At 35.3% G+C, this 144,179-nt stretch overlaps 1 long non-coding RNA gene and 1 pseudogene across 1 annotated transcript; both read left to right on the plus strand.

The window, feature by feature from the left end:
• The first annotated feature begins 3,455 nt into the window (after positions 1-3,455).
• Positions 3,456-65,241, plus strand: LOC125138202 (uncharacterized). The gene is made up of 3 exons (XR_007137601.1): positions 3,456-3,609; positions 5,145-5,197; positions 63,048-65,241. It is a non-coding gene; the product is annotated as an uncharacterized LOC125138202 (long non-coding RNA).
• On the plus strand, positions 20,299-20,413 carry LOC125110453 (uncharacterized; annotated as a pseudogene).
• Positions 65,242-144,179: the final 78,938 nt, after the last annotated feature.

Genomic DNA, 144,179 nt, shown 5'->3' on the forward strand with positions numbered 1-144,179 from the left:
CCTACTGATTTTCTTAGTTCCATCTCCACTTTCTTACACAATCCACTTTAAAATTAATAATTTGTTTTCAGATAAGGGCTCTCTTTCAGATTCTACTATGTACCAAAAAAAGCTAAACAGCATACACCTCAAAATCCATTTCTGTGACTTGCAAACAAATAAAAGGTGAATGACAGGGTTCAATAAAGCAATCCACAACACTTCTTGACAATCTGTCACTACCAATTTTTCACCAATCTTTGATGCTAATTTTGTGAGAGAACAAGAAACCAATATATAGGATAATGGAGCAATTATCATGAAAGCCTTCTTTCTAGCATGTAGAATACATGAAAACAAAGGCAGCCAGGAGTTACACCCTGGGGAAACCGAAACTGTCTGAAATGTCTGTTTCTCCACTCAATTAGGAGTTTGGCTGCAGAGGTCAATATTTTGAGAAAACAAATAGCAACATAAATTCCACAGAGCTAATTCCATAGCCACTTGTATTTACATGAGAAATATTATAAAACATATTTTGTTAGGCTTGATTTTTATTTCATATTTTTTACTTGTTTGAATGTCAAATAGAAAAAAATGATCGTATAAGGTAATGATTTTGAGATAGAAATGTTATCAGCATCTAACCAGCTCCCTGATTTTGGAAAATAGTGTAGCATTTCCATATTGCTAGATTACAGAGTCAAAATAATTAAAAACAATACAGGTTTTAGAGTGTTTTGCATACATGTGTTGGCATTCATATGGATGGTTCCAGGTCATGGTACAACGTTTCATGTTATTCTCTATTTAAAATTATCCTACATCTCAAGCTAAAATCCAACATACACCTTTCTTAGGAAAGGAAGCAGAATCTGCTCCTGGATCTCTATTTACCAAAATTTTACTACATTGGTGGGAGAAGATAAATTTACTACATATGGTTCTAAAAACAAAAGTTAAAATAACTTCCCAAAGCATGTAACTGAATTCTAACGAACAGCTTCCAAACTAAGACAATCTAAATCATTAATAATAGATTTCATCTGCTTTTCTATTTAAAAAAATGGCATGGTGTTACAGAAGTAGAAATTTAAAATCATCAAGTCTGTGGACTGCAACTCCAAGAACAGAAGAGTTCTATCTATAAAAACATCTTTTCAATCTAAACTATTAAGGATTCCAAAAGTTTTTCAAAGGAATATAAGTTAGTGGTTTATAATTATGGCTTTAATAAAATGACTCATACCATTGACTCATCAACTTTCTTTTCATGTAACCTCACAATCCATGAAATGACAGGTATTGAAATAGCCACTAGGCCAATTTTAAACTCCTTAAATTACATACATAAATTAGAAAAGTGACTCAAGATTGGATTAGCAGGCCACAAATATAACTGATGAAATAAATGATGGAGGAAGAGCTGTTTTGTTATAAATATTTCATTCCATGATCTTTTTTACATGAGAGCCCAGAACAATCATTAAAATTTTAATATCATAACTAATTATCTTTTCTTTGCAATATCTTTATCACTTTATATTAAATTTTAAAAGGAGAAAATATCCTAAGGTTTAATTAACAGTTTTAAATCATAGGAATTAACTAATTTTATCTATGAACAGTAAGAAACATTTAGTAGAAAAATGACAATATATAATTTTTTAGTTCAATGTGAAAGGGACATAACTTTACTAATAAGAACGATTTTGATGATGTTTAATTTTTAATGCACCTCTGATATCTGTTTACATAAATATAAACTGGTTCATCTTATTTAAATTTGTTGGCCATGAAATTTTGCTTTAATATGTTTATATGATAATTAAAAACAATTTGTCATATCCACATAGTTTCTGCATGATTGGCATTAAAGCTTTTACTGCCGGTATTTAATGAGAGTTTTGGATTAGCTATGTCAGAAGTACTTTCCAATTAAACAACAAAACATAAGAGTTGACTGTAGCAGAATGAACTTCGTTAAAATACTTAAGATTTTGCTTTCCAAAGCGTTATCTGAAAACTCACATAATTTAACAAGTTTAGCTCTAGCAAAAGGAGAAAGGAATACGAAGCTGAAAAGAACTTCCTTACCCTTTGCTAGTTAAGGACAGCCTCCCTTCCAGGTGCACCTTAGTTTCAGCTTCCTTGAAACGTTCACGCCTTCTCCTCTATGCTCCTCATGCACAGTGTTTCCTCAAAAGAGAGTACTTTTTTTTTTCCCAGTACCTCGCGGAATTTCATTAAATTCATCTTGGTGTCACAGTCCTCTGCTGAGGGAGACAATTTCACGAGGGAAGGGGTCACCATCCCGCCGCTTGGGCCCCCTACGCTCTTCGGGAGTGGATTCTCCTCAAAGTCGGCGCCAAGTCTTCGGCTCTCGGTACTGGAGTAAAAGTTCCGAGCTGCGTGGCGGGTGCGCAGGACACGCGCGGAGGGATTCAATATTGGAAGAAAAAAAAGGAAAAAGAAAAGGTACTAAGAATGAAGCCTAGACTATTGTATCCATTGGTTTGCAGACGTTACCTGATTTAATTAGCCCACTGAGAAAAAAGTATTTTCTTGTAGGTCTATTTATTCTCAAATTCTTAAGCGCAATTTTAAAAAATGGCATACTTCTCTAGTTCTATAATAAGCTTAAGCGGCCTTCCACTTATTCCTTCATCTAGAAGTCACTTAGAGAGGCCTTATTTCAAAGTATGCATTTTTACAAGATACTTAATGATTTGAGAAACGGAAGCTTATTCAGTGTGACTGTAGATTTGCAATCCAGAAAAGGCAAACCGCCCTAAGCTACCGGTCCTTTGAGGGTGTGGTGTGGTTGTATCTATGAGCAGTCGGTGCAAATGTGATACCTCAGCCTAGTGCAAGCAGTGAATTCACTGGCTTGAGGATGGGGTGATGTTCTTGTGGACATTCGTTATGGAGGAGCTAAGTCTCTGTTTTCTGTAAATTAGGAATTTACAAGAAATCAGCCTCTCAGTTATTAAGATTTCTTCTGAAGGTGATGCCTTAGAGCCTCCATCTCATAGCGTCTGGTTCCATTTCTTAGGCTGAAATCCCTTCACTCTGAGCAAGAGCAGCATTTATAGAGATAGAGAATTATTTGTTTTCATTTGCTGATGTGGATTCCCAGGGAAGAACAGATTCTTCTCTGGCCTAGAATGTTATTTCAGCACTGAAATTATAGGTAAAAAACGTACTTGAGGCCTGCCTGATTCACTGGATTAGACAATAGCATAAAATGTTCTCCCACAGTGTCTTCTGCATGTACAACTGTAAAAATAGTCTCTCTCTCTTCCATTTAGTGATACACTTCAACGACTTGAGGGTGCTTAGCACCCCCCCCCATTTTCTCACCACTCCAAGAATAATAATAATGATAATGATCAAGGGCACTATGGGGCCACAGTACTGGGGGGTAGATGGCTTAGGTACAAGTGAAGATTCATTCCTTCTTAATTCACAGAATGAGCTCATTTTGGATTCTGCCCATTTTTTCCTTCTGACTGCCACCACTGCAAGCAAGGGAAGTGAGCCTTGCTCCTGTGTTGCCTGGGATGTGGAAGTGACACCTGTCTGTATTCCCTCTGGTAAACCTTTTTCGAACACTGTCCTTTATAGCTGGTAAGATAATAATAATAATGTGAACATTTTAAACTTCTAAGTTATTCACATGCATCATTTTAGTCAAGCCTCATTAGATAATAATATTATCTCACTTAAAAATGATAGTAAATACGAATTTGTATGAAATATTTACTAGAGGCTAGGAACTTTCTAAGAACTTTACATGTTAATTGAATGTATCTTTGAAATAATTCTAGTATTATTATGTCTCAACTCTCGCTTTCATAAAGCAGTATTTCATATGGTCATGAAAAATGTGGACTCTGGACCCAGACAGGTTTCAAAATAGGCTTTAAGTCACAAGTTATGGGACCTTGGGAAAATTGTTAAGATGCCTTGTGTTTAGTTTTGTTCATCTGTGAAATGAGGGCAAAAATGAATTCATCATTCCACTGCTTCATGCATTAAATGAGTGAATATCTAGAGTGCTTTAAATAATTGTTGCCATACAATAAGCACTCAGTAAGTATTATATATTACCTATAAAAGAAGAAACTGAAGATCAGGAGGGTAAACAACTTTTTTAAGGTCAAACAGGTAACAAAATTGGCCTTGGAATCCAAATCTCTCCATCTTCAAAGTGACGATGGCAACTACTAATCTGTGCTATTTTGTGGTTCTAAGACTTTTCCTGCTCTGAGACAGCCTGGGGTTGAATGAATGCACCAACTTTGTTTTGACATTAGGAAGAAATCCTTCTTTTCCCTGAGGTCAGAATCAGGGTATGGGCTTTGGGGAAAGAGACCAATGACTCAAGCTAGAGTGTTAAAAAGAATCATCAGAGCCCACATACTGTCCATCCTCCATCCCAGACTGACTCAGTAAGGATAAGAGCTTTACACTGGAGTTCAGGGTGAAAACACTTTGTGTAATTTGAAATAGTAATTCCAAATACCCTTGTGCATATCGCTCTTTGACATCCAGCTTGGCAGTTACTTAGGAATTTAGAATCCTGTTAAATCTTCTCTTTCTGGTGATACAGAAAGTCATATATGATTATAACAGTAATATAATGAGCCCATTAGAAAATATAAATTGTGTGGGTTGGGAATCAATTCAAGTGTATTGAAAAAAAAAAGACAAAAAAAGTAACTAAAAAAACAAAAAAAAAGGAAAGAAAGAACAAGACAAAGAAAAATGGACAAGACAATGAAAATATTTCTATAGAATGTAGAGAAACGTGGATTGGGAATATCATTTATTAAATGAAACCTATGTTCCATCAAACTGAACTATTTTTCATTTCTTAAATAATTCACACACATCCATATTTACTACTACAACACATTTGTCCAGCTTGGAATCATCTTCCTTCTTATGTAAGGCATCTAGTCATCATTCATGACTACTAGTCTAAGCTCCTTGAAGGTGTCAACTGTTTTACTTTCCAGGTATTCTTAATACCTAACACATAACTGGCAAATAGAAGAAGCATAATGATCATTTATTGAATGAATGCTTAGTTCAAGTTCCATTTCATCTGTGAATAGTGTTCTTGAACTTCGAATTAAAATGAACTTTTTCTCTGACAGTTTAGAAGCCCTCCCAGACTCCAGAAGGCTGAAGCCAAGAGGATTCTACGGAGGTAAGTTATAGGCAAGAATGTGTACTGAGGGCAATTGAGAATTGGACAGATTGAGGCATGTTTGAAAAGTTTGGGTGTCTACTCGCCATGCCTTAGCTCAGAGACCTTCTGGCTCTTCCTTGAACCCCATATTAACTCTGATTGACTGCTGGACTCTTCTGTGAGATAAAAAGAATGTTTCCACCCTCCATGATGTGGTTCATTCTTTTTTAAACCAAGGTTCTCAGCCACACCCTTTGGATCTTTCAGGAAGACAGGTAGAGCATTGCTTGAAAAGGATATTGAGCTGAAATGGTCTGAAATAAGAAAAGGTTGTCCACAGTGGGTTTTTAGGTAGATGGGGTCTGTTGCAATCCTTTTGTAGAGGATGTGGATTTGGGGGGACTTCCCTGGGCTTTGACCATCCAGAAGGTAAAATCAAATTGAAGACAGGGTCTGATCCCTCCAGGATCAGAGCCCAGGTTTCTGTACCTGGCACGCCATGGTTCTCACCCACAGTGTGCTAAGTACTCCTGGAGGTGCCTACAGTGTGCTCAGTACCCCCCGAGGTGGATAACGTGAGCCTGCTGGGATTTGCTTCTGTGGTTCCATGTATATGTTTGATGCAAAAAGAAGCAAAAGTGATTAGAAAATTTTTAAAAAGTGATGGGCCAATCCAATCCCTGACTCCTCCCAGATTTCCAGGAGCAGGAGACCACTCTTCATTTGCAGGATTTCAGGGGCTCTTTTCTCGGTTCTTTGAAAATCTCCATTTCTGAAAATGTCCACGTGCTTTGGATTTTGAATCTGGTTTTCTGGGATGAGACTAAATCTCTGTGACCAAGAGAGGCAGCAAGTGGATTAATGGATTACCGAGGGTGGGGATGGGGAGGGGTGGGTGGGGCCAGAAAAAAAAAAATGAACTTTTTCTCTACTGTTTTTTTTCCCCATCTTTTCATTTAGTTCCATTATAAACATAGTGTTGGAGTTCCCGTCATGGCACAGTGGTTAACAAATCCAACTAGGAACCATGAGGTTACGGGTTTGATTCCTGACCTCGCCCAGTGGGTTAAGGATCTGGTGTTGCCATGAGCTGTGGTGTAGGTAACAGACGTGGCTCTGGCATAGGCCGGCGGCTAGAGCTCATTCGACCCCTAGCCTGGGAATATCCATCTGCTGCAGCGGTTGCACCCCTAGAAAAGACAAACAGACCAAAAAAACCCATAGTGTTCTATGTGACTAATTTTTAGTTGGAGCTCAAGGAGGAGTTTGAACACAGACGTAACCACTTAATCATCACCCAGACCAAGATACAGAATATTTTCATTACCCCATAAATTTCTCTTGAGACCCATCCCAGTCTTTGTGTTGTCCAGGGCAGCTATTAAAGTTATCACAATTGATTACTTCTGCCCTGTCTCGAACTTAATATAACTGAAATAATAGACTAGTTTCACTTTTGTCTAGGCTTTTTTTTTTTTTTTTTCACCTACTATGACATCTGTGAGATTTATCCATGTATATCTAAGGTAGCAAATATTGCCATGTTCCAAAGTGACTGTACCTATTTACACTCCTTCCAGAAAGAGGGAATGTTCCAGTTTCTCCACAAGCTTGGCAGCACTTGGTATTATTTGTCTTTTTAATTTTCACAATTTGGGTGGGTATGTGCTGTGTTATTGCGGCTTAATTTGGACATGTCTGATGATTAATATTCAGGGCCCTTTTTCATTTTCTTATTGTTTTTCTCAAATACCCTTTCTCGTGAAGTGAATTCAGCTGTGTGTGTGTGTTTTTAATATGATGATTTATCTTTCTTATTGATTTGTAGTAGTTCCTTATGTATTCCTGATAGATTTGTCAGACGTTTGTAGACATTTTTTATGTCCTGTATTTTGGTCTCTCCTCTATCCATAGTGTCATTTTATAAAAAGAAATTTGGTGAGTTTTTTAAAGTCAAAATTACCCTTTGTCTTCCTTATATGGTTAGTGCTTTTTCTTTATTCTACTTAGGAAATATGTGTCTATAGTAATGTAAGAGAGACGATATCCTATGTTTTCTTCTCAAAGTTTGTTATTGATTTACTTTTTTCACTTAGGACCATGATTCATCTTGAATTGATTTTTGTGTATGATGTGAGGTAGAGGTTAAAGTCTATTTTTCCATATGGCTAACCAATTGCTCCAACACCATTTCCCCAACTGAATTGCAGAATCTTACCACATTTTTCTTCTGCTGCTGCCATAGCAAGTTTTTACCCTCTACTTTTTTTTTTTTCTTAATTTACAGGAGGTCATAGTGGAACAGACAGTTGCATTCAGTCCTTTCATCATTCATTTACTGGCTGCATGATTTTAAACAAAATAATTTACTCTCTTGGCCAGCAGTTTCTTTTGCTAAAAATGAAGGCTTATGACTGTAATGCATGACTTCTAACCACCTTCCAGCTTTTTTTTGTTTTGTTTTTCTATATGACCTTCAATAACAAGTTGATGGTGTATGAATACATTAAGATATGAAATTTCAGAATAGAAGGGTTTAAAGTCTCACCTTGGTTTAAATAGCACAAGTTCCAGTTATTCATTTAAATCCTTTGGGCCTGGATATGCTTCATAATTTAAAGTCATCAAGTTTTATAAGGTTAATTTGATGCATATATTGTGTATTGTGTAATTCTCACAGAGGGGTTGGCACTCTGCAGTGTAATGAAACCTTAATATATATGCAATGAAAAATATGAAAGGAGGTAAACACAATAAATAGTGATATTCGTTTGGGAAATGTGCTATTTAAAAATAGTTTCAAAGTATTTTTGATTTTCATACTTTTGGATTGCAGCATTGTGGATAAGGGATTGTGTACCTGTAGCATTGTAGATTTGAGATACTTTTAACGAAACAATGTCATTAATGATATTAATTCTGGGCAAAATCTTAGCTAATTTTCTCCATATTTTACAGTGAAAATTTGTTATAGTTTCCTCTTTGCCTATTGATATGTGCATTAGCAAAAGCAGAATGGAAGCTATAAAAATATCTAACTATATGTATATATATAAAATGACCTTTAAAATGAATAATGTAAATTGAAATAGTAATAATGAAATCATAATGTAAATATTAGGTGTGAAATGCATATCCGATTCAGATGTGAATATCAATAATGTTGTGGTATTTATAGTCATGCATATATTTAAACATCTATGCCCATTTCAGACATAAAATGGTTAATAGTTTCCAAGACCATGATTTTTTTCCCTCTCTTATTTAAAATGTCCCCTCATAGTTCTTCCCTGTTCGCCATGCAGCTGCTACTCCCCTGTGCTTGCCTAATCAGTTACATTCCCCCAAGACAAATACCTGTACATGAGGTCCTTTCCTGTCCAGCCTTGGAAAAGGATATAGTCATGTTTAATTACTCTTATACTTTGGACATAACAAGGATCCAGCCATTACTACTATCCAGCAACTGTTATTTTAGATAGAAAAGAAATAAAACAACTTTTAAAAACCGCTTAAAGCAACGCCAAATAGTTATGCCGTGAGCCACACGGGAAAAAAATAAATTAATTAAAAACAAAACAAACAAAAAAAAACTGCTTAAAGCCCTTCCCAGTGGAGCACTGGGGAATGAATTATAACAAGCCCAGGAGCCAACACTAGGGGCTCTAAGTAGTCCCCACTATGGTGTTCGCAGCAGATTAAAAATTCCATTGATATTTTAGTTTGATTAATCCAAGTTCTTTTCTCTTTTGTTATGGTTGCTATGAAAGTAAGTTAGGTAGCACTAAATAAATAAATGTTTCACTCTTTATAGCATGTTGATGACATAAAAGCAAGTTAGCCTCCATAAGATCAGAACATAAAATCTAGTTGAAGATGTTAGAGAAAAAGAATCTTATCAGTCATGGTATGAACCAGAGTAAGACTAATTATTTAATATCTGAAGTCTTAAAATAATTATACATTCAAAAGTATTAGTTATGAAATATGTAGACCTGACTCTTACTAAATGAAAAACATTTTGTTCCCAAAAATGTCTTAATTTAGAGAATTAAAAAATAAACATTAAACACTAGAGTACACTTAATTTTACTAAAAAAACCAAACCAAAACAAAAACTTAAATAGTGAGGCAAGCATTAAGTTTATCCCTTTTAGAAAAAGAACTCTTTAAGTCAAAAGAAAAAGGAAATTTAAACATTTTTATGACTTCTCTAGAAATGCAGTATACCTACCTGAATATGATTAGAAATCCAAATATTATTTTAAAATTAAAATGCATCTTGAAAAATAAATTAAGCATATTTATTTCCATGATTAAAATAAAAGAAGGTAAGGTAATATACGTATTAAAATAGGAAAGTCACAAGTTGAGGGCTATAATTTATTAACTGCCCCAGACTGTATCAAACAAGCTTTCAATAAATTCCACTCCATGTAAGAAAGAATAAGTGAAAAACAATTTCTTATGTAGCAGAGTTGACTATATGAACGGTTCCCTTAGACTCAAGGGTGCTACACACTAAAATGGATTTTTATTCTTGAAAATATTATTGGACATATTCTCACATGTCTGAGATAATGTAGCCCTGACTGAAAAGAAACAAACTACATTTCTTAGGATCCTTCTAATTCTAGAGGACTGTGATTCCATTTAGCCTCCAAGTTTTTATACTTAAGCATGATACCAAAGCCACATCTGAAAATCTAGATGTGTAAATCAGAGTAAATAAATCAGAGTAAGTAGTATAACCTGACAGTCTTTGATTTAGCGCCCAGATATAGTTGGTACAACACTTAGAACACTGATGTCATCAGTGAAATGCGATTGGATGTAAAAATATACTTAGTGTAAATCACTGTTTATATGTGAATCTCCTAAAAGTAATGTTTCACAATCAACTAACTCATCATGAAATTTTTCAGAATAAATAAGAATAGAAAATTTGCTGTATACCTCTCCTCAAACAAGGGAGATAAAATATGTTTAATGCAAGTTGGATCTCTTCCTTTAACCTTAGAGATTTTTATAATATGACATCTTTTCTGAAGATAGATTGATTATAACTTATGACTTTGAGGTCTTAGGCCAGTCTGTGATATTATTGCCAGTCCGAGGAAAATTGTCTTTTGAATGGCATCCAATCTAACCTTCAACACCTAATCGTTTAGAGGCCTGGAAAGCATAGAGATCAGATATTAAGAATACTTGGATTATATATGCTATTCTTTCAACTTCTTAGAAAATCAAATCTATGCTTTAAGATTGATTTCTTAACTCTATTAAAGAACTGAAGGTTCTAGGCTTTACTTTTATGTCTCCATGTGCAGTTTTATAACAAAAACACAGCAAGAATTATAAAATTTAGAAAAGCATTATGGATGATATATAGCTATTATTCTAAGTCTATTTAGTACAGTAAGAAAAATCATCTGTTTTGAAAGGTAGAATCATTGCTGTTTATAGAATGAAAATATATTTTTGTATTTTAATTGGTCTTTAAAAATATCTGCAAAATTGAAGATATACAACCTTCTATCCAGGCACTTGATTTAAAAATAATTATTAAAGTGTCGCTTCAGAGAATAGGTTTTCTCACTCACATATGTATGTGATGATAGCAGATGGAGAAATGTCTAATGAAACCATTGATTAAGACCAACCCCAAGGTTATTTGAATTATTATTTTAATGTGACTACTTCTACAGGAAATCCAAAAGTTTCTGTCTCCTCATGTTTTCCTTGAAAAGAAGATGCTATTTTAATAGAAATATGCATAAACCCTTTATGATATACATTATTTCCTACACAAACGGAATGATAGAATTCTAACTAGTATTTTGTTTTACACTTACTTTCAATGCTAGTTTAGCAATAAATGTTGCCAAACAATGCTATTTTTATTGCCTAAAACATCGCATACACTACTGCATGGATCTTTTTTAAAAATGGAAACATCTAAAGGGTTTGCTTTCCTACTTTAAAAAATATTAAAATTCCCCTGATGGCTTTCTTCTTTATGTCTTGCTTTATTGCTTTATTTGAAACAAGTGGCATGCTATAAGGCACACAATTATCTTCAATGAATAATGAAAGATCATGAAGATAAACTGCAACTGTATCAATAAGAATTGGTAACTAGTACAGGAATCTGAATCATGCCCAGAGCAATATTTAAGATTGAATTGACACAGTGGGAAGAAAATCCAAAGCAAGAAAATCAAATCTGAATTCTGGTTAAATACTGTCAAGGAAATATAATTAAAAACAAAATCATCTTGCAACCCAGAGATCCTCTCCATGAAGTTTGTACAGAAGGAAAACCCTTCTATTACTGAATAAACATTATACCAGAATGTAATGAGCATCTCAGATCATCATCTGAGAAGTTGCAAAGGCAAAAGAAATCTCATTGTTTTACATAGCCAAGCAGATAGAACCCATTATATTAAGGTTTTTAAGATAAACAATAACTAGTCCTTAACTAAGAGGAATTGACTGCAAATTAGTCACACATACTAACTTTACCTGATAATTGGATTGACTATCTGTGTTAGTTTATTAGTTTTATCTGGAAGAATAACTAACTTCTCACTTTTATGACAAGAGATAGCTTGCATCTCAGGAGTAAGGTGGCCACCAAGAATTTAGGCTCCTACTCTCACAGAAGCTAAGAGATAGGAATGCTTTTTCTCCCTGGATGCTAGCATTTCAAAGAGATAGCTTGCAGGTTGTGGAGAAAAACTTTCCTGGGTCATAAAGCTGACAAAAGGCCAACTGACTGAAGGCCTGTTTAGTCTTCAAAAGGATTTATAAACATTCCAAAGAGGCAAGAAAGTACTGCAATTACAAGTTTTCTAGGTAAATGCTCCAAGAAAAAGGGGAAGAAAATCTCTTCCCTCATTTTTAACAGGAAGAATTAAGCCTCTTATTTTAATTTATATTTGTCCTTACAATACAAACTACTAAGGTTTATCTGAAATAAATCATAGGATAGAATCTCAGATTTTATTCAAATCATAAAATTAAAAATTCGAAGTAAGTGCACTATTTCCTTTAATTCTTTAATATGTGTAAATATTAAATTATATCTTTGTACAAAGGATGCTATGAAGGTGAGTAGAATTTGTCTCCCTAAAATATGCCTCTTGGGTATAAGGATTTTTTTTTTGGTTGATTGTTTTTAGAAAGAGCGGACATAGGAAAAGCTCTGAAAACTGAGAAGTTACCCTTTTGTGAAAGATGTTTACAATTATAAGGGAAATATTTGTAAGGGTGTCTCCTCCTCTGTTGAGAAGAGAAGGTACACTAAACCTCTAGAAACTCTATCAATGGAAAAACCAACAAACTAAATCTGCATAAAAAACTTACCCTTGGAATTCCCCTGTTGCTCAGTGGGTTAAGAAACCAACTAATATCCATGATGATGTAGGTTCAATTCCTGGCTTTTCCCAGTGGGTTAAGGGTCGGCTTTGCTGCATCCAGCTGCAGCATAGATCACATATGCGGCTTGGATCTTGCTTTGCTGTGGCTTGGATCCAGCTTTACTGTGGCTGTGGTCTAGGCCAGCAGTTGCAGCTCTGACTCGACTCTTAGCTCAGGAACTTCCATATGCTTCAGGTGTGGTCATAAAAAGAAAAACAAACAAAAATTAAAACCCTACCTTTGTTTAGTGTGCTTTTCCTGATAGACACCCCCCCCAACATCTTTTATCTTTAGTTGAACTTACTATTTAAAGAGATGTGTCTCCTATTAACCTTCTTTTATTATGTGGGGCAGTGAGTATGTCTCAGCCAAGAAAGTAGCCAAGAACATTTTTTTAACAATTAAACAAAAAAACATTGCTCAGCAGCCAGTTTCATGGATTAAGTCATAACTTCCTGGAGTTGCCCAATAACAGTGCACTCTGAAAATGAATTCAGGATGAAAAACACAATGAGGCAATCCGTGCTTTGAATAAACAGGCCCTGAGATAGTTAGATGCATATCTGGGAAGAATTTCAGTGACTCCAGATTCCCGCATATTCCCATACTTAGCCAAGCACTAAAATCATTAACTTGAGATATCTGTTTTTTGTGATAAGCAATAATCTTTTACCAAGATGTATGCAAGCATTCTCCAGCCAAAAAATTACATATATAAAAGGGCCTCTCTCCTGACTCTTCAGAGCATGTCCTGAGAGCTAACTGAATAGCTGTCTCCCAGGCTATACTCCTCAGTGAGATGCTGAATAAAAACTTAAACTAAAAACTCTTATGTTCTGTGTTTTTCTTCAGGTCAACAGGTAGAAGAAAATTATTTTTTATCTTCCCCACTATTCTTATTTTTAATCACTGGCAAAATTATTCTTTTTTTTTTTTGTCATTTCGTCTTTTTACCTGCCTGCCTACACCACAGGATCTGAGCCACATCTGCTACCTATACCACAGCTAACAACAATGCCAGAACCTTAACCCACTGAGTGAGGCCAAGGATCAAACCCGAGTCCTCATGAATGCTCGTTGGGTTCATTAAGTGCTGAGCCATGACAGAAACTCCCAAAATTTTTCTTAAATTACATATCTAAATGCAGATTCAAGGATCTTTTGTGATTTATGCATTTTCCATTGCCACATTCAAGAAAACCTATTTTTTTTATTTTTTTTTATTACTCAAATGAATTTATCTGTAGTTGTATAATGATTGTAACAATCTGATTTCACAGGATTCCATCGCACAACCCAAGCACATCCCCCCATCCCCCAAACTGTATCCTCTGGAGACCATAAGTTTTTCAATGTCTGTGAGTCAGCATCTGTTCTGCAAAGAAGTTCAGTCTATCCTTTTTTCAGATTCCACATGTCAATGAAAGCATTTGATGTTGGTGTCTCCATGTCTGACTGACTTCACTTAGCATAATTTCTAGGTCCACCCATGTTGCTAAAAATGCTGGTATTTTGTTCTTTTAATGGCTGAGTAATATTCCATTGTGTATATGTACCACCTCTTCTTGATCCACTCCTCTGTCAATGGACATTTAGGTTGTTTCCATGTTTTGGCTACTGCAAATAGTGCTGAAATGAACATTGGAGTACATGTGTCTTTCTGAGTCATGGTTTTCTCTGGACAGATGCCCAGGAGTGGGATTGCTGGATCAAATGATAGTTCTATTTTCAGTTTTCTGAGGAATCTCCATACTGTTTTCCACAGTGGTTGCACCAAATTACAATCCCACCAACAGTGTACTAGTGTTTCTTTTTCTCCCCACCTGTCCAGCACTTATTGTTTGTAGACGTTTGGATGATGGCCATTCTGGCTGGTGTAAGGTGGTACCTCAGAGAGGTTTTGATTTGCATTTCTCTAATAATGAGTGATGTTGAGCATCTTTTCATGTGTTTTTTGGCCATCTGTATGTCTTTGGAGAACTGTCGGTTTAGCTCTTCTGCCCATTTTTTGATGGGGTTGTTTGCTTTTTCTTATGGAGCTGCAGAAAGTGTTTATAAATTTTGGAGATTAATCCCTTGTCAGTCGATTCACTAGCAAAGATTTTCTCCCACTCTGTGGGCTGTCTTTTCATTTTTAGGGTTTCCTTTGCTGTGCAGAAACTTTGAAGTTTGATTAGGTCCCATTTGTTTATTTTTGTTTTTGTTGTCAATACTCTGAGAGGTGAATCTGAGAAGATGTTGCTGTCGTTTATGTCAGAGAGTGTTTGACCTATGTTTTCCTCTAGGAGTTTGATAGTGTCTTATCTTATATCTAGGTCTTTAATCCATTTGGAGTTTATTTTTGTGTCTGGTGTTAGGGGGATATTCTGATTTCATTCTTTTCCATGTGGCTGTCCAGTTTTCCCAGCACCACTTACTGAACAAGCTGTCCTTTCTCCATTGTATATCCTTGCCTCCTTTGTCATAGATTGGTTGGCTGTAGGTGTGTGGGTTTAGTTCTGGGCTTTCTATCCTGCTCCACTGATCTATATTTCTGTCTTTGTGCCAGTACCATATGGTTTTGATGACTGTTGCTTTGTAGTATAGACTTAAGTCCAGTAGCCTGATTCCCCCAGCTCCATTTTTCTTTTTCAGGATGTTTTTGTTTATTCTGGGTCTTTTGTGCTTCCAAAAAAACTTTAAAATATTTTGTTTGAGTTCTGTGAAAAATGTCCTTGGTAATTTAATAGGGATTGCATTGAATCAAGAAATTGCCTTGGGTAGTATAGTCATTTTGATAATATTAACTCTTCCAATCCATGAGATGGTATATCTTTCCATCTATTTGTGTCATCTTTGATTTCTTTCATCAGTGTCTTAGAGTTTTCAGAGTACAGGTCTTTTGTTTCTTTAGGTAGGTTTACTCCTAGGTATTTTATTCTCTTGAATGCCATGGTAAACGGGATTGCTTCCCTAACTTCTCTCTCTGCTCTTTCATTGCTGGTGTATAGAAATGCTGTCGATTTCTGTATATTAATTTTGTAGCCTGTGACTTTGCCAAATTCATGGGTGAGCTCTAACAGTTTTCTGGTAGAGTCTTTAGGATTCTCTAGGTATAGTATCATGTCATGTGCAAAGAGTGATAGTTTTACTTCTTCCTTTCCAATTTGGATTCCTTTTACTTCTTTTATTTCTCTGACTGCCGTGGCTGGGACTTCCAAAACTATGTTGAAGAGTAGTGGTGAGAGTGGACATCCTTGTCTTGTTCCTGATCTCAGGGGGAATTCTTTCAGCTTTTAACCATTGAGAATGATGTTAGTTCTGGGTTTTTCATATATGGCCTTTATTAGGAGTTATGGAAAGAAAGAAGCCAGTGTTTGAAAATTCTAATTTTTGAGATGTGAGATTAGTTCCAGTTTATCTGGGGTAGAAACTAATGAGATTTCAAGGATCCTGGACTAAATAGGAGTCTCAGCATTGGATTTTTCCCATTTTAGTGTGTTTGCTGATCAAACATAGGGTAAACTTTCAATAACTAATGAGATCTCAGGAAATATTAGATATTGACAAGTTACTTCCATTTATCTTATTAATAAAATTGTAACTCCAGATATTTAGCTGACTCTCCTACAGATTAGACCATGACTACTAATCACATTTTTAACTGACCAGTGATTCCCTGTTATAGCACACAGCATATTCATAAAATCCCACTCCTAATAATATATCTTTATCTTTACAAATCCTTCATATACCCTAAAATGGAATCACAAGTTTAAAGCTTTAATATGATTAAAATAAATCTGTAGAGATGACAACTATCTTTGTGTCTTCTGATAGAATTGTCCAAGAATTTCAACATATTTTTCCTTTTCTTAGAACTTCCACATTAGCCAAAACTCAATTCCCAGAATTTCTCTCCAGAATATTCTTTTTCAGTTTTTATAACTTATAATGAATTCAGAAACCATAGCCTCTTAATGCATTTGCAGACTGCCCAGCATGCTTTGACTTTTTAGGTTATTTAATATTATGTTATCATATATGCATATATATGTAGTATATATGGGCATGTGAGTATTTATATAAAGTATCACTAGGAAGTTCCCATTGTGGCTCAGTGGTTAATGAATCTGACTAGGTTGTGGGTTTGCTCCCTGACCTTGCTCAGTGGGTTAAGGATCCCGTGTTGCTGTGGCTGTGGTGTAGGCTGGCAGCTACAGCTGTGAGAGGACCCCTAGCCTGGGAACCTCCATATGCTGTGGGTGTGGCCCTAGAAAAGACAAAAAAAAGAAATAATAAAACAAAATGAAATAAAATATCACTAAACATAACAGAATAACATGTTATTTATTTGGATAAGAAAAATTCTGAAAGCATAAAAGAAAAGATGGGGAAACTAGCAAATTAAAAGTGTTCAATGCAACATTATTCCTCAAAGTCTTATAAATAGTGCACCAGTGGACCATAGCTGGTCACAGTGCCTAAGTGAGGGCATAATATGGATTTGCTGAAAGTGCTTTACTTTGAAATGGAGGCTCTGCAATTCCAGATTATTGATGATATAGTTTGTAACATTATTTTTATTCAACCATGACCACTGGAAAATTAAAACAACTTTGATCACTTTGGAAATTCTAGGCTTGGCTTTTCATTTGTAACTATCAATTATTTAAAGAATAGTTTAAAATGGCTCTTGGAGCCCTTTTTTGGGGGGAAAAATTACAGTAATTTAGGTAGCAAATGTGAATGATCTCAAGTTTTTCATTCCATATGGAATAAAAATGCTTTATAAAACAGTCACATTGCCATCTACTGACAGCTTTTTGTAAAAGAACCAGTATTTTCTCATTAGCCTAACTGCCTGACCATGCACTTTAATGATCTATTGCTTGACATGTGGCAGTATAAAAAAGGGGTAAAACAGTGTAGCCATTGCTCAGTGCATCTACTTGAAATAATCTCACCATTCATAGAAGAGGTTTCAAGCTATTCAATGTTTCACTTTTATATACTGCAATTAGATACCTTTATTAATGGCATTATTGCATAGTATTTCATAGCTGGTAAGACTGTTTTCAGGAAAGTGCCTACAGAGTAGATGTTAATAAATCTGCCCTGCATGTATAGTACATAGGGGCTTGTTAATAGGATTTTCATAATAACAGCATTTATCTCACAGCACATTTTATAATACCAATCACTATGTAACAGCGGTGTTATTATATTATGTGAAAAATGGGATTTGTGTTAAGGATATGTATTATAACCTGAAACACACAAGTACAGTGGTAGCTGAAGCACCTGTGCATTAAACCATTTTCATCCCTCTCCTTTTTTTGCCTTTGCCAGAGTTGATATACGAAAACATCCAGTGCTATAGTAAGTAGAACTACAGCTCTGGAGGGTAGCATCCCGATGTACAGTGACTCCGATTCTATAGATAGCAAGAATCAATTCATCCCAGTTAGTAGAAATCATCATCAAATGGAATTTATTCCCCAACTTATTTCCATAGAATCATGTTACTAAATTTATCTTTCTGCCACGTTCCAAGATGTGGAGTTTCTCTCCAAATTAAAATTTAATTTTAAAGTATTATTTTTCACAAGGGAAAGGCCATGAGAACTTTCATCAATTTTTCAGATAAACACATGTTATATATATATTTTAAAACTTAAATACAAAAGAAAAAAAGTGCAAATTTTTGGCTAAACCCATTGTACCTTGCAAAATAATTAATACACAAAACTTGAGCTCTGAGCCCCACCCATATGATAATAACCAAGTAGCTCAGTTGCTCATAATCTTCACCAACCTACAGAAAGAAAAAATGCTCAGCCTAAAATTGCTTAGAATAGCTTAACTATAGGTAAAATCAATCAGGGGACATATTATTAGCCTATTGTTTTACATATTCTTTGCCTAAAATAAATCAAAGAATGGAGTATACAATATTGTAGAATTGAAAGCCAGACACTATTCAAGTACGGCACACCATTGCATATTTTGTCATGACTGGCTCTCCCAAGATTTATTGTGAAACACAGTGAACTAAAAGTACTTTGAATGGAGACCCAAGAAAACATAACATTCTGCTCTCAGTACTCCAGGTCATTTTGAATAGGGAATCATTCAAGAAGAGATGAAAGGCCTAGATTGCCATGTCACCTTTCAATTGGTCCTAAGTGAATGTTAAAGATTCTTGCTACATTTCGTTATTGCAAAATAGAACATTTCCAAGTGATAATTCAGTTACAGCCAATAGATAGAGCAACATAATTGAAAGATATTTAGGTTTTCTTTCTTCTCCTTGAACCACATTTAAAACACTGCAGAGACACGTACATAGAAAATGGAACATTTTCATTGATAGAACTATTATTTCATTTTGTAGAAACTTGATAATGAAATATTTATACTTGAACTGTAGATTTCTCTTCATATTGCTTGCTTTATGTTATAAACTTGTGTATCATAAAAAACATTATTTCAAATTTTATATGATTTTAACCATAAATATAAAGTCAAATCAAACTAGAAATGTCATGAGAGACAGTCTTGGGATGACAAAAGTTTGAACTGCTATGTGTGTGTGTGAGGGGGTTGCTCTTGATTGGGCAGAAAGCAGCCTGTGAGAATAAACAACGGGGGGAATCTGGCAGTTCTGCTACAGTTTCTCCCATACAGTGATTGTGGGGCGGAGCTCTGGCTCCTATGAACACCTAGAACTCCAATACAGGTATAAATAAGAATACAAGAATATATACAAGAGCAAAATCAAAACAGCAAAGACACCCTGACAAAAGAGGGCTGGCAAAAAGAAATTAAGAATAATTTTAGACAGCCACTTTCCTACACCATCTCCAAATGCCCAAATCTTGAATAAAATCTATAGTAGGGATTATTCCAATGCTGATTCTTCTCGGAAGATAAAAGGTGAAGACACTTACCTTAGGCTTTGTTTAATGGGGTTGGTCATTGCTAATGGTTTATCGGTCGCTGGGATTTTCTACTCTGGGACTCACTCATCTATCCCCTTCCCTCCAAATCCCTTAAGCACACTGGAGTTGACATTTAAAGCCTGGCTTTCCTCCATAAGCACTAGAAAATGAATTCACACATACAAAGAACAAAACACTTGAGAAACACACCTACTGATCCTGTTAGAAACAAAGAATTAGAGCATATTTTCAAGATTTAAAATTAGCCAAATGATAAACTAAAACATAAAAGGGAAGGTATTAAGATGAAACAGGAGGAAGTTCCTATTGTGGCTCAGTGGTAACAAGCCCTACTAGTATCCATGGGGATGTGGGTACCATTCCCTGGCCTCTCTCAGTGGGTAAGGATCCAGCATTGCCATGAGCTGTGGTGTAGGATGGCAGCTGTACCTCTAATCAGACCTCTAGCCTGGGAACTTCCATATGCCATAGGTGCGACCCTAAAAAGCAAGCAAGCAAGCAAGCAAGAATGGGTAATAAGAAAACATGTGAAATAAACAGAAATATATATATATGTTATATATAATATTAAAATAAAAATAAATGGAATTTAGGACCATATGGCTATGAATGAGGAATCTATTAGCAAACTGGGTGATCAAGAAAATTTCTCAGGGAAAGAAATAATAACACAAAAAACTAAAAGACTAAGATAGGAATGCTAGGGACAATGCTGATATCTGGAAAATAAGATTTAAGAAATAAAGACGAGTGCTCGCTTCGGCAGCACATATACTAAAATTGGAACGATACAGAGAAGATTAGCATGGCCCCTGCGCAAGGATGACACGCAAATTCGTGAAGCGGTGCAGCGTTGCATATTTTCATTGCAGGTTCGGTCCCTGCCCTTGCTCAGTGGGTTAAGGGTCCGGCGTTGCCGTGAGCTGTGGTGTAGGTTGCAGACGCGGCTCGGACCCAGCATTGCTGTGGCTCTGGAGTAGGCCGGTGGCTACAGCTCCAATTCCACCCCTAGCCTGGGAACCTCCATATGCCGCGGGAGCGGCCCAAGAAATAGCAAAAAGACAAAAAAATAAAAATAAATAAAAATAAAGACGAAAAGTAGTAGTAGATATATGAGTTAAAAATGGATATCGATTTTACAGATTTTTTCTTTTTTTTTTCCTTTTTTTTTTTTTTACAGAAGAAGTCTCAGATTAAAAGGCCCCTCAGAGTGCTTAAAAGGAATGATAAAGAAAAACCCCACTCCTACTTCATAGGCAAATTAGAGAATATCAGGGAGGGAGGAAGGCTTAAAAGGAAAACTGAGTAATGAAGGAACTTCAGAGCATGAATGACATCAGAGCCACAAGTAGGTTGTCAGGAATTAGAACTTATAATTGTGGAAAGAAAAGTTATTGAAAACATACAAATAAGGCCAAGAGAGTCCAGAAAAAATATTTATCAAACTCACTCAAGGATTATTTCAGCATCTAGGGGAATGTATTTTGTCTGTCATTAGGCTGTGGAAGTTACACATTAACTTGTTATTGTCTGGTAAAGATGTAAATAATGTGCACTAGAGAAGATAACCTCCAATTTTTTGTTTTTATCATTCTGTTGGTCATCAACCAGTTCTAATCTTTTAAATTCATATATATTCCTGGTTCCTTACAACACTCTTTGAAACAGCTATACACTTTTATTCATGCAACTGTTAAGAAGCTAAGAAATTTTTGACAAGCATGCACTTGATATCTGTATGTCAGTAAATATTTTAACTTGAGAAAATACAATTTATTATTCTAGAACCTAGAAGTAATATTTTTTAAGAAAATATATTTACAAATTATTTATATGTCTATATCCTCTATATCCCAGAATGTTTTTTTTTTTTAATAACTATCTTTAAGATCTCTGACTCAGGAATGAGAAGGATAAGTATTTAGGTGTAGCTGTGTGATCTAGGTAGGGTAAATCGGTAATGTCATTAAACTTCAATTTTCTGAACTGAAAAATGGGTTTTGTGAAATTACAAAAAGTAAATAAAAATAATCCATATAGAACATTTACCACAATACACTGCTGAATAAGCTGAATAAGCACAAAATAAATGTTAGCTATTATAATTTTCACTCTTAAGACATTCCAAAAGAAATATGTATGTTAGCCTAAAGATCATTTATGTAACAACATGGTCTTGGAAGGCACATCCTTGGGAGGCAGAGAGAAAGCACAAAGTTATGGAAATTTCTGTGGCATATTTATATAACTTTTGCTGCATTATGCATCCTTTAGTATCTAATGAAAATAACACTGACTGAATTATTTCTTTATATTTGAATATTTTGCTATCATTCAGTTAATTATCTGCTAGCCACCAAAGGAACATGATGTTACACTTTGCTATTTCTTTCTTTTTTAAACTATAGTTAATTTACAATGTGGTGTTAGTTTTAAGTGTACAGCAAAGTAATCCATTATACATATACATATGTACTTTTTCAGATTATTCTCCATTATAGGTTATTACAACATATTGAGTATAGTTCCCCATACTATACAGTAGGTCCCTGTTGTTAACCTATTATGTTTATACTAGTGTGTATATGTTAATCCCAAACTTCTAATTTCTCTCTCCTTCTCCCCCACCATCTGCTTTGGTAACCAAAATTTTGGTTTTTATGTCTATGAGTATATTTCCATTTTGTAAGTAACTTCATTTGTATCATTTTTTTAAGATTCCACATATAAGTGATATCATATACTTGTTTTCATGTGACATTTCATTTAATATGATAATCTCTAGGTCCATCCAGTTTGATGAAAATGGCATTAGTTCATTCTTTTTTATGACTGAGTAATATTCCATTGTATATACATACAAATCTTCTTTATCCATTCATTTGTTGATGGACATTTATGTTGTTTCTATGTCTTGGCTATTGTAAATAGTGCTGCTATGAGCATTGGCCTGCATGTATAATTTTGAATTAAAGTTTTCTCCAGTTATATGCCCAGGATTGGGATTGCGGGATCATATGATAACTTTACTTTCAGTTTTTTAAGGAACCTCTACACTGTTCTCCACAGCCACTGCAATGTTACTTTGTAATTTTCTATCCAAGTTTAAAAGAATTGACATACACCTGTCCTAGAACAAAGTTTTTGTTACTTTGGTTTTCAAATTAGAAATTTAGGAAGTTTAAAGTTTATTCCTTACAGTAAAGAGAAAATCAAGTTTTCATAAAATGCAAATGGGGATTGTATCTCAAAAAAAAAAAAAAGCGGGGGGGGGAGTTAAAAGATTGCTTCATTTTTTGAAATTTATCACGCACTTATTAATGTGAAGAGTAGTATCATGTAGGCCTAAAGAAAAAGATTCATTCTACATGTTTTTACTTTCTGAAGAATATTTGAACACTTCACTTCTTAGGTATCACAACTGTTGTGTGTCTATTCAAATGGATTCAAGACATTTGGCTTAGGAGTTCCCCTCGTGGCTCAGCAGTAATGAACCCAGCTAGTATCCATGAGGATGCAGACTGGATCCTTGACCTCATCAGTGAGTTGAGGATCTGGCATTGCCAGGAGCTGTGGTATAGGTCACAGACACCACTAAGATCTAGTGTGGCTGTGGCTGTAGGGTAGGCCAGCAGATAGAGCTCCACTTCAACCTCAAGCCTGGGAATTTCCATATGCCATTGGTGTGGCCCTAAGGGAAAAAAAAAGACATTTAGCTTAAAATTTGTGTAATAAAAACTGTTAAATAATTTCACCATTGACACTTCTAACAACTACTTCAATACTGAGGCTACAGTGCAAATAGTACAACATATAACAGTGACTAGGATATGAAGTTACTAAGCAAAATTCATGTTTCATGTTTGGTTTTTCTTCCAGAATGGACCACTATGAAATCCTACTGGCTAAAAATTAAACCATTAATAAAATAAAAAAGGACCTCAGAGCAGAGAATGGGATGTAGTCACCTTTATAGACAGATAGATGTATAGCTGGTCTATACATGTATAGATATATAGATGTATGTATGTATGTATGTATACATGTATAGATGTATATGTATGTATACAGGTATAGATGTATAGATGTCTAGTTGGTCATGAATAGATACAAGTTAGACACCATAAGATAATCAGCTGAGGTTGTTAGTCTTTTCAAGTGAGGTAACTTTATACAGTTACCTCATAATGCAAAAGGCTCTTTGGATGGTGATTAAATGTTAAATAAAAGTCAGAGGAGAAGTAATGTTCCCTTTGCTCTAAAGAATTTTTTGGCATATTAGTATAAAACATTGGTAAGCAGAATGAGCCATGTTTCAGAATCAGCAACAAGACAAAACTCTCTCTTCAGCAAAGTATCAGTCAACAAATTATCTCTGCACTTCTGCCACCACCTGTAAATGGTGGCCATATTTGGCTAATTATTAACCAACCATACACATGGCAACTATTAAAGTAGCAGAAAGGGTAAACTATTTCCAACTGCAGTCAATCCTAAAAGACCATTTTTTGGAAGGTCGTACTTGCTCTACATTCTATTTCAATGATTTTTATTATTGTATTTGAATTATAATTCATTTGCATGTCCTCTTTTGTTAAAACGAATTTCAGATTCTAGATAGGAAAAATGAAATTGCTTGCTGTGAAAAAAAGAAATCTTTAGTATTTAATTGGATATATAATGATAATATCTGTAAAACTAATAGCAAAATCCAAATATGCTTTATTGAAAAGTTCTTTAGCACTCTCTCTTATCATCTCTCATTTTCTCTGATGTACTAGACCTAAATTGCCACTTACAATGTGTGATGAACATACAGAAACTTACATGTTGCCTTTTGTTTTATCTAGGAGCAAGTAGATTGTACAAATAAGCTTGATTGCTCTGTGATAGAAAATGTGACCATCTGTAACAATTCATATTGTGAACTTATTACATAGATAATTATTATGATTAGTGTTACAATTCAGCAATCAGAAATCTGTACAGGATCCAAAGGAACACAGCAGGATAATCCTCCATCTAAATGGGCTCAGGAAAAATGCAATTTATTTGACACACTCCACAAGAGAGGCAGAATCAATTGGACATATAGCGTAATCATTTTTCTCTCCCTCAGTAGCTTGGCAAAGAAGCCAGCATCATGCATGGAAGGGAGCTTCCCATACAGAACTGTGGTTATTACATCTGCATAAGAATAGAGCCACCGTTGGGTACACCCAAGATCTTACTGGAGTTCCCTTTATCCCCACAGGACAAGTTTCTCTAAAGACACACTCCATACTTTACATAGAGCTACCTTTATGTCTATCACTTTGGAAACTAAACCTCCCTATCTCTCTATTTCAGTTCAAATGCAGGAATTACATTGAGATTGGACTATGCATTTTACAAAAATCCATTCCCCTTCGTCAAAGTTTTAATAAGCGTTATATGAACTATTCTTTGAAAAACTGGTGAATCTTAATGTGAGAAATATAAACTTATTCACATGTTTTCTAGCACCCAATGGTTTTCTGAGTTTGAAAGATACTGTAACTTTTTATTACCATGCTGATAAAATCTAGAATTGTTCAATTTTTAAAAAGCTGTTGTATGTCTCTAGTTAATCCACATCTGCTACATCAAATAATATATGACAGAAGGGAACTTGGTGGGAGGTGGAGAGGGAGAAGGCAAAGGAGTCCTAAAGACATGCAGGTGGAAAGTTGTTATCCTAAACATCTGGACCTATTTACTAGGTAGTTGCTATTCTGGGACAGATCCATGTTCTATTTACAAACTCCCTTGGTGGAATACAAATAATATAAAAAAGAAATGTCTTTATTGCATAAAATATCAAAATTTGAATATGTTAATTTTTCAGAATAATCAATTATAAAATCACTAAGATGGCACACCATTTGCTTTTATTGAATATAAAAATTAAAAGATAGGCAAGTGTCCAGAAAAAGCTTTTGATGAGATACTAATTTCAAGATTATCCTCTACTTTTAAAGTATATGTTGCATAATTAAATACCATTAAGATGGAAGGTAAGAATTTCATTATATGATATTTTCTTTTTTTTTCTTTCTTTCTTTCTTTTTTTTTTTTAATCTTTTCTAGAGCCGCACCAGTGGCATATGGAAGTGCCCAGGCTAGGGGTCTAATCAGAGCTATAGCCGCCGGCCTACGCCAGAGCAACAGCAATGCCAGATCTGAGCCACGTCTGCGACCTACACCACAGCTCATGACAACACCGGATCCTTAACCCACTGAGCAAGGCCAGGGATCGAAACCCCCAACCTCATGGTTCCTAGTCAGATTCGTTAACCACTGAGCCACGACGGAAACTCTGACATTTTCTTCAAGGTATCCTATACATACTTATTGCCTATTTTGTGCCTATATTCCAGGCATCATTTCATTAAAACCATGTATATATTTTGAAGGAGGTGATTATATATCATTTGGTTTTATTTCCTTTATATATCATATAATTAATTTTTGGAAGTGTTATACATATACATGCCATGCTTTTCTATAGGTACAAAAGAATTGACAAAACCATAAGAATATCCTGGTATTCATTCACTTTCTTTGCTTGGAGGCTACTAAATATAAGCTTGTCTTCTATTTTAAGGAATACTCTCATCTATTTTTTCTTTAGTTTTCAATTTTTTAGCAAAATTATACCACATATTGTTGAAAGAGTTCCCTACTTCAGTGACTCTTTCACCAAGACAGCGGTCTCTTCCATTTCTCAGATTGTAAATCCCAGATTCCATACCCTATTCAACATTATACCTATTTCTTCTGTTATTTACCTCTGTATTCTAAATCACATAAATAGTCTGTTCTTCCTTGACTATTCAATAATAAGCAGTACATTTGGCCTTCCTAAAATGAAAACAGAAGAGAAAGAACAGGATTTCTTATCCTGCCTTCTCTCTGCTAAAGCATATAAATAGAAACATGCATGAACTTATGTCTATGTACACACACACAAGAATTTTCTTGTAATATAATTAAATACATCTGATTTTTAGTATTTAATTGTTAAGTCAGTAGTCAATATTTGCATTGTCATGACTATGTAAATATTATTCATAGCTAAGCCATGTAGACTATTCCATGCAGTATATTAACATTTTTCATATTGTGCACAGCTATTTGTTGCCCTGGAGTTAATTTTTACATTTGGTCACCCTTAAGGGTGACCATCACTAGTTCATCCTCAAACAGTCTCTAAATAACTTCTCAAAGAACCCATTTCCCAGTCAACTTCTTCCTCTTTTTTAAAAGATTTTTATCTTTTCCATTATAGTTGGTTTACAGTTTGGTTTACAGTGTTTGGTCAATTTTCTACTGTACAGCAGAGTGACCCAGTCACACATACATATATACATTCTTTTTCTCACATTATCCTCTATCATACTTCATCACAAGTGACTAGATATAGTTCCCAGTGCTATACGGCAGGATCTCTTTGCTTATCCATTCCAAATGCAATAGTTTGTCCAATTCAGTTTCACTTCTTCTTAGAAGCATGCCTCCTAAAGTCCCTTGTCCTCCAACCCCAAACTAAACCATTCGCTCCCTAGACTTATTGCATTGTGGTCATCTTGGGACTTTCTTCTCTTGCCCATCAACTTGGAAATTCCTTTCAGTTCTCTGGGAAAGCTTTTTCCAGTACCCATTCTTCTACTTTCTTGCTTTTCTCATTGAACTATTGCAAAGCACAAATTTCAGTTCGCTTCTTGAAGATGCATATGTGCATCAAGAACTTGAATATCTGAAAATCCTTTTTGGCAAGCTTCACACATGTTGGTAGTTGGCTGGATAGATAGGTAGATAGGTAGGTAAATAGATAGACAGATGATAGATAGATAGATACCATTTTGTCTCAGAATTTTGAAAAAATCATTCTAGCTTCCAGTGAGAAGTCTGAGGATATCTGTATCCATGATCCTTTGCAGGTGGCCATGTTTTTTTTTTTGCCTCCACTCTAAAAATTTAGAATCCTCACTTTATATCCATTGTTGTGAAATTTTAGGGGAACTGTTTTTGGTATAGGTGTTTTTTTTCAGTCAATGCTATGGGGACTCTTTGGATAATTCTGGAACTTTTCAGTTATGAGAGATTTGTGTAATAATTAAATATAATTTTCACTTCCATAGTTTCTGTTATATTTTTCTGTAAATCTTATTATTAGATATTACTACTTCTGGGTGGGTCCTCTAACTTTGATATATTTTTTTTCCTAACATATTCCCATATCTTTTGTTTTTTAAACTAGAAATTTTAATTAACTATATCTTTCTATATAGCTCTACAGACCTTATACAATTCTATTTTTCTTCATGTATACAACCTTCACAATTTTCTGAGATTTGTGTTTATTTAATATTTTCTATTTCCGTCAAATTCTATTCTTCCCTTTCTTTGTTAAGGTTTTTCATGTTAGAGACTTTCCTCACATGTCTGATAATTCTTTTTCATCTGTTTGTATGTGATAATGAAATACTAAAATTCTTAGTACATAAGCTGGGGTTTTCAGTTATTCTTACATGCAAATTCTGAAATTAAATAAAATGAATGTATGTGGACCACTTAATCAACATCTTGCCTTTTGCAAGTTTTTGTGGAAAGTAGGTATCAATACCTTTTCTGGCATGAAGAGTAATCTTATGGAGAAAACAGAAGCATGCATAATTGCATCTACATGAGGTAGAATGAAGTAAATAAAATTTTATTGTGTTTTGTTTTTGTTTCTTATCAGTTGAAAGCTACTTAGGTGCTAATCTGGAGTACAAAATTGCTTATGAATATAAAAATATGAATCTCAGAAGCCTGTATTTTTATCTTAAGATTTATGCACAGGATGACTATATGAAAATAATGAAACAGTGTACAATTTAAGTGATTTTTCTGGTTGACTTTTCAACATCCTTCCAACTCTAAATGATTTACCTCAGTCAATATGGTGATCCTATTCCTCTCGGCAGTGTTTTTCATATAAATCTATCCTCGCAAATGAATTGTGAGCAAAAGCTTTATGTGTTTATATGGAAAGAGGTAGTCCCTTTCTTCACCTGGATTCTTTATATCTAATACTTCATCTGAGTCTACTAGAGCCTTCTTGTAGCCATGAGCATAAACTCCAACTGAACATGGTAGAAAAAAGAGGTGAAAAGAACCTCGTGCCTTTGAGAATATCCTTGCACCAATGTGTCTAATAGTCCTAGACCAATTGTACATTTCTGTTAGAAAATAAATGTTTTCTTATTCAGTCAATTTGAGACATTTATTCAGCTACAAGCACCTCAACTGATACAATAAATCATTTTATATTTAATACACAGATTATAGTTCTTGAAGGATGATATACTGCATGAGCATGCTTATTTTCAACATAAATAGCTAAAGTCTAGTCACAGTTTGCGGGACAATAAAATTAGTTAATTGAAAAGAAGAGAGATTTCAGGCTATTGTAGTGTTTCAGATTATACATAAATTTGAAAATGGACAATTCAATGAGCTTTCTTTTAGGGAGTTTTGAAAATGCAATCCTGAATGTAAAATTGTGGAGGAAGGATTCTTGATGGCAGAATTATTACAAATGTACTACATTTTACTAATGTTTTAAAAATGGAGACATTTTCTGGCTTATAGACTTAAAGACATGACACCATAAAACTCCCAGAAGAGAACAAAGGCAAAACTTTCTCTAGCATAAATCGCACCAAGATTTTCTTAGGTCAGTCTCCCAAGGTAATAAAAATAAATAAATAAATAAATAAATAAATAGGACCTAACACAAGCATAAGCTTTTGCAGAACAAAGGAAACCATTAACAAAATGAAAATACAAAAATTTCCTATGGATTAAGAAAAAATGTTTGCAAATGATGTGACCGATAAGAGCTTAGTTTCCAAAATATACAAATAGCTCATACAACTCTATACAAAATACAAACTATCATGCTATACAGAAGACGCTAACACATTGTAAATCAACTATACTTTAATAAAAAATTAAAAAAGCAAACAACCCAGTCAAAAAATGGGCAGAAGACCTAAATGGACATTTCTCCAAATCAGACATTCAGATGGTCAACAGGTACATGAGAAGGTGTTCATTGTCACTAATTATTTTAGAAATACAAATTAAAATTAAAATGAGGTACCATCTCATACCAATCAAAATGTCAACAATTAAGGGAAATGATGGAGAGGGCATGGAGAAAAGGAAACTCTTCAACAATGTTGGTGGGAATGTTAATTGGTGCAGCCACTACAGCAATCCTGCTCCTGGGCATTTATCCAGACAAAACTATAATTTGAAAAGATAATACACCCCAATGCTCATAGAAGTACTAATTACAATAGCCAAGACATGGAAACAACCTAAATATCCATTGACAGATGAATGGATAAAGAAAATGTGGTACACACACACGGAGTATTACTCAGTCACAAAAGAGAATGAAATAAAGTCATTTGCAGGAACATGGATGGGCCTAGAGATTATAATAATAAAATAAGTCAGAAAAAAGAATGACAAATACCATATGATATCACTCATATGTGAAATCTAAAATACAATACAAATGAACCTATCTACAAAATAGAAACAGAGTGACAGATTTAGAGAACAGACTTGTGGTTGCCAAGGTATAAGGAGGGGAGGCGGAAGGACTGGGAGTTTGGGATTAGCAGATGCAAACTATCACACAGAGGATGGAAAAACAGCAGGGCCCTACTCTATACACAGGAAATAATATTCGATATCCTGTGAAAAACTGTATTGGAAAAGAATATGAAAAAGAATGTACATAAATATACAGCTGAATCATTTTGCTGTATAGCAGAAATTAACACAATGATCCAACTTTGTAAATCAACTATACTTCAATAAAATTAAAAAAAAAAAAAGAAATAGAGCCATTTTCTTTGGGCTTTGTTAAACCAAAATACTATAAAATACCATTGAGGAGTTCTCCTGTGGTGCAGTGGGTTTGGATCCAGTGTTATCATGCAATGGCTCAGGGCCCTGTGTTATGCGTTCGATTCCTGGCCCTGGATCTTCTCTTTTGCATGCTGCAGCTGGGCCAAAAAACAATAACAACAACAAAACTTCTGAGACATGGATTACTTTTGTCAAATTTTGAGGTGGTTGCTCTGTTGTAATTTAAAATTAATATAAAATAGGAGTTCCCGTCATGGCGCAGTGGTTAACGAATCCGACTAGGAACCATGAAGTTGCGGGTTCGGTCCCTGCCCTTGCTCAGTGGGTTAACGATCCGGCGTTGGCGTGAGCTGTGGTGTAGGTTGCAGACGCGGCTCGGACCCAGCATTGCTGTGGGTCTGGCGTAGGCCGGTGGCTACAGCTCCGATTCGACCCCTAGCCTGGGAACCTCCATATGCCACGGGAGCGGCCCAAGAAATAGCCACAACAACAACGACAAAAGACAAAAAGACAAAAAAAATAAAATAAAAAAATAAAAATAAAAATAATAAAATAAAATAAAATAAATATAAAATAATAGTTAATAGTGTATTGGATTTTTAATTTTGAAAATAATGCTTATGAATATTGAATATTTAATCTGAACAACAGCTCTACAATGAAGCTAAGGAAATAATATTGTGTATCATATAGATTAAAAAAACTAATGCAGAAAGAAATTAAGATATTTATATCAATAGGTGTATATCCCATGTCTCAAGCTAGCTTACCTGGTGACGATTTATTCTATGATACTCTCACCACTTTTGTGGGAGGGGGGGTGCTGCAATTAAAAAAAAAAGCATTAGAATATAGTTGAATTACAAAGTTGTATTAATTTCAGGCATATAGCAAAGTAAATCAGTAAAAGAAATACCCATTCCTTTTCAGAGTCTTTTCCCATATACGTTATTACACAGTGTTGAATAAATATCTCTGTGCTATATATAGGCAGGTCCTTGTTACCCGTCTATTTTATGTATAGTAGTATTTCTCACCACTTTTTAATGATTCTCATTAAAATATTTTCTCAAGATAAATTTTTATATTGAACACAATATTCTTCCCTTTGCTTCCTCATCCTCTTTTCAGGTTTACATTAATTTTAGAGGTAAACTGAAGGTGGATTAGATAGTAATCCAGTAAACATCACTTGGAATGGCACAGGTTTTGATTGCTGTAAATAAATTATCTTAAAAGGAACTCTACATTATTGTTAGCAACAAAATCACAGATATATAGAAGAGTAGAAATGCTGATTCAGAAACCAGTCATCTTGAGGGATTAAACCATGATGGCCTTTAATGCCAACTGATTTGGGGTTTTACTTAGTATCTTCTTACTCTAGAGGAGAGAATGCAGTTGTTAGGAAATGACACAGAGCATGCCTATGTGTGTCTCAATATACAGTCTATCAATAGTACTTGCACTCGTTTGAAAATACTCAGTATCCAACCATTTGTGGCCTATAAAATCGTAATTTCATCTGTTCAACATACCACATTTGGACCTTTATTTCTGCTAAAAATATCTAAAAAGAAAAATAAATAAATTAGTTTATCGGCTTAATGTATACACACACTAAAAATAATACTTCTGTGTACATAAAGTCTTCCTTAATTTTGTGTATATGGCTTAGACACTTCTTGCAAAGAGAAGGCTCATAGCATAGAGTCATAACTTTAAGTAACAAAAGCTTGCTCATGTCATGTACTTTCCTCTATGTAGACGACAGGGTTCTATGAAAATGTCACATCGACAAATTTTTTTTTAAAAATTTAAGGTACAATATTAGCATCAACATCTTACTGTAGATTTTTTCTTTATGCTATAATGTCATAAAATCCATAAGTCACATCTTTCAATTAGATAGTTCATTGTAAAAAGAACCCAGGAAAAAAAATAAATTCAGGAAAAACATTTCAATGAAAATTCAGGTAATTTTTTTTTTTGAAGGCAGAGACCTTGTCCTATTCATCAATATGTTCCTACCCTTCTACCAGCACTGGGACTTTGGATTTAATAAGTAGATTGTAGAGTTCTTGTATTATGTTTTGTATACAAATGTGGTTATGCTCTTAGTGATTCATGGTAAATGGAACTCAGGGAGGGAAAAAGCCTAGATAATGGACAGATATTTTAAAAGTACATCTGACACCTTATTAATCATAAACCTATACCTGCTTACTTCCTATACAATGAGATCCCTTTTTATAATGGTTATGTTTTTCTAGGACATGGATTTACACTATTTCATTTAGTTTTATTTTAAGGTTTACTCGCACTTAATTTAGAACTATATCAAAATCAGTTTTAAGAAAGCATTCCATTAGTTACCATTGTGGCTCAGTGGGTTAAGGACCCAACATAGTGTCCCTGAGGATGCAGGTACAATCTCTGACCAAACTCAGTGGGTTAAGGATCCTGCGTTACCACAAGCTGCGGTGCAAGTCACTGTGACTCAGATCCTATATTGCTGTAGCTGTGGTGTAGCCCTCAGCTGCAGCTGATTTGACCCTCAGCCTGGGAATTTCCATCCACATGCTGCAGGTGCAGCCATAAAAAGAAAAAAAGAGAGAGAGAAAGCATTGCAAAATTCTGCATAGAAAAAATAACTAAAATTTTTCTATTACTGTTCATAAATTTAAGCATGGAAGTTTAATATATATTGTACATAATATATATTTCTCACTAATCCATGCAACATGAAAGACACCTCAAAGTTTAAATATTTTAAGTAACAACTTTATTATGATTAGTTAACCTACCTTAAAATGCATCCTTTTTTTTTTGGTCTTTTGTCATTTTATGGCTGTACCTATGGCATATGGAGGTTCCCAGACTGGGGGTCAAACAGGAGCTGTAGCTGCTGGCCTGCACCACAGCCACAGCAAAGCAGGATCTGAGCCCTGTCTGCGACCTACACCAGAGCTCACAACAACACTGGATCCTTAGCCCACTGAGTGAGGCAAGGGATTGAACCTGCATCCTCATGGATGATAGATTCGTTTCCACTGAACCACAATGGGAACTCCAAAATTCATCCTTTGAATTTATAAAATTCAGTGGTTTTTATTATATTCACAGAACCATACAGCCATTACTACTACCTAATTTGAGAACATTTTCATCATCCACAGAGTAACCCTGTACCCATTAGCAGTCTAGGATTATTATTATTTGTTTAAAAACAAGAAAAATACACATACTTTTTCCTGAAAACAGTCCTAACACAAAAACTTAGATAATTTTCATCTTCTAATAGAAAGTGATTAGTGAAAGTGGCAGTTTTCCCTTGGGTATGCTTCTACACCAACTGTACTTAGCAGTTTTGACTTCAGTCTTGGAAGAAGATGTCCAAGGGATAATATTACAATAATAACCTTCTGTGAATACTTTTATGCAATTTGGACTCACAGTGTCTATCTCCTTAAATGTCTTTCTCTCATGTGTGCAGTGAATGTGGTAATTGAATGCTTTAATGACCCTAGTTCTTCACCTTCCCCTCTACCCAGGGATTTTGCCTTGTAACTTTGTAACGCCCTCCAACTCAGCTCTTGAATGACCAAGTTGTTTGCTTTAGCCAACATGACTTTATCAGATGCAATACAAGCCGAGGCTTGAAGCGAGCTTGAGGTTTGGGGATATTTTCTCCTGCCATCTGCCACTGCCATTAAAAAAAAAAAGAAAAAAAAAAGTAAGCCTAGACTAACCCACTGTTACTAGGAGAAGATGAGACAGGTGGATCAGAGCCAATCCACAGACACCTGAGTGAGCCAGCTGTCCAGCCAAGGTCAGCCTAGATTGATCAACAGCCAATTGACGCCACCTGTGAAAGAGCTCAGCCAAGATCAGCAGTCTTCTAATCTAACCACCTCAGAGATGTGAGCAATGGATGTTTATTGTTGTATAAGCAACCGAGCTTCTGCAGTCCTTTGTTATGGGTCTTATGGCAATATCAAATAACTGAAGTAGTCAGTAACTAATGAAAAATACAAAGAATATGATTTCACCTAAAATTCAATGTTTGCCCAAGTTATGAGCACCTGTATTTGGATAGAGTTTTCTTAAATCACCATGATCAAATCCTTTCTTGATATATCTACAGCAGTAGTGAATTCTGCACCTAGCACAGATGGAGAAAGCTGGTTAGAGAAGGAGATTAAGGAATTCCCTTAGTAGTTGGTTTAGAGGACAAAAGTTTCCCCCTCAATTAGCAAGTTAGGATCAAGTGGGAGTGTTGGCATTGGAACTGAAAAACATTTTACACAGAAAGTAATCATCACAGAATCAAAGAAGAGTTGGAATAAATGAATCCTGGCATGCTTAATTTTTAAAAAGATATCCAGCCAAATGTGCAGACTGCTTCAGATAGTTTGAATGCATTAACCACATTTCTGGACACTCCAATTTCAGCCACATGAAACAGTATTCATAGTATCAGAAATTAAACAGGTTTGTGTTCTGAGTAATCATAGCATGGACATAGTTTGGGCAACTAGAAGCAGAAAAACTAAGGGGTCATTGGACTCTTAACTTCCTTAGAGCATAAAGCCTCAAGCTGACGATATAAGATCAATAAATAAGTCCAAAAAACTTGCAAGAATGAAAGTAGGAGACTAAAACAAGAGTTTTGATTTGAGGACACCTGGAACCAAAGAACAGCAATGCCTGGAAAAAAGATATCTTGGGGGCTACTGACACAAAGAGGACTAAAAATTACATGGATTTCTTTCACACAATACTGGGCACTTGATATATGCTGGTTTGAAACTGTAGTCACAGCACAAAACACTGTAAACCAACTATAATGGAAAAAATAAAAATCATTAAAAAAAAAAACAAAAAAAAAAACGTAGTCATGCCAAACTGTTTCTTCAAGAGACTTATTCCAGTCTTGGGGATTTTTTACCCATGCCTATAAATATAGGCATTTGGAAGGCTATAATTCCTACATTTCTAGATTAGTCTAATACTTATTTTAGAACCATCCTGGCCTGAAGTAATGAAGAAAAAAGGTAAGAAATATTATCCTGAATATGGGCATATGTCTGGAAACTACTTGCCATAGCAATCTGAAGAATATGAGGCTGAACTACCAATTTAAATGTTAAAAGATCATGGAATTTCTAGCATTTGGGGCAGAACATCTTAAAAATAGGCTGGAGTGGAGAGAGTGCTAGTGGAGAGAGGAGTCAAATTACAGGAGAACCGCAACAACTGAAGTAATGAGGATAGAGCAGGTGACAAACAGGACTGGCTGTGGATCAGAGAAATGGAGGGAAACAACCTCCATTTGGTGCAGAGAAAAGTAAAAACTCTTCTCTGAACCAAAAGAACAAAAGACTAATACAAATCAAATGTAGAATATGTGTATAAAGGACACACAAAGTAAATCCAAACTAGAAATAAATAGTCATGACCAGGTCAACTATAACAAAAGCAACACTTAAACTGTACTAGAAGAAAGCCTTCTTCCCCAGAAAAATAAGAAAGTAAGGTTTTCTAGGTCAAGATGGCTGACATTGGATCAGTCCCATTAATTCTAATTTTGGTTAAATAGGATAGACTAAGCAAATATTTCTGCTTCTCCTCACGAAGGACCAATGAAGTAATATATACCTGAGAAAGAGAAAGAGCAGGAGAGAACCAACCTGCCAAAGTGTTGGAAGCTAGGAAAGAACAGCCATTAGACACTCTAAAGATACCTGGAATACTAAGCAGAATGGATTGAATAGTTGGAGAATGAGGGGAAGAAGCTGAAACACTAGCCTCCAAAAAACCAAAATGTAAAACAGCAGCATGTCACAGATACTTTTTTTTATCAGTATGTTTTGTTTATTTTTAAACATTTTTTATTAAAGTATAGTTGATTTACAATGTTCCTTCAATTTCTGCTGTACAGCAACGTGACCCAGTCATACATATATGTACATTATTTATATATATGTATATATGTATACATGGGCTAGATAGTTTTATTTAAGTTTATGTTTTTTATACTTTTTTATAGTTTTTAAAAAATAGTTAATATATAATGTGTATGTATAATCTTCCATCTTGTTCTTAACCAAGAGATTGGACATAGCTTCCTGTACTATACAGCAGGACCCCATTGCTTATCCATTCCAAATATAATAGTTTGCATTTACTAATTCCAAACTCCCCGTCCATCCCACTTCCTACCCTCTCATCCCTGGCAACCGCAAGTCTGCTCTTCGTGTCCGTGATCTATTTCTCTTTTGTAGATAGGTTCATTTGTGCCATATTTTAGATCCCCATATAAATGATATCATAGATCTTTATTTTTTCAGATTTCCAGTGGATCATATACTGCCCAGATTATTTGTTTTAAAATGAAATTTCCTTATCATGAATTAAAACAAAACGTCCTGCACGTCATACCTTGAAAATTCTTCTCTGGGAGCTCTGGCTTGGACTTCTGGTCCACGTGTGTACTGAAATCCTTTAGACGATTCTGAAGGACAATCTTGGTTATGAATTGTTGCCTTCATTAGTGCTTGCAGGTGCTTACTGCCAGGGTCCTGTTTTGAAGGAAGCTGATTAGTAATTGCTGAGTAGTATGTGAGTTTAGGTGAGGTCATGGGCTAAACAGTTTTATTTAATAAGCTGCTTCATGTTTTTTATAGTTTAAAAAAACATTTAATTATGTGTTTAAAATAGTTTGTGTTTAAAGATTTTTCTTAAAAAATACATTATCACTTTGCAGAGTTGGCTACAAAGATTCTGATTTTTATTTTTAGGTACATATATAAAATTATATATATTATAAATATTTTATGTTACATAACACATAGTATATTAACATATATACTATGTTAGATAAGATCTATAACACAATGTAGTTAGTAGTATAACCTATAACAATATATAAATATATATTTATGTATAAATATAAAGATAGATATCATATAGTGAGAGATCACTATAGCAGATTTTCTGGAGCACAATTTGGTGATATGGCTATACAGGCATTATTGTGCTTTGTAGCTTTGTATTTTCTTTACTTTAGTTTGCAGATGTGCTTTTTTTTTTGGCCTTTTTAGGGCTGCACTCGCAGCATATGGAGGTTCTCCACTTATTGAGAGCTAATCATATTATTCCTAGTTTTTCCAATTCCCTACAGTGTCCCTCTGACAACTGCTTTTTTTGGTGCCTAATTTATGAAATTTAAGGTTTGGATTTAATTCATGGAGCCAGAAAACAAAAGCCGTTTCAATCTTTGCTTTGGAGGTCTTATAAAATTTAAGTTTAATTAGAGATTCCTCAACATTTAAGACTTGAAAAGTATGAGAATGCTACCTTCATTGGTAGACCTCTCTTAGCAATGATGGTTTATTAGGACCGTATTTATCTTGAGCATGGATCTGAATCACTTGGAAGGCTAACTAAAGCCCAGACTGCTTGCCCAGATCCCGTGAGCTTCTAATTCAGTACATCTTGTGGGGGCTTATAAAATTCGAGTTTGTAACAAGTTCAGGTGCTATTATGCAATTAATACAGGGACAAAACTTTGAGAACCACTGATTTAGGGTATGTGTCCATAAATTTATCACCTGAAATTACATATATTTGACACATGAAAAATATCTTGTGCTAAGTTTATTTATCCCTGCTTATGTCTCCAAAGAATCTCCAAAGAGATATATGGTCCCACATACCCTTATATAACAGAAAAATAAATTTTACTATAGTAACAAATTTAAGTTGTTAATGCCTCTTGCATAAAATGAAATACATCTTATGAGTGTTACCAGTGCTACTGTACCCAAACTAGGGCAATATTTTAGATTAGTAAATTGCTGGGTTTTGGCTTTCTCTGCATTTTAAACTGCAAAAATCTTACCTAAAATGGTCTCCTGGGGCTTTCCATTGACATCTTTTAAAGTGATTCATTGGCTGAAGGAATGCAGAGGTTAATCATTTTGATTAATTTCTAATTAACTCTACCTGTATTCCAGAGGAAATACTCAATATTACCATTTGAAAAGGCCAGGCAAAGTTCCAGCAGCACTTCTAGAACATACACAGTTAATTTCTGACAATTCAGTTTATGGGCCCCACTGGAAAAAGCTAAATCTCTCTTATTCAGTCACAACTCATTAGAAAGTTGTTTTTTTTTCTTTAAATAGAAAATCTAAATCTTTCTCTTACCTTTATCTTCTTTTAATTTTTTGGAAGAGAATGTTTAAAATTATGCAAGTTAGTATTATTGCTAAATTACTGAAAACAATAAAAGAAAATCCCTACCATGTGTTGAACTTTAAGAAAATCAAAAATTTCATTTGCAGATTAGGTTTTTTTTTAAAAAAACTTGAGACACAAAGTAGGGCTGGAATATTTTTGAAACCTGAAATTAGTTCACCTTTAAACAATTTTGATTCTCCTGGAAATTCGTAATATCTATTTTTGATGTTGTTATACCAAGTATTATCTCAGAGACTAAGGGAAAATGCCAGATAACAACAGAATCCCTTTTTAGGAAGAGGGAATGTATTTTTCAGTAAGCAAAATAAAATCAACTTAGAACATTTTTTCTCCAGATCTTCAGCATGGAGAATAAAATCCCGTGAATAAAATCTTGTTCGTTATTCCAGTTAAATATTTTAGTGTTGGGGTGGTTTTTATATTTTACATAACATTTAAATATATATAGCATATAAGAGTATATACTGTTTTCTAGTTTTAATAGAACCCCAAGTAGAAAATCAGAGAGGAACCTTATTTCTGTAAAATTTTCAAACATACTGCAGTAAATGCCAACAAAGAACCGATTATGCCTTACATAGGCAGCTGATGAACTAACCATGATGATATTCTTGAACATTTCTACAAGAAAGAACACTGAAGATATGACTGGAATTACCTCTCTACTCTCTAAATACTCAACCTGTACTGAAAACCCACATTTGTATCTGCAGTTCCTGTAAATTGACAATCTACCCTTATCCTATCATTTTCCTTTAATTTTGCTATAATACTTTAATTTTACCAAAGAGTTAAAATTTCAGTCCTTGCTAACAATGTATATAAATCCTAGCTCAGAAAATACTGCAAAATTCTTCAAAAACTTGGAATATAGAATGTAATTGGGCACCTTTATATAATGACCCTTCTTCCATGTACACTAAAATAGTTTCTCCATACACACACTTGATAAATCTGCAACTGATGTATCTTCTATGTTATGTGGTTTCCTAGTAGAAAAGTACAGTGGTATAGCTGGGTTGGTTATAAATTTATTCTATGTAAAATTTCCCTACCAGTGTCCTGAGCAGACTGATGGGTCTTATTAAATGTAGAAGTTGAGAGCCATTGCTTTACTTACCAGATATGCCTTGGATCAAAATTATAATCCCCTCTACACAGCAACTCATCAAATATAATGTAACATTTTTTTCTGATATCCTTTCCATTGCTGGGATTGAGACTTCTGTTTTCAGTTTTGATGAATCTGTGCCTTCCTTAGGGCTGTTAGTTGATATCCAGTTAATTGATAATCATCTTACAGTCTAGAGGTCATGGTCTCACCTTCTACGCACTGATCCTGATTGTCTTCCCATCCATCCAAATGTACCCTCAAAGGACAATGACTAATTCAAGTTACTGTGACTGTATATACTAAATATGGCTTCATGAAATCTACCCCTTTTAATATTCTCATGTGATATCTGTGATTTGAAACTTCTGCCTTAAAATAGTTTTAATGGCTTCATGATGATTCTGGTTTCTCTAAAGCATTGAAACATTTAAAGCGATATTTTGTGTAACTTCTAAGTGGAACAAGTTCAGTTCTATTAACATTACAGACACCAAAAGGGAAAGTAGGGTGCATAGTCAGGAAACCAGACTATTCATCCTAATCATAAGGAATCAACAGCCAGCTCTTCTCTAAAGCTTGTAATACACACTATAGAAAATTTTAATGAGCTTACATTTTCCAATACCACTCGCTTTTTGAAAAATTTCCTACTCTGTTCTACTTCTATTTTAGCAAATCAATGTATTAAAAAGCCTATCCTGGAATTCCCACTGTGGCTCAGTGGATTGAGGATCTGGTGTAGGCCACAGCTAAGGCTTGAATTTGATCCATGGTCCAGGAACTTCCATATGCCATGGGTTTAGCCAAAAAATAAAAATAAAATGTCTATGCTATTTTTATATTATATGTTTCAAATCAATGGCCTATACCTCAAGATCAACTAAAATGATGATTTAATAGGCTATATATGTGGTTCTAGTTTTATCTTCACTTTATTTTTGCATCAACATGCATTTTTCTTCGGTTATACTTTCTGCCATTGCTACTTTTGTTTGACATAAATGCCTTGTCAATCACTTCTACTCTCATTCAAAGATTGAAAATCCTATATACTCTCTGAAACTCTTCTTGAAAAATCAGTCATAAGCATTTGACACTATTATATTATTCTGCTAGAAAAGCTTCTCAATTTGTATACTTAAATAGTTTTAGGATCAATGACAAGGTGCTCCCCCACCATCAGCACATCAACCAATGAAATGAATGTCAAAACCACATATACTGCATCAGAAGTCCAGACTTCAATTGATTTCCAATGATTGCTATCTAAATAGGACATCCAGAATTGTAAATGTTGGAGTTCCCATCATGGCACAGCGGAAACGAATCTGACTAGGAACCATGAGGTTGCAGGTTTGATCCCTGGCCTCACTCAGTGGGTTAAGGATCCAACATTGCCGTGAGCTGTGGTGTAGGTCACAGATGTGGCTTGGGTCTGGCATTGCTGTGGCTGTGGCTTAGACTGACAGCAACAGCTCCGATTAGACCCCTAGCCTGGGAACTTCCATATGCCATGGGTGCAGCCCTGTAAAGACAAAAAAAAAAAAAGTAAATGTCATGATTACACAAGTCCTGAAGACTTTGGCAGGATAAGTCTATATGAGAACATGGATTTTCACATTTTCTGAGCTATTTTCCCAGCAGGTCTTATGGGTACATGTTTAAAGCCACTAAGTTTCAAGAAACAACTGCTAAAGATGTTATCTCAGCAAAACTTATGTGGAGACTGATGCTGATTCTGTGGTGAATCGTCTCACTTGATTCTCATCGTGGCAGGATAATGAGCATATTTTGCTAGTTTAGCAATTAAGTCTGTTGCTGAGGAGCTCTTGCTTTCTGTGATGGATGCTTACCTGTTATCTGAAGTCTAGCCAAAACCCTTGAAGTTTGATGAATATATTCTGGAACATGAAACACTGCAAGGATACTTTGTTTTAGAATAAAAGAAGATTTTGCACACTATTCCCACACACTATGCCAGTATCTTTGACAGATTTATCATCTGGATGGACATAGGCTTGTCATTAATGTTTTATAATTGAGAGATTAAAAGGTAAAGAAGCAACTTCCTCCTCACCCTCATCAGAGCTTGAGTGGCTACTTGGGTCCTCACCACAGCTAGTATTATGAATTCCAAACATCCTGAGTGAATCTCTTTTCCTTTCAGATCCTTTCAGTTACTTGTCAAAAGACTACAAGGAGATGATTGCTTTGGGTAAATTTAAATAACTTCAATATCTCTTTTGATTCGACTTCATGTTCTCCAAAGAGCCACATGGGTAGAGCTTAGTCACATACCCACAGTTCCTCAGCTGCTCCAGGAGGAGACTTTTCTCTCTGGGACTGTGTGATTCTAGCAGATGTCTTCTGGATCCTCTCCATTCCTTAATTTTTCAAGATAATTTAATCACATAAATATGCTATTTATATTATATAGTCACTGAATTAGTTATCCATTGATACATAATTTATCCTGAAACAGCTTAAACCCACATTTATTATCTCACTCATTTTCTGCAGGTCAGGAATTGAAAGAAGATTGGCTACATGTCTCTGCTGGTGGGGTTGTTATAAGCCAGTCATTTGACTGCTGACAGTAGACCTCAGTTCCTCACTGATTTTTGACAAAAAAAAAAAAAAAATTCCTGAGGACAGTAGCCTCAGGTCCTTGCAACATGGACCTTTTCCTAGGGCTCCTACGACATGATAGAAGTGAGCCAAAAGAAAAAGGCAAGAAAATAGGCATGGTAAGATGGAAACTGTAGTGCCTTTTATAACTGAATCTCAGAAGTGACATACTCTCAGCTCTGTTGAGTTCTATTTACCACTCATTAGAGTAAGTCTAATACAACATGGTGACAAATCACAGAAGGACATGGCCATCAGGATGTGGAAATCATCCTGGAGGCTGGCTATTGCATAAGTTCATGATATTGGTATGCCAAAGTTGTCAAGTATAATTCTCCCTCTAGATATTCTAGCAGAAGTTGGACATTTCAAGTACATTATAAGCAAAAAGGGGAATCAAAAAACTTATTGAATTTGATAAGGAAAACTAAGAAATATAAACCTAGAAGATATAGAGATTTTGCATCTACAGATAAAATTGAGATGACATGAAAACATCAAGAAAGTTGATGTGGAGGTAAATTAATGAATTTTGTCCTGAGTGTCAGGTGACAGTAAAGTACGTAAGTTATATATTATGTATAAGATTATATAACTATAGTATATATAATATCATATTATATATTATATATAATAGATATGATATGTATAATATATAATATATATTTGTATATATACACACACTAACATATATAAATATAATATTTTATATTTATATATAGTATATATTTTAATAATACATATTTTATATATATATGTTTTCATATCAGCTCAGTTTTAACAATAGATGTATGCTTATAATGTATTTGAAATGTCCACCTTATGCTAGAATATCTGGAGGGAGAATTATATCTAACAACTTTGACACAGAAATACAAAGTTGGTCTTTGGAGATTTGGCACTGTCCATCAAGGGAGAATTCAGAGATAAGAGTAAAGGTCTGCACATTCTGGGCTTTACAGAGGAGGAAATACAATCTAGAAACAGAAGTGATAACTAAATGAGGAGCAGAAAGAAAAATTATGATCAGAAAAGAAAAGGAAAGAAAATAAAAACCTTTCATGGGTGAAAGGGAAAAGGAAAAATCATTACATTTTAGTTCATGAAATCATGAGAAGAAAGTTCCAAGAACAGGTTTGCAAATACCAAGGACACAGTCACATCCCCAAATAAGAAAACCTCTTCTTCTCAGGCTAAGATGTCAGGATGTAAACATTACTCACCTCTGGCATCCTGTGTTCCCACAGTATTATTAACTGAGATTAATCTTCATGAGGATTTTATTCCCTGTTTGTTTTTTTTTTGTTTATTTGTTTGTTTTTTGTCTTTTTGCCTTTTCTAGGGCTGCTTCCCGTGGCATATGGAGGTTCCCAGGCTAGGGGTCTAGTCGGAGCTGTAGCCGCCAGCCTACGTCAGAGCCACAGCAATGCAGGATCCGAGCCGCGTCTGTGACCTACACCACAGCTCATGGCAACGCCAGATCCTTAACCCACCGAACAAGACCAGGGATCAAACCCTCAACCTCATGGTTCCTAGTCGGATTCGTTAACCACTGAGCCACGACGGGAACTCCTACTCCCTGTTTTAAAAGAAAATAATTTTTCCAAACTTTTAGAGCAGCAAGTAGCAACTTAAATTGGAAACCAGATCGTGTAGCATTCACCTTCTGTCAGCATATCACTGCCTTCAGCTGTAAAACTGATTGACGTGATTCCAAATGGAAAAAAGTATGAGAGTCTGAATATAAAGGGAAACATTTAACTGTGGATTCAAAATATATGAGGGGAGAAAATACCTGAATAAATATACTTCTACTTAACATTTATTGAAACAAGCTAAGTTACTAACATTTTGATGTAAATGTCTTGTGTCTTTTTATGCTACAATACAAAGGGCTGCTATTTGTCATTTTCTTACACAAAGTCATTTTGCAGAGGCAGGGAGTGAAACTGTATCTTTTTGGCCATGAGACCAGTTAGTATTGGGTGTCTTTAAGCATCCCTTTTCCCTAACTCCCAGACCTTCAGGAGACTTACACTTCCTGGAAGGAATGAGGAGTTCTATTGAAAACGAGGAACGAGGAGCCTGAGTCCACTCCTGGGCTGGGGAAAGGACATTGTGCATTTAAGTCATTCAATATCAAGCTGAGCAGACATCTCAAAAGCATTAGATTTTCTTACCCAAAATGCAGGCTTATGAACTTGAATGAAGAGAAGTAAGGTGAGTGGATAACAGAGACAGGAGGAAGAGGGTAAAGAATTACTGCAGCAGTAACGTTGGCAGCGGAGTGGGGCAGTATGTGACACTGCAGGCTGGGACTCAGGGGTCCTAGAGAGAAAGAAAGGAGGATGGATACGGTGAAAACCTTGAGCCTTATCACTGCCCCCATCCCTGGCAGCAGGACACCAGTCCAGGATGCAGGGGGTTGGGGGATAATTACAGCGCTCTGTTTACTATTAGTTTTTCTTCTGTACAGAAAGAAAAAAAAAATATTCCTCTGCTCTTCTGTATTCTTCTAGCTGGTCAGAGTATTAAATTAACATGAAACAGATTAGCAGGGGATAATCAAACAAAAGCTTAATGACATGTATACATGGAAACCTGAGTAACTTACCAAGATGGCCAAAATTCTCACCTTAAATGCCATCTTCAGACAAAGACAAAAAAGAATGTTGGCCATAGTGGTATGAGACTTTAAAAGGGAGGAAGGCAACTCACATGGAGATGGAAAAGCAAATGTTTAGTAAATCAGTGTTTGCTGGGTCACAAAGAGGCAGTGGGACAGAGAGTAGACTCTGATCTCTAGGCTCCTCTGCATTTCCCCTACTCAGCTCATATCCTTGCAGACATCTCTGGGGATGGCTCTATTCAAAGAACAGGTCCTTTATCTAAATTATTTAGGCAGTTACAGGGGAGAGGGGAAGAGGAGAATAACAAGAAAAACTTCCCAAGTCTTCTTTTTCTTAAAAATAATCTTCTTAAATTAATCCTCATGCTAAAGAGACATTTTGGATAGACAAATTTGTCCCTCTATGGTTCAAACTGATGTGGCTATAGCAATGACTGGTCATAAAAATCGGCCACAGTACTTCATAACAATTAAGAACATAACCTTTGAGGTCAGACATATAGAAGTTAAAATCCTGACTCAGCTTCTTATTTGCAGTGTGGCTGGGGTAGCTTCTTGACTCAGCTGAATCTCAGCTTCTTCGATGGTAGTATGTAAGGTTGAATTTAACATGTAACTGTCTTGTGGAGCTGTTGTGACATGTAAGTTAAATAGTTGCCATTTACTGAATAACTTCCAAGTATTTCACAAGTATCACCTTTTAAAAATCTGCAACAAACACATGAGTAGGTTGTTTACAGATGAGGGGACTGACAGAGAGATGGGTAACATTCCCAACAGTGAAAATTGTGTGAATTACAAAGCTTATTTTTTTCTGCACTGCATGCTTTTGATCCCTCCTTGACAAAGGTTAGTAAGAACTTAAGTATCTGCTGCTATCATTATCATTATTAAAATTAAAGACTGAAAACTGAAAAAATACAAAATCACTTAAGGGAAAAATAATAATTATGTATTATTATTATTACTCTAACAGTAACAAATATATATTGAGTACCAGCATATGATCAGGATATCTGCACAACTCACTTTGTTCAATAGTCAAACATCTTTATGTGGTTAGAATTACCTCATAGAGTAAAAATAATCTTTACTAAAAGAATAATTACTTAGAATTAATCATCTTTATTATCCCAGAATTACAGAAGAGCAGACTAAGGTGCATGTGGATGCAGAAAAATTAAGATCCCTACGATAAACACTATGGCTCACCATCCAGTTCTACAGGAGTTAAGTCATAACCCACTGAAGTTGCCTATGGACAGTGCACTCTGAAAGGAACTCGGGATGAAAAACGGAATGAGGCACTCTGTGCTTTGGACAAGCAGGCCCTTAGATGGTTAGTTGCATGTCTCAGGAAGAATTTCAATGACCCCAGATTCCTGCATATTTCCATACATAGAAAAGTACTAAAATCATTAACTTGGGATATCTGTTCTTTGTAATTAGCAGTAATATTTTACCAAGACGTATACTTGGTTGAATGTACTTCCTAGCTAAAAAAAATCATCTATAAACTGGCTTCGCCTCCACCTCAACAGAGCAGTTTACTCAGAGCTTTTCAGTGACTGGCTCCTAGGCTACAGTCCTCCCTAAAATACTGAATAAAACTTAGACATCTCATAATGTTGTGTGTTTTTCTTTAAGTGGAGAAAAGAATGCTGAAAATTTTACTCATAGTCACATATCTAGTAAATGGTGGAGGCAAAATTCAAAACCATGCCTCTGTGACTGCAGAACCTACACATTCTATAGCACTAATCTATAGAATATACTGTTTACCACCACTTGAACTCAACTGTTCTCTTTCTCAACCACGATCTTACATTTCTGTGTGTTTCTGTGTTGTATTCATATTTTAGTATTCAAGTATATTCATGATGTACTTAACATTTCATGCTGCTTTTTTCTTCTATCGTTCTCTCATGCACTTCTCCTATATTGTCCTTCAATTGCCATAATTATATTTTATTTTATTCATGTCTAACAGCCTATACAGTAAAGTTCTAAAACTGAAAAAGGCAGTCTTTTATAATTTAACATTTCATTTTGCTTGCATTCAATTTTTGCCTGACCTAAACAACTCTACAATGTATATCTTTCATTATCAAATTATTTTCCAAGCTAAATTTTCAGAAGAAATTCTTAAAATACATGAACATTTGTATGACTTCTTATATATAATACCAAATGCTTCATTGAAATTGCACCACAGCATTCTCTGATACTAACTTCAAAGAAAAAAGTAGAAATAAAACAACCCTTTTTTTTTTGTCTTTTTAGGACTGCACCCATGGCATATGGAGGTTTCCAGGCTAGAGATTGAATCAGAGCTCTAGCCACTGGCCTACGCCACAGCCCAGCAATGCCAGATGGGAGCTGCATCTGTGACCTATGCCACAGATCAGGGCAACGCTAGATCCTTAACCCACTGAGCAAGGCCAGGGATCAAACCTGCATCCTCATGGATGCTAGTCAGATTCATTTCTGCTGAGGCATGACGGTAAACTCCTAAAACAACTCTTGAGAGAAGTAATTTTGGTTTTGTTCATGACTATATATAACTTGATGTTGCTGTGATAGCTAGTAGAATGCACATGGCTTGAGGGTATGCATTCAGTCAAATGGGTGACTACCTAGAGTTCCCATGAGTGTTCTTTACCCTGAGCCCAAGGAGCATATGTAAATGTCTTGCTAAGCCTTTCTTATAATTGGAGGTCACTGAAGAGCACACCTAACTGACCCTGAGGTCCATAGAAAACACTCAACCTTGGGCTTGTTGGCATCATGCCATAAACAATAGAGCTAATTTTCAACTAAAGCATAACTGCAGGTACTTAATAAGTTCTTATTACCATCTGAGATCTTTCACTCAATCCTATATGCCTGTATTCTCCCCTGTTCCTTAGAATCTCCAAAACCCTAAACTACAAATCTTACAAACATATTTTTATTTTTCCTAAGAGCTTCACAAGACCCGACTTTACTAAAGATCTCTTCATTTGGAGACTCATACTGAGCCATTATTTCTATGGTTCTATGAACTTTTCCATATCATTCTACCTCATCTCTCTTGAATTTCTGAACTTGTAACTGATCCTTAGTACTGTAAACTTGAATATCATTTTAATAGTGATTTTATGCAACAAAACGTAAGTATTTTGTATTCTTTGGAAACTTGGCTTTGGTGTCAGTCTTACAATGGTTATGTTCTTTGCTAACAGAATTTTTCTTTTCTTTAGTTAAGGTTTTGCAGATTTGGGAGAACAACTAACTTACTCTTGACTGGACATTGACCTTGTCTGGAGAGTGCAAATGGTCAGAGTACTGGAACGATGTTGCCTCCAACTAGCTATTTGGAGAACAAACAGTGAGGGAAGGGCTTGATCAGGAAAACATGAAGACTGTACATGCCTTTGAGGCTATGCGGAAAATCCTAGTCATAACTGGGGCATTTTTGCAGAAGGCTGAATTTATGCATTATGTGAGTGAATTTAGAAGCCAAGTAAATTTTTATTGTGGCTAAAATGGCTATAGAGTCATGAGGGCTTAGGAAACTGCAGGGAAATACAGATATAGATGTAAGGTTAAAGTGGATGTCAGTATGTAGACATAGATGTAAAAGATGTCAGTATCACTGTAGATGTAGACATGGTGTGCACTGGGCATCAAGCTGACTTCTGATCTCTACTTCAAAATTTGTATGAAAAACTTTTCATGAAATGGAAACTATGATTGCTTTTTTCTCATTGGAAATCTAAAAAAATATTTTGTTTTTTACACACATTAACTGAACATTTAATTGTAATGAGTTGATACTTTAAATATGTATCTAACAAGATATCTATGACTTGAAATGATATTCTCATACCAAAAAATCTGATTTCAGACTAGTGTATATCCTATTCCTGTAAGAAAGTAAGGTAACAATTTCAATGCAGAAACTTCTATACCATTGTGATTCTATAATATCAGCTCTTGGTCATTCACAGATTAGAAGGTCATAAATAAGTTATGACAACTTGGGACTTAATCCTCTTAGCATTTAGTCTTGTTTAGATTTTTTCTTCCAGGGGACATCTCATGAGACAATGTTCTGTGAAACACCAATTTTTAAAACTGATTAAAAGTCTACAGAATATTTTCAAATCACATTCACGTGTGATATGTTTGGCTTAGTTGCTGCTATAATCTTTCTTATTAAATTTAATACTGTCATGAATACACAGCAGATTTTTACACAGCAAATCTAAGAATTCTTTTAGTCCATAGAAATACCAGTTATTGTTATTTTAAGTAATTTATAAACAAGGTAAAAAAAAGTAGAATGCATTTCATATGGGAATTCTTGTTTTACTTAGAGATTTGTGTAATCACTTCAACTAATGTAAATACCTAATTTCAATTTATGAATTCTTTCACATTAGTAAAACATCACTGCATTTTTAAAGGAAATTAAAAGTTGAAGTAAGCTTTGTATCTTTAATGTGATAGTGTCATTTTGAGTTGCTTTTATACTCTAAGGTACAATATATGCAACTGTTCAAATGGATAGAAATATACCCCAGAGGAAATGTTATTTGATTAACACATTTACAAATCCTTTTAGGTTTCACATATGACAAAATTAATTACAAGGTAAAGTTCCCATGACATAGTTATTTTAAAAAATCTTGTTATCAAAGGGACTTTCTTTCTCCTTTTTTTCCCCAGTTCTTTTTACTCTCATTCAGGAGCAATTGTGAGGCAGATATTTGTTGGAGGTACCAATGAAACAGGGATAAGTAAGATACTGTCCCTTCCTTTAGAGGATTATTATACAGTAAAGGAAACAAAATGTAAGCATATCATCCCAGTTCAATGTGATAAAAAGCCAAGATACAGGTATGGACAAAAGTTTTACATGTGTTTCCATTGCATAACTTTAATTACTTTTTATAGTACAGACATTTGCTGCTTTCTTCGGCATATAAAACAATACAGTTTCCTATTTTTCTACTTTTTTTCTTTTTTTACTCTATTTTAGGGGGGACTTTTTAATTTATTATAGTTGATTTACAGTGCTTCTTACTCTTTAGAATAAGCATATGAGAGGTCCAATGTTAAATTTTGCTTCCCTGTGATGATGTTGAGGAGATAGCATTTATTAACTTGCTTTGAACTACGGTAAAAATAAGAGTTTTAAAAAAGGCATTGCTTGTTTTGATCCAGGACCCTGCACTTTGATCTGTCCTTACTTTGAAGATGATTCTAAAAAAATTTTCAGATATACTCAAGTAACAATATTTGCATAAAAACCCAGAACTCTCAACTGACAGGAATAGCATTTGAGTACAAAAACCATGTTTTAAACGGATTCATGTTTTCACAGACAGGGATGACAATCCAAGTTTTAGTCCTTTCCGAGATGTACAATGTCCCTTTCTCATATGTAACTGTTGCTTGGCAAGTTATTAAGCTCTCAAAAGCTTTTGAAAAAAAGTCGAGGCAATGCTTAAACGGATTTGTGTATTTGACAGTTTTGGGAAACTTTGGGCATTTCTGTAAATTAAAAATACTGGTTTCTAATTGTCATTTCAAATTCTCACCTTTCTAAACTATATAAAATTAACTTGCCTGTGTCAAACGATAATCAGTATCTAGGCTGTAAAGAAAAAAAGAGCTTTATTTGAGGTCTTAGGAATTGCAATTTGAGAGACACACATTCAGGTAAAACACAGTATTCTCACAAAGACAAAGAGAGGCCTATAAAGGCAAAAGCCACAAGGTTGTTAAAATTGTCTTTCAAGAATTATTATTGTCTCTGATGCAAAAAGGAAATACTTGCTCTTAAGGAATATGCAGTCATGAGTTATTTAGAGCAAGGGTCTGATAAGTATCTTGAGATTCTAAAACACTGTACAGATATTCTGGCTGCCTGCATTAAGAGAATAAATGGCCAAAAGTTCAGATTCCATCTGAGCTAAGACTTACATAAATCCCATTTCCTCAATGGCCCCATAGCGCCATTTCAGAAAGCTCTCTAAGCAACACCAACTCCATTTCGATTTTCCTTTCACACTTGAATATTCTGTATTGATTTCCAAAAAGTCAGGGTATTTTCCTTGCTATCTACTTTAACTGTAAAAATCATTTTTAAAATATGATGTCTTCTTTTACACATCAAGCAAAATTTTATCTGTCTTAGACCACAGTTACGTGTTTCAGAAGATTTCCTGAAATCATTCACTAAAATGAAAGCCCTCATATAGAAAATAAAGATTCCTTATCTTTACATACTTTACATATTTTTGTTGATAGCTGTAATTTTGAAGTGTGTAATAGATTTTGGTTTATGTTGGCTGCTTATCCCACTCAACTGGGCCTCAGTACCTTGCCCAAAAGTGAATGAATGAATCACCAGACATTTAAATAACAAGTTAAAGGACAGAAAATTTCTTCATGTCCTATTCAATGCTTTTATGTAAAGTGTAGTGATTAGAGTCAGAAAGCGATTTTTTTTTTTTTTAAGGGCCACACCTGTAGCATATGGAAGTTCCCAGGCTAGGGGTCAAATCAGAACTACAGCTGCCAGCCTACACCACAGCCACGGCAACACAGGATCTGAGCCAGATACAGCAACATCTGATCCTTAACCCACTGAGTGAGGCCAGGCATCGAACCCTCATCCTCACAGATACTAGTTGGGTTGGTCACTTCCTGAGCCATGATGGGAATTCCCAGAAAGTGAATTTTAAATTTAACTAGAACAACAGAGGCCATAAAAAAAAAGTTTTTAAAAAAGAAAGAAGAAGCCTTTCATGCTTACTGTGATGTCATTACATTAAAAAAATAATTTAACAGGAATAAAGAACCACAGAGGAAGTTTTAGGATTTTTCTCATTAGCTTTGCATGCTCATTAGTATTTGAATTAGGATTTTGCTCGTCTTTTTTTTTTTTTTTAACAAAGATTTAGTTGTGGTTTATAGAAGTGAAAGGAAGCAAAATATAGTAGGAATTGATGAGGGAGATTGCACTGCTAAGAACCTTGGTTTATGGTGGTGATAAACATAAGTCAAAGCGTCCAACAATCTTGAAATTTATTTTTATGCAATGAACAGATGGTGAAGCACATAAAAATACTTAAAAGTAAATACTATAACTTGCAGAAATACTCGTGCTATTATGTTAATTGCAAAAGGAGGATATACACTTTCATGATCATTACTCATATGCGGAACAAATATTTATTAACCTACTATGTGCACAATGATTTATTATTTTCTAGGAATACAGTGATAGGTAAGATAGAAAGAGTTCTTGAGTAATATCTTTGTCATTTTCATTGTTTATTTCACACTGCAAAGATCTCATAACTTACTTCCTATACCATAATTTTATAAACAAAACTTCTTTTTCAATGTTTTTTATATCTATGCATTCATGTGCTTTATCAGTTTTGAAAATTTCTAGTCATTATTCTCTAAAGTATTGCCTCTCTTCTCTCTCCATTCTTTTTTTAGGAAGGTGATTTAGTTCTCAGTCCTTTTCTAATCTGTCTATGGTATTTTCCATAGGCTACTTTATCTGCGCTTAATTCTAAATAAATCACTGGAATATATATATATATATACTCTTAAATGTTCTCTATTCAATTAAGTAGGATCCCTGTAAATCTATGCACTTAAAAACTTTTTTTTAAGCAATCATATTTTTACTTCTGACAGTTCTATTTGTTTTTTTTAAATATGCCGTCATCTTTAATAGTCATTTATTCATATATTTTATTTCACCTGTTTTTAAAAATTTTATTCTTACCTATTCTATAGCCTATCTCTAAGAGTTCTAATATCTACAGTCTGGAATGGAGGTGAAGTCTAACCTTGTTAATCATTTCAGCTAACATGTACTTGCAACTTCCCTTCCTGCATGCTTGGTTATTTCATTGAGCCCCTTTTGATATTAATTGTAGAAATCTTATGAACCAAATTAGCAATGCTTTATTCTAGAGAAGATTTTTTCCTTCTAGGAGATAAAATTTGCCTCTGCTCTCAAGCTCTTCAATTCCACTTAAGGGCTTAGATCAATATGAATGCTGGGAACTCATCTCAAAATCCTAAGGACCATTGCTCCAATGCAGAACTGCTTTTGGCATCCATTCCCAAACCTCATTTCTTCACACATTTCACTACTCAATGTTGCGGCTCAGACACAAGTTTATAGATTATGATGATACAGAGGAAGAGAAGGAGGAAGAATTTGAATTTGTAATGTTCATGGAAACTGCCCTTTCACTTGTACTTCATCACTGAATCAAACACCCATTTTGTTCTGGACCTAGTTTTCTGATACAGGAAGTTCTAGCAGAATATCTAGTCTATCAGAAGCAGATATCTCCCAACTATTTTTTTAGATACCATATTGCATTATCTTATAAGAGACCAATTGATCAATTAAATATTCCCAATAATTTAACATAAAGCACATACAATCCTTTCATATTCCACTGATTGACAGTAGAAAAGTTGATTGTAACTATAATACCTTACATTTAAATTTACACTGAATTGAATTTTTACTGTTTTAGTCTAGTCAATATGTTTTTTGGGGTTTTTTTTTTTTGACTTTTAAGTCTTTTACTTAATGAACTGGTGATTCCTCTCAGCATTTGGTCAACTCCAAATTTCATAAGTTAATAAAAATTGAAAAATTAGCCTAAGCTTCTAATACTCTCTCATATCCCAAAACTAGAAATGCTGTAGATTTAGGAAGAAAGCTCTGAAAATTTAGGGTTTAGTCTATGAAATATCTTTGGGGAAGAACTGTGACCAGGGTTCCCAGGCAGAGGAGGGCTGATTACCATGAGAGGGTGAAATGGAGGATTTGTTTTATGTTTTTCTCTTTTTCTACATAGTCTTTTGTGAGTGATTTTCTAGATTTATACCATGGGTAAAACAGAAAAAATTTAAAAATTGAATCCCTTAATGTATTAAAAATGATGCAATATGACTAAGTTCAGTGAATTTCAAGAATATAATAAAATTCCAACATCACCAATGTATTTCATTATGTAAATGAACCATTCTAGGCACTCTGGTTAGAACAGTAGATAAATAAACAGCAACTTGCCTTCATGGACTTTACATTTTTATAAATAAACTAACAATGAGAGTGACATTTAAATAGGGTTTATGATGAACCTGATGTGGTTCTGAATGCTTTTCTTTGCTCATATAAATTTCACAGCACCAATATGAATTCTGTGCTAGTGTGTTTTCTTCCTTTATCAGTGAAGATCAGAAGGACATAGAGATTCAAAAACTCACCTGAGGTCACCTGGTTTGTAGGTAGAGGAGTACAGATTACAGCTGTGCAATCTCTGTTATCAAATGAATTTGGGTCCGCCCACCCAACCTGCAGCAAAGCCAATCTCCTGACACGGGGTTATGGGGAAGGAAAGTACACAGTTCATTGCCAGTGCCAAGCAAGGGAGAGGGAGACAAACCTCAGATACATTCCAACCTGGTCTCTGAGTTAAAGGCTTTTTAAAGGGGCAGAACAAAGAAGATGGCATCAATCACTGTTTTGTGACATTTTGGCAACATTTCTTACTCATAGTGTTGGGAGTCAGGATGTCTCTGGTTTACAATTCTCTGGCCAGGTGGTCCATGGCTAAGGATTTTGAGTGACTTTGAATGACTTGGGACTTTCTCACCTTACCCTGGAGAAACCTAAGTTTGTATGATAATATAGCTATAACAGCAATTTTAATACATTAATGATGTTATTAACAGCAGCAATTTAAGTCATTTGCCTCTGATTCATTAGTGTTCAGTTAGCATAGAATTGTGGTCAGAGGGGACAAAAAAGTGAATACACTTTTGGATAGAGAGATAAATCATAAACTTGATTAGGGAACTCAGTTTTAGGGTAATTGGTTTTCATCTCCTTTGGACTATGCTTGGACTTGGAAATAAACTGATGAGCTATCATTCATTCCCATTAGAATACAAAAGTTAAAGAGGGAGATGACAGTACCTGCTTCTGAAAAAGTGGGGGAAAATACAGCTTCTAGAGTGAATAAAGGCTTCTAGAGTGTGGCCATTCTGTAAAGCCACATGGAAAGTTTTAGAAAATTAAAGGTATGAACATTCTGTGACCTGGAGCTTGAACTCCAGGTTCATCCATGATTCTGCTAGAATGTTTATAATGGTATTGCATATGGGTAAAGGAAGTTGAGGACAACTAAGATGTCTATCCCCAAAGTAATGATGAGAACAATGAATGGAATGTTGCTAAAAAGCAACAAATTAGAGAAACATTTAGCAATATCATTCAGTCCCCTAAATCATGGTATTGAGTAAGGAGAGTAGGAAACAGAATGCCGTATCATTTTAGTTAACCTAAAATACATATAAACACATAGATATTTAAAAGAAAAATGAAAAGTTTCAAACATCTCAGCAAGTGTGAGTGAGGTAAGAATGGAAATCAGGGAAGGAAGCAAAGTCAAATGAAAAAAGAGACTTGATTTCCACAAACTCAGAAGAACAATGAGCTGTGAACCAAAAATGTGATTAGCTCTACTCTGCACATGGAGGCCAAATGAAACAATCAATCAAGAAAACAAGACACCTTGGGGGGAGTTAATTACGAAGTAAGTACATTAATTTTTTTTTTCAGAATTTTACTATGAAGTCAACATTTTCTTTTTGCCACGATTCTTTCTGCTGTCTATTCCTCTTTCACGGTGTTAATCTACCCTAAAGCCTGAGAGAGTTAACTCCATAACTAGAAATAATTTAGAGAGAAAGTGTCATTGAAATATAAAAAGGAAACATCCTGCATCACTATGAGCATTTTTTATGGCAATGTAAATTCTCTTCATTCAAAAAGCATCTTTTAATATTTTAATTAGGATACTGTGTTATATGAAAGGAACATCTGATTTTAGAAATGCAAATGAGGGTATGCTATGAAACAAAGATGCAGAATTAAAAAGGTAATATGCAATTCAGCAACTGGCAATGAAGAGAAAGAATGTGGGGAAGGTTCAAGGAAATAATGTGATTTTTGAAGTGAAAATTGTACTAGCATTTTTCAAATTTAGCAATTTGACAAGGTTAATGATACTTGTAATACACTTTTTAGTTTAAGATGCAACAACTACCTTTGGTTAATAAACTAGAAATCAATCAAACTGCACATATTTATTAACTGAAGCAGTTACTGACCTGGTATAGGCTCCTGAGAGCGCCCCTTGCTGGCTAGGTAGATGTGCAGTATTCCATTCACTTGCTGCTTGCTATCTGTGTTCCCTTCTTTTCTTCTTTCCTTTTTTTGTTCATCACTACAAAACAAAGAAGACATTAATTGCAGACTAAGCTATAAAATACAGCTGAATTTTACAGCTTTCCCATTTTAAACATGAGGGAATTGAGCTTCTGAAAGGTTAAACCACTTGGCCATGTGACAGAACTGAGAGTGAAATCCAGTTCCTTACTAAACGCCTAGTTTCAACAACTGGTCCACACCGCCTTGGGACTGTAACTTAGGGCTTCCTTATTCCTATGGGAGAATTTTGGTCACATCTTTTCTTTTTAAATTAAATTTATGCCATTTCTTTGTCTCTAACAGGAAAGGAAACCTGACTAGAATAAAAACTTGAAAAAAGCCATGAGGTTCTTCCTCAATCAGGAGAATAACTGTGAGAGCATATTGTTGAGGAGAGAAATCTTAGAAAAAAAGCAACTACAGAAATGGCAGAAGAAAGAGAAAGGCATCCTGAAGCCATAAGAAGTAAACAAAGGAACATGAATGGGGAGCTACATGGCCCAAGACAGAAAACATTTGAATTTATATTACCAACAGTGCTGAGCTCACAGTTTTACAAGCCTACAAATCTGTGGCTGTACTGAGTTATTATTCACCAACGAATCCTGTATACCCAATCCTACATCCACTATCCAGACCTCACTGGCTGAGGAAGGCAAAAAGGGATAGGATGGGACAACAAAAACAAGCTTTACAAGTTAGAAAGAGATGCACTCAGGTAAGGGATTAAGGAACTATGTAGGTTTAGGGAGGGAACTATCTACTATCTCACATTTCGGGTTCAACCCCTGAATTGCTTCCTCTCAGGACCATGGTAAAGCTCTATTTTGAATTTTGGATTAGTTATTAAGATAAAAATAACTGCCTTACAAAGAAGCTATTTGACGGATGGTAATGCTCTCTGTGTGCATTAATGATGAATGGTTCATGATGAGACTGAATAGTGTGATAGGTTATATCTGTTCTTTAGGGTCATGCAGACCATGGCAAAATACTTAGCATCCTGAAAATTCATACTATTTATATGTGAAATTAGAATAAGAATACCCACCTCATGGAATTTTTTCTGAAGTTTAATTCAAATGAATATAAAATAAGTGCTTTGCACAATACTTGGCCTATATAGTGGAGAGCCAATGAGCATTGTTTTTAACAGTCATTGTAGTGCTAATACCATAGTATTAAGTATATGGAATATGGGAAACATCCTTTGGTGTGTTCTATGATTCAAGAGTCTTTCCCCATAGTAAGTGAGAGATAATATATGTGTATACAAAATAAGTTCAAGTCACATGGCATTGGTTATTGAAGTCTTCAGAATAAATGAGTTCCTCAAGTGAGAAAGGCAAGGAAGAAGAATGTGTATTGCATCCCGTGTGCTGCTCCAAGTGTGAGGGGGAGATGTAGGATATCAACCTAGATAGTGGAGTGTTACACAGGCCTGGAAAAAAGTTTTTTTATGTCTTAATATCCTTTATTTTATTTTTTTGTCTTTTTGTTGTTGTTGTTGTTGTTGTTGCTATTTCTTGGGCCGCTCCCGCGGCATATGGAGGTTCCCAGGCTAGGGGTTAAATCGGAGCTGTAGCCACCGGCCTACGCCAGAGCCACGGCAACGCGGGATCCGAGCCGCGTCTGCAACCTACACCACAGCTCACGGCAACGCCGGATCCTTAACCCACTGAGCAAGGGCAGGGACCGAACCCGCAACCTCATGGTTCCTAGTCGGATTCGTTAACCACTGCGCCACGACGGGAACTCCAATATCCTTTATTTTTTAAAGTTTTATTGAAGTATAGTTGATTTACAAGGTTGTAATAATTTCTGCTGTACAACAAAGTGATTGTCATATGTATACACATATCCATTCTCTTTCAGATTCTTTTCCCGTATAGATTATCACAGAATATTGGGTAGAGTTCTCTGTGCTATATAGCAGGTCCCCATTGGCCAGTCACTCCACATACCTCAGTGTGCACATGCCAAACCCTGAGTCCATCCCCAAACCCCCAGTCCATCCCTCCCACCTCCTGACCTATCCACTTTGGTAACCATAAGTTTTGCAAAGTGAGTGAGTCTCTGTGAGTCTGCATCTGTTGTGCAAATAAGTTCATTCATATCCCTTTTCTAGATTCTACATATAAATGATATGATATAGGGTTTGTCTTTGACTGTCTGACTTCACTTAGTATAATGGTTTAGTACTAAGCACATTCAGAAAAACACAGCCAAATAAAGACTGGGGAAAGAGAGAAAATAACCTATGGTTTTAAAAGAAGCAAGTGATTTCATATGTAACATATTATAAGGATAGTTTAATATATTTTAAATAAAACAGGGGGTATCTTTGCTATGAAACGTACAAGCTAGGTAAAATATAAGGAACTCTGAAAGAAGATGGTTCACTATAGTTTATGTAAAATTAACCTTCCTTAGAAATTAATTCATTGGAATTGAATCTATGACATTAATTAAGAGGAAAAAAAATCAGTGATTTATAATAGGAGAATGGATAGATGAATTGGAGTATATCTAACCTTGGATGTTAAGGAGCCATTAATGTAGTGCTTTTTCAAAATTAATGACATAGGAAATTTCCAGTGACAACATAACATGAAAAATGCAAGATTCAAATACATGCATATACATGTATATGCATATATGTGTATATATACACATATTGAAATGTAAGATTGAATGCAAAGTAAAAGGAATAAAATAATGGGATGAGAAGTGTTTTTTCCTGTGTATTGGTAAAAATTCCCTAGTTTATAAATTCCTAAATGACTCGCATAATAAGAAAAAGAATATTTTTAAGAACATAAACTCTACATATGCAGCAATACCACTCACACTAAACTTAGTGTCAATGGAAATAGCTATATGGAAATATTTCCCATATATATACTACAGTTTTGTGACTGAAACTGAACAGTGGGTAAATACAGCTCTTTAAGGACAATGCGACCAATACCTTCCAAACCTCCTGCAGTAGGCACCACTAAATGGCTTATGCACAGTAAAGCAAAGATGTTGGGTAATTCCCTGGAAAAGCACATCCCACACGTGTGCAGTGTTTTGGCTGGTGTGAATGTAGCATGGATAAACAATACTTCCTGTTACCTAGCCTACCTGCACACACACTGGCCACTCACAAATGTCCATGGGTGAAGTTGCAAACAGAGAGAGATTCTGATCTATACTATTGAAACCACCAAGACTTTATAGCTCCCAAAGTAATAATATGTAACTCACATATATTAATTTTTATTCCAATTACTTAGCTTTATGTATATCTACCACATTGAAAGAGAAAATAAATTACTCTTTGACTCAATTTTATCACAATAAGAAGAAATGAATAACTTATAAGCCCAGGCTTCTCCAGTGAGTTATGAACAAGTTCCCTTTTCTGAGAAGAAAATTAAATTCCTATTGCATCTGGAAACTCTTGCTAAAATATTTTATTACTGTTGTTAGGAGGTTTAGAATAATGGAGGCAGTGTTAAAGTAAATATACTCTCTCCATTTTCTGTCTCTTTAATTGCTGAATTGTCTATTTTAGCACCAGAGCTTCAGGGTTTATTTAATGTCAATTCATGAGACATAAGCATGTACTATTAGAAACATGCAATTCAAAAAATAGCCAGAAAATAAAGGATATCATCTCAAATGAACTGTACTTATTTTTATTTTCATAGCAAATATGCTTGCAAGATTTAACACATGCTCAACTTTAGCTATCAGGGGAGAAAGTGCGAGTTGGTTTAGACTGCATAATAAAGAGAATTAGAAAACAGCAAATGTGGGAGGTACTTAGCTAAAGAATTATTGGCCATATAAATTATATATCTCCCTTTTTTTGCAAATTAAGGTTTTACTGAATTTGAAGACAAACTGGAATGACTCAATTTTACCTAAAATACACCATTTTCAGTATCAGTAGCCACCATAATCAATTAATTTGTAAACACATCTCCTCAATGTAAGACACTTACACCAACTCTGCCAATGACAAGAATTTCTGGCCCAATATTCCAGTTCTTGAGTGAGGACAATATTTTAAACAAGCACTTTATTCTAATAAGATTTAAAATCTTCCTGGTTTAGGGTGAAAAAAAATAATGCCTTCCAATAAATCAAAGCAAAAGAATATCAATAGTTATTTGTGAGCATTTTTGTTCTCAGATATCGATGTGACTTTAGGTAATTCTTCAATTGCAAAACCATTGGAAGAAAAATATGATACTTGTTTTTGCTAGAAAATAAATTGTGAATTCACAGAGCCTGAGTTGAGATGCTGATTAAATTTAGTCAGAACTTACTGTTCATCTTTTATGTGCAAATTACAGTCTGGGATAGAAAGATGAGTAACTCACCATCTTCAGCATAAGACGACACTCAATTTTGTGCCTGGTGGAAGAAAATGGAAGAACAAATACAAAACTGATTACATTTCAAAAAGGATTAACCTCAGGTGACAATATTTGAGGAGTAAAATTTACAAGGAAATTCACATGACCAAAAAACTATACATCGCTATGATACTAGAAAAAATCATAATGGAGTTAATGGTATTTGAAGTGGACCCCCAAAAGAAACTTTGGAATAACAGGGGGAATAATCAGTAGTGAGATATTATAGGTGAATTAAGAAGGCAAGAGAAATGACCTTGAGAATTATATTTGGAAAGGTTTTTCAAAGAATTTAAGAATTAGGAGTCTCTGCAGTAAAAGAAATGGACTAAAAATGGAAATGCAGGAATAAAATATTGATGAATTGTAGACATAGAATTTGCATTGATTAAATATAAAGAAGTGAGAGAAGGATAATAGCTCCAAGTTTAATACACCAGACCTATTTACAGAAATGAAAAAGTCAAGAGGAATAGCATGTTTGGCGAAATATTGAGGAAAGGAAATGAATGGATTGCGGAAAGGAAATGAACTCTGCCAAGTTTTGGTTCCTTGTAGGATATCCAAGGCAAATTGTTAAAGAGGCTGAAATGTAGATCTAGAGATGCACTTTCAGGATTTACTGATGCCTAAAGCATGGGGATATATGCAATTCCTAAGAAAGAAAGTCCTACAGAAAGTGTAAGTTTAAAGATAGAGGAAAGTTATTTGTAGAGTGAACCTGAGACATTGTTAAAAGATATTAAACTATGATAATGTAAATCAATGAGATTCCCATTTTTGCTGTCCAGCAGTTGCCAATGAAATTGTAGTTTTATTGATATTCAACTCAGTGTGAGACAATTCAATGAGTTTACAATTTTACTGAGAATTTCACACTCTGTGGAATGTCCCTCAAGTAATGAAAAGTATTGGAATACAATTCTTTGGTACCAATGAAGTAACTTTTATTTTCCTCTAACTAGATAGAAATAAACAATTTCTAGCACTTATATAGCATATTATGGAACTTAAAAAACTTAGATGTGTCAAGAAAATTTTTGACCCTTGGGCATATTCTTAACCAAATGGCAACAATTTTTTTCTATTGATCCAATAAGCTATCATTCATCTTTTTTCCTTAAAGTAGATCCAATTTTGTTTTCTTAGTCTAAGCAAACGGAAATGAGCTCTGTAACCATATTCCTTCCATGAACAAAAGAATTGTCGAGTTCACTATTCTGTCACATCAGTGAAGGTAAAACAGTGATTTATGGATAATAATCATACTAAATAATGGCAAAACCAACATAAGTTGTAATTTCTTCAAACACACTACCTTGGATGAAAACATCCTGCAGTAGGAGTAAAATTTCTCCCCTGAATTTTATCCTCAACGAATGTCTGTGTATGTGCTAGAACTAGTCTTTGTCACTTACCATGGGTCTACCATTTTCCTCCTACTTTGGTCTGTCTCACCAAGTCCCCACAGACCAAAACTGGAGATTTCCTGCTGTTATCCATGCTTGATGAACCAGAATATCCTCTCCTGTTTCTAGTTCACATAGTGAATGTTCTTGTTTCATTCTCAATCTGCTGGGCTTTGGGGATGCCTGCAAAGTGAGAACAAGAAATCTTCATCCAAGACATGACGTACTCCTTTTACCTAAGCAACAAAGTACTCTAGTCTCCTGTTTTTATTTTTATTTTTTAAGGACATTCTAAATGTATATGTTTGACATCACAGTCTCCTTTCCCTAATATTCAAGAATAAGATTGAAGCCAGGCAAGGTGTTAAGTTGGAAGTCATATCCTCAAAGTGCTCTCAAGGTCCTATGTCCTTTGACAGTGCCACATCAGTTCCTAAGCACTTCTCTTTTTGCTTGGGAGAAAGTTCTTTCTTCCCCCAAATGTTCTTTAATTATTCATGGGATAAAATAAAGCATTCCCATAAGACCAATGTATTAAGTCATTAATATTAAGGATAAAAATCTCAGGGTAAATATAGCTAAATGTTAAAAACTAGGGGAAAGAAAACTTGCCTGTACTGTCATTATCATTACTGTCACCATTGTTGCTTTCATTATTCAATGAAAATATTTCATTATTTTACAATTGTGGCAAAATAGATTATTGTTCTATTTTTCAACCTCCTCTCTGTAATAGCATTCCATCTAAATCTGTTCTGTCATAACTCTGCAGGCCTCCCAGAAGAGTACAGGAATCTCCATCCTTATTCTGCTAACTTTGAGTTGAGCCATGTGACTTGCTTTGGTTAATGGGATGTTAATGAATTTGACGCAGCAGAAGCTCTGAATAAACTTGAATGTTTTTTCTTGCTGCTTATACCTTTGCCACCTGCCATGAGTCACTAGTCCTGGAATGAGAAGAAACATTGAGCACACCTGAGTACAACATGCAGCCTGGATCCAAGCCCAGCTGACCCCATCTGAGCCCAGCAGAACCCAGCAGTGCCACAACTGACCTACAAGCCCATAGTAAGAAATAGGGTTTTAAGCCGCTGAGATTTTTTGAGTTGTTTACAGTGCAGCAGCATCACAAAAAATGTTCTATATAGAATAATGAAAAATTGGATAGTGCTATATTGCTTTTCAAAGCAAGCCTGTAATGTCTTAGATCAATAAGTATAAAATGCAAGGGATAAATGTAAAATATATATCATAGATTGGAAAATCTTGCTAATTTATTTGCAATGAGTTGGGTTGGAATTTGGAGCACAACTTCTAGAAAGTGAAGCTAGACGAAGCCCTTTCCTTATCTATTCCCCTACAAACAACCTATTCAATAAATTTAAGTGCAAATATTGTTTGGCTGAAGACAGAAGAAAGATATTTTGGTGTGTGATCCTCAGAAAGTGGAGGATAATGTAGAGGATGGAACATCATTGCCACATTCCAGTTTAGGGGAGAGGCTCAGAGCCTGGAGCCAAACTTTAAATATTAGCTTTCCCATTTACTACCTGGTGTGTCCAGAAGTGTTTCATCAGGCATCAAGAAGAGTCACAGAAATGTGGAGAGTCATTCTCCCCACATCTATCCCTAGTCACAGAACACCTTTGGCCTCTGGTAGGGCAAGGAGGCCACTATTATAGGATATCACTGCCCGAAGGAACAGTATTCAAGCCATAGGTGAAGAGAGCGGAGATATAAATAGGCTCATAGATTCTGAGCAAAACAACACAAGATGACATTTTTTTAAGCACCTGCTTTGAGATCCCTCAGAATTAACAGAGTTTTTAGATAAAGGGCAGATACTGCTACTAAGTAAGTAGAACATCAGAGCTAGTGAAATTCATGAATTGATATTAATATGGTAAAACCCTGAAAAGATGTGTTACACTATATTTATCCTTGAATAGATCCAATTTCAACAAATATTTATCAAACATTTACTATGTGTGAAATATTTTTATGAATAAGAATGAAAGGAGCATGCCTAAGGCAGTGTAACTTATTAGTTTATGCTTGTTTTAAGTAAATTTCAGATGATGGAAGATTGGGAAGCTGATTTCTTTCTTATCTCTTCATGCTTGGATTCAGTGTTATTGGCGGAGCTCTAGATTAGTGGCAGTTGAAATGTTTGTGTTCCAGTGATGCTCACTCACAACTGGCTATCCTAACACCAATCACCTGTTGGCTCTATCAGCACAACCCCAATTTTCTTACCTATAAAATGAAAAAAAAAATTTAAACTATTCCCAAATTAAGAATCTGTACATCTACATTTCATACTTGAAACTCAGAGTCAGAATCCTTTAACTTTCTCCTTATATTTCAAATATCACTGCAATTGTAAATTCTGTAAAGCCAGTGAATTAAAAAATTAAGTGGTGATCTTGGAAAGTAAGTGGACTGGGATTTATTAGTTATACTAATCCAAATGCCAATACAAAACTCATTAAGTTACATTATTATAATTCTACATAGCATTGCACTGAGGGTAATGCCTCAATTAAACCAGCAAGTATATCACTTGCATTTCTGGACTGTGTTATATGCACACAAGGACTAAAGTGAAATTCAGGAAATGTGCTCATTGAAGAGCTAAGCAGGTCCCAAACTTGATTTTCTCGATTTTGTTAAAGATTTTTATTTCTCAAACAGCACAGCAGACACTAGGGTTGAAAAAACTTAAAAAAAAAATACAACAATTCCTTAAGCACACTATAGACATGACTCAGGCAAGGTGGGACTCATTAGCACAGACCTAATGCCACCAGAAGGTTTTTAACTATATTAAATCTCTACATTAGAGTCAGAATAAAACACCTTTATAAACAGGCAGCAAATTCTAAAACTAGTAATATCCAGGCTCTGAATCTGAATTATTACTATTGTTGTTTTTCTTTTTCTTTTCCTCTGGCTGAACTTACAACATATGAAAGTTCCCAGGCTGGGGGTCGAATTGAATTGGAACTGCAGCTATATCACAGCCAGTTTAACATGAAATCCAAGCTACATCTGTGACCTATGCCACAGCAATGGCAATGCTGCATCCTTAAGCTACTGAGGGAGGCCAGGGATTGAACCTGCATCCTTACAAAGACATTGGGTCCTTAACCTGCTTATCCACAATGGGAACTCCTGAATTACTTTTTTTTTTTAATTTTATTGCCAAGAGATTCATTTGAAAGCAGAAATTCCCAAGATAGTTCTATTACTAAAACTCTCAGCTGTTCTAAATGTAACAAAAATAAATAATTGATATTTAAAAAGTGAAATTGATCTATTCTATGTTTAACATACTGGATAGAATGTACATGAATAAAATAATCACTGTTCTATAAATGAACTTTTTTTTTCTTCTGGGATACTTTTATAAAATTGTAAACCATTTCTAATTTACACTCATGCAACTACTTAAATTTCAATGTTTAGGAGTTCCCATTGTGGCTTAGAAGAAATGAATCTGACTAGAATCCACGAGGACACAGGTTCAATCCCTGGCCTTGTTCAGTGGGTTAAGGATCCAGTGTTGCCGTAAGCTGTGGTTAGGTTGCAGATGTGGCTCGGATCTGGTGTTGCTGTGGATGTGGCATAGGCCAGTGGCTACAGCTCCGATTCAGCTCCTAGCCTGGGAACCTCCATATGCCCCAGGTGCAGCCCTAAAAAGCAAAAAAAAAAAAAAAAAATTCAGTGTTTACCTACAAAAGGAGAATAAGTCAACAAATAATATACAAAGTAACTTTATCTAGTTTCTGATATAGAGAAGTAAATTTTGAGGGGTAAAAATTATCTTCTCATGTTACGTGTAACCCAGTCTTTTTTCCTTACCCTCTACTATTAATTTTTTTAGATTAACATTTGTCAATTTCTTTTCTTTTAGCTTCTTGATTCTTCTGCTGTGTGATTTCTAGAAAGAGGTCTTCAGTATGTATGTATACACACTTTATATATATAGGTGTATACATATATATACATACACGTTATTAAGATCCCATATTATTCAAAATATTTTACAAAACTGTCCCCAAGTTACACTTCTGTTTTATAGTAAGCCAAATATTATTAACTTCATTATAACAGGAAAAACCCAAATAAAACTGGATAAGATATTTGAATCTTACATGTCCCTTATCAGTTATATGACCAGTATCTTCCCTGAGGCATTTTTGCCTTTTTGTTCCAGATTAAGGATAAATGACAATGGCATATATCTTGTATAATAAAGACACTAGTCTCACATATCTATAGAACTATGATTAACATTAGTAAAGAAAAATAATTAAGAACATTACAAAACAAAACATTCAGTGCCCTTTTAAATGGACAACCCAGTGTACCATGATATAAACAGAGGAAGAACTACTACAAATACTAAATCTGGAGTTCCCGTCATGGTGCAGCAGAAACAAATCCAGCTAGGAACCATGAGGTTGTGTGTTCCACCGCTGGCCTCACTCAGTGAGATAAGGATCCAGCGTTGCCATGGCTGTAGTATAGGTCGCAGACACAGCTTGGATCTGACATTGCCGTGGCTGTGGTGTAAGCTGGCAGCTATAGCTCCAATTAGACCCCTAGCCTGGGAACCCCCATATGCCACAGGTGCAGCCCTAAAATGGAAAAAAAAAATACTAAATTTTATTTACTTACCATACAAAGAATAAAAGATGATGTGCTGAAAAATATCTGGATTTGCAAAAGGTGTTCTATGTCTTCATTTCTTATGGATGTTCTGAATAAAGTACTAGGATAACAGATTTCAAGTGTTTTCAGTTCAGGATAAATATATTTCAAAGAAGTTGGCAGCAAATAAGACATGTAACTTATAAAACCATTTACCAACATTGAAGATATATTGAAGAGAATTTTTGATTTGTGGTGAGTAGCTTTTTTGTTCATGAGACCTACCCACAACAACCCCATAAGAGGGACAAATTCTGGAGAATTTTGAACGTGCTGTTGGGAGTTCCCATTGTGGCTCAGCAGTAACAAACCTGAGTAGTATCCATGAGGACGTACGTTGGATCCCTGGCTCTGCTCAGTGGGTTAAGGATCCGGTGTTGCCATGAGCTTGATGTAGGTTGAGATGTAGCTCGGATCCTGTATTGCTGTGGCTGTGGCATAGGCCTACTCTGGGAACTTTCATATGCCATGGGTGCAGCCCTGAAAAGACAAAAAAAAAAAAGTGCCCTTGAAGTTTGGGGATACAGGTCTGGTTTCTGACTTTTGCCTAGGAAATAGATAGGGCAAAGGCAGGCTGGCTTCCTACTTTGAAGCAGAACAGAAAGAGGAACAGTGGTGAGGAGGCATAGTCTGTTGGACTGAAGAAGATAATATAAGAAAGGACATGTGTGTGTGTGTGTGTGTGTGTGTGTGTGTATATGAATGACTGGGTCACTTTGCTGTATAGCAGAAATTGGCACAACATTGTATATCAACTATGCTTTACTAAAAAACTTAAAAAATAATACAAAATAAATAAAATTAAAAAAAAATGTATGATTGTATGATTGTTGCCCATGGACCAGGTTGTAAATCCAGCATCAGGTCTTAGATCTTGTTTGATATGGCTTCTTTGAAGGACAAAAAACCCAGAGATTAAAAAAAAGAGGTTGAGGGGTGCATAAGAACAAGAGAAGAGTAAGTGACCAAGTGACAGAGAGATTCATTTCTTTGGGGAAATGCAGTTGAGAAAATCTCAGGGACCAGAGTGAAAGAGTCATGATTAGGTCATCAGATTACTATAAGTCAGTTGAGATTGTTTCTGCTCCCCTTATCAATTCCACTGAGGATGAGCTCCTCATCCTCAAATTTTGGAAAAGGTCAGAAAATACCCATGGTGAGAGGGGAAAAGGAGCAGAGGAGCTAAGTGAGGAAGGAGAAAATAAACTGGAACTCACCTTTGAAGTTGTTATTTTACACGGGACTAGGCATTTTAATTTATGACGCAAATGAATGAGAGAACTCATATATCAGCACAGAATAATGAGAAATGTCATAGAATCTTCCTGAGTCTTGATCCAGGAGCAGGGACGCAAATAACTCCACACAGTATATTTTAAGGACAATGGGAAATAAAAATAAAATCGCCTTGTAATTGTCCCTTGTAAGTGCAATGGGTTTGATTAAACTGAGAATCCAAGCACTGATACATTTAGTAATAGAAAATGAGTCTAAATAAAAAGAGGATTGGTAGAGACTTAGTTCATCAAGTAACAACTAAAGAAGTTTTGGCTATGATTGCTTGAAGCTTTTTCCTCCCATTCACTTGATTTTTTTTTTCTTCATAGTTTGTCTTAGAACAGAAATTATCTGCTTACTATCAACTAGTTATATTTTCCTGAAAATCAGATATTTGTGCCAAAATGCTAGCTCAGAATTTATTTCCTATTATGTAAAAAGGGGAAAGATTATGATACACTAAACATTATTCCCAAATCCCAGAGGTTATTAAGAAATAATGAAGCTTAACCTTCAGAGCCCCTCACTTACATGAGCCCCTTTCAGGATCCTGGAAGGAAATTTAGAAATAAATGTTTTTAACATTAATAAACGTAGGTTAATTTCGTATCCTTTTAGTTTAAGAGGACTCTTCCCAAATATTATCACTGGAGCTACTAAAAACCTTAGTAGCTAAGTAAAATATCTAATGTATTGCCTAAATGTAGATGAAACACTGAAAACTCCTGTATGAGTATGCTTAGAAATAAAAAATGATTAAAAATTGTTTCCCATTACCAGATAACTGGATAGTCTAAAGAGTTGTTTTTGTGTACAGTAACATCTTTTCTATTATACTATGCTTTTGCATTTACCTGTTTCTCACAGTTTCTTTAATACTTTAATTTGGGGGGTCTTGTATGAATCTAGGTTAAACAAAAGTTAACTTTGAAAGGCATCCTGGAAATACCAATAGGACAAGTACATGGGCAGAGAATGGTTTGCAAGAATGATGCTGGCTCTTAGAGCCACAAATATCCCCAGTGCATGCCTCTCTCTTTTGCTGACATATGCTGCTCTTTTCAAAATATTGATATGTGATTGTGATGTTTAACTAATTGCATTTGAATTGTAACTTAACTTTGCCATGCACCTTGTTTTCTCAAAATGTTTGTAATTTTTTCCACTTGTGAATATGAAATTTCTTATGTAAACATAGCTAGAAGTGTATTGAGAGTTACATGCATTCCATGAAGTTTAAGTATTTAAAAACCAAGGGTACTCTGCTGAGACCACTGTAATGGAGAGAGACTAGATGTATGGGTTTACCTTCCTTTTCAAAACTTGCTTAATTGCATTCCTTAACAGATATGCATCACTATGACATAATAATAATAAGGATAATGACAGTAATAACTAATTTTTATTATTTCTGAATATTTGACTAAATCTTATAAATGACTCTTGTTCTAACTACCCAATAAATGTGTATAGTATATCTATCTTACAGAATAGGGACCTAAGAGATTGTCCAAAGTGACACATAAGTGACAGAACAAGAAGTTCACTGCACTTAATTTAATTAATTTAGCAAATATTTATGAAGCATCTCTTAACACAAGACATGCCAGCTTGTTTTACTTAAATTTTATACCATACACTATGTACTATGGAGATTTACTTCTATAGAAATTTGCATGAGTTTTGTGTTGAAAATAAGTGATAGACCGATGGAATCCACCACACACTTCTAGATGGGAGTGCAAACTGCCACAAACCTGCTGAAGGTTTATATATATATATGGCAATATATAGTGAAATTCAGTATGTAAATTTTCAAAATACAAAAATCACATTCCTGGCTCTAAATAATTGGAACTATGGATTAGTTAGAATAAACGAACAGCAAATACCTAAAACTGTATGAATACACCTAAAAACTAGTTCTAAATGAAACAGGTAAGAAAGAAGCCAATGATACAGCACAATATTAGTTGCATAATAATGTGTTTTTGACCAAAAAAAGGCAAGGAAAGTAGCATCAAAAACAATGGACATTCTTCAAGGATACATGCACATTTGAAGAACTAAATTGACCTCACTAGGTGGATACCAAAGAAGGGATAGAAATAAAAATTGGGATAAGTTAAAATGAATTATGACAGTGTTTCACAAATTAATGTTATTAATTCAGATAATTGATCTGAAATCCCAAAGGAAAAGTAACCATATTACTATGCTCCACCCCAAAATTCTGATTTAATATTCTGCTTTGAACTGGCTTTCCTTAGATCAAGTGATACTTAAGGGTCAGAATACAATGTAAATAAGTTTCAGCATTGCATTGGCAGAGCTATCAATCACCAAAGACAGTCCCCTCCAGTCACTAGCCATCGCTGATCTCATTTTATCAGATTATTTATTCAAGTAAGAAATTTTTAATTAAATTCTCACTTGAATAGCTAGAAGTGATAGAAAACAAGGGTGCATCCATGGTAAACCAGAGTTTTGAAATATAATTTGGCCCTTCTTATAATTTAGTTAAAATAAAATTTCTCAAAATGTGGTTTTCCATAAGTTTCCTTGAGAGGTCTTCTGTAGTATTAATATCTGATGTGTAACATGTGACTCCCTCTGTGTCTCTGTTTCTCTCTCTAGATATAAATGTAGCTATAGATTTTTAATAAAAATAACATATATCTTATTAAATTATTTGATCTATTAACAATAATTACTGATTAATTATATAGAATGTTTCCAATTGCTATATGTCAGATGTTGCTATATGCCGTATTAGGGTGTTCAAATAAAACATTTATTCCTCACATTACTCAAGTTGATATTATACTTTCACAGAGATTTTCCTTATACGTAATACATGGTATATTTAAAACATGTATTCTAGAAGTTGGTAATATAGTTATATAAACCAAGAGCAGAAATCACCTCAGACTGGTGATTCAATCCATTTTTTTTTCTGCATGTAGTTTAATTTTTTCCTCTGTTTTGACAAAAATATCTCTCCTTTATATCACCCAGTGCAATATGGATGCTCTAATCACAGTTGTAGGCACTCTACATTCCATTCTTCTGTTTATTTCTCTGTTGTCCCCATTAGCATATGAAGTCCTCTGAGATGGAGACTATCTCTTATGTATCTGTATCATCAGGAAAAACAACAGGCGAGGCACAAAATAAGCTCTTGTCTGCTGTATTGTTTAAAAGCAATAAGGTGGATAATAGGATTGATATCTTAAAGAACTGTTCCCATTCGAGGTCATCTCTAAAATACACTGAACAAGCAGCTAGTGAGGCAGTGGGGTGAAAAATGTCCTTAACTTTCTTTCCTTTCACCTGAGACTATATGGATGAGCAAAATATCACATATTTATAGAAGTCTATTAGTAAATGACACATTTCAGTAGCAGCACTTTGGTTCAAATTGGTTTCTTTAAATGCAGCTTATCAGGGGCTAGCAGTCTCATCATCACAGAATATTAGCCCTTGGTCAGTCTTCTCTCTCACTCTTGGAATGGGAATACTTTTCAGGTCTGAAAACCCTATTTCCAAGTGAACTGGTTGAGTGGAAAAGATAACCCTGCATCTGCTGAGTCGGTGGTAATGCAGCCATCATTCCTTTCAAATGCAAGGTATAATAATAAAAAGCTGCAAATGTAGAGTGAAATATCCAGCCAAGACTTCATGAAACAAAATTCCTACCATACTAATACTCAAACCCAGTTTTCTGTTGGGTACTTGGAGCTGTGAAGAGTGCCAGTTCATTTCTGATTAGGAAAGACATCATGGATACAGCAAGACAATAGATTGCTTGAGTCTCTGTCAGGATTAGCAATTACCTGCCTCCTTGAAACATAGAAGGAAAGGCATGTGGTGGGTCAGCAAGGGTGGACAGCTGGTCAATCCTCTGGGCTGGAACTACATAAAGCTCAGCAATGCTGTTTAAATGTGGGGTCATTAAATTGGCATTTAATTGAACACTATAAACAATGTCACTAGCACAACCATGTTGTTAACGATTAACTCTAAAGTAATCAAATGCTGTTATCTGTCTTCTGGTGGCTTCTTGAAATGTCACTTACCCAAGGGCTGTCTTAAGGGAGATAAAGAAGTTACCAATGGTACAGAAGAAAAGATATAACTTCCTGTATAGAATCATAACCTTCTTGCTTGTGTCACTTACAACTGCATCAGTATAAGACCTTTCTATGAATTATGTGTATAGAGTCTTCATAATTTATTGCTTCTTGGCTTTTGGCTAAGATCAAGTGGACAACCTACATAATTTTAACTGTAAAAATTTTGTTAAATCAGTGTTCAAAATAAAATACAATTCAGACATTTGAGTTCTGCAGTCTTTTCCTTTGAATTTGACTTACATTTATTAAAAATGCATTGATGTGGATAAGCAAAAAAATCATACAATACAGCACAGGGAACTATAGTAAATATCCTGTGATAAATCATAATGGAAAAGGACATAAAAAATAACATATACTCCTACATAAGTATAAGTGAATCACTTTGCTGTGCACAGCAACTAACACAACATTGTCAATCAACTATACTTGGATTTTTAAAAAGCCAAAAAAAAAAAAAAAGCACTGATGTTTGGTAGACCTGTTAAATTTGAAGGTAGTCTCACTTTCTACTCTCTGCCTGCAATCTGTACTGCCTAATCACACAAGAGTTTCACTATAATTGCCAATCCTGAGATTGCATGTCTTCCCTGAACATTTGCATAAGCTCTTTTCCTATATATACATTTGTATTTGTTAACTAAGGGGATTTATATATGGAATTTTTGATGACCCATATTTTGACCAAAACATAGCATTATTTAGAGACAAAGTTTCAGTCCATACGACTGGGAGTATGTGTGCAAGAGGAAACAAGATGAGTCAGAAGGTGAACCCCAAGGATAAGATGAGCTAAACAAAAGAGAAAGATGGTTTAGGGATAGATTGAATATCTCTGGAGAGCTGGTTCAGGAAGCTTTCTAAGTGCGTGAGAAACACACTGTAGACATATAAGATAGGCAGAATGTCTCTGAAGAGCTGGATCAGGAAAATTTCTGATTAAGGGAGACACAGTAATCAGTTTAATATATCAGACGCTTTCTGGGTTATTTCAGGATAAACCCAACCTTTACATCTAGAAAACCATCTAAAGTTGATGTTGTGTGTCTTCTTTATCCAAGAGAACTGAGAAAGATTTCTGTGGCATAATGTCAAATCACTTTCAATTTACCAAATACACATAATCACCTAATATTACCAGTCCTTGGGCTTAACAGGAGACACTGAGCTCAAGGAGTTTATATTCTACTGAAAGAAGCAGGTGATTTCATAATCTTTTGAACATTTTATATAAGAAAAAAATAAGTACAGGGTTTTTGGGAGCACAAAGAAGAAATACTTACATTAATCAAAAGGGAACAAATCTTATAGGAAGAGACATTGAAACTGAATTTGAATAAGGAATTGGAAATCAGCCAGGTAACAGGAAACAGGCTCAAGATGAGGAGCAGAAGAGTTTTCTAATCAAAATCCTAGAAACAAGGACACTAGTGATGAGACAGAAGACTAGAGATATAAAAAAGGCCCTGAACATTTTCACTAAGCACAATAGGTAAGAAATGAAATAACAGAAATAGAGATACGGCACTTCTGTATTAGAAAGATGATATTATGTGCAGTAAGGAGAAAGATAAGGAAGGTAGATAAGAAAAAATGTAGGGAGATCAGTTAGGAATCTATGGCAGCATTTCAGACAAGGGATGGTAGTGGCCTGAGCAAAGGGGGTAAAACTGGAGATGGAAAGAAATAGCTATTGAGATATATTTCAGAGACAGGAATAGGAAACCAAAACTCTCCTTGGTATCAAAACATGAGCAAAGTGAATGAATTGAATCTGCGAACATCCTGGACTTTGTAATTATTTTGCATAACTATTTTATATGGCTTGTGCCCAGTGACTCCTTAAAGTATATTGAGAGAAGTTTTAAGCTATAAAAATAGTTAGGGAGAATGTTGTTGAAGTAATAAAAGTGTGGGAATACAATGTAAAAAGGACAAAACTCTTTCAGTCCTTGAATTTGGCAGGAGCATTTATAAGCAATAAAAAGAGAAGCCTTCTATTAGATTGATCTTGATAATGTTCCCTGTGTTTAAAATCTTGTCATAGGAATCACCGAACAATTTTCTCATCTATTTCAAGTTATAAACAACCATGGTTTTATCAGATAAGCATAACAGCATATAACCAAATCCAGAGAAAATTTAAATGATAAGTCACTTCAACTGCAAGGTCTGAAACATCTTTCTGGAAGAAGAGCACATTATAGTGGTAGCTTCCCAAATATGATGCCAACACCATAAACTACTCATCTTTTCATAGACCCATCATCCTTTGAGGTTCAAACCAGGTATAAAATCAGGTTATTTTTCCTTTATCCACAGACATCCTGGATCAGAAAATTCAGACTCTACTCTTTATAGCTTTGAATTCTGCAGAATTTACATATCTAACTTTAACTAAACCTGAACAATATGTCATCTTTCACATACAGAAAAAAATTTCACTGTGTAATATTTCATTCCAATAGTCATCTCAAAGCTTTTCTTTTTTACTCATCCTGGATGTCTGTTCACCTGAACCATCCTCCATTGATATCCTCAACTCCTTTCCTCCCCTGTCATTCAGTAATACAGTTTGTGGTTTTCTGAGTGCTGACAGAAAAACATCACACCAATGGTGAGTCTCTGAGCAAACCTTTGTGACTTGCTTCTCATCTTTCCCAATTTTCAATCCTACTGAACCTTCTGCTACACTGGAATCATAGAGTTTATTGAGACCATTAGAAGGGAACTAACTCAATTTCCTGACTCCCAACTATAAGCCTACCTTCTGTTTTCACAATGGCATAGCATGGTAGTTGTGTGTGCAGATAAACTCAAACTCCCTGAATTCAAAACCTGACCATATAGCCAAGTGGGTGACTACTAGTAAGTTATTTACCCCTTATATATTTCAGTTTTCTTATCTATAAAATGTTGATATTTATAATAATTACTTTTATGGATCTTAAAAATACTAGGTTAATACATAAAAAAGTTCTTAGAAATATGTCTCAAGAAGATAAGAGACAATCTAGCTTGTAGTGATAGGTCAGTAAGAAGGAAAACCATTTGAAATTCAAACTATACGTAACCTACAGTCTAGGAAACCTTGTGAGTACATGTACTTAAGAGAGCAAAGCATGGTGAAGACTACAGCAGACTACTTAAGCATGAAAGTGGCTTCCAAGAACAATCAGAGGGTCTCAGTGGGCACCAGGCTCACCTACAGCTCCAATTGAGAGAGGGGGAAGGATTCAATTTTTGGAACAACAGCAGCATTAAAAAATGTTTAGGTGATAAAATATCACAGGTTTTGTTCAGAGAGGTTAAAATACATACCCTATTTACTTAGGTATGAAAAGAACTACATGCAGCAACTGCAGGAGCCCAGAGCCTAGAGCTCAGTCAGAGGTATCTTTCAGTGCTGTCCTGCCCAATTCACTCTATGGGAGGAGGAACAGATATATTCCTTGGATTGTCTTTTTATATCTGTAGCCCACTGAGCAAACATCAGGATTAACAGGATCTCACTTGAATGTGGTCATTTGGGACTGTCAGACATCAATGTAATGCCCACAGAAGAACATTTTGAGGAAGATTGTGGTCAGTGGCTCAGGTCTTATGAAAGGCAAGGTGAAGACACTGCCAGAAAACACTGGTCACCTACAGAGCAAGGCCTCCACACCTGTACCAGCAAGCCTGTGTTCTGGGCAGTTAAGAGGATAGGGTGGGGTTTCTTCAGGCTAAGGAAAAAAAAATATATGCTTTGGGAATGGAAGAAAATGGAAAAATAAACTTTTATAAGCTGAAGTTTTCAGTGGCCAGTGTCAGGAAAGTTTACATAACTCATCTTTGCCCCACCTTTTCCAAAACAGTTTTGGCCACTGCCATGGACAAACCCCTGAGAGTCAGCAGCTCACTGACAAACTATAATGCTGTGTGTCATTGATTGATCAGCATTACTGCTATTGTGTTTTCTCCTTTCCAAAATTTGCTGGTGTCTTAGATTCCATGAGTTCCTAGTATTTCCGTTAAGCACCCTCTATACCTAGAAAATTGTTCTAAAATCGATGGTGCCTTAGAATTGAATAAGTGCAGTAAGCTGGTTAAGTAAACGCTCAAAGGAATTTTGGTGGGAGCTACTGGAGGATCTCAATTTATATTAATGGCTTAATAACACTTAAAGTTGTATTAGGCAAACAAAAATCTATGCCTGGTCTCTAGAGTTCTCCCTTTGGGGCTGAGTTACAACAATCATTGGAAGAAAAAAATCTAAGACTATAACTATTCCTTCTATTTATTCCATAGTAATCTAAATCAAGCTTATCTTATCCTATGAAGTTAAAATTCTGGTCACAGTACTTTGAAACTGCTCTTCTCTTAGAGGAAAAATATTATAGTAATGAAACTTATGGACTGTGGAGTCAGACTGTATAGATTTAAATTCTTGCTTTATCATATTAGCTGTATGATATTAAAGTAATTATACTCTGTGTCTCAGTTCTCATATGTGTAAACAAAGGATAAAAACAGAAACTACTATAGAGTTGACATGAGGGTATATATATATACATATATATACACACCCACACCCACATACACACCAATATCTGATACATATATATTTTGATCATTAATATTACATTGATTCTGTATCTGCTGTTCCACTGATTTTATTGTGTGTGCATACTATACAAAGGAATAAAAACATTTCTCCCAAATTCTGTTGAGTTTTTTACTCACTGCAACATAATTCTTTTGCTAATCATATTCATTTATTAGAGCTCTAAATTTTAAAATAATATTTCTGTAGAAACAACTGAACTTTTATATTATTCTTAGATTAGTTAGATTTAAGCAAGGAGCTGGAAAAGAGGAATTTTCCAAAGACTCCCATAAGAGAGAATAGAAATGATTCAGTGACAACCCATAAAGAAGTTAAGTTTCCAACTACTGATTCCAAAAACAAAAGTATTTGATAAATTCAGAGATAGCATCTAAACAGAAGCCTCAATGACAACAAAACAATTTAAAAGTTAAACCTGTGCTTGGCAGAAGAGAATCATTTACAAATTATAAACTCAGACTTAATTGCCTGTTTACATAAATAACTGCAGACGGAAACAAACAGAATTACCATACCTCAAAAAAGCCAACCCACCTGCTTCTCTTGGCTTCATCCTTTGTTCTGTATTTGATTTAATATTGAGCTGTATTAGCACATATAGATTAATTATAAAATATAAAATAATTATAAATTTTAAATTTTACATTACTCTAAAAAACAATGACTGATTAATTTTTTATGGCGAATAATTTCAAGACCTAATAAAATAGTGTGCTCCTTTAAAAATACCTCTTAGAGTTCCTATCATGGCTCAGAGGAAACGAATCTGACTAGCATCCATAAAAACGCAGGTTTGATCCCTGGCCTCGCTCAGTGGGTTAAGGATCTGGCGTTGCCATGAGCTGTGGTGTAGGTCGCTGATGCAGCTTGGATCTAGTGTTGCTGTGGCTGTGGCATAGGCCAGTGGCTACAGCTCTGATTTGATCTCTAGCCTAGGAAGCTCCATACACCATGGGTGCCGCCCTAAAAAGACAAAAATAAATAAATAAATAAAAACACACCTTGCTCAAAAAAGGTATTTTTCAGTGCAATACATAAGCATATAAAAATGCCTTCTTATTTAAGGGTAGTTAATACTGCTTTTAATTTCATCTCTGTCCTTTACTCTTATCACTCACAGACAGTCCTGACAGAGTTTGCCCTGGTAATAGCTGACTGTTCTTTTTGATATAATCACTCCTTTCTCCTATGGACAGGCCAATATCTTCTGTGATTAGCAAGGGACAGCCCTGTCCATCTCGATTAGTCATGGATACTTAGCAGTTCACTACATGCACCACCACTAATTGCAGCAAAAGTATTCCTCTGGACTGCTTTCCTTATTATGTTTTCTTTTCTATCAAAAAAACCAGGCAATTAAGTCTACCTCTATGAGGTGTCCTGGGATTGGTAAAATTTGCCATGCTTTCTTGTTATCATTATTAAAAAAAAAAAAACCACATATTACTTTGAATTATCTTAGGTGTTTTCATGATTGAGTTTCATAAATTATGCAATTCATATGGCCCCTAAATTTAAACTGCAAGTTTTTTTTAATGTATTGAATCCAGCAATAATTAACTAAGGAATACCATATCATGGGTGGGAATGTATGTTCAAATAAATGCTTCAGAATTTTTTGTTTGAATTTGTGTCTAAAGTCTTATTTGCCTATTAAAACATTTATAATAAAACTAGGAACTTGAAAGCAAATTTAAATTACTGAATATACTGAACAATAATAAACATGATATTAAATTAAATAATTATGATAACTCTTAGAGAATACTATCCTATAAAGCTGAACTAAATGTTAATTTTCAGGCTCTTTCATTACATCTCTTTCCCAATACTATTCTTTATAGCATACCAAAGATCATTACTAAACTTAAAATATTAATAATTTAGGAATTAATATAGTATGTACAATATACATGATGTTCTTTGAGGAATAGCTCAATCAATATCATCAATATTAGTCTCTCAATTTCTAACTCCATTTTCTATCATTTGAACAAATGTAATAGAAAGTGAATAATGACTCTAGTACATCAATTAAATGTTGGAAGTTCAGTACAGGATATTTAATTACTATATCCGAATAAAAGAACATAACAAAAGGATAAGATTAGAACAGTGACCCTCAGCCAGGGTCAACTTCACATTGTGAATAATAGAATAATTAGTGCAGGTAAATGCAAAAGAGAAAGTTAATTGCAATATAAGAACGAGCATTTTAATATCTAAAAATCAGTCAAAAATCAAGAAGGGTGCCCTTTGGAATCACTAATAATGTATGAATGAAGAGACTAGGAGGTGAAGGTCAGGGTAGCTGGGAGACTAGGCTTAGAGGTGAAGGTCAGGGTAGCTGGGAAGAATACCGCATCAAGCACAGGGAAAGTATACTTACTCTCCAGGCACTTTACTTGCAAAGCCTTATTCTATTCACAAAACCGCATAGTAATATAGCTCTCCTAAGTCCATGTGATGCACAAGCCTCAGCATAACTGAGTCACTCACCTATGGTCACAATTAGGCAGTAGTGCAACCAGTTAACACATTCACTTCTTTGTGAGTCTAAAATCCTTGTTCTTTTCCCTCCATTAGAGTGCCTCCCAGCCCAGAGCTAGAAACTAGGCTGGATAAGCTTGGTCAAGGAGAATTCAAACAATCTAGTAAAAATAAAGTCAAAATCAGAACTGAAACTGTGTAAATGATTTTAAAAGTTAAAAGCAAGCAATGAGGAAAGAAGAATTAAGAAACAAACAAGATTTGGTTCCCCCCTCCACCAGAATCCTATTTATATACCCTTACCAAATCAGGTAATCAGAAAAATATATAAAAAAAAAAAAAATACCCCTTCTCAGATGTCCTATTATAAAAGGTTGCAAGGATAACAACAAAAGTGTGTGTTATGAGAAAAGGAGTGCACTGGGTCACTATGCTGTACAGCAGAAATTGATACAACACTGTAAATCAACTATAATTTTAAAACAAGCATGTTGGAAACCCTTAAAAGAACTATTAATAATCAACAAAAAGAGCAATTCAGTCCTCTGTGGAAAACTACAGAGTTAAATTTAAACATATGTAAATATGATATAAATAAAAATAAGAAAAACAAACTTTTAAAATAATATGTATTGAAAATATCTGGTGGAACATTTAATACATGAATACATACAAGTGTTGTGTTGCCAGGGTAGTAGTAGTTATGTGGCTCTCTGTCTTTAGCCACATGAAAATTCTGTTGCTTCATTTTTCTGTGAAAGGGAAAGAATTGCTGTATAACTAAATCCTAGTTCCAATGACTAAAATCAAATTATTACCGTTGGCATTTTTAAATCATAAAACAAATGGTAGCTTGAAAGAAAACCAACTAAAACATTATACGTCAAAGCACAAGTCTAAAAATAAACATACAACTACAACCACATAAGTGACTTCTTACAAGTTCAAGAATCTATTATCTCTAGTGAGATATAAAGCAATTATATTTAACCAGACTATAAAACAGAACTATACCGTGTAAAAGGATGCTTTAAAAAATAAGGAAAAAGGACACAGGGAGGCCCTATTAGCATAAGATGTACCTGCCTTGGGATGAGAGGAATGTAGTAGAAGGGAAATGGCAATATCCACTGAAATTAGTTTATTTCCTTTCACATTTCATCATGGAATCTTTAATGGCTTATGGGTAGGTACACAATGATGAAAACGAAAACAGATTAAGCATCCTGGGATAATGCCAATCTCGCATATTCTCATAAAGTAACAACTAGCATTTCATAGCACACTGATGATTAGCTGGAGACTACAGAGGTAACTCTTTCCTGGTGACAGTTGGGAATAAGTGCATCCAGCCTGGTTTTGCTCCATTAGCAAAATTCTGAGCTTGAATCATGAAGTTGTATAAGCATATTAAAAGAAAAGAATAAATACTGCTTAAAAGGTTTCTTTGGCTCCAGAAAATTATGAATTTCAATCCCAACACTGCTACCTTTAAATTGGCTTTTTTGAGGCATAACCTATACACAATAATCTGTGATTTAATATATACAATATAGGGTTAGGGTTAATATATACAATTGGATGAATTTTGGTGGATACACATCTGCACAATCAAAATACAAAACGGTGTCAAAATTTCCAAAAATAGATCATGCCTTTTGCAGTTCATCATTCCCTCTCCTTTTTCATGTCCAAAGACATGATCAGCTTTAGTCATTTGAAATATGTTTGCATTTTCTAGAATTGTATACATATGGAATCATATAGTATGTGGTTTTTTATGTCTGGCTTCTGTCACTCAGATTGTGGATTTAGATCTGTCACTTTTGCTGCAATTATCAGTATTTTGATCCTTTTGATTGCTGAATGGTATTCCAGTGTTTGGATACACCACGTGTTTTACCTGTTGATGGACATTTGAGTTATTTACAGTATTTGGCTATTACTAGTAAAACTGCTGGTACCACCTGAATATGAGGCTTTATGTGGTCATATGTATCCATTTTTCTAGGGTAAATACCTAGGAATTGGATGGCTGTTTTGTTTGGTAGGGGTATGTTTTACATTTTAAGGAAATGCCAAACAATTTCTCCAGTAGTGTTTGAGTGTTCTGGTTGCTCTAAATCTTAACCAGTACTAGTTTTGTTTTGTTTCTGTTTTTCAGTCTTTTTAAATTTAACCATTCCGATGTGTATGAATTGTATCTCCTTGATATTTTAATTTGCATTTTCCTAATGACTAATGATGTTAACGTTTCTCACATGGTTGTTGGCTATTTGCATATCTTCTTTTCTGAAGTGTCCGTGCAAATCTTTGGGTCACCGAATAGGCATTTTGTCTTTCTATTGTGAAGTTAAGTGTTCTTACTGTATTCTAGAAACAAATCCTTTGTCAGGTAAATATCTGGGGAATTTATTTGGGGAATAATATGTTTGGGGAACAGTTTCAATTATGCAGACCTGTCTTTTTACTTTTCCTAATGTTGACAATCAAGGGGGAAAAGAATTAAATTTTGATTAGGTCCAATGAATTTGTTTCTTTTATTTGCTCATTTAAAATATATATATATTTATTTATTTTTGGCTACAGCATGTAGAGGCATGACCTGGGATTTTAGGTCCCCAGTGAGGAACTGAACCCCAGCGCTGCAACCGTAAAAGTACTGAGCCCCAACCACTAGACCACCAAGGAACTCCATGCCATGCTGTTTTTGTGTCCTATCTGAAGTCATTTCCTATTTCAAGGCAAAGATTTTCTTCTGTGTTTTATTTTGAAAGTTTTATTGGTTAGCTTTTATCTTTAGGTCTATATTCCTTTCAAGTTAATTTTTTTGTGTATGATGTAAGATATGTTAACATTTCCTTCCCTACTCCCCCAGAAGTATGTCCAGTTGGAAAGACTTTTAAATTAACCCATTGAATTGCCTTGACACTTTGGTCAAACATCAATTTACCATTTATATGTGGGTTTCTTTTAAGGTCTCTCTCCTGCTCCATTGATCTATTTGTCTTTCTAACATGTCATTTAACATGCTATCTTGAGTTGTTCTCTGAGTATTGAAAAATGTTGTTAATTTTTTTTACTACTTTTGTGGAACTATCAATATTTTATTCTAATTCATGTATTTTGAGGATCTTTTATTGGGCCCATAAACATTTGTAGCTGTTACATTTTATCATGCATGGTATTGGATTTTAATTACCAGAAACATATCTTTGTTCTCTAAAAAAAAACCTTTCTTTAGAAACCCTGATAGTCTGTCAAACTGAAGTGGGCAGGTTCTATTTTCCTAGAATAAGGATGTAGTATAATCTTTATTTTGTTTACTTTCCTGTTAGCATATAATGCTTTTCCAAAGTTATTGCACCTCTTGGTATACAGAGCTAGTGGTGGCAGGGAATATGGGCTGACTTACATTAATTAATTCTCTTGAAAAAGAAAAAGTCATAATGTGTCCAGTCTTTCTTCCCAGAATGAAGCAATGATGGGATTACCTACCATGGAAAAGATTGTCATCCATAAAGCAGATCAGAGAAAATGAAAAAGAAGAGAAGTGAAGAGAGCTACTTGGCCTTCTCCAGACCTCAGTTAACAGAAAGGGAAATATGTGCTCATATCACTCATCCTGCTGGGGATTCACCTGTACACTGAAAATGACCAGTTATAAACTAAAAGAACCGATCACTAAGGATTGTGACTTTTAGGTCTAAGGCCTATCGACCTTGGTCATTTTAGGTCCAAATAGGCAGAGGATGTACTCAAATTTCTGTAGTATACTCCATTAAAGGGTTTTATGTCTTAATATACAAATCCAATTAGACATGAATCACCTCTTGAATCAAAATTAATCCATCTGCATTCAACTGCAGAGACTCATCTATTATCAAGATCCTGATCCACCCCACCATATAAGCAGCAGGTTGCTGACGACAGAGTTATCCTGAAATCTGTATCTCTACCACCTTGCATTGACTCGACACATCCTTTGTCGGCTATCTTGGATTTAACACCTTGTAGAGATGACTAAGAAAATCGAAATTAACTTAAATAAGCTTTGGCCAAAATGGCTGAAGTCCTCTTTATTGAACCTAATACATAGAGAGAGTCTGCTTACCATCTAAGGCCTTCTACCACCGGAGCAATATACTGTCCCAACAGCACCTGGGGCTGCTAACTTGGACAAAAATGCACTGTAGCCTGTATGCTTCATATATGCTGTTCTCAGTTTGGACCAGCAAGCAGGCTGACAATGCTTTAGACAATAAACAGAAATAGAGCCAAGCAAAAGTACATGCTTTGAGATTAAGATGTGTCTATTTAAGTCAGGAGATCCTTAACATTTTTCAGTGAGAAGAGGTAAGACCAAATGTGAGGGACAAGATAGATTCTGAGATTAAATCTACTTTCACCTATGCACGAACACTTTGATAATTTCATTTGAGGAACTGATCAGGGCTAACCATGCATATTCTAAATAATTAAGCAGAACACTTCTGGTTGCATAGACATATGGATACATACACAATTTCTCCCAACTATGAGATTTATGTAACTTAGAAAAAGTAAGATGATAAACAGGATTGTCATTTGTAAAACTAGGTGGCTGTGGAAAAATTGATAAAAAATAATTAAATACACATTTTGAACTATAATAAATAAGTCTTCAGAAAGTATCTTCTCTCAGAAAGGACTAATTTGTATGCATTAAAAACCTGCTTAGGCAAGTAAGTCTTAACCTGAATCCTTTTATTTAATTGTTCAGGAAATATTGCTTTGCTATCTATCTGCTGATCTAGTGATATATTTATTCAAATTACATCAGTTTTTAAAGTTGGTACCAACACTTACTGGCTTTAATTTTAATATTTGTTCATTTCACTGATAGGTAAGAGATAAGTACCAGATGGAACAACTGGGGAAAGATGACATGGTCATCAAAGACTTTCCTGAGGAGGTGAGCCCAGATGTAAAGGTCAAGGATCAGTAAGCCCTGAAAAGGCTCAAAGAAGAAATGTTCTGGGCAATAGCAATAGAAGAAGCAAAGTCAAGAGAACGGAAGAGTTCATCATATTCAAGGAAGAGATGGAAACAGAGTATTTATTTATTTATTTTTAGGGCCACACCTATGGCGTATGGAAGTTCTCAGGCCAGGGGTCAAATTGGAGTTGCAGCTGCCAGCCTATACCACAGCCACAACAATGCAGGATCTGAACTGCATCTTTGATCTATAGTACAGCTCAAGGCAAAGCCAGATCCTTAACCCACTGAGTGAGTTCAGGGATCAAATCTGCATCCTCATGGATACTTGTTGGGTCCTTAATCACTGAGCCACAATGGGAACTCCAAGAGGCACAGTATCTTAACTATATTGACTAAGAGCCCAAGATAGTGTCAGAAAGGTAGGGATAGGACCATAGAGGCCATATTCATGTGGAGATGGCAAGAAAGTATTTAGTTATTTGAGGTAGGGTCTAGAAATGAACATTTGGAAATTTTGGTTTATACATGGTGTTTAAAATCATAGAACTGGAAGACATTACTGAAGGAGAGGATTTATTTGGAGGTATAAAGAGTGCCCAGGAATAATACTTGCAGATTTTCAGCATTTAGACCTTCTCTTACTACATGTACTATGAGTTATTAGCAATATCTTTGCTGAAAGATATAAATCAGAAATCAATTGCACATTACATGTCCTAATCTTTAATAGCACATCTGTATTGAAATTTATAATTTCCATCTTCTCCCTCTGCAGCAGAATACATCATTATTTTTTCAGATGCTGAGAAATACAACTTTAATCTCCTAGCATGTACAGGGAAGGTCTGTCTGGGCCAATCTTGTTTAAGCTTGTTGTATCTCTGTAACGAGTAACAAAATCCCTTTCACTCTCAGATGTGTCTGGGTTTGATGATAAATAAATGGTTACCTGACAACTTCCCATTGTGGTTCAGCGGGTTAACAACTCAACTGGTACCCATGAGGATGTGGGTTTGATCCCTGGTCTCACTCAGTGGCTTAAGGATCTGGTGTTGCTATAAGCTATGGTGTAGCTTGCAGATGTGACTTGGATCCCATGTTACTATGGCTGTGGTGTAGGCAGGCAGCTGCAGCTCTGATTCAGCCCCTAGCCTGGGAATTTCCATATGCTGCAGGTGTGGCAGTAAAACAAAACTCAAAAAAACTCCCAACTTCCCAACTTAAGAACAAACAAGCCAAGCCAGGCAAAATGGTGTCTATCACCACCACTTCCTGAGCGGAAGTCTTCAACATCATCATATCCATTGCTAATCGCATTTATTTAGAAGATTAACTCTTTCTCCTCTTTTTGATCACTGTTTTCCCATGCCCTACCCCCAAAATAAACTGGCCTATAGTATTCTAAAGTATTCGGCATGATAGTGCTAAATTCATGTTCTGTGGACTTGTTCCGGGAGATCTGAAAAAACGCAATGCAAATTATATAATCCATCCCAGAAGCTATTTGTGCTATGACCTTCTACCAATGGGAAAACCAAACATTTAGGTTAACCTACCTTGGCTCACACAACTCCTTAGTGACAAAGTTAGAACGTGGCAAAGTTATAACTCTCATAAGTCCCAAGTCCATGTTTCCAATCACTCTGCCCTCCAGTTTTCTAGCTTGCAGTCTGATGGGGAGGCCACCTTTGACACCAGTCCAATGCCACGTGTAACACATACCTTCTAGTATAGAAATATGATGTAACTCCCAGGAGGAAATGACTTCTTACTAGATTAAAAAAAAAATTACCTCAAGTAAGAGATCACTACTTAACACATCAAAAAGGATGGATGGAAGTAGAGGAAGGAAAGGAGCATCTCAAACTAAGGCAAAGGCATGATGAGATTGGTAGAGACATAAAAGTGCAAGACAGGTTAAGGGAAGAGTGACTGAGTGATGGTAAAATTTAGCATGCACCATACATTACAAAAAAAAAAAAATAGGAAGAACACAGTGAAGTAAAGTTGGCAACCAAACTCAGGATTTTATATTTTATAATTGGACACACATTTACAGTGTTCGTAAACATAGGTTTGGCAGCATTCTGGAGTGGGTTGGGGAGATGGATTCTCAGATAGTAAGTTGGGAAACTGCTGTATAAAGCTTGGGTAGTACCTGACCTAAGGGTTAGATAGAGTAAAACAGATTTGACAGACATTTTGTTACAATACCTAAAAATAAAATAACATATCTAATCTCATCGGCAAGCACAAAATCAATGAGTTAGTATAAACATTTCATTTGGACACAGTTCCACTGGGGCTTTAACCATGTTCAAATATTTTTGGAAAGGCAGATGCTCTCTAGAGAAAAGTGGGCTTGAGGTAGTTGTCCTAACTGCTTTTTCTAGAAAATCATCTATATATCCTTTGATTTTATAAGGGAGGTTCATGAGAGAAGATGCTTCCAACTAAAGGAACAAAAGATTAGAGTAAAGTTGACTCTTTTAATTTTTATTTTTTGTCTATATTTTTTATGAATAGTTGATTTACGATGTTGTGTGAGTTTCAGGTGTACAGCAAAATGTTGCAGTTATACCTATACATGTATCCATTCTTTTTCAGATTCTTTACCCATATAGGTTATTATAGAATACTGAATCAAGGTCCCTATGCTAATAAGGTAGGTCCTTGCCGATTATTTATTTTATACATAGTATTTTGTATATGTAATCCCAAATTCCTGATTTATCCCTCCCTCCTTACCCCTTTAAAATTGACTCTTCAGTCATAACAGAGAATTATAAGATCTGTTATTTCCAAATGTGTGCTCTCCTTTACTTTCCTGACCCTTCTGCTTTTTTATTTTGTCGTTGTTGTTGTTGTTTTGTTTTTTATTGTGCTTAGTTCAGAAGACTTTCTTTTTAGGGTCATATTCCACCAGGAAAGAATTTCCATCTTTATCAAGAAACACTGCATGCTTGGAAATGGGTGGGGACCAAGAGCTGGGCTGAGATGAGGATGCAGGCTGCCCACCAGTGGGTACATTCACAGTCTAACAGGCTCTCTGATCCTGATGTGAACCTCTATTTGCTACCCTGAAGCTATTTTATTTCTTCCTCATAACAGGACCTTAAATTTTCCTTACGGTGTTCATCTCTTCAGGGTGTGTGGATGGTTCACTTCAACTCTAATTCCCAGGAGAAAGCTATGAGTCGGGTAGGTCAGCCAGCTTATAGCTTTCAAGCACTTATATTTCAGGGCTTAGAGAGAATGACGTTAACTGTCTAACTCTTAGGTTTAGTTAGGAATGTTAAGACTCTCTGATGGAATTTTTTTATGAGTACGTGAAGTTTAGAATTGCTATAACCACATAGGAATGACTACATCTGCCCAATAGAACCTGAGATGGGAGCCATCTAGAGGAAACTAACGAGAGAAATAGCTGAAACAATTTAATGAACCAATAAACACCTTTTATTAAAAAGAAAATGAAACACTGATATGAGAGCCCAGGTATGTCTTCAGAGCCTGTGGTATGATGAACAATGCAATAATGCTTTTTAAAAGAGTTTGCCTCTGTTTCTTATGTTTAGATCAGCAAGAAGACAAACTTGGAATAGATCATAGATCTAGCAAAGAAGGTTTGGAATTTGAGAAGTCACAGTTTGTATTAGTTGCATCTTCTGTTTTTAAGTCTTGCAAACTTCCAGTAAAAATATATGTATCAAAAAGTAAACATTATTATATGTCATAAATTTCTTATTCCTAAATTCTTGAAGCCTCATATATTAAGTCCAAGAATAATGTTCTTTATCTCACTAAGAAAGTAGTAAGTATATACCTGAGGTCAGTAATTGTGATGTTTCTTTTTTGTAATTTTTTTCAAGTAATTGTGAAGTTTCTTTTTTGTACCCTTATGTTTATGTTTTTGGTTGATGGGTCCCATAGTTTAAAAAAAGGAAAAATTATTTAAACGAAAAATGTTTATGCATTTCTTTTACAAGATAGTAAAGAGTTTTTGCTTTTGGGAAATTTGTGCTGCACTCCATAGTCAATTATCAATGGAAGAGAGCCCCCAAAATAGAGTATATGGTAGAAATTTTGAATGGATATAAAGAAGTTAGAAAAATTAAATCCAGGTGATAGGAGGGAGATAAAGGTCTTGGAGCTGATGTAGGTCTGAAAAATGCTCTAGGAACTTAGAAGTATGAGAAAAAAATCATGAATCCTAAATCCCAGGCAATCCAGAAAAAAATTATCTCCATTCCCTTTTAGTTTTTGCTAGACTCTTAGTCTACAAAATCTAGAAATCTTTAAATGTATTGATTTACATGTGTATATGTATCAATGTTACACATATTTCAATAGAACCAACAACATGTTGTAAGGAGATATGCATTACCAAAGATCCTGAGTTTACAGTACTTAATAATGGGAATATCTGAGTCTGGAACCAAGCATTATATATGTGTATATATATTTCATATGACAGTTCGTATGACTGCAGTGTACTTCATAATGTAGAATAATGTATACAGTTGGTCCTCCATATCCACGGATTCTGCATGCATGGAATCAACTAACCTTGGACTGAAAATACTAGAAAAAATATATTCCAGAAGGTTCCTAAAAGCAAAACTTGGATTTGGCACTCTGGCAACTATCTACATAGCCTTTACATTGTATTAGATATTATGAGTAATCTAGAGATAATTTAAAGTATACAAGAGGTTGTGTATAGGTTATAGGCAAATGCTATTATGCCACACTATCAGGGACCTGAGCCTCCTTAGAATGTGGTATCCCTAGGGGTCCTAGAACACATCACCTGGGGATACCAAAGGATTACTGAATCATAAGTTGATTATTTGTAACAGTTCATCTCTTCAGGTCAATGGTCATCAAAAAAGCAACCCCTTATTCATTTTAAATGGATCATTGTCATACAGGAATGTTGTTGGTTGTAAAAATACCGATTAAAAAGAAATAGGACTGTAAATTTCACCAAGAAACATCTAAAATCTAGCAATTACTGAAACTTCCCTATGTGCAAAACATGTGTCTAAGTATTTTCTATGTATTAATTTCTTTGAACCTTATTCTAACACTACAAATTAGGTATCATTAGCATCCCATTTTATTAAGGAGAAAACTGACACATAGTGGAGTAAGCAATCTGACCACAGCCACACAGTTAAGAAGTAAAAAACTAGGATGTGAATCCAGGCATCTTTTCTTCAGAGCCTATCCTATTATCCATCATATTATAAATTCTTACTAGGGAGGAATTTGACCATGTCCCATTTCTAGATAGGCAAAAAGGCAATATGAGCATATATCACATAGATCCAGAAAAGAGAGTTTGGAATTGGAGAAGTCACAGTGTCAGCAAGAATATTACCATAAAAGCATTGAATCTGAGGCTGCTCCCCTACTGCCTAGTTGTATAATATATTCCATGATACAGGTGACCTTTTCCTAACAGGTGGTGACAGGTTTAGAGACAATGAATGAAAGAAATTAAAAGCCAGCAGGAAAAAGTTGTTACTACTTATGATAAAAAGGCTAAGGTCACTTGGGAGAAGGCTTCTGTCTTTATTAAAAAAGCTGATAACAAATGATTTTCTCTGGGAAGGCTCTGTTTACTCAGTGATTTAAGCATTGCTACCATAGACTCCCTTGGCTTCTAGAAAAGAAATCTATGCATTATGTGTTCATTTTCTGTCTTCTCAACCTTCCACCAGAGTGATTCTCAAACTTCAGCAAAGTATCAGAGTCACCTGCAGGGTTTCTAAATGACGATTTCTGTGTCCTACCCATGGAGTCATGATTGAATAATCTGAGAATTTGCATTCCTAGTAAGTTCCCAGTTGATGCTCAGAGGAGGGCTGCTGGACCTGGAGCCAGAATTTGAAAATCACTACCTCAAATCCATATTACTTCAAAATCCTTCAAAGAAGTGTGTGAAGTGCTCCTCACTGTATCTACAATTGGCCTTAGCACAATTCTGGGGACATAATGCGTCAAAACCAAACTAAAACAAACAGAAAAACTGTAAACATGATGAATAGATTAAAAATTGTATTTTCAAAAATAAACCATATGATAGAAGTGTTTCTCTTTATTATTTTCTTTAACAAAAAGAAATTTTGACATACTTAAAATTTAAAAGTGTTCTAAAGAGATTTACACAAATATTCATAGCAGTATGATTCATAATAGCTGATAGCTAAAAATAGGATGAATAAATTGTGGTATATTCATATAAGAAATATTCTACAGTAATAAATTGAACTGTCACACACACAAGGATAAATCTTATGATGTTGAGTGAATGAAGTCAGACAGAAAAGAATACATCATATTTACATAAAATTCAAAAACAAGATAGGACAAGGGTTAACTTTGGGAAGAGCACACACACACACACACAGTAATTGGGAGGGGACCGAGAGGGGTTTATTTTAAACCAGATCAAATCTATGAATTTTCATTTGCAGATAGAAAATACTGTCATTGAATATTTGCTAGATGATAGGGTCTGAGTTGTGCCTTCTTTATCCCAATTCATATGTGAAGTTTTGCCTCTAAGTACCTCAGCCTTTGACTGTATTTGGAAATAGGGTCTTTAAAAGCATAAATAAGGTAAAATGAGTTCATATAAGTCTGCCCTAGTCCAATATGAATGATGTCCTTAATGATACATTCCAAATGCCTGGAGGACAAAAAGACTTTTTGAGAATGTTGCTAATTAATGACATGTTGAGACATAGATTAGGACACAGACAACATACAACCAGGTACCACCATGTGAGAACAAGCCAAGAAGAGAGATCTCAGAGGAAATCAACCCTGTGGACACCTTAATCTTTGACTACTAGACTCTGGAACTCTGATAAAATAAATTTCTATTGTTTAAGCCACTTTGTCTTGGCAGCCCTAGTTAACCAATACTCTAGGACAACTTTTATATCTATTGTCATTGCATATGTGTAAGATAACAAAGGTCATATAGGAATATAGTCCTGAAAAGTGTATAAATAGTCCTGAAAAATGAAGGATACTGCTTTCCAAGCTCTCATTTGTGCTCTTATGTCTATTAAACTGTGGATTAATTTTTGGTGTAAATTATAAATTAAAATTAATTCCCAAATTTTTCCTCCTTCCTTAAACAATTTATTGTTTCTGTTTTTCCAACTTGAAAAAGAGACATAGCAATTCAGTTTTCCTCTGCTTAAACAGAAACTATTCACCAAGTCCTGAAGGTCTTAAAAGACTGAGGTCCTCCCAAAAGGCAAATAAAGGCCTTCTGCCTTCAAAATGTCCTTATTCTCAAAACCGCAACATCAACACTTGATGGAATTTCAAGTTTGCTAGCCTAGCCTGCAATTTCCAACATGCTAGGTCTCACAATTATATGAGCCAGTTTCTTAAAATAAATCTCTTTTCTCAATTTAGATAGATAGATAGATGGATAGATAGATAACAGATCAATCTCACATTGGTTCTCTTTCTCTGGAAAATGCTTACTAATCTTAGTACACAGAGTATTTTCCAGTTCTTTAAAAAAAAAAACAACTTTTTGCAACTTTCTTTCCTCTTATCCTCCCACAAACTTTACGTCTTCTTCTTAACGTTTGAAAATTGATGAGTACAGAAAGAAAAAAAAAAATTCAACACTAAACTTCAAACTTCAGCCATATTCTTAAATGACTGTTTATCCCAAGTGCCCACAAACTGTATAGAGCCAGATAGTGAATATTTTAAACTTTGCTGTCCACATGGAGCCTGTGGCAATGGCTCAACTCTGCCACTGTTGTTACATTGTGAAAGCAGCTGGGGATGGTACAGAAACCAAAAGGATGGGTGTGGTTATATTCCAATAAGACTTTCTTTATGGACAATGAAATTTGAGTTTCATATAATTGTCACACATCAAGAATATTATTCTGCTTTTGATTTTTTTCCATCCATTAAAAATGTAAAAAAATATATATATATATTCTTAGCCCTAGGGCCTTATAAAAGCAGGTGGTGGGAGTTCCTGTTGTGGCTCAGTGGTAAGGATCCCAACCAGTATCCAGGAGGATGTGGGTTCAATCTCTAGCTTCACTCAGTGGGGTTAAGGATCTGGCCTTGCCATGAGCTGTGGTGTAGGTCGCAGAGGTGGATTGGATCCTGTGTGGCTATGGCATAGTCCAGCAGCTGCAGCTCTGATTTGACCCCTAGCCTGGGACCTTCCTTATGCTGTAGGTGTGTTCCCTTAAAAAAAAAAAAAAAAAGCACTGTCAGGCCAGACTTGGTGCCCAGTCATAACTGGCTGGTTCCTGACCTAACCAATCACCTTGGTTTCAACAAAGAAAAGTAATTCTGTTATATGTCATGTTTGGGGCATGGTGAGAGATTTCTTACAGAAAGTAGATTTTAGATATTGAATGATACAGACCACATGTCTGGAGGACAGTAGGACTTTATAAGAATGCTGCTAATTAATGACATTTTGAGTCACACAGAAGAGGAAAGGCCACTATTTCATTTTTAACACATTTTTGAGAGCATTGCCAACAGCATCACTTATGTCAAAGATTGTACCCAGCTATGACCTTCCATCATTTCCTTTTGGTTTGCTTTGCTTTCTGTGTGTATATTCAGCTGGTTTTCTGGGAATGTAAACTACTGAAATCAATCTAGTGATCAACCATCATTATCCTCTTCTTTACTCTTCCTGCCATCTTATAGCTCTCTGCTTTCTTGCAAGGAAGATGTCAGGGCATTTTTATTGTATTGCTATTTACTCTTCAGCTCAATAGTTTTTTCAAGGCAGACACATCATTGACATTTAACAGTATTAATCTCTGCCAGTGCAATATGCCTAATTGGCCTTAATGAAATAAAGAAGGAGAACTTTGTGGGAAAATTGGAAAAAAGCTGCAATGAACTGAGATCTCTGTTTTCAGATATTTTCTAAAGTCAATGGCATTGACCAACAGGAAACAGGGTGTCTCTAGGCAGCATTTAGTCCTCTAAAACTGTCAAGGTTGATTGTTACTCAGAACAGAGGCAGCAATCATTTCCATTTCGAAATGTTGTTATTTGGAAAGGATCTGAAATATCAAGCTCAAACTTAGGGTAAGCTTTCTATTAATAAGTTCTCTAATAAAAGCCTCTAACCTCAACATAAAGATGACCCCTGACTCCCAAAACAGATACAAAAAATATCTGCATTGGACAAAGGAGTCAGACAGTGGTCTCAATGAAAATCAGACTATAAACCTTCAAGTCATGTACAAGGCACATCTTACCCACCCATTTTCCTTCCTTATCATGAGATTTGTTTTATAGGGGATTGTTAAGTTTATATTTAGCAGATGTTTACTATATTATTTAAAGATCTTCTGGTTATTAAAAAATGAAAATTCAGGGAGTATCAGGTTATGTCTACATAAACCACCTTTATAGGCTTGGATGGCAGATGTCTGGAATACCCACAAGACACTAGGACAGATTCAGAACCACCTCAGAAGCAACACAGCTCAGTGAGCCAAGCAATTGAGTGCAACTCTGGGGAATCTGTTTTCTAGTGCTGATTTTTCTTAGTGCCAAAAAAGAATCTAATTCCACCCTCTTTGCATAGGGAGCAGGCTGACCCAGGGCACATAAGTATACCATGAGAATTGCAGAAAAGATGATGCAACTTGCCAAGTACACCTTACGTTTCCTCATCCCCTAGCTCCTCAGCCAGGCAGGTAGTATAAAGGCTGTTGTCCCTCACATCTCCAAAAAGTTTCAACCAAGCCTGGAATTATAGGTCAGAAAGCATGAGAGTGAGTAATGTGATTCTTTGAAAAATAAAATATTTTTCTATACAAGTAACTAGAAGAGGAATCCAAAATTAACATTTGGAGTAAAATAGTTCATCTATAAAACACAGTCTTTATTCTAATTTCATTTTATACTTTACTTATTTTACTTTTACTCTGAATTTACACATTTTTTTAGCACTCAACATACATTAGACTGGTAGACTCATTGATTCACTGAGCACTGAACTGAACTCATATGCACGCATTGAGGAACGATTAGCTGTACTCTTAATTACGATTTTCTGCATCACAAAAGAAGGGTCTAAAATCTACTCAATACTAGGTTGCTGACTTTTCTTCTTGGCACTCTCAGGACTGTGTCTTTGCAAAAGAGGTCCCTAGGGGTTACAGAGAACTCCTTTACACATTTCCCTGCAGAGAACAGAACATTGCTACAGGCAGTCTACCGACTTCATGGGCAAGCTAGTAAATATATGGATAGCAGTTGCCATCTGGTTCAGCCTCCCTACCCCTGTCCTGATATTTCTGTGAGGGTCTTTTCTTCAGAGGACTCAGTCATTGCCATTGGTAAGTCTGATCCAACTAAATGACTACAATTTGACAGTGCTATCCCCTTTTTTCCCCTAGTGTAATTCTTCCAAGTTCCCATTCCATTATTCTTAAAGTGCAAGTTCAATCTCCACTTTTATCTATTATACTCTTGATAGCACAGGGATTTCATTATCCTGCATGATGGGCTAACATCTCTCCACGAACTGGCTGAGAAAGCCCACAGAATCAGTTTTGCTATTCCTTAGCTTCAATCAGCCGCTATGAAGTACGAAATGCTAACTTGAGACATCCAAAATACATAACAAGAATGAAAAAGAAGAGTATGACATCAAATTGATCATTTGGAGTTTTTTAAATGATCATTTGGAGTTTTTTAAATGAAACAATGTACGCAATTTCAGTAACAATATTATACCTCATTGTAATAATCCTCTATCTGTATATAACACTTTATAATTTAAAATTTTTTCACATACATTATATTGTTTGATTTCTACATCTGTTTCTATTGCATTTGTTCCTTTAGGAGAGATGTCTTCAAACATTATAAAGGTTTAATCATGTAGTAAAAATATGCTAAGAATCTCTAATGAAATCTATTGTGAATGTGAATATAAACACATTTGACAATTGCAAAATCATATGGTTCACAAAAATGTAGTTTACATTTCCCAAGCTTTTTTGCATTTAGAATTTTTAATCTCTCAAGAGAATCATTCTTTTATAAAAATGGCCAGAGTGTTCCTACCGACAACACTCAAATCTACACCTCAATGCCTAAACCAAAAATAAATATGCATTTTGAGAGGAATAAAAATGTTTAGTGTAAATATCCAAAAATGACTCATTTGTTCAGTGAAGAATCTGATTACTCATGTACTGTCAATTCCAGAACATTTTATGAACATTTGGGCTGTTTGTGAACTAGAATAAAATTTTTGGAACTTGAAGGGTTCTTGAGATTATTTCAAGCTAACCACTCATTTAGCAGAAAGGAAAACAGTAAGGTGAGATGACTTGTTCAAAGTTACACGGCCACCATGTAATAGACCTGAAATTTGAATACACATCCTATGACTTACAAGACCCCAGTCAGCAACTATGGTGACATTTTCACATGGATCCTAACCTAAGCTATGCCACATGAAAACTTTCCAGAAGAACAGCAAAAAATTAAGCCATCTCCATTGTAATTGCTTATCTAGTTACTAGTTGAATGCCAAATCTAGACTTTACATGTACCACCTGTTCTCTATTTACTCTGCTCTGGCTGCTTCAGAAATCTGGGAAATATAAGCACCCTTTATGAATTATCCATTTTACCTCTATGAATTATCCATTTAGCTGTTAACTGTGAAAATTAATTACGTTTCAAAACTTTCTACCAAGCAGACACTATGGTGAATATAAAGCCAAATAAGACAAGGGTCTTGTCTCTATAGAAACTTACTGTATTTCATGGAACACAAGAGGCTCCACGGAAATGACTCACAGGTTCCAAGGACAGAGGGAGATGGGGAGTGATCCTACCTCCTTCTTTCATCTCCCTAACCTCCAATTGCCTCCACTATATTAGAATAAAAAAAGCAGAAAAGTGCTGACCTATTTTTCTTAGCTCCTACTTTCCTCAAACAGGAAGATGAAGTGACAAATGTCTTTCATTTGGAAAACTGAAACAAAAGGCAATATGAGCAACTAGCTTAAAATGTGTGGAATCAACTTCTTGCATAGACCTAGTATTTCATGTTCTATGAATGAGTTTGGGACTTCCAGGTAGCTTCCAAATTTTAGCATTGCACAGTTGTTGACCTTGACATGTTGAACCAGTGTTGCATGAGGGTTTCTGAGTTAGGCCCTCTATCCATCAAATTCAGTCCTCTGATGGGGTGGGCCAGAAGCCTTGTGCTGGCACCAGCCTATCTAGCTGTACCACACCTTGTTCTTGTTTTGTTAGTTGTCATCTGTAATTGCACCCTGGGTGGGCTGATTACCCAGAACAAAATTGGTGACGTCCTATTTTCTTCCTACCTAACACTTACTACAAAATTCGATGCCCTTCTTATACTCACATTGCACCGCCTGTGTTTGTTGTGCCTTTTGTGCAATGCCCATGGGACCATTTGAATACGGGGTGAACTTTCATAGAATATACCTATTCTATTTCCCTGGAAGCAGAGTCAGAGATAAAGGCTTGAGTACAGTTTATTTGATAGATGATTTCATGAAGCAGGAGAAAAGGAGGAGGTAGACTAGAAAGGGAAGAAAGAAAACTTAGATAAGGATGTAATTTGAGGTTACTATTATTAGACAGTTCTGCTTGACCTTCTGAAAACCTTCGGAGAAGTATTAAAAATAATGTCATCCAGAATAATTCACTTAAAATATGGCAAAGTAGACTAAGTAGATTCTTGCATTGCCAGAGAATTCAACTAATCAGAGAATGGAGAGGCACATGGTCAGCTTTCGATGGGTCACTGCCAGGTAAATCTGAGCTTATAGAAAACTACCTTCCACAGCTATACTTAAAATCAGAGCTGAGCAAGGGACCATGAGACAGGCCCCAGAGCTGCTGCTACATCATCTTTCCTGGACCCAGTTTTCTTTCTTTGCCCAGTAGATTAAAAGAGTTTGATTGTTTTGAAATTAGTGAATAATTTAAACGTTGTATACATGTATCTCATCTTTGATATAATAACTATAAAGGCAGGGTTTTAATTATGCCCTAGTGGTACACAAAATTTTCTCATTGAAACCAAAATGAAATACAGTTTTAAAGACACAAAATCCACATCTGTATAAACTGGATGCTTAAATATTCTAAAAACATATGAAACCTTGTATATTGTTAATATTTTCAACCATGTAATATCTAAAATAAATAACTTAAACCAAAATTATAATATTTATAATATATTAAGTCTAGCATATTTTACTTAAGTGGCCTTACAATACTAGGAAGAAATATTTTCTCTTTTTTTTTAATGGCATCATGTCTTACGCTTAAGTCTTGAAGCCATTTTGAGCTTATTTTTTTAAATTTAATTTTAATTTTTTTTTGTCTTTTGTCCTTTTAGGGCCGCACCCATGGCATATGGAGGTTCCCAGGCTAGGGGTCTAAAGGGAGCTGTAGCTGCTGGCCTACACCAGAGCCACAGCAACGACAGATCCAAGCCATGTCTGCAACCTACACCACAACTCACGGCAATGCTGGATCATCAACCCACTGAGCGAGGCCAGGGATCAAACCCCCAACCTCATGGTTACCAGTCGGATTCGTTTCCACTGTGCCACGGCAGGAACTCCCAAGAAGAAATATTTTCAAGATGAAGATAATTTCAAAGTTGTCAACAAGCTTTGAATGAGAAGAAAATATTGGGGAGATCATACAAAATGGATCAAAATGGAAAAGGAAATAAATTAAAACAAAGAACTATGATGACCTGAAAGAAAAGTTTCCGCCAATAGTCTGAACATAAGATTGCAAAATAATTAATGGTGGAAGGAAAAGAATTCACAAGTCCTATTATGGTAAATTAAAGACCTAAAATTGGCATCTAGAGGCAAAAACGGTTCCTAAGAAAGAAACTAATTTATTCAAAATGTAGACAGAGCTCTGTAACTAGTTACATCTCTGCTAATAAAAGAGGTAGACTTGTCTACATTGCTAACTTGTTAAATAACATAGTGCCACTCCAGGTACATGTAACTCAGTAAGCTCTACCAATATAAAAAATACTGGACATCCAACTTGTACAAAGTAGGGATTCAGATGTATATAAACATTTGTCTTGAACTGGTCATTGAGACAAAAGCCAATTTCCATAATTGTTTTTAGCCATAGGCCAAACATGGTTTCATTTAGGTGGGGTGGAGAAAAAAATAAAGAAATATCTCTACACATTAAGAAATGTTAGAATGTAGGCAGTTGCTGGTTCAACTGCTCCAAGATGCCATCCATGACCCAGGACCATCCTCAGTGTACAGCCTGTTGCCTCAGGGTCGCAGAGAAAAAAAGTTGCACCCCCAGGTATAACACCCATGTTCACCCTCATTTGATTATTTTACAAAAAAAAAAAAAAGAAAGAAAGAAAGAAAGAAAAAAGGCATTTCTAAAGCCCCTACCCACCACCGTCATCACCTGATGACTTTCTTCCCTCTGGGAACAGAATGGTGTCACAGACCCATGTCAAGCTGCAAGGAAGGTTTTTCACCTGCTGTGGTAGAAAGTGACAAGGGACAAGCCTCAGATACACCACTTAATCATTTAATCAACATTTTGTTTTGACTGTGTGGCAGGATTAGAATGTTTGGATGGTTCATATATTGAAAGTTTGCTATTTTATTTTTTTTATTTGTCACAATGGGAAGGTTAAATGAGAATGATTTCTTCTCACCCTGAAGTTTGATTTTGAAACTCTCAAAGCAAGTCAAAGTCCTTTTCAATTGCTAGTGATTCAGATCTGGGTTTGATGAGCCTTCAAAACTATCATGAAAGAACTAGACAACAATTGAGTTTGAGAAGAAATGAAAGTGAGAGTTCCTCTGAAGGAAACTAGAAAGGAGGAAGAAGGGTTTCTCTAAAAGTAAAAGAGAGCAGGGGAGTTGGGTTCTGGCTGAGACCTTGAAACTGATCTCTGGGACATTTCCAAGAAAGAGAAAGGGCTTATGCCTGGGAAATAATGGATAGATATATATTTTTTCAAATGTCTCAATCCCATAGTCACCTGGAAGCTGACTCAACTCAGAGACTGTCCAGCTTTCACTTAGAAAATCATTTCACAAGATTATTATTAATTAGATAAAAAATCAAAGTGAAAATAAAAACATGTTAAAGGAAAGACAAGTCAAAACCAAAATCAAACCAGCTGAAAAGAGGCTCTGAATAAGAGAACAGAGGATTTTCTAAAAGAGAAATAATTATCACAAAATGTCCATAATGGAAAACAATTTTTAAAATTGACATGAGTAACTTTGATATGGCATTAGAATAAATATAACAGCACTAAAACAAATAAAAATAATGAACTTGGATAATTACCTTTTATTTGAGGCTTTCAGTCAAGGGGCACAACTCTTTTTTCTTGAGTTAATGTTTGTATCCTGTTCTAGTCAGGCTTAAAATGGTTCTCCTGAATACATAATGTATTTCTACAGACTATTGAATCTCAAGATTTTCAGGTCCTAAGCTTCTCCTTATTCCTTTGACTTCTAAAAATTCTGCTTCCTTTTATGTGTTTCTTAAGTCTGACATATAAAATGAATTACATTTATGCTAAAACTTGAGTATCAAGAATTGGCATTTAAATAATATTTTAACCTACAGACATTTCAGATATGTATTTCTGTAAGCATCTGAAATCATTAGGTCATTTTTTCATTTTTCTGCTTCTGCTTATATGTGCTCCTTGAGATTGTTGTAATTCTTCTGAGCGTGTTTCCATTCCCAATGTCTGAGAGTGCTTCTCTTTTAGGCTGAGCTCTCATTATCCCATGAAGATTTTTGAGTGGACAGGGTGTCATGGCATGGTTACCAGGTCCTAACAAGTTTTCTAAGATTGGTGGTTATTTTTTAATCTTAATTGTATGGCAAATGGTTATATCTTACTCTATGACATCTTTAAAGCAAATACTGGCAAAGAGCAGTTGCTCTTTTCCCTTAATCCCCTAGTCTTATGGATCTCACCACATCATTGAGTCTGCTACTTCTATTTTTACACTTTTCATTTAGCATTCAACCTGCTGGTGCCTGTTTTCCAATGCTGATGCTCAGCACCACGAAACAGACAAAGAACAGCAAGACGACGGGATAGCATATGTGTGCATGCACACATGCGCACACACACATACACACGCACACCAGGAACTCTTGAAAGGAGGCAATGTTAACAATAATACTGAAAAAGTCACACAGATGGAAAACTAAATTTGCAGCATCTGGTCCATCTGCTGGGCAGCCAATAATATTCACATTTTCTGAATATTTCTACTGATGGAGACTTGACCTTATTCTTTTTTTTTTTACTTTGGCCCTTTAAAAATAGTTCTAACTTGCACATTAATATCTAAAACCCAACATTTCCATACAGGAATTATTTCTTTCTCCCAATTGCAAAACCATTTTCCTTGCCCAAAATCTCTTCTGTTATTAATACTGTTAAAGTGCTCACAGTTCTATGGATTAAAACAGTGACTCATTTAATCTTTCCTCCTTCAGATATTTCTTGCATCTTTGCATTTCCTTTTTCTTTTCTTTTTTGTCTTTTTAGGGCCACACTGGCATATGGAGGTTCCCAGCCTAGGGGTCCAATTGGAGCTGAAGCTGCCAGCCTATGCCACAGCCACAGCAACGCTGGATCCTGAGCCCACTGAGCAAGGTCAGGGATTGAACCCACATCCTCACTGATACTAGTTGGATTCGTTAACCACTGAGCCACAATGGGAACTCTATGTGCATTTCTTTTTGATTCTTGCCTCATATATTTGGTTTCACTTTAAACATGTCTATGGAACTACTTAGCTAAACTTGTTGGACTACAGGCAACTTCTTCCACTTTTGACTTTTACAATGCAATCAGTTCATTCAATCTGACTCCTACTTGCCTTGCAAACTAAACTGAAACTCCTAATCATAGACACTAAGTTGACTTAAATCTCCCTCTACTATACCTTTGCATTTACATATTTTCTATGTTATAATTGATTTTTTTCATATATGTACCTTAGTAGAGGCATCACAAATCCTGAGACAAATCAAATTCTAACTCTCTACTTACATACAGTCTGTCTCCACTAAATTTTCTTACCCATTTTTACTAAGTCTCATCTTTCATAAAGCTTCCTTAAATTACTGGTAATTCCTCTGATTGACCCAAATATCTAACAAACTCCATTTGTTTGTTACCAGAAAATTAGTTGCTATAAACTGGAACTAAACAGCACTTAGGCAGAAGGAGAACTTTTCTCATTATGAACTGATTCCTTTTACACTTCAATCCATAGAACCATTTGGTTAAATGAGAGCTACACGGATTATTGCCATTCAATGTGTGTTCATACATTTGTACAAATGTTCAAATTTCAGAAATCTTGCATTTCACATCAGGAGGCCAGGCCCAACAGATGCTTCCATATGCTAACACCCCTTGTTAAGGCAGAAGGTGTTAATTAAACAAATAATTCATATTAAGAATACATGTAATTTTTATAAATCACAATGAATTAATCTGTTGTGTTCTCTGTGTGATGGCTGCTAGCCAGGATGAGGTCTTTAGTCACAACATACACATCGACATGCAAGTGTCATATGTATAAACCCGTATAAATAGAACGGTCAGTGTATTAACTGCCCCCATTCCATGAGAGACCTCAAATTTTCCACAGAGGCAAACCTCATAGAACATTTATTGGAGAACTTTACCATAGGCATAACAGAGGTTTATCCTATTCCTAGTCGAGCCCAGGTTAATATTGACCCAGGTCCTGCAACATGTACTGTAGATGTAAAACCCTTTGAGACTCATAAGAAAGGGGCAGAGAAAGAGGGCAGGAGTCAGACTGAAGCCTGCCCTGAGGCTCAGTAAGATCTTTGAGTGAAAGGATCACCCCTTCTGCTCCACGTCAAGTGTCTTGACAAAGCTGAGATTCAGATTAAGGTTTCCAGGACATTAAGTTGATGTAAAAGTGGGAAAGGACAAACTATGACTTTAGGAAATCAAATCTCTATTATAAAAGAGTAAACTCCAAGGCATCAAGAAACTGGGCAAGTTGTCATGTGCAAGCATGGAATCAAAAGCAGCACTTCTGCAAAAACAGTGCAAAGGAAGTGGCTTTGGTTAACTGGGGTTAACCAAAAGATTCCCCAAGGGCAGAGGTAAAGGGAGAGAATTTTTTTAGGAATTCCTGTGACACAGTTGATAAGCAGGGTCATGCATATGGAGGTGGAACTGATCAAAGTAAGCAAAAATTTGCCCATGTTCAGGCCCTCCTTCCCTCAATATGGAAGTCAAAAACTCTGTTTTTCCATTCTCCTCAACATCTTTATTCATTGCACTTTTCACACGTGAGTTTTTAAAAGAATTATCTTTTTAAAATATGTAACTACTTTAGTTACTTCACTTCTTAAATCACCTTTTAATACTTGCCTATTGCTAGCAAGAAAAAGTTAACTACTCCTAATTTGATATTTATTGGTATTCAAATTTGGTCCCAATGAATACAAGATTTAGTGAGACATTAGAGTGTTTAAATCCAGACTTCACAAAGTGCTAAATATGTGCCCTTAAGACCCATCCCAAAGGGTCTTATAATGTTGTGAGGATTAAATGAGCTAACATATAAAGCATTTAGAACAATTCCTGACATGGCGTAATCAACAAGGTAAGTTAGCTGTAATCAACAAGAGAAATTATCCCTTGGGCCCCTAAATCATCCATGTACTCTTCCTATTGAATTTTCTAAGCACCATCATTTCTCTGAGACTTTCTATATATCTTACCACATTAACTATAGTAAGTTGAAAACGCAACAGTATTGCCGGCTAGCCTGTGAGGTAAAAATCATGGCCTTTTGTTTTTGTATTTCTATCTCTTAGTCTAGTTTCTTTCACAAAGTCATAGCTGAATAAGTATATAAGGATATGCACTGATGAACATTTTTTAAAAATAGGAAGGTTTAAAACCATGCAGTTAGATAAATTTGGAGCTGATGCTGCTTAATTAATCTCTGTCAGCCTGTAGGATGTCTCTACTGATACATTACAGATTTCTGTACTGAGTCTATCGTCATCAAAATTGTGATCCAAACACAATGAGGAAGAATGATTAATATGCCAGATGGTGGAATTAATGTGAGTAAAGTGGTATAAACTAGAAAAACTGAGTCAAAACAAAATAAAAACAAATCAATATAACATGGTAACACTAATATACAATGTACCTGCATTTGAGGATTTAAAAAAAATACATTTATTTAGCTTCAAATAAATTAATGGAATATATATGGGAATATTTTGTTGACCACAAATAGGATGAGTATCTTGCTTGATCTCATTACAGAGAGACTGCATAATGCTAGCGAGATGACAAAGCCTTTAAATGAGAAAATAAATGTCTGTCATATTCATCACTGGCCTCAAGCATACAGAATCATCTTTGAGACAAATGTAAAATTGAAGTGAGTGGCAACTTATATTTCTTAAGAATCTATGACCTACTCTAATAGCAACAAAATATTTTTTTAGCAAGCTCTTTATAGGGTATTGTTATTGTTATTAATGTAGCAATTTTGGTGGTAATATTTAGGGTATCAACTTTATTACCTCAACTTTAATACACATCCAAAATCAATGATTATTGGTTTCTCTTGAGTTCTACTATGTTGTAATAGGTTTTCTATAGGAGTTTTCTCCTCTCCAATGATAGTATTATTTATTTTCCTAGAACCAACTTAAAAGTGGATAATTTTCAACTCATAAATGTATATTACTTTCCTAGACTATCATATACACAAAAATTTAGAAATCATAAGGTTCAAAGTCTTAAAATGGCTATGAACAAAAATTAAGCTGCTATTTTCTTAGAAGGTATTTGCACATATAATCAAGGATGAAATCTAATTACATATTTTAAATGAGCTTTACTGATAATATTCCATTATGAAATCAGTATTCTAAGTTTATTGAAGTTTTTCATTCAACCATCTGTTGTGAAAATAAAAACAAAGGAGAACAATGCTTCATTTGTGATTCTTAACTGATTATTTAGTCTACATATGTTTTGTACCATTTGTAACTAGAGCTCCTTGATCTCTTTCATTCCATAACACTACACTACCCACCAAAATGACCCCTGGACTAGCATGAACACACTTCATTTCCTGTAGTTATCCAGATATAGTGCAATGACAGGCTCCTATTGATGGGTGGGTATTTACTGACAGCATAAGGAAAAGGAAACAATGAGGAATACCTTCTTCCTACATTTACTCCCCACCCTGTTTTTCACCTGGTGTCCTCTGACTATAGGGCAGTCAATGAAGATCTCTGGAGAGTGATTTTGGAAAGAAAGAAGAGCTATTTAAGGAAATTTATTCTTCTCGTTCTCTCCTGGGAAGCAGTCTCTGGCTGGCTGTGTCTCTTGACTGGTCTTCTGAAGGCTATGGGCTCTATATAAATTTTTTTCTTTGACATTCAGGCTTTTTGGACTAGGAATCAATGGTCTAGGCTTGATGGTGTTTGCTGTTTCCACTAGTAATATTAAGTTTAGTTTCATATGTATACATATACATATATATGTAAAAAATAAAAATTGAACTAAGAATAATAAAACTCTGGCTTGGAAAACAATATGGATATTATGTTAGGACTCCTTGTTATATGCAAACAGCATGTACACACTGGGAAACAATTTGATTGATGCTGAAATTGTCAATGTGAGATGCTTTATACAGGGAATTCTCTGTATATATGCATCCCCTAGGAATTAAGGTGAGTGTTGGAAGCAGGTAGCTGATCTGGGACTTTGGATTTTGTCCATGTTCTTTTCTCAGTAACACAACTAACATCTGGTAAAATTTGGCAGAAATGAGGTAAGTATATGCACAGGGGACAATTGATATTGGCTGTGGGGAGGAACAAAGAAACCTTGAACAGTAAGAACAGATGTACTTCCCATTGGCAAAATCCCCTGTGGAGAGAGCAAACCACCTACATTCTAGTTTGGTTCTTCTAGTTAGTGAAAAACTAGGAGTGATAGAAAAATGGAACACAGACTGGTTAGAAAAGTCTAAGCATGATATGATGCAAAAACATTCAGTTGATCTTATTATAGATATTGATAGTGGACATGGTCTTATTTACTCCAAGTTTATCCTGTTTTCAGTTGGGGTTGAGTAACCTGTTGATTATTACTCTAAAGAGAAAAGTTGTTAAACTTTTTCTGTAAAGGGCCAGCTAGTAAATATGTAAGACCTTGTGAGTCAGTAGACAAAATCTAGGACATTATCAAGGTACTTAAAAAAAAAAAAAGGGAAAAAAAAACCTTCTGCAAGTCTTCAATTGATATAATTAAAAATATAATACTAATAATATATTGTTATTAATTACACTAATTTTATTTATTAATAATTAATATAACTGATATTAATATCTAAAATAATTAAAACATAACAATAACTAATATTAATAACTAATAATAACTGTTATTAATTAGTAAAACTTTTATAATTAAAACTCTACTAATGAGAAGAATGGAACTCTTTCCTGGGTAGAAGAAACATTTTGATTAATTAGGATTCAAAGTTAATTCTCTGTCATCATGGTAGAAACATGGTCTTATTCTTCTACAAAGCCTTCCCTTACTTCTCTGAAACTTCATCTTGGGACTACACCAGAATGCGTTTCCTATTTTTCTCTTGTTTGCACTTTCAGATTGAGCTCATAATGCTGAGTAACCTTTCACATGGGAAAGCGGGTTAAAACACAGGTTGTTTTATGATCCTTGGAGTCACCACAACCAAACTACTCATTGACTGTATTATATCTGACTACATATTTAACCTCTCAGAGTTTGAATTTCCTCATCTAAGAATAAGTTATAGTTCCTACTTCACAGAGTTGCTGTAAAGATTAAGTTCATACATGCAAATATTTAGAACACTACATGACATAATACAAAGCAGTCAATATAAATGTATTCTTCTGATATTTTTTGACCATATAATACTGTAAAGTCATTCTTAGCTCAGACCCCATTCAAAAACAATCATAGGATCAGATTCAGCCCACAGGCTACAGCTTTCAGACTACTACTACAAATGATATCTAATACCATCTGACTTTCTCCTTACTTTTTAGACATAGAGACTTATTTAACTCTCATTCTTCCAGTGCAATTGAGAGTCAACAGCGGCACATAAATATTACTTCCCCAACCATAGACAGGCTGTGTCAGTTTTTTAATCAGAATAATTTTAATCTAAATTCTGCTCAGGAACTTTGAAGTGAAAAATTCTGTTTCTTCTATCATCCATTGCCACTTGCCAAATATAAGCATCTTTCACGTCTTCCCTCTCCATCACTTTCAACCAAACATTAGTCCATACACCTAGCACCCTTATTTTTCCATCTTAAGATGTACTCTCTTTCCCATATTAAATTATGCGAAATCAATGACATACCTTTATTCTAGTATTAGCCCACTGTTTCTTAAAACTTATGCCATCTTTATTCTAGTATTAGCCCACTGTTTCTTAAAACTTATGCCATCTTTAATGTCCTTATATTCAGCCAACGCCATGCTATTGACCTCTTCCTCAGTCACTACTGACTTCACTATATTGTTCACCACTGCAATGCTTGCTATTATCTTGAAGGTCTTTAATTTCCTTGTATCTAACACACCCAACAAACTAAACCACAGATTCTTTACCACTTAGTTAATTTTCATTCCATCCATTTAGCTTTATCACTTCATCTACCACCATCCCAACTCTTAAATATTACACTTCAATTTTGTACTTGTACATTATTCTTTATTAATAGTATTTATTCAGTGAGACTACAAAATAATTTAGAGCATTATATAAACTCATGACTAGGGTCTTACTTTAGTCTGGAGGAAGTGATACCTAAGCAGATACTTGAGAAACATGAGTAAGAATCATTCATATTAAGAGGTGGAAGGATAAAAGGAGCATTTCAGAAAAAAAGAACACTATATAACAATTGGCTGAAGCAAGAAAGAGGCCAGTTGAGCTGAGTCACAGATACTGTATGCATGGAGGAGATAGTAAATGGTATGAGATTTGGCTTGAGATGTTGGCAGAGATCAAAGCTGAATAGGCAATGTTAAGGATTTCAAAAATGTCTAGTTAGAGATTATTTGGCTTCAGAATGAATTCAGTGAAGTGTGAATTACAGGTCAAGAGAAAAGAAGTTGAGGTTGGGAAAACAACCAAAAAGCTATTTCAGTAAATAGAGAATATATTTTGTAGCTTAGACTTGTAGCGGAAAGTTGAGGTGAGAATTTGTGCCAGTGGAAATGAAGAGTAGTGGAGAGAAAATATTTATAAGGAAAGTCAATGGGACTAAGTATGTATTGGAATGAAGGAAAATGAAATGTGAACTTGACAAGCAAGTTTTATGGCTTGAGCTTTTAGGTAAATAAATGACGGTGCCATGTGCTAGGGTTAAAGTAGGAAAAAAGGGAGCATCACTGGGAGCCAGAGAGCAATTGGTTACAATGAGTTTATAATAAATAGAAACTAAAAAGGATAACTTAGAGGAATGGGCTGGGAAAATATATTAGACAGTCTTCAGGATACAGATGATAATTGAAACAAATATGAAGCTCAAGTCAGACATCATCTGAAATCTTTTTTCCTATCCTCCTCCATTTGATATTCAATTAGTTACTAAGTTCAATCAACTTAATTCCCTAAATCTCTCTTATCCATCCTCTTATCTTCATTAGACTTTAGGTGCACTGGTGTGGAATCTGGCATTCCACACCAGTTTGTCAACCTCTACTGGGTTACCAGAGTCCCATATCACCCCTCAACTCACCTCTGAGATTCAATATACCTATTTATACTGCATCATAGAGATGAATCACATGATTAAATTTACCATATTCCTCATTGGTTCAAAATTGAATTGCTTCCCATTCCCAAGAAAGGTGAAATTTTGCATAGCATGTACTGCCCTATATGATCTAGACCTCATTAATTACCTAAACATTCCAAGCTCCTTCAAAGTTCTGTAATTGCGTGTTTGTTATTCATGTTACCTCTTCTGCCTGGAATATGTCTTCCTAGTCTTTGAGTCTCTCCAAATAAAAAGCATTTTCTGGTTAAACAAAGGTGCTTGTCTTGTGATCCCACTGCCCTTTGCCCTTCTCCTCATTGGTGCTTTTGTTCAGTCCACCCACTCTGCCATAAATAATGTGAGGGCAAAATTTGCATTTTTGGAGCCACAGTGACTGGTATACCCTGTGAGTGGGCATTCAAAAGACTGGGTTTTGAATGAATAGAAATTTACATTTTAGTGTGGATGTCTTTTTTTATTGCACACCAATACCTGCTAGCATGGCAAGTCATATTGTGAACTTCTCCATTTCTTGGAAAGAATCATAATCTCTATGTGAAATTTTATTTATCAGTGTTAAAACATAATGATCTAATTTATATTAAATCTGTGACTATCCTAAGACTTTTCTTATGGGCTAATTTTAGTTGGCATACTTTCTATTGAGATAGAATATTGTATAATTTCTCTAAATTGTTAAAACAATTTAGTAACTGAAAAGGAAGTGGTATACAAGGAAAATGCCACAGAGGAACACAACATGGCAAGATTTCAAAAGAAACCCACAGCTGGGTGGAGGTAATATCTCATATCATACTGGTGTGAATGGATTTCACAGTCTACACTCTAATTATATTGTGCACTTTACTAGTATCTCCAGAGGGCCTCCTGGGAATTACCTGGCAGATTTTATTGGGCCCTGAGCGAATTTTAATGTGGTGAAATGGTAGTGAATTCACAGTACTACTTATTTAGAGATAAGATAGAGTGAAAATACAACCTTCTCCTTTAGTGGACCTTGGGCACACTCTTGACATGTCACTCTTATAAATAAATAATTCAGTCTCCTGGCATTCTCATTGCGGTTCATCGGGTTAAGAACCGGACTAGTATCCATGAGGATGCAGGTTTGATCCCTGGCCTCACTCATTGGGTTAAAGATCCAGTATTGTGCAAGCTGTGGAATAAGGTCAAAGATGCAGCTCGAATCTAGTGTTGCTGTGGCTATGGTGTAGGCCTGGAGCTGCAGCTCAGATTCGAGCCCCCCCCCCCCCATTCTCCCCTTCCCCCCACCTGGAAACTTCCATATGCTACAGGTGCAGCCCTAAAAAGAAAAAAAAAATCAGTCTCCCATCTCTCTCCTTTTTCACCATCAGCATGTACTTTCAAACTGAACTGCTTTAAAGAAATACTTGGCTCACCAATAAAGATTTTAAGGGTCCTCTCCTCTGACTTTTTAGGAAGAATGTATTACAGCATTGGATGTGTGTTGGTGTCATCATTTCATGAGGAAAGACTGAAACTTGATCTTTATATTCAGAGAAACTGCTATTAAAACAATTTGCAATTCACTTTACTTATTCAAAAATTTCATTTTTTTACTTCTTCCAGTTTTACTGAGATATAACTGATATATAGCAGTGTATAAGTTTTTCAAACCTTGGAAAAGTATTCTATGTTTCAAGAAAATTTAGAGAATCTGGGGTACAAATACTTATCTAAATATTTCCTCCAGCATTTGGATAAACAGTGTAAGTGAAAATAAAAGCAGTGTTCCTGACATCTTGTCTCAGTCTTGTGGGTAAGATTAACTGAAAATGAGATAAAACTATTTCTCCTTCATTGGTAGCCATTTCAAAAGAGAGCAAAGGTCAGTTTTAATCAAGGGGCCACGTATATTCCTATATGCTTCTACCTGAGTCATTTTAAATATTGCGGATTAGAAAAGTTATTCAATAGACTAAATAATAGAATAAAATCCTCCTAAATCTAATTTGTTAGCATTCTCTATCAATATACCGTTGTGATTTCTCACCTGTTAGCTCTGTAAACTGTCTAGGAAGCCTGGGGAAAGTTGTACAGAAGAACTTGGCATACATATTTTCAAAAAAGGAAGACTGGAGATAGAATTGGATTTTGCTGTGTTTTGTCAGAGAAGATGTGAATTAATATCTGTTAATTGACACAATTATGCATGTATTTTTTGTAATAATAGAATGGGAGGGCTTCAGAATAATTGTAGGGTTCTCAAATTTCATTTTCTTTTCAAATAAATAGTACCATCAAGAGCGCATAAATTCTTACAGGTTTTGTGTATGCATTGTCTTGAGAACTGTTCCAGCCCATCCAAGGGCTGCAGATTGCTGACCCCATGATACAGGGCCTATTTCTAAGTCAATGGCAACATTTCCTCCCAGTCTTGAACAAAGGCACAGCTCCCAATAATAAAGACACATAGAAAAAAAGGGAAGAAAAAAAAACTGTAAAACTAAAATCCTAAAATCAAAGTCTCCTAGTGTTTTAGTTTCACTGATTAAGTGGGATTTGGGAAGAGTAGTTTAGGTTTTTTTTTTTTTTTCTTCTCCCTGCTTTTACAGTTTTACAATCACAATGGCCCTCTAGTGGGATGCTAAATTAAGAGGCATTTTGTTTGTATTGTTAGCATCTAGATCGAAACAGTCACAGAGAAATGTTTTATTATGGTGAGGAAAGGGCTCTTTTAATAAGGCTCTTAGGAGACTGAGTTTTAATGATGCTTAACACAATGTTTTAAACCACACACCACATCTACATGTTATTTCTTGTTAAATGCTGGTTATTAAACAGCAGGCTGGCTCCATATTGCCTACAGAGGGTAGTTAGGGTTGGCTGATACATCTCTGACAATTTGAATAGTTGATGGAGTGACAAGTGCTGTTTGCATTTAAAGGATTTTACATTTTAACATCTGCACAGTGCAACAGTATATATTATTACCCAATGTACTTCCACACAATATGTTGAAGGGTTAAAGCCAATTAAGCACAATTGTAAGTTTCAATTTCTTCTAGAATTCTGTGCCCTCTTCCAAACTTAACATGCTTAAGCTGAAATGATTCCCCTCACTACTTAACCCAGGGATCTCTGCAGTGAATTGCTGTTCAAAACTGCAGACCAGAGAACAAGTAAGGGAAATGAAGAACAGAATGTACCCCAAGGAAAGATGTAAGCAGTAAAGCAATACATGTTTATAACTAGTTTTCTTAAACCATTTAAAAGCTTAGCTTTTTGAAATTAAAAAAGCAAAGAGAGCATTGTCTTGTAGTGTCTTTATTCTTCCCACTGTTAATCTCAGAGCTTTCTTGCTCCAATCTTCTTCCAATCCAAGAAAAATGAGTTATCATCTGGGTCAAGGACATTTCTTGATGCCAAGGAAGCAAGGTGTGCTGTTTTTACATGTTAACTCTCAGCATTAAAGGTACTTTTTCCCTGTATAGCCTGTTTTCTCTTTACATATTTTAGTTTTGGATTCTGCTTCTAAAGTGTTATGTTATCTTTTGAATCACTTCTTTGCATGTGACAATTGTGCAGGGAGGGCAGAGCTGCCTGCCACATGGGAGAAGCTGCACGGGGGGGACACTTCTAGGTGGGATCAATAATCTGGTCATGCCTTCTTCAGGCCTTGGGGAAAAAAGATTACTTCCTTTGACTCTTTTATCCCTTAGGTTGTCCTCCCTGCTGCTTCCTACCATTGCCTAACAAGATATCAGAGAGAGGAATATGTTGTGAGTCCAGGAAGCTTGCAAATTGTACAGGTCAGTAATTTTCAGTGGGAGGGTTAGTGATGGCTCTTTTTCAAACTCTCCAGGGTCAGAGGGTGAGGAACACTGTTGCTTAGGAAGGCTTGAGTGTTCATCAAAGAGGAAATAGCAAAATTTTGAACACTGTTTTAGACAACAGTAAGTGAGCTTTAAAATTTGAATATTTAAAATCTAAACTACTCATGACCACGGAAATGCCATGAGTAAGGATGTGATACATTGCTGGGAAGATATTGTGTGAACCATTGGCTTAAGTTTAAAAATGGGGAAAAATAAGTTGAATGCTTGTCCATAGGCCAGGCCACTTCACTAAGGCTAAGAGTGTCATAGGGTTTGGAATCAAACAAGTCACACACGCCAAGACTCTCCAAACACTTAGGCATTTCTTCTTACTGAGAATCCTGTGTGTGGTAGAATATTGATTGAGGATCAAGTTTGGATAGACCTGTCTTTTCCAGATGCATGGAAGACCAACCACAGATTCAATCAGTATTGTCAAGTGCCTCCTTAAACTATCTGGAATTAGGGATTCAACATACTCTACTACATATTTAAATTACAGTAAGTCATGGTGCTGCCTCTTCAACATATAAGATTTAAACCGAATTCTAATTCTGATTCTAATGCTGTGTCAAAGCTCTTGGAAAAGACAACAGTAAGAAGTAAAGAAACTCGAATTACTATCTCACCTTTGCAAGTGATTTTTAGGTTGATAGACCTTAATCTATTTAAGGACAAGAAGATTCACTTCTGAACTGAGAATAATAATAACCTGTGTTATATACATTGCAGAAGTAATGAGAGAATTAATATCAAAATGATATGAAGTCAAAGAATGTGCTTGTAAAGCTAAGTGCTATGTAAAGATATGAATTGCAAACCAATTGTGATGCAATGATCCAAAACCTGAAGGAATCTCACTTTTTTCTTGAAACAATCATTGAGATAATGCACTCTTTACTCACAGTTTCTCCACTAGGGTAAAGAAAACACATTTTGATTGCCTAGTGTTAGAGGCACTCGAAAGCTTCCAAATGGAAGGCAGGGGGAGGCCAAAGAAGTTACAAATAATACCATATGCTACAAAGAGCTTATGTCAAATAGGAATACCTAAATATTTGCTAATTGATTGCTTCATGATCTCTCATGTTTAACAGCCATATCAGCATTACCATATGATCTGAACTTTTATTTCCAGTTTTCCCTTCCATACAGTTCTGTTTAAAAGTATGGTGTTTACAAGATTACAAAAGTTCAAATTCTGGATGTGTTCCTTTCTACTGGTTGTGTGATTTTGTGGCTAGCTATTAACCTCTCTGTTTCTAAATTTTCTTTCTGGGAAATGGGAATAATAAAAAGCCAAACTTATAGGGTTAATGTGAAAGAAATGGGTTAATCTATCACCTATACATATCTATCTACCTATCCATCTATCTATCTGCAATGCTTTATAAATACTAGAATTCATTATTAATGTATAAAAGGCATATAAATTCTCAGGAAAATATAAAAAACAAGCAAAAAATAATAAGGAACCATTCTTGGTTCTTCTTTTTCCTTTACAACTGATAGGGTATGCCTTAAAGGAAGAGCCTAAAGCTAAGTCCCACCACCCTCATGTCCCATACTCTCATAATTATCACCCAGCTTGCCTCCATGCCCACTTTCCTGACGACTAAACTAGAATTTCCACCCCTTGCCACTGCCAGAAAGATCACGCTCTACTCAAAACTATCCAGTAATTTAATTCTTCCCCAGGGTTAAATCCCAACTCTGTGTTATATTTTAACCACAGAAATTATACAAATGTTTACCTGAGCATATTTCAATTATTTTTCACAGCTTTTTGAGCTATAATTCATATAGAACATTGTGGACATTTAAGGTATGAAATATAGTGATTTTATATATGTATAAAGTCTTAACGACAATAAGATTAGTTGAAACATCTATTATCTAACATAGTTACAATTTGTGTGTATGTGTGGTGATAACTTTTAAAATCCATTTTCTTGGCAACTTTCAAATATACAGTACAGTATTGTTAATTACAGTCACCTTGCTGTAGATTATCTCCCCCTAAATCACGTATAACTGGAATGTGGTACCTTTTGACCACCTTCATCCATTTTGCCACACTTCATCTCCAAGCCCTGGCAAGCACCAATCTGTTCTCTATTTCTTAGCTTAGTCTTTAGTTCCTGTATCCCACAAAGGCACTGAGAGGGAGAGGGGAAGAGGTTGTACTTCTTTGAGTACAACCTCAATATGTTCCAGAAGACAATTCATATCCAGAATAAGTGCTCAGATAGAGCAAAACAAACCCTGGTCAGTTCAGTTATTCAAAATTTGGATTAGGCTATCAAAAAAAAGAGAAAGAAAACAGTCTTCATCTCTCTAAATTATTATGCAGTATCTACACTGAAGATGAACAAGAAGTCAAGATTGGCCAAAACACCTAGAGTACTGGATTCAGTTCTGTATCATTTAGGAATGTTAGGAATGCTTTTTCTTTCAAGTGACAGAGAGCTGATCATGGTAACGGAACAATTATTTTTTTTTCTCATTGTAAAATCTCCATATTAAGTGGTTACTGGTGCTAGTTCATCAGTACAACATGGCCTGGTCACTGTATTTGCAAAATACTTGTGTCTCCCTCAAAAGGCTGTTGCATTATGGCAATTGATTGATTTTCTGGCAAGATGGGAAAAGAAAGAAAAAGCAGACATCATTAACAGAAAGCAAAATCTCTTTTAGGAACATCACAGTTACTTCCATTTATGTCTCATGGACGAGAATGATATGACATGCCACCCCTGAGTAAAAAGTAGCTAGGAAATAAGAGCTTTGGAATGGTGGATTGGGTCAGCCAGCAATGGTGAGCCAGAGCCAGCTCCTAAGAGTTCACAAAATTTGACTGGTAGACTTTCAGGAATTTTATGAACTGGTGTTTAAACAGAACCACTATTAAAAGTTAAATTATATAAACTTATTACATTATATTAAAACAGAAGTAATAAACACTGACGGAAATGATACTCATCTTTAATTATTTTATATTTTTCTATTATATATATATTCTTGAGGTTATCTATTTAAATCACATCTTTTTACGGAAATAGTACATAGATGGTGTGCTTCTGGGTATTTCTTCCCAACTTTGCATTCAATGATGCCATTTTGGTAGCTTGATATCGACCATGGTGTAAGTATTTATACCATAGTAGTCAGAAAATGCCACATATAGACTGAATATTTGTGTGTGTGCGTTTTGTGCATTGTCTAAAGTTAAGAAAGTAGAGGAGTTCCCATCATGACACAGCGGAAATGAATCTGAGTAGGAGCCATGAGATTGCGGGTCCAATCCCTGGCCTTGCTCAGTGGGTTAAGGGTCTGATGTTGCTGTGAGCTGTGGTGTAGGTTGCAGACTCGGCTCAGATCTTGCGTTGAGGCGGCTCTGGTGTAGGCCGGTGGCTACAGCTCCAATTAGACCCCTAGCCCAGGAACCTCCATATGCCACGGGTGCAGCCCTAGAAAAGGCAAAAAGACAAAAAAAAAATAATAATAATAATGTGGAGAACATGTTCATAAAGAATATTAAATTTTGCCCCGTCACTAGTTGTTGCATTATGATTAAACTTAAAAGTGTGTCTGTGTCTGTAGCTATTACATTGTGAATAACTCAAAAATTTGAGAAATATACTTACAATGTTTGAAAACCATTATCCAATTCAGCAAAGAAATCCCTCGTGTTTTTGATGAAAGAACAAAGGCCTAGGTCTTTGTTGTTTTACTTTCATCTTACTCGTTAAAGTAAACCGGCACATAAACCAACATTCAAGTCAGAACTATACATGGAGAGTCAGTTAAACATTTACTAGCAAGCTATAGGACAATTAATTCTGTTTACCACAGATTCCATGATCCATAATATAGATGACACAGTTAAAGTGTTTAGAAAGAAATATAAAAAATATTGAAAGAATATCTTATTTAAAAAATAAGTAAAATGTACATATGATGTCTTATTCTGCCGAAGATAAGATTCGTAATGTACATTATAGTGATTATCAAATAATTGAGGTTTTAAGACTTCTAGGGTCCCAGTGGGTAAACTAAAAAGGCACACAATTTTCAGCTCAATCATAGAAAAAAATTTCTAGCAGCCAGAACCATTCCAAGATGATGATTTATACTGCATGGTTTGCATTGAGAGTTAACAACTTTCCCACTCCTGGAAGCACTCAGACATGAGCTTAATGAACATCTGATATGAAACTTCTAACCTCAGAAAGTTTTTTAAACTAGGTGAGTCTTTTTAGGTCTTTTGAAATATGAAGGCCATGTGAGTCTGAGAATTAAGATGTTTCTAGATATATTTATTTAATGTCATCAAACTGTACCCATTCATTCATTTAATATATTATATGTGGAGGGGTTGTTCTGTTTTTGTTTGTTTTTGGTAGGTGGCAGTAATTTTACTACTGATGAGTTAATAATAAAATAGATAAAAATCCCTGGTCTTGTAAAGCTGGAAAAAGCAAACAATAAACATGGACTATAAAGAAAAATTTAACAATATAGAGGATAGAGAGCATTAAGGTGGAAGGAAAAAATGTTATTTTGGTTCTTTGTGGAGATGATATTTCAGCAAAGAACTGAATGGCAAAAACAGTGAGCAGCTGTAAAAGTGTACGGTAAGAACAGTGAGAGACAATATCAATTGTAAAGGTACTGAAATAGGAATGAGCTGTGCATATTTAAAATAAGACTGTAATGGCAAGAAGAGAATGGTACATATCAAGGTTAGAGAGGTAGTAAGGAGACAGTTGTTGCACAGTCCTGTTGGCCATGTTAAGTAGCTTGAGTTTTATTCTAATTTCAATGGAATATTGTTGAAGGCTTTTAAGCAGGAGGTTGATGTAATTTAAACTATATTTTTAAAGATAAAATGGCTTATGTTGTGAAATAATTCAGAAACAGATTTGAGAGTCAGGTGTAGTAAAAATTGACAAGTGAAATTAGATTTAGATTTACGTATATGTGAAGTCAAATCAGTAGACTTCTCCTCTGTCTTGACCTCTCTAGGTCCTGGATACACATGACTAGAGACTCTACCCAGTTCAAGCTCTCTGGGCTTCAGTTGTGTAATGGAATGTTGAAGAATACCTGTCCTATGACACTCTATGAAAATAAAATAATTAATGTAAAATACCTAATATGATCGATGTTTAGCTAGTGTTAGCTAATGTTATGCATAGTAAACCACATACATTTACCACTTCATCCTTTGGGATAAATATTTCAAATTCTTTTCCTTCTAATTATAGAGCTGAATCAAACTTAGTAAACATTTTATAGGCAAATATCAGGCATAACAGAAAATAATATTTCAATCTCTACCTCTTTCCTTCTCCATACACAAGACTGTCAAACAATAATAATTAACATATTTATTTATATTTCATTGACCAAAATCCATTTTGTATATTTAATATTATATTATTTTCTTTGAAAAAGTGTTTAGGTAAATATAATACACACACACACACACACACACACACACACACACACACACAAAGTGAAAATATTGTCCACGATTCTGTCTTACACAAATATTGTTAACATGTGATTCTATGTTGTCATTTTTCAAGGCAACTAATTATCCAGATGCTTTATCTAGGAAATACAGCCTTATTATGGCTACACACTTAATTGTGTAAGTAAATTAAAGAAATTTCCAAAATTTAATTAAAAATATTTTTGCAAAAAGAAGGTAAATATTAAGTACTCTCTACTACAAGTAGAAAAAATTTTTAAATATGACATCTAAAACATCATGCAAAAATATAGGTATCAATCACTTTAGTTGATGTAAAGTAGGACAGAATAATCAACACAATATATATGACATTTCAAATGCAGCTTCGCTATGCACAAACCCTAGAGAGTCAGTTATACATCTTAGTGTTATTCCCATGCCTAAATGAGTCAGATCAGGTATAATACAAGCCTAGTTAATGGCCTAAACTGATGTCATGAAATTTATCTCTTTTAATGCTGACAAAGCTTTATCCTGATGTGAAGGATGAATACACCAGTTAGTTGTAAATGTACTATTTTCAGGACAAGTTAGGGCCTATTGTTCATTTATTCAATCTTCCTACATGCTAACATATGTTAACACATTTTATTCCAATAATTATTAATTTTTCCTTTTTTTCAGCTAAAAAAAGAAAAATCTGAGCTTAAGAAGAATTGGTTTACTCAAAGTAACAGAACAAGCTGCAGACCGTGAAATCAACTTTTGCTTTTTTATGACAGCACAGCAAGCTCTGTTATCTTATATGATAAACAATGGACACAGAGCTCGTGTCTTCCTTTAAACTACAGTGTGTTGTACTTGCAACCATACAGCTAGCATAGTACTCAGAGATGTCCCTCCCCATCCAATCCTCTCCCTTGTTCTCAGACTAGAGAAGGTTTGTTCTATGCTTCTGTTATCCAAAGGTGGCTCTTCTTACCAAAACATCAATAAACTGTGTCAGAATTGAGAAAATACTCAATATCTTTACTTTTTTGCCATTTTTAACATTGTCTAGTATTAGTTATACAAATCCTCCATTCAAATGCAGGTGATATTGAGTGCAAGAAATTTCTTGTTTATTCTTTCCTCCTGAAAATATCTCTGTTTTCTCCTACCTTCTCACCTTAATTTCCTTTCTATTTGGGCTTTATATTTGTTGACCTTATCTGAACTGGAGGCCTAGACTGTAAGTCCAGCAGAGTTGGAGCAGAATATAGCTGGAATCAAAGATTAAAAGTTAGAAGCCTTTCCAAAGGAAAGCACTAAGTTCAAGCAGAAGGATGTGTGCCAAATTCTACCTCAGAAATGGGTCGTACAGAGCCAGTATGTAATCTTTTTGTTTGTTTGTTTATTTGTTTGGCTGAACCCAAGGCATATGGAGGTTCCTAGGCCAGGGATCACAGCATAGCAGTAACCCAAGCCACAGTAGTGGCAATGCTGAATCTTTAACCTGCTGAGCCACCAGGGAACTCTACCAGTATATAATCTTTGATTTGTGATAAACCAGAAATCAAAGAAGATGGGAGTGGTGTTAATTTGAGCAGTTTTAAACATCAGTCTAAGATCTCTCAGAGGATTTAAACATTACTTAAGACTTGTTTCCTAAGGTTTCTGGTATCATTTAAAAGGGGCTTAGAGATAACAAATTGAATACATGTTTAAAAAGTATGTGATGGGAAACCATTCATGATCTGACATTCATATTTCATCATTGAACATGAAAAAGCTTATGATATTTGTTGCACCTTTTAAATGACTGAACTTCTCCCACTCTTTAAATGATGGAAATTTTTCCTTCCCCAGCATTATTCTAACATTCTAACACTGAATCCCTATCTTATAATTGTCCTACATACTCCTATTGAGCTTCCATCCACCCAAGATCGTTCATCCCCTTGCTCTTTCCTCATCTTCCTCCCCCCTATTGACATGCCATCTTTTTACCTACCTGGTTCCTTGGTGCAAAGAATGAAAATCAACTCAATGTATATTGGGTACATGCAGAGCAATGTGGCATCTCAATTTTACCATGTTTTCACAGTCATTTAAACCTCATAGACCCATATCTTTGTGATCAGTTTCATTATTAAAAAAAAAAAATTCCTTCCAGGAGTTCCCTTCATGGCACATCAGAAACGAATCCAACTAGGAACCACGAGGTTGTGGGTTTGACCCTGGTCTCTTTCAGTGGGTTAAGGATCCGGCATTGCCATGAGCTGTGGTGTAGGTCACAGATGAAGCTTGGATCTAGCATTACTGTGGCTGTGGCACCAGCACTTGTAGCTCCGATTCAACCCCTAGCCTGGGAACCTCCTTTTGCAGCAGGTGCAGTTCTAGAAAGAAAAAAAAAATTTCCTTCAGGAAAAGCATTGCAATGAATAACTTTTCATGTCTGGGTTTTACTTGTGAGTAGTTTACTACTTTTGAGCATTAATCAAAAGATCTGGACAAAAATTTCATTTAAAAGGATAACATGCACGCTTATGTTCATTGCAGCACTATTCACAATAGCCAAGACATGGAAACAACCTAAATGGCCATCAACAGATGAATGGATTAGGAAGATGTGGTACATATACACAGTGGAATACTACTCAGGCATAAAAAAGAACAAAATAATGCCAATTGCAGCAACATGGATGGTACTAGAGGCTCTCATACTAAGTGAAGTTAGTCAGAAAGAGTAAGACAAATAACATATGATATCACCTATATCTGGAATATAATATAGGGCACAAAATGAAGCTATCTACAGAAAAGGAACAAACTCACAACACGGAGAAATGACTTGTGATTGCCAAGGGGTGGGGGGAGAGAGTGGGATGGACTGGGAGTTTGGAGTTAGATGAAAACTATAGCATTTGGAATGGATAAGCAATGAGATCCTACTGTATAGCACATGAAGCTATATCTAATCACTTGTGATGGAACATGATGGAAGATAATATGAGAAAAAAATATATATGTATAACTGGGTCACTTTACTGTGTAGCATTAATTGACAGAACATTATAAATCAACTATCATAAAAAATTTAAAAAATAAAATTTATTTGCTTCAGATTGTAAAAAAAGATAAAGATGATTTTTACTTAGAATCAAGAAACAGTTTTTAAACCATTTGATATTGCATTCAAAGAGCCGTATCTCCTAGCATATTACTCTTCTTCCCTTTAAAAATTCTTTTCTCATAAGTCAAGTAGGAATATCAAAACTGACTGCAATTAAAACTTCAACTACAAAGCAGTCTTTTAATTGGGCTTTCCATTTCCTTTCTCAAATTGATCTCACAGACTACTGCTCCCTAATGCTGCCAAAATTGCAATCATGCTACACTTCTGTTTAGAATACATTAGCATTTTCATTCTTCCTATGAAATAGGTGAATGCACCTTAGGGTGGTACCATTATGAGGTCTAAGATCCCAGCCTGTATTATGAGATCTAATAACCAGCCTCCCATTATGAGATCTAAGATCCCAGGCTGCCATTAGGAGATATGACTCCTCTCACATACTTCATCATGGTTATATTAGGTAACTATTTTTCTTAACTACAGCGTTGAGCTTCTGTGGTCATTCCTTTATATCTGAGCCATGGCTCTGCCTCAAATACCCATCCTACTCTTCTCTACCTACCAATACTTCCTCATCTTTCACAATTCAGAAGAAGCTCAATCACCTCCACACAGTTTTCTATTTCCTGAGATGTAATTATACATTGTTTCCTTTGTGTTCTTAGTCTAATATCCAGAGCATATTTCTAATGCAGCACTAATTATATTATAACTTTTTAACTCGATGGCAGTTTTTTTGGCTGCACTCTTGGCATATGGACATTCCCAGGCCAGGGATCAAAAGTGTTTACAGCAGTGACCCAGGATGCTGAAAAGACACACCAGTCCCTTAACCTGCTGCATCACAAGGGAACTCCCATGGCAGTTTTCCTTATACTATAAGCTTCTTGAGAGCAGGAGGTATGTCAGAAGTACCTTTGAATATAGCATTGAATATGGTACTGAAAACATTCAATTGCTCAACAGAAGTTTGCAGAACAAGGGTAGGACAGATGCCAAATTTTGACAGGAAAAAATATATGGAGGTTAGATGGACATTAAGGAAGAGTGTCAAAAATCAAAGAGGGGAAGTTCCTGTCATGGCTCAGTGTAAAAGAACCTGACTAGCATCCATGAGGAGGAGGATTAGATCCCTGGCCTCCTCAGGACGTGAAAGGATCAAGTGTTGCTGTAGGGCGTGAAAGGATCGAGTGTTGCCATGAGCTGTGGTGTAGGTCACAGACTTGGCTTGGATCCCACGTTGCTATGGGTGTGGTATAGGCCTGCAGCTATAGCTCCAATTAGAACCCTAGCCTGGAACTTCCATATGCTGTTGCCCTAAAAAGACAAAACAAAACAAAACAAAATAAAACAAAACAAAACTAAAATCAAGAGAGGGAGATTTACCATGAAACTAGTGCTCTTCCCTTGCAGCACAGTCCCTGAGAGTGGGGAGAATTGCAGGCATTGTCAGGTATTTCTAGGAGGGCAAGAACTTCAAAGTGCAATTGGCAAGCTGAGAATTACGGTAAGTTGCCAAAGGGATCAGAAGCTCAAAATCTGCACTAATTTTTGTAGTTTATTTTGTTTTAAATATATATTTATTTTCAATACTAATTTCACATTCAAAAAATTTCCCTTTTCTGAAGAAGAGTCCCCCAAATTTATAAGCTTCTAACCCCACAAAAATTCCACCTACTCCTGCCAATCAGACAGGAAAACATGAATATGGGACTGAGGTAAGCCAACAGGAAAGTTAGAGTCATCTGTCCTCAAATTTCTCCTCAGTACAAAAATGGCATCCTCACTTCAACAGGACAAACCTGTTGAGATAAAACTCACTGTGTAGGCTAAGAATTCAGCTCAGAACCTGAGTATGTGTTATGAGTTAGTTTCATATAATACCTTTGCTTGCTATACTCATTCTTAGCTTGTTTAATTTTATCTTTAAATATATATCTTTCTAATAACCAGGTGAACAATTCCTAAGGAAAAGGCCATTTGCCATTTATGTTTATACTCAAGAGCAATATTTAAAGTATTTAACTAGTAATGGTAAGATAATTCTCTATATAAATCAAAACTTTAAAACTATTATTTCATTTCCTAAGTAAAATTAAATTATATTACCAAATGCTATCAAAGTGATATATATTATACTGACTTTTCACTAAGTTATTTTAATGATTTTAAAAACACATGTTGATTTTTAGAAATTGTTAGCACTACATTTGTTTGAAATGACTGTCAGACATGATTTGACATAAGGAGAAAACATGAAATTCCCCAACACATCCTTATTAAATTGATAGATAATAGGTGATTTATATTCTTAATTTCTTTCCTTTTTTTTTTTTCTTTTTGCCATTTCTTGGGCCGCTCCCGTGGCATATGGGGTTCCCAGGCTAGGGGTTGAATCGGAGCTGCAGCCACCGGCCTACGCCAGAGCCACAGCAACGCGGGATCCAAGCCACGTCTGCAACCTACACCACAGCTCACGGCAACGCCGGATCTTAACCCACTGAGCAAGGGCAGGGATCAAACCCTCAACCTCATGATTCCTAGTCAGATTCGTTAACCACTGCACCACAACAGGAACTCCTCTTAATTTCTTTTTTATGACAATTATATTATTCATAATTCTAAACTCTTTTGTTTTGGTTGTGTATATGTATGTAATAAATAACAACAGTATTAAGGATAAATACAGCTCTTAGAGTAATATCCTGTATTTCAATATATTTTATATATACTCTATTGAAAGTATTTATCAGGTATTACTGCACTAATACTATAAAACTAAGGTCTCTAAATGTCAATATCTTATAAAAATAAGTACTTACTTTTCTGCTTCTGGGTTTGCAGGTCCACTATGGTTCTGGTTATTCCAGAGTAGATTTTTTGGGTTTTTTCTGTTTTACTTACACCTTAATGTTACACATTATGGAGGCTGGGCTCCAAGGGAGAAGGTTGGGTTCAGATCTGCTACATGTAGCCACCATCAATCCAGATATAGCAATTACCCAGGAACTCTCAATTCAATGACATAAGCACAGGAGAGTAGCAAGTAGAAATGTCTCATGCCTTTTCAGGCCTCTACCAGAACCATAACACTGTCACTTACATTCACATTTCCTAGGCAAAAGCAAGTCATGTGGCCACAAGTAACATTAATGGGGTGGGGAAATAGGCTCCACTCAACTAGAACTATTGAAAACTCACATATCAAAAACCAAAGTTGTTTAATTCTATAATAGGGAGGAATGAAAATCTGAAAATAATGCAGCATACTAAGTCACACAAGTCTCAACATTAGTGCACTGATATGTCAAATTTAATTAAGATGAACCAGTTTTGTTAGGTTAGATGAGAAGTGGTATACTGTGGAGAGGTGACATAATTTTATCATTGAGAGTGTAGGTTTTGTTTCACAATGTCCCACAGGCGAATCCTTGCTCTGCAACTTAAACTTGAGGTAATAACTCAATGCCTATTTCCTCATCTGTAAATTAGAGATAATTATAATAAATCTAGCACTGAGATTAAAGCATATTTTAAACAAGCCCTATCTCAGACTAAATGCTTTTTAATGTGCATTAGCTCTCTTTATTAAAAAAAAGTTAACGAAATGACCAGTAGACATTTGGTACATTTTAATAACTTCCTCCCCCCAAATAAAGGTATATTTCAAGCAAATGATGGAAAGTGGAACCTGCATCCTAAGAATGCCATATCCCTACTCATTTATCAAAGTCCCACCATTCTTCCCAAAAGTGTTAGCCGTGCTTGTGCAAACGAGAATACTCAATTAGATCCTGAGCTATTTCCACTGTTGCCTGCCTATTGTCTTTCCAGGTTTCTCTCTGCAATTCAGGATCTAAAACTTGCAAAGGGTATAGTTCCCCCAAGCAGCTACATAAAAGTTTGGGAAAAGGAAATGGAAAACCCTTCGCACATGAGAGACAGTCACTGAATCAGGAACTAGATGATCAAGAAACAGTAGTCCCCTTAGATGCCAGCACTACTAACAGAGTTTTGGTTTGGCCAGCCAAGTGTGTGTAAGAGTTGTGGCAGCCTGGAACGGAAGTTCACAATGCTGCCCATCATGAGGGTACCAATTAACTCTATAAATTGGGATTATTCCCTATTAAAGGTGGCTGGGAGGCATGATTTGCAAAAGAGGTATTAACTGGTTTCTACATGGAGAGAATCCACTTTCAGAGTTGAAGCCAGATCATGGGAGCCACCTGAGCGAAATATAAACAGAGAAAACAATATATAAACATTGTAATATTTGAATAATTGATATAGGGGTACTGACACTGTTTAAGTCAGCCCTGTTAAAGACCTCATTATTCAGAGTAATGCATGGTACATTGAAGGTGTTCAGTGATTACTTATTAAGTTGCTGTAAGTTTGGAAAAAATGCAACGAAACCCACCAAACTACAAATGTATCTTTATTTTTAAAGTATAAACAACTGTATCTGCCTTATATATTTAACAGAGTTATTCTAAGTAAAGAGTGAGATAATGGAGACACTAAAGAGCCATAGGAGAAAGTGTAAGGTACACATGTACATTAAAGTGAGAGGAGGACAGGTGGGGAGGAGAGAGAGAGAAGAGGGAGAAAATAAGGAGGATGACAGCAGAGAAGGGGCATGTGAGAGTGTGTGTGTGTGTGTGTGCATATAAAGAGACAGAGAAGCATTAAAGCATCTAGTCTCTTAGGTCACACACTTTACCAGAGTTATTTTCTTTTTCTCAGAAAAGGAAAGGTGGGTTACTTCATTTTATCTTCTTGTTAACCGGACCTCTATGTAAATAGGAAATCATATTTTCTAGAAGGAATAGTTTTTTTTTTAACGTAGAAAGCCATTAGTAGAAGGTTGCAATTTAAGTGTTATTTTTAGTATATAGACCCAAGATCTATAGAGTTATGAGGCTTAACTCCCTTGGAGAACATGCATAAGCTACACAACTCTCTGAGGGATAAAATGAAAACGTTCATAACTGAAATAATCTTCCTGCCATGTGAGGCGATAACGAAGTTTCACTTGAGATTTCCCCTATTATTTGGGACAAAGATACATGTCTAATGAAAATAAAGGACCTGGAAGACACCCTTCATGTCCCAGAGCCCTTTTTATCTGAGCCTCTTGATTGACACATCCTTGAAATCATTACTAAAGCTTGATACTAGAAGAGATATTGGATTCACCTGGGTCTGATTTGTTTCATCGAGTCTTGGAGCTAAGTACTATCTGAAAAATATCTTTCTCCCTTTTCCCCTTTCTCCCTTTTCCCCTTTATTCACAGAGACATATAGGGTAGGACAATGATAAAAATGGAAGCTCACCTTGGTCAGTTTCTCTGTGCCTGCTGGGGATAAACATAGGAATATTGTTTCAGGATTAACTAAATTCATTAATAAATCCTCAGATATAAACGAGTGTACTTACAAAAAAATCAAAGGATAGAGAAAATAATTTATTGGTAAAACAAAGTGAAAACTGAGGTTTCTGGAATGGAAGTCCTTGGAGAGGAATGGAAATGCACTGGGAAGGCAGCCTAGCTCTTGCAAAATCTTTACCACATCAAATCTTCATTAGAGTCTGAAAGCCATAAAATACTTCTCAGGATTAATTTCAATTTTAAATAATAATAATAATTTATCTCATATCTGTGTGAAATATTCTTCAGGAGGATGGTAAAATGACCCTTTGTAAAACTAATTCAGAGGAATTAGAAGGTCAGAGATCAAGATGTATAGAAGGGAAAACAGAAGGAGGTTATGGAGGAGGAAGCGGAGGAGGTGAAGCAGAAGCTGCCACTCTTTATCTTTAGAAACCACACTCTCTCAGGGATTCAGGTATCTGTGCCTATGTGATGGGTTTTAAGTCTGCAAGTATAGAGAATCTCAGTTGATAGCTATAACAAGTTTATAACAGAGTCAATTCACATTTGATATAACATCATTATTTTTGCAAATCCAAAGATTTGGGGCAATGGTTTAGAATATGGGACATTAAAGAAAACACATCTGTCTCACCTATCAGGATGGTGAAGAAACAAAAATATTATGGTGCACTTCTCTCATGGCTTTATCTATGTAATTACATCAGGTTAAGGATGTCCTCAGTGAAAAGTATGACTTGGATATACAGTTTTATAATTTCTACTTCCTCAGGTATCATATTTACTTTTTAAATTCACAAATTTTGAATTGAAAATATCCTAATTCTTAAAGATTACTTCTAAAAGTAATGAAATTAGTCATACCCACTAACTCAGTTATCCACTGTACTGAAATTTATCCCAAAGATTAGGTTTAAGAACAACCACCTTTTAATATACTTTATAATTTTGTGGGGTAGCAATGATTCAGGTTGGGCAATTATTTGGCTCTATGTGATGCCAACAAGGGTCACCTGTAGTGTCCAGTTGATAGCTAGGGTAGTCTGATGGGTCCAAGACAGCTTCCTTCACATCTCTGGGAATATTATGAAGACTAAAAGACTGAATTAAACTAAGCCTTTCTCTCTATGTAGTCTCAGGCCTCTTCACAACATAGTTTGTTCAAGATAGCTGGACTTGCACTATTACTTAGGGATCATACAGTGAGAATTCTGAAAGATAGGAAATGGAAATTACCGGTCTCTTAAGGCTTTGGTTCAGAAATTGGCACAGCATCACTCCTGCCATATTTTACTGGTAAGGGACTCAAAGATCCCACCAAGATTCAAGTGGAGGAGACCCAGAATCTTCCTCTCAAAGGTAGAAGTATCAATGACTATATGGCCGTCTTTAACCCACTGCATAATTCCACCTAAAATTGTAATACTCCAGTTCATTTAATTAACAAGTATAGCTTTGTAATTATATACAAAATGTTATAATAAATTTTATTATTTCACCCTATAATAATTGACTGAAGGAGGCTTATCTACATGTAAAAACAAATTAGCTCTTTGTTATCTGCTTACCAATCTACCTAACTCAGGCAATGCATGATCTTTTAAAAACTGCTCTTTCTCTTTAAAAAAATAAAATATCTAAGCACTTATGTGAGATGAAAGTTGACACCTCTACAACTCTTTATTTGCATTTGGAGTTGCATAGGGAAAAATAAGGTACATTTTCTTTTGTCAGGTAAAATGCTGCAGAATATGAATTATGTTGATTCATAATAGACATGTCATTTCTAACCTTCCAGTCTAAGCAGTCTGAAAAACAAATTCCACTAGTCATAAACATCCTCTTAACTGTACATATGCTCCACCTTAACCTTGTATCCCCTCCAGGTAATTCTCCATGCTGATTTGTTCTGGTCTGACATCTCCTTTGTGTGCTGGGATTTAAGTTAACCTTTTATACTTTTATAACAGATGCCGCATACACTCTAGTCAGGGATTTGGTTAATTGCTTCTCTGATGGAGAGACCAGCCTCAGTTGCAAGGGATTTAAAAAGATTCAGGAAATCAACAACAGGTAAATTAGGAGAGGATCAGAGACTTCCCCGCTGGAAAAAAATGTAAATGTTAAAAGCTTGATCTAATCCTCAGGCTCATGCATATTTCTAAAATAGGATTTGTCAACTGCAAATGCAAAGTAGCTCCAATTTGATATTAGTGACTTTGTCTGTTTTATATGCTGAAACCCTAAAGCAGCAGAACTGACTGCCAAGTATTGATGTAAAAGTATTGACAAAACAGAAGCCTTCACAGAGAGGACATCCTCTTATAAGGCTCCACACCGTGACCTGTAATTACGTCTCTGGTCCACTGGCCTCTTGGACTTGATTTCACCTTCCTCCACTCCTGATGCTTAAATAAAAGCCGAGAGAGGGGAAGAAGCCAATTAACTAATATATGTAGGAATACATTACCCGAAACAAATAATCGTTGTGGGATAAAGAGGAGGAAAGTGCTATCATAAGATGAGCAGTTAAAATTTTCAGAGATTCAGGAATAACAAGGAAGCTCTGTATGGCTTCTTTCATTGAATCCCACTTCAGCAATATATGCAGGTCTACTAGGACTTTTTAGAAAATAACATGCTGCAGGTGGCATCTCCTCTTAATAAGGCATTAGGTAAGGAAGCCAGATCCTTTAGTTAATTGTGACTTCTATCAAACCAGAAGATATGCTGCTCATCATAATGAATTCATCATTATCGTATTTTGATGAAGAGGCTTAAATACTGAGATTTCACCATATTTATATGACCCAATTCATGCTTTACAGGAGGTGGTAATGGTGACATGGAATAGCACCCTCCATAGTGGGGTCTGTTTACTCTGGGGCTGAACTAAACAAACATTTGGGACGCTAGCTGAAATGTAAGCACTTCCAATTACATTTAGTTTAATTCATACTTTTAAAGTTTTTTGTATGTTTCACAAGGGACATTATATTTTTATAGAGTTGCACACACACATTCTTTATAAAAAATAGATAAGTACAATGGAGGCGAATGATCAATTCTCTTTAACCTATGATGCTGTGTGATATAAAAAGTTTGGCAAGTAATAACCTCAAAGAGTAGAATTATTCTTAGAATCAGCACGGTGTTCTGATTTTAATAAAAATGCTGCAAGGAGTAGCAGAATCGAAAGAATATGAGCTTTGAAATCAGCCAGTCTAAAGTAAGCATTCAGTTTCGACTGTTTTTAAAAATAAAATGATCATAAATGTTATTAACATATCTATAAAAACAGGATAAAACAACAGGTTTCACAGAGATATTGTCGGGATAAAATTAAACCAAATAAGTGAAATCAGGAGTTTCTGTTGTGGCTCAGCAGTAATGAAACCAACTAGTATCAATGAGGGCATGGGTTCAATCCCTGGCCTCCACAGTGGGTTAAGGATCTGGCATTGCTGTGAGCTGTGGTATAGGTCGCAGACTCATCTCGGATCTGGTATTGCTGTGGCTGTGGTATAGCCTGGTAGCTACAGCTCCCATTCCACCCCTAGCCTGGGAACTTCCACATGCCGTGGGTGCGGCCCTAAAAAAAATAAATAAAAAATAAAAATGAAATCACTTAGTACAAACTTAAATGCGCATAAGTGGTACAGTGGTATATCAATACCAAGAGCTGTATTCTCTCCCCTCTCCTAGTTTCCCTTGACAGTTGCCTTTGGCCACTTGCGCGCTCTTCTGTATTTATGGCTCTTTTGTCTTGTTTTTCCTAATTCTCTCTCACTACTAAATACACATATTCTGTAGATTTATGTTCTTAGTTATTTTATGCGTAATCCATTCTTTGTTCATAAACAAAGTATCACTTCACTACAAAGAAAAAGTTTAATATTTCAGAACAACTAATATTGGATGAGGTAGAAAAAAAGTTTCTTCTCTTAACCACCATTTCTTTGCCAACTTTGACCTGTTCCACTCACCCACCATCCCTTCCTACATCATAGGCTAGCATTCCATTCCACCCGAAAACAATGTTTGCAATATCAGACCTTACTTTTGCTCATTCTTCAGTTTCACCTTCTCTCTGGTAGGAAATACTTGCCTTGCTCAATTTTTACCTCCCCTTACAGGATTCAGATGAACCTAAGCTCCAAAGTCCTCTCTCACTGAGCTGAGGTTTTTGTCGCAGTTACCCTACCTCAATTCTTACCTTATAAACGTTCTCTCTTTAAATAGAAAATCAAAGCATTTCTCTTTCTCTTATTTAAACTTCTTTACCCACATTTGATCCTTTCACTTAGCTCCCTCACAACTCCCTCAAACAAGCAGCAACAGCAAATATTACTGCTCAGTTTTGAACTACAGCTCCAAAAATTTAAATTTGGGCCATAACATGAAGTTATTTATTTTTGTTTCCTGCACACTAATGTTATCATTTCATGATGGCTAGCAAAACAAACAAACAAAAACAAACAAATAAACAAACCTGTGTCCTTCAGGAAGAAATAAGATCAATGACAGATTCTAACATATACTTTGTAGAAATTATAATAAAAACCCCAAATGGAGAATATAAGACAGAGGAAACAAAGACATGATGGAATAGAAGCAGAAAGGATGGAGATCTGAGAGAAGGACACTTTTAGAGTCTTATTTGAGAAGAAAACTTGTCATTTTCAAAAACAAGGGGAAAAAAAAAAACCACTTAACTCCTAGATCATAGACATGGTAATGTCATATAGACAAAACTGCAATTAGCTAATTTATTGTTAGCTAATATACTGCCCTGATTGGAGAATGCCAAGTAATTGACTTAATTGTTTCCACTTTGAATGTCTCTTTTTATGTCCCTTTACATAAAGACATTTTAAACACTAGAGGTAAAACAATTATCCAAGAATTTCATGAGTAAAATCTTCTTTGATGTCACTTACTTAGGAGGAGATAAACTGTCCAATTTTAGCTATAAAATGTTGAACAGATTCACCCAAAGATGCTTATATTTTATATCCTGCTACGGTATAGCTAAATACAACAAAACCATCCATTTTGAATGTCCAGAACGTAACAGCTGGAAATGGTCCAGCACTGAAATGAGTGGGTTATGATGGGCTATGAAGGATTTCAGGTCAGGTGGAGGAGTAAAGGATGAACCCCTATGGAAAGTTTTCCTCCCAGCCTCAGAAACAGATTTATCCTCATCAGGCATGATGTCCAACCCTGATGGCACAGACTTGGAACTATTCTAATGGAGAAACCTACCTTTATAGTGTAGCCTGGTAATTGAGAACACAGGCTCTGGAAACGAACTGTGGGCCTTGTTAGCTCTGTGCCATAATCAGGTTGCTTAACTTTGCTATAGAGTTCTTATGAGGGTTAAGCAAATTCATACAGTAAAACACTTAGAACAATGCAATTCATGTTCAGAAATTATTTACTACTATTGTAATATAGGATGAAATAACTATTTATAGGACATTTCTGTATCTCCAGAAAATTTACCACATACCCTGAATTGGTACATTGACATCGGCATGGGTGATATAAAATAAATATTATGCTCTAAGAACACTGAGTTTACATAATCAGTTGTGCATAGGATGATGAGCATTCTTCAAGGATCCATTACCATGACTAGAAAATAATACTTTAACATCAGATTATTATTAAAAGTCATCAATCAATAAAAAAGCTTGAAAAGTTGTAATGGGACTATGACTTTTCTATGTCCACCTTGCAGAGACCAAGATGCCTCAGAGATAGCATGAATATAATATAGGTAGACCAAGATAAGCTATAAAGTTACCACTTGTAGTCTTCTTTTAACATAAAGGACTGTATGATATACACAGTATAGAAGAATGGAACCCAAGCAAAATAAATTGTTAGTTTACTTTGCACATGTTCCAGTGAAATGGGTTCCCAGAGCTACAGGAAAGAATATCTGGAAACACTTGAACATTTTACTCCTATTTTCATGATTAAGATCCATTCAACTATCCTTACTCCATATAATCATGAATATACACTAATAAGACAATTTTGGAGATTGCTAAATAATTTTAAATGAAAATCTAATTCTGACATTCTCCCTCGGAAATTGTTTTCTATATTCCTAAATCGATCACTTTAAAAATGTGAGGATCACATGCTCCGCAGAGACAGAAGAGAGAAGAAGAAAAAGTAAAAAACAAACAAACAAAAAAAAGAGGCGGATCAGTGGGAGAAAAGATAAAAGTAAATCCAGGACTGAACCCGAGGTACTACAACATTTGAGGTCTGTCAAGGCAAGACAAGCAGAGGAGATAGTAAAGGAGGAACCAGTGATGAAAGAATGCAAATCTGTCTTTGAAGCTGGAAAAAAGAAAAGGAATGAAAAAAAGAGTATTAAAGAGAAAGGAACAGGCAAGAATGTCAAATTCTGCTGAATGTTTGGATAGCAAGAGACTGAAACGTGGCCACTGGCTTTGACACATGGAGACTACTATGACATCAATAGCAGTGTTGGGAGCAGAGTGGAAAGATTTATAGTAGATGAAAATAAAAGTGACAGACAAGGCAAAAGAAATGATTGTATAAATATCAGTAAGGTGATACAGAAATGGAAGATAATCGAACATAGTACCTGAGTCAAGGGGGGTATTTTTAAAAATTCGATTCTAAACTCTATTATGGCCAGCAATTTTGTTTTGTTCACTAATTAATGCTCAGTAATTAGTATACTACCTGGCATACAGTAGATGCTCAAATAATTTGTAGGATGAGTTAATAAAAATATGTGGTATAAACTAGAACTGAGCTGCATGATGATGAGTAGGATCCAACGGAGAGACAATTTATGATTACAGAGAGCAGCTGAAGCATCCCTACTCCACGGCCATCCCTGCCTTCGTGCTTGAAACTCCCACCTTAACTTAGTACCAGTCCATCCCACAGATCCAGAAAGCAGAGAGTTGCAAATGAACTAATTATTTTCTTCTATCAAACTTCTACTTGCTTTTCACTTCACCCCCTCAGAGAAGCCCTATCAGATCACTATTTAGATTTTGAATCTTTTCTTCACACTGCTATAATTACTGTTTTTACTTGGCAGTCGTTCTAACTAGTCAGTAAACTCCTTGATGGCAGAGACTACACCCTATTTGACTTTTCATTCAAGTGTCTAGCAAAATGTCTGGTATAAATCAGACATCAATACACATTTGATGAATAAATAATAAATGACATTCCTACTGGGAATGCAACATACTTTACAGTCTGTACACAGTCTAACCTTCTTGATATTTCTCTTCTATTTCTCATTATACAGTAATCCATGACTGGATATTAATATTTAGTTTTATTAGTTTCTTATGGGCTGGTGAGCTTGATCCTATTCCTTACAGTTAAGAGAATGAATAAATCACTTTTTTTGGATTATGTGAATTTGGGAAATAAGGCCTTAATCCCAAAAGGCATAGGCCCAGCCACCTTTACTGTGTGCCTACTAAACAGACATACATAGTAAAAGTAATAATTAATGATGTCATCTCACAAGTGTTGAATAAAAATATTTTGCTATTTTCTTAAAAGTGACGTGAACCCACAAAATTAAAATTTTGATTTTTATTTTATTAAATGTGATATGGTCATGTAGTTTCCGTTTAGTAATCACAGAAAACCACACAATGAGACAAAAGACCCAATCACAATATAGGACTATTTTTAAACTAACTTTTTATTTAATGTCCACATTAGATTTGCCCTAACTGAATAACAATAAAAAGCTTTTGATGGTAAGTTCTCTAATTGTCATTGTTGTGGAAATTGTCACTAAATGAATTAACTGTAATTTCTTTTGACATTTATTCTTATATCCCATGGCTTAAGGAAGCCAGTCTGTTTTGAATTTTTTTTTTTCGTAACTATATTCCTCTAGTCTTTCATTCCTATTAATATATAACATGAAATATGATTCCTCTAAATGCCAATAACTGTCTCAGTTCATCCATAATTCATAAATCCTTTTTAATATGTAATCCATAGGTATTGGTATTGTCCACTGACTCTGGAATTAAAATGAGATAATACAGTGGCAAGCAGCACTGGAAAATAACTGTTACTTTCTGCAATCTTATAAAAATCAGCTGGTTAGATGCAGTTCATATTAGCTCCATGTCAAGGAAGAAAAGCTATTAGAGGCACCCCATGGATCCAAATTCCATTATTTTTATTTTATTTACATTTTAACAATGTTTGATAGGGTAAAGCTCTTAAGAAATACTGTATCATTTGCAAAACCGGTTGCTGAATCTTAAGAAGGAACTAGTCCTAACCATGACAAATGTCATTCTCAAAAATGAATTTTGAAAATATTTATAGCTGCCAGTTTAAAAATATGGCTGTGCTCATAGAAATATGATTACATTCCAAAGTGGAAAAACCATACATGGGTGAAATACTATGCCTTTCTTAATCAAAGAACAGATCTAAAGATAAGGGAAAGGTATCCTTTAAGGGCTAGGCTATTCCTGTTAAGTTTATTTCTCCTAGTAATGAATGAGGCTTTACTTCAAGGTAGATAAAAATATTTCACTCTAGAAATGCCTCAAGAAATGTAATCCACTCTCTCCTATACACTGCTAACAATGGTTAACTGCATTTCAAATACATTCAAGCTGAAGAAATGCCTTTTCAGTTAGGACAATATCACAGTATTATTCCATGAGATATATTTATTGATTGAATTATATTAATGGTGGGGCTAAATATATATTTGTATTTTATCCAAACTTTTCACCCCACATTTCTTAAAGTGCTCAGTGTATATTCTAAATAAGTATTAAAAGGATATCTAATAAAAGTTCAGGAATTTAACCCAGGGTGAGGATGACAAACAAGAACACACACTGCTTTCTTCACTCACCATGCTCCAGTCACTTATCATTGTATCTATCAGGATTTGAATAAGGAGGCAGTGCCACCATAATTACTGCCAAATAAGGAATGTGCTTGACCTTAAATACATCTCCTTGGGGTGATGCTTAGGTTCATCTTAAATCAGTCACACTCATCCCCACGAGCACACCTTTGTTCTAGTCATTCACTCTTCCCTGAACCTCTTTTTCTCAGTCCTCTCATGACTGGCTCATGAATTCATCCAAGTCTCAATTAAAATGTCATCTGCTCAGCCACAACTGTCTGGCCACCCCTCTAGCAAGGTATACTCCATAACTTGATATTCCTTTCCACATTTTACTTTCATGGGTCTTATCACTTCTTGATATTTAAAGGTAAATTTAACAGATACATTGTGCATGAATTATCTACAAGCTTGTTGGAGGTGTTTTGACCGGCTTGTTCACTACCATTTCCCTATAGCCAGGATAGTGTTTGGCACATAAATGGCACTAAAAAATAGTAGTTGCATGAGAGAATGAATAAATGAATGAATGAACAATCAGAATAGTATTAATAGTGACAAGAAAAATAAGGTCAAAAGGAAAAAGTACAAAGCCTGTGAAATAAAGGGTTTATTTAAATCAGTAGAAGGTAGCAGACATAAAAGGAAAGGTTAAAGATGATATGGAGAATTTTCAGACAAAACAGCAAAATTAATTTTGTTTTCCATGGAAGGAGAGGTCTTTCATGGTCTAGTCTCTGCCTCCTCCTTAGTACTCAGTCTCTTGTGAGACTGACATGTTGTGAGACTAACCTCATGCCCTGTGCTCCAGTCAGAACACAGTAATTACAGCTCTTGGAACCACCAATCTGCTTTTCCTCATGCTATTCCCTGTACATAGAGGACCATTATTTATCATTTACCACATCAGTATTGACAACCTATGCTATAAACATTGTGCTAACCCTTCTCACAATGACTTCCACCTTGCTCAACAAGCAAATGCATTAGCATTTTCCTCCCTACCAAAAGAGGTATGCAGCCCCTTTCCTGTTTACCTACTGTACTCTATTCAACTCCTATCCTGATGTGTTTACTAATGCCCCATCCTGAACTTGTTTACATATCCATCTTGGCCAGCCAAGTGGAGATTTAATAGCAAAGATGTCCATTCTTCATTGAATAAGGGAGATTTGGGGAAGAATATAAAATTTTAAATTAAAGGATGGAGCTACATTAATCAAGTTGATTTTTGAGAACAAAAAAAGGAGTTATAGTAGAAATAACCATCAGTTCAGCTCAGTAATTATGTGTTGATTAATCCTTTAGGCACTAAGGTGAGTGATGAACAAAATGAGGTTCCTGACCTCAAGAAGTATGAAATCTGTAAGAGAGCTATATCTGAAAATTGAAAGTCCTACATCAAGTTATGTGCATAATATAAAATTATATCTGTCAAATACTTTAAATATATATATATATTAATTCATAGATATAAAAGTGATAGCTGAATTAATGACATAGAAACAGATCACATCTGCAATTTGGATATACCAGTCAAACCCCAAACTAACCTTCAGGTTTCCATTGGAATTTCAAGAACACAAGCTTCTCTTAGATTCTGCCACCTAAGTATCAGTAATGCATAATTCAGTGACTAACTGATTGAAATGTGAATAACTAAAGAAGATATGACTTGAGAAACTAACTAAAAGTCATAGAAAAAAAATTCAGCAACTTAAAAACTCAAGTAATGGTCTGTAGTGTGTGCTCTGTCCTCCTAAAAAAAATGCACACACTTTTTGAATATTTTAGCAATGTTTTCCTCCATTGTATTCCCCCCATCCCTCACCCTGTGTTGTAATGCATATTCAGGTTAAATCAGATCATCAATACAAAAGTCCTTGTACATAATTGATAGGATAGCATTGAAGTAATGCTCATACAGTACAAATTTTCTAGTTAAATAGAAGGCATTGAAGAGATCACAAGAACATACCCATATCCTGGAGAGGGAGAGAGCCAAAACTAGGTAATTGAGAGTGAGGGAAAAAATAAATGTTGAAAGTTGCCCTTAAAAAATGTGGCACAAATGGGAGTGAGAAGAGAAATTAAGCAATCTAAGATGCCACTTTACACACACACACACACACACACAACTAGATTTGTATGAAAATGATATATGACTTATGTGGATGTTTTTCAAGAGCATTTGAACAAGTTAGGATTGTCTGAGGAAGGTCAAGTGACTTCCTATCAAGAGACCACGCATAATGACACTGATTTGGTAATTTCACTATGTCCGGATGTTTGTCTTAAGTTGCTGAAACTAGATATCTCCAATGCCCTAAAGTTGAGGATGCCCACTGAAAATGGTACATATTCACAAAGCAATAGAAGGTATAAGCTAGAACACTAGCTGACCTCAACTTGTAGACCACTGTATATATCCTTCAGACAGAATCTTTTCTGGGGCAGCATCTTATAAGGAAGGGAATCAGGAGTTCCCATTGTGGCTCAGTGGTAATGAACCCAACCAGTTTCCATGAGGATACAGGTTCCATCCCTGGACCCTATCAGTGGGTTAAGGATCTGGTGTTGCCGTGAGCTGTAGTGGATATCGAAGGCATGGCTCCAATCTGGCATTGCTGCAGCTATGGTGTCAACTTCAACTTGAACCCTAGCATGGGAAGTTCCATATGCTGCATGTGCAGTCCTAAAAAGCAAAAAAATAAAAAATAAATTTAAAAAAATAAAGAAGGGAATCAGTATAAGGAGAGTTGGTTGTATACTTCAGAATGTTAATTGCATTATTTTGTATCGATTATTAGTAGTGTTACTAACTCTAATACAAGGATATCGAAATGGACAGAAGGACTCACTAACTAATTAGAGCTCCTCCCTCTCTAGAATTTATTTTGGTACTTTTCCCTTTGATTAATATATCCAGTCAAGACCATTTCCTACTTGAAAACCACTCTGCTTCTTATCCAACCCAAATTTCCCTATTCCAAGTTCCTGAAAGAAAGGGGTGGAAGGAGAACTTGGTATTATACCTGAACCACCTACATCTTCTATAAGGTCCCATACACCTGAGTCAAGCCTCTTTCATATTTATTATGGGCATTGGTACCCAGAAACAGATGGAAGGTTTTCAAGATATTTTACAGCCTTGTGAGAATCTCTAAATTTCCACTTGTAATGCTAAAAATATTCCTTAAACACCTTCATATGTGACATTGATCTAATTAGTCCCTGTATTTTGAATGTGCATTAAATCAACAAAGATAAATGAAATAAATATTGATATAAACCTACAGATGTTAGTAACCTACTCTCTTTAATCCTTTAGATAATGGTCATGGATTAAAATCACTAGTGATATTTTATATCACCAAAATTATACATTTTTAATAGTAATCTAGGTGAAACAGAGTTTAGGTTGGATGCCTGATAAATTAAATTTTAAGGTCCCTTAACTGTTGAAATAAATCAACATGAGATTAAATAACTTATCCCTCTAAATATATCTGCAGTAAATGTTTTCATAATTAAATAAGTTAGACATACCAGCATGTTCACATGCTCAATAGTGAGCACTAAAAAAATTTTTTTAAAAATTTTTAAAAAAATTTTTAAAAAAGAATGCTAAATGTAAGCATTTATTTATGAAATGTAAACACAAATTTCATATCTATACATCATAATACTCTTTCAAATTTCTATGTTTTATTTTTTCTGTTTTTAAAGTTTGCTTTCAAGTTTAGTATTTCATTTGATATTTACCACAAAGATAGTTAGTATCCCTATTTACAGGGAAGTAAATAGACAATCATAAAAATTAAGTAATTTACCAAAAATGATTCAGCTGGCAGGTAACAGGCTTAAACTTAAGACTAAAAGCAGAACCCACATAAATTGAATCAAAATCTAGAGCAATTTTCAAGATACCAATCACTGTGTCATTTGCCTCCATTTTTCAGAAAGAAAGGTTGTAAAATAATGTGTAAATTTCAGATAGGACAAAAAAGGCAATTCCTCATTCTTCTTAACTTTGTTTCAGATATATAATGCTAAAACTCATTTTAATATTATTTTTTCCTAATCATGAAATAACCAGCAATGAACCCTCACTAGAATACTATTAAAGTAAAAAAGAGAAAATTACAGGGTAGTATACTAGGGCTAATGTTACCAACAGAATAAAAATCCCAAACAGGTTTAAAAAATAAGAATTTATAGAGAAACCCACATTCTGAGCTCAGTTCTGTATGTTTAAAATGGCTAAGAGTCACAATGAGACTTACTCTTCATGAGCAAAAGGTCTTACTATTATATATTCCTTCAAACCTAGGCTTGGAGCATCAAAACTAAATAAGGGCCTTGTACTTTTCATGAAGCTTCCACAAATCTCCCCCAACGGCTATTGGTAATGACTTCTTGTCAAAAGGAATAGGGGAAACATTTTTTCAATTCCTCTGAAAGTAGTTCTACATTGATTTCGGAGATGTAGTCATACACCTGGCCAACTTGGCAGTGGACACACACTGCCCTCCAGCTCTCTGAGGCAAATCAGAAACTTAAATGACAACAGCAGCACAAACACTTTCTTGTACCCTTTGGATTCCCTAGTATTACAATTGAGTAGGAGAATTGATTTCATTGTCACAGATTTGGTATGTTATGTTCAAATTATACACACACAAAAATAGTGTCACTTATATCTTAACTTTGACAAATGCAAAAATATATGTATTTGAATTCTGGTTTTCTGTTGTCAATTTGTTTTCTTGGGAAAGTCATTCTTTGTCCATAGAAAATTTTCATTCCAACAATGTATGGTACTAAATGAAATTATTTTAGATCTTCTGAAGTTTTCATTTAATTGGTTATAAATGGATTTGTGCAAACCTAGATTCACATTTTGGTCACCCCAATAATTTGCTGTGTGCATTTAGGAGCATTATCTCATATCTCTAGGTCCTAGCATCCTCATAGGCAAAATGAAAATAATGACAGCACCATTTCATAGATTTATTAAAGTATATAATCCACATATATCCACCACTTACAGTGTCAGGCATATAGAAAAATCCAGTCAATATTCACTTTTATCTTGTTAGTTTTATTTTTGATAAAAATCTCAAGTACTTTTCAGCAATTATGATTTATAAGAGAATCTTATCTCTCCTAAAGTTTTTTGTTTTTACTGTTTCTGGATGTGTTATCTTTTCTTAACATATATATTTTAGACAGGTAATTTCTGTTTAAGTTATTTTGAAGTAAGAAGAACTACTAAGATAACAAAAAATAATTTGCCATACAATTGTACCCTTTAGGGTTATTTTAATCATAAAATATTTTAAATTTATTTTAAATACAGTAGGCTCAAAATATTAGTGTCTGTGCAGTGAGATAAATAATTGTAATTATAAGTATAAAAATAAACATTTGGAAACTTTTTTTTTTCTTTTTAAAACCACTCTCAAGGCATATGGAAGTTCCCAGGCTAGGCGTCAAACTGGAGCTGCAGCTACTGGCCTGCTCCACAGCCACAGCAATACTGGATACTTAAAACCCACTGAGCAAGGCCAGGGATTGAACCTGCATCCTCATGCAAACTATTTGGGTTTGTTTGCATGAGCCACCATGGGAACTCCTAGAAACATTTTAAAGTAATATCTATCTGTAACATTAATAGTAAGTTTCTTTTCTCTAACCATATCTTTCCTGTGAAACACTTGATTTTCAGTGAAGATAATGATTATTGTTCATTTGGGTAGCTAATACATCCTCCTAATCTAGGCTATCATCACTTCTGAATGACCTAGTGGTTCTCGGGAGTCTGCCAAGACAATCTGTCACCCATCCTGAAATAACAGACAATGGAATCAAGATCCACAGCTTTTTCTAGGTGTCATCAGCATTCCCTGTGAAGTATGTGCTGAAGTGGTTGTAGGATCAGCTCTGAATTACTGTCCTTTGTCTTTACAGAGAAAGATTGTTCTCATAGCCTAGATATGCATGTCCAATGTGATAGATCTTAGCCACATGCTGTTATTTAAATTTGTTTCCATTACTTTAAATAAAATTTAAAATGTATTTCCTCAGTTGCACTAACTACATTTGAACAATGACTATTCTTCTTGCATTTATTCATATAATTTCCTTCTCAAATGAATCTTGATTACTTATCTGTTGTGGTGTTACTTGTAACTTTGTGAATGTTTGTCAATGAATGTTATTTCCACTTTTGGAAGAAAGGCAGAAATATGCTTCATATATGGATTTCTAGGATGCAAAGGGAAATATTTTTATATTTTATTCATATTTTACACCATGTTGGTAGTCAAACTTTTTCTCACCCCCACTATGTATTTGGACACATGGTGGCACTTCAAAAGTCTGAGTGAAAAATCTCAAATCGACAACTTAACCCAACAACTACATGAATTAGAAAAAGAAGAACGAACAAAAACTAAAGTCAGCAGAAGGAAGGAAACCATAAAGATCAAAGAGGAAATCAATACAATGAGATTAAGAAAAAACGATAGACAAAATCAATCAAACCAAGAGCTGGTTCTTTGAAAAGGTAAACAAATTTGACATCCTCTGGCGAGACTCACCAAGAAGAGGAGAGAAAAAAATCCAAATAAAATCAGAAATGAAAAAGGAGAAGTCACAACTGATACTACAGAAATACAAAATCCACAAAAGAATACTATCAACAATTGTATGACAACAAATTTGACAACCTAGAAGAAATGAATTACTTTCTAGAGACTTACAGCCTGCCAAAACTGAATCAAGAAGAAATAGATCAATTGAACAGACCAACCAATAGAAATGAAATTGAATATGTCATAAAAACACTTCCTACAAATAAAAGTCCAGGACCAAATGGCATCACAGGTGAATTCTACCAAACATACAAAGAGGAAATTATACCCATCCTCCTTAAACTTTTTCAAAAGGTTGAAGAAGAAGGAACACACCCGAAGACATTCTATGACGCCACCATCACCCTATTTCCAAAACCAGACAAAGATACCACCAAAAAAAAAAAAAAACCGTTGGCCAATATATTTGATGAATAGAGACGCAAAAATTCTCAACAAAATTTTAGCCAATTGAATCCAACAACATATCAAAAAGATCGTACACCATGACCAGGTGGGATTCATACCAGGTTCATAAGGATGGTTCAACATATGCAAATCAATCAACATCATACACCACATTAACAAAAGAAAAGTCAAAAAGCACATGATCATCTCAATAGATGCAGAAGAAGCTTTTGACAAAGTCCAACCTTCACGATCAAAACTCTTACCAAAGTGGGTATAGAGAGGACATAATTTAAAATAATAACAGCCATTTACAACAAACCCACAGCAAATATATTACTCAATGGAGAAAAGCTGAAAGCCTTCCCACTAAAATCTGGAACAAGACAGGGATGCCCACTCTCACCATTGTTATCCAACATAGTACTGGAAGTCCTAGCCACAGCAATCAGACAAAGAAAAGAAATAAAAGGCATCCAAATAGGAAGAGAAGAGGTAAAACTGTCACTGTATGCAGATGACATGATACTACATATAGAAAACCCTAAGGACTCAGCCCAAAAACTACTTGAACTGATCAACAAATTCAGCAAAGTAGCAGGATACAAGATTGACACTCAGAAATCAGTCTCATTTCTGTATGCTAACAATGAAATCTTAGAAAAGGAATACAAAAATACAATACCTTTTAAAATTGCACCCCCAAAATCAAATACATGGGAACACACTTGACCAAGGAGGTAAAAGACTTATATGGTGAGATCTATAAAACATTAATTAAGGAAACTAAAGAAGATATAAAGAAATGGAAAGCTATTCCATGCTCCTGGGTTGGGATAATTAATATTGTAAAAACAGCCATATATCTAAAGCAATCTACAGATTCAATGCAATCCCAATCAAATTACCTATGTCATTTTTCACAGAACCAGAACAAACAATCCAAAAATTTATATGGAACCACAAGAGACTCAGAATTGCCAAAGCAATCCTGAGGAACAAAAACCAAGCAAGGAGGCATAACTCTCCCAGACTTCAGGCAATGTTACAAAGCCACGGTCATCCAAACCAGTTCACAGTGTGGAACTGGTACCAAAACAGACATACAGACCAATGGAACAAAATAGACAACTCAGAAATAAACCCTGACACCTATGGTCAATTAATCTTTGACAAAGGAGGCAAGAACATAAAATGGGGAAAAGAAAGTCTTTTCAGCAAGTATTGCTGGGAAACCTGGACAGCTGCATGCAAATCAATGAAACTAGAACACACCCTCACACCATGCACAAAAATAAACTCAAAATGGCTGAAAGCCTTAAATATTAGACAAGACACCATCAAACTCCTGAAAGAAAACATAGGCAAAAACTTCCCTGACATCAACCTTAGAAATGTTTTGTCCGGTCAGTCTCCCAAAGCAACAGAAATAAAAGCAAAAATAAACCAATGGGACCTAATCAAACTGACAAGCTTTTTCACAGCAAAGGAAACCAAAAAGAAAACAAAACAACTTACAGAATGGGAGAAAACAGTTTCAAATGATGCAACTGACAAGGGCTTAATGTCTAGAATATACAAGCAACTTATACAACTCAACAGCAAAAAAGCCCACAACTCAAAGGAAAAATGGGCAAAAGACCTGAATAGACAATTCTCCAAGGAAGATATACAGATGGCCAGCAAGCACATGAAAAAATGTTCAACCTCCCTGATTATTAGAGAAATGCAAATCAAAACTACCATGAGATACCACCTCACACCAGTCAGAATGGCCATCATCAATAAGGCCACAAATAAATGTTAGGGAAGTTTTTGCCTATGTTTTCTTCCAGGAGTTTGATGGTGTCTTGTCTTACATTTAAGGCTTTCAGCCATTTTGAGTTTATTTTGTTGCTGGAGGGGGTGTGGAGAAAAGGGAACCCTCCTGCACTACACTGTC

This window comes from Phacochoerus africanus, chromosome 10 (assembly GCF_016906955.1).
Source record: "Phacochoerus africanus isolate WHEZ1 chromosome 10, ROS_Pafr_v1, whole genome shotgun sequence".
Lineage (NCBI taxonomy): Eukaryota > Metazoa > Chordata > Mammalia > Artiodactyla > Suidae > Phacochoerus > Phacochoerus africanus.